At 32.6% G+C, this 144,179-nt stretch overlaps 8 protein-coding genes, 2 long non-coding RNA genes and 1 other non-coding gene across 16 annotated transcripts; 5 read left to right on the top strand and 6 right to left on the bottom strand.

Moving 5' to 3' along the window:
• The first annotated feature begins 1,599 nt into the window (after window positions 1-1,599).
• Window positions 1,600-3,292, top strand: LOC130805234 (uncharacterized). The gene is made up of 5 exons (XR_009040172.1): window positions 1,600-2,099; window positions 2,179-2,472; window positions 2,563-2,745; window positions 2,833-3,050; window positions 3,162-3,292. It is a non-coding gene; the product is annotated as an uncharacterized LOC130805234 (long non-coding RNA).
• Window positions 3,293-18,472: 15,180 nt separating this feature from the next.
• On the top strand, window positions 18,473-18,580 carry LOC130807096 (small nucleolar RNA R71). The gene has a single exon (XR_009040468.1). It is a non-coding gene; the product is annotated as a small nucleolar RNA R71 (small nucleolar RNA).
• A 5,593-nt stretch (window positions 18,581-24,173) lies between these two features.
• On the bottom strand, window positions 24,174-34,723 carry LOC130805233 (acylamino-acid-releasing enzyme). Its single transcript, XM_057669914.1, has 18 exons — window positions 34,499-34,723; window positions 32,721-32,896; window positions 32,336-32,645; window positions 31,996-32,217; window positions 31,676-31,894; window positions 31,470-31,538; window positions 29,200-29,338; window positions 28,755-28,906; window positions 28,594-28,676; window positions 28,266-28,381; window positions 28,088-28,166; window positions 27,211-27,388; window positions 26,933-26,993; window positions 26,707-26,829; window positions 25,929-26,126; window positions 25,680-25,748; window positions 24,632-24,708; window positions 24,174-24,418 (listed from the first exon to the last, which is right to left on the bottom strand). Exons 1-18 carry the CDS (start codon window positions 34,621-34,623, stop codon window positions 24,355-24,357), a joined length of 2,460 nt encoding a protein of 819 aa, XP_057525897.1. The 5' UTR covers window positions 34,624-34,723; the 3' UTR covers window positions 24,174-24,354.
• A 12,701-nt stretch (window positions 34,724-47,424) lies between these two features.
• Window positions 47,425-51,207, bottom strand: LOC130805232 (actin-depolymerizing factor 5-like). The gene is made up of 3 exons (XM_057669912.1): window positions 51,049-51,207; window positions 50,689-50,948; window positions 47,425-47,944 (listed from the first exon to the last, which is right to left on the bottom strand). The coding sequence occupies exons 1-3, from the start codon at window positions 51,067-51,069 to the stop codon at window positions 47,794-47,796; spliced, it is 432 nt and encodes a 143-aa protein (XP_057525895.1). The 5' UTR covers window positions 51,070-51,207; the 3' UTR covers window positions 47,425-47,793.
• A 2,248-nt stretch (window positions 51,208-53,455) lies between these two features.
• On the bottom strand, window positions 53,456-57,793 carry LOC130805710 (uncharacterized). The gene is made up of 5 exons (XM_057670493.1): window positions 57,779-57,793; window positions 57,596-57,719; window positions 56,397-56,499; window positions 53,762-53,974; window positions 53,456-53,651 (listed from the first exon to the last, which is right to left on the bottom strand). Exons 1-5 carry the CDS (start codon window positions 57,791-57,793, stop codon window positions 53,456-53,458), a joined length of 651 nt encoding a protein of 216 aa, XP_057526476.1.
• Window positions 57,794-60,671: 2,878 nt separating this feature from the next.
• On the top strand, window positions 60,672-61,731 carry LOC130805709 (uncharacterized). Its single transcript, XM_057670492.1, has 3 exons — window positions 60,672-60,683; window positions 61,235-61,534; window positions 61,624-61,731. The coding sequence occupies exons 1-3, from the start codon at window positions 60,672-60,674 to the stop codon at window positions 61,729-61,731; spliced, it is 420 nt and encodes a 139-aa protein (XP_057526475.1).
• A 15,470-nt stretch (window positions 61,732-77,201) lies between these two features.
• LOC130805231 (uncharacterized) lies at window positions 77,202-83,595 on the bottom strand. Of its 6 annotated transcripts, XR_009040170.1 has the most exons (6): window positions 83,402-83,589; window positions 82,213-82,632; window positions 81,849-82,103; window positions 80,890-81,033; window positions 79,400-79,481; window positions 77,202-79,327 (listed from the first exon to the last, which is right to left on the bottom strand). XR_009040170.1 is itself a non-coding variant. In XM_057669910.1 (5 exons), the coding sequence occupies exons 2-4, from the start codon at window positions 82,606-82,608 to the stop codon at window positions 80,929-80,931; spliced, it is 756 nt and encodes a 251-aa protein (XP_057525893.1). In that variant the 5' UTR covers window positions 82,609-82,632; window positions 83,402-83,589; the 3' UTR covers window positions 77,202-79,481; window positions 80,890-80,928. The 6 variants fall into 6 exon arrangements, 3 of the variants coding, with proteins under 3 accessions (XP_057525893.1, XP_057525894.1, XP_057525892.1); XR_009040171.1 differs by lacking the exon at window positions 80,890-81,033; XM_057669910.1 differs by having other exon boundaries at window positions 77,202-79,481.
• Window positions 83,596-101,563: 17,968 nt separating this feature from the next.
• Window positions 101,564-102,613, top strand: LOC130805708 (uncharacterized). Its single transcript, XM_057670491.1, has 2 exons — window positions 101,564-101,653; window positions 102,308-102,613. Exons 1-2 carry the CDS (start codon window positions 101,564-101,566, stop codon window positions 102,611-102,613), a joined length of 396 nt encoding a protein of 131 aa, XP_057526474.1.
• A 13,333-nt stretch (window positions 102,614-115,946) lies between these two features.
• Window positions 115,947-133,238, top strand: LOC130805229 (protein HIGH ARSENIC CONTENT 1, mitochondrial-like). Its single transcript, XM_057669908.1, has 6 exons — window positions 115,947-116,017; window positions 116,140-116,220; window positions 119,293-119,366; window positions 132,219-132,289; window positions 132,943-132,996; window positions 133,112-133,238. Exons 1-6 carry the CDS (start codon window positions 116,001-116,003, stop codon window positions 133,214-133,216), a joined length of 402 nt encoding a protein of 133 aa, XP_057525891.1. The 5' UTR covers window positions 115,947-116,000; the 3' UTR covers window positions 133,217-133,238.
• Window positions 125,899-129,141, bottom strand: LOC130805230 (uncharacterized). Its single transcript, XR_009040168.1, has 3 exons — window positions 128,475-129,141; window positions 126,269-128,226; window positions 125,899-126,027 (listed from the first exon to the last, which is right to left on the bottom strand). It is a non-coding gene; the product is annotated as an uncharacterized LOC130805230 (long non-coding RNA).
• Window positions 133,239-133,279: 41 nt separating the features above from the next.
• On the bottom strand, window positions 133,280-139,341 carry LOC130805228 (peptidyl-prolyl cis-trans isomerase CYP21-1). Its single transcript, XM_057669907.1, has 7 exons — window positions 139,011-139,341; window positions 137,281-137,359; window positions 135,539-135,586; window positions 134,849-134,872; window positions 134,559-134,741; window positions 134,293-134,368; window positions 133,280-133,788 (listed from the first exon to the last, which is right to left on the bottom strand). Exons 1-7 carry the CDS (start codon window positions 139,107-139,109, stop codon window positions 133,617-133,619), a joined length of 681 nt encoding a protein of 226 aa, XP_057525890.1. The 5' UTR covers window positions 139,110-139,341; the 3' UTR covers window positions 133,280-133,616.
• Window positions 139,342-144,179: the final 4,838 nt, after the last annotated feature.

The raw sequence follows: 144,179 nt of genomic DNA, 5'->3' as shown, positions 1-144,179 counted from the left end.
TACTCATTCAGGTGCTCATCTACAATGCGTCTTTTCAGAGATGAAATTGTCCCCGAGATTGAGACCTCGGATAATGAGTATCATAGTTATGACACTGAAGAGGAACAAATTGTTAGATACGAGCGTATGGCTGAAGACGCTTCACCACTTAACAATGATTATGACACTGAAGACGCCCTACCAACGGATGCTCCCACTACCACTATAAGCGTTGGCTTTAAGAAAAGAAAAGGGCGAGCTCCTATGAAAAACCTCAAAGTCACAAAACCCATGCATTTGGAATACAATGCATTGGATCAACCCCGTGGCAAATGGCGTAGGCAATATGGAAAACAAGTGGACCTATGTATCCTCAAGATTTTCATATTGTATGCATGGAGCGAAGTTCCAGAGGGTTTGAAGAACTCTCTATGGGATGATACTGTGGTAAGCAACTTTACTATTTTTATTTATTTAGTTTCATTTTAAAATTAATTTAATTGACACTAATAAATATAATTTTTCTTTTGTAGAATCTTTTTCACATCGAGAGCGATAAGTAGAAGAAGAATGTTTTTCTTTCAGCCGTTGCTGAAAGATTCAGATATTTCAAATCCAAGCTAGTAACTGGCTGGATCAACAAGAAGCGTGCCCGTAAGACCAAAAAGGTCAAAACGGGAAACGAATGTGGAGAGCAAGCACCTACAAAGATGCCCTATGAAATATGGGGTCACATATCGAAGAATGAATGGGAGGCTTTTGTTGCCAAAAGAACAACTCCCATTGAAGTTGTAGGTATTCCATATTATATTATAGCTTTTGATTTAAATTTACTTCTTTTAATTCAATCATTAAACTAATATATGACATTTGATTTCTATTGATTAATTAGGAAAAGCGTGGTAAAGCTTCTGAATCAGCAAGCAAAAGGAAGTTTTACCATCGCTTGGGCCCAAAAACGTACGATGAGGCCCGAAAAGAGTGGGTGGATGCGGGTTTATACCCCAATCAGAGTCCGGCCACGACCTCATCTACGACTACCTCCGCATCGAATACTCCTGCTGGACATCGGGTGCGAGATTGGTATTACGGACTTCATTCCCGAGATGCAAGTGGTAAATTTACCATTACTGATCCGGGAAAGAAGAAGGTTGGTGATGTTGTGGTGAGTTTTGAAATTATTAGGTATATTCTTGATTTATTTTGTATTTTTTGGCTTTGATTTACTTAAACTAATTTTTATATATGTCACTTTTTATTTGAATAGATGGGCTGGAAGGAAAAAGAAGCTACGGGGGAGTTCACCCCAAGAGGCAATGTTGATACATTGCATATGGTCTTAGGGAAAGACCATAAAGGGCGGGTAGTTGGAAAAGGAGGCATCCGCGTGGGCTTAAAGAAGGCATTCGGCAAAGAGTGTGTTGCTACTCAATCAAAAATGATGCCACCTGATGAAGTAGCAACCGTCAGAGCACAAATTACGAAGGACGTTCTCGCCAAAGTGGCATTCGTGTTGCAGAAGATGGGAGCACCCACTGTAGACATGGCAAATCTGATTGTCGAGGATCAGCAAAGTCAACATGGGGATCCTAAGGCTTCGGCAGAGCCAACACCCGAGCCCATTACCCCCGTAGCACCCCAACCCATTACTACCCCCGAAGGGAAAAATCCTACACCGGAGATCATGAACTCCGTTGCTCAAAATCCAGAGCCAACTCCCAAGCCAGTGGTAAAGGTACATAGTTTTTAAATATATAAGCACTTAATAATTTAAATTGCAACGTGTTATAATATTTTATTATGATGCTAATTTTACTTAACGACACAATTTTCAAGAGGCGACTCCTTGTTCTATTTTGCTGCCTCAATTAGGTGTTGCTAGTGGTGGCGACTTAACTGAGGTTGCATATGGTGTGGCACAGCCAACCAAAGAGGGCCAAACAGTGCATTCCATGCCTGTTACAGGTGGCCACATCAATGTTACCGTAGAAACTATTTTAAAGGGGTTTGAAGATTTTTCACTCCTGATTCCAATGCCACAATGGAGCCTTGAGAAACTATCAGACGCCCTAGGTAGTTTCGTCACATGGCCATATGCTTGGGTCCGATTCATTACCATGGTAATAATCATTTGTATCTTATTTATTTTTATTATTTAATTGCATGCTTGCTCTAATTTAATTTTATAAATTGGAATAGCAAAAGAGTCCAAAGGGCTTTAGAAGAGAGATCGGTTCCTCATCAAAGGTGTCAATTGGTTTAAAGTCGGTGACAATCACTCTAATTTTGACTGATGCGGGCTAAAAGATCTCTCTCAAGATTGCAAATGGCTGCACACATGTGCATCTCGCATGTGTGAGGAGGACCCAATCGTTCTACCCCTGCAGAAGGAACAATTCTGAAAAGCCTTTTTGTAATTATTGGTCCTAGTGACATTAGGAAATTTTTGAGAGGAGAAATGTTGAATGTAGCTCTTATCCATGTCTACATGAGGTGATGTTCATTAACTTACAATTTAGGCATTATTGTTTAATTGTTTCACTAACCAAATTACTGATAAAATTTTTTTATTCGTGAGTTTAGTGCGGCTTACAAGGAGCTAAATTCTTGCGAACGTCCAATAAAAATTGGATGGCTTTGTTCTGAATCGATTTCGGGTACTAAAAGCGTAAATGATCCAGATTACGTTAAAGCATACATTTAGACTGCTTTGAATAATTCCCTTGCATCTAAACACACGTTCATTCTGGCTTCATATGTGGAAGAGTAAGTTTTATTTTGTAATTAAATTTATCTTGTGATTTTTAAATTCACATATTCTCTAATTTATTGATTTTAAATTTGCGTTTGTAGTTTGCATTGGATACTTTTGGTCATATGTCCTTTGACGAATACTGTGCACGTGTTCGACTCATTACATAAAGCTCAAAGCCCGCCTCGCAACACAAACATCTGTTTTCTCTTAGTGCTTTCGACAAGATAATACCGTTGGTTGCAGCTACTACACTCTCAAATATATGGACGATCTCTTACAATCCGTGAAGAAGGTTGGAGTCGAAAATATTGATGCTGTAAGTATTTGTTACGTTCTTAAATTATAATATTATATATTTACTATAAGTAAAATCTAATATTTATGTATCATTTTAAACTTTTTTAATTCATATAATATTATATTATAGGTTTTATATGACACTCCAAGGGAAACACCTCATTTGAAAGATGGGGAAATGCGTGAATTGAAAGACAAGATTGCCGTGTATCTTGCTAATTTATATGTTTGGTAATTAATGTAATTAGTTTAATTTAGATTTAGGACTTTTGTATGTGTATATTATTATATATGTATTTGTTTCTTACGTATTATTACATATTATTATATATACAATCAAGAGTGTATATATATATATATATATATATATATATATATATATATATATACATATATATATATATATATATATATATATATATATATATATATATATATATATACATACATATATATATATACATACATATATATATATACATACATATATATATATACATATATATATATATATATATATATATATATATATATATATATATATATATATATACATATATATATATATATATACATATATATACATATATACATATATATACATATATACATATATATACATATATACATATATATACATATATATATATATATACATATACATATATATATATATATACATATACATATATATATATATACATATATATATATATATATATATATATATATATATATATATATATATATATTAGTTGGTGATTATTGGTGATAATTGGTGATTATCATTGGATTATTACATTGTACATTAATCATTGTTTATTACATTGTACACTAATCATTGGATTATTTATAAATCAAAAAAACACAAAAAAATATATATGCTATATGCTGCGGTTCCACCAAAACCGCAGCATATAGAGTATTTTTATTTAATAAAAATACAATATATGCTGCGGTTTTGGGGGAACTGCAGATATAGTCTTTTTTTAAAAAAAATCAAAAATACACTGCGGTTCCCTAAAAACCGCAGCATATAGTGTACTTTTGTGCTGCGATTTTAAACCGCAACATTTACTATAGACCATCTGCTGCTATCACTAATGCTTGGGGTCAAAACTGTAGCACATTATGGTCAAAAAGCTGCAGCAAATAATGTTTTTTCCACTAGTGATTTTTTATAGACAATATTCATAATGAGGTAATTCTTTTTCATAGACCTTTGTTGCTAATAGCTCCACGATGATATATTTAATAAGATTTCATAGTCATTCAAATATCATGGATACTTAATCTAAAGACCCTTGAACATCTCTCAACTTTTATGAAAACTTTCACAAGCTAGGGAATGGAGCCCAAGTATGTAATGATGTATCAAAACATGTGATTATTTGTCAACGAAGATCGGTAAACGTGGTTGATGATTGAGATAGCTTGAAACTTGCTTGAATACACTCGAATATCAATCTTAAAGCACAAAAAGGAAAATAACGGCACATGAACTTAAATTAGCAAACATTGGTCACGCTTAACCCCAAAAATGCTAATTAACGACCTTGATACACAACAAAGAAGGCGTAATAAGTGTAAATACTACACTTATCAAGTACAGCCTCAATCCTTCATAGCAGCAATTAAAGATCTGAGTTGGAGAGAAGCTACGCAAAAAGAATTATAAGCTTTTGCTCAAATTGAAGCATCAAGCGTCTAATAGCTCGTTTAGTGGTTTTCGACAATCATCATGTGGAAGGAATTCATTATACTGACACTTTTGCTTTTGTTGCTATGATGACTACAGCCCACCTTCCTAGCTGTTGTTGTTGCTAAAAATTAGGAAATGCATTAAATGTACTTGCACACTTTCCTGCATAGAGACCTTTATTGACCTTTAAGGTCCTCGTATTTTCTAATGAACGATCTTGGTGCTCTTAAATATTTTTTGAGCATTAGAGGGGCTCGAAATTCCAAGGGTATTTATTTGTGTCAAAGGAAATATATTCTTGAGGATGAGTCGGCTAATCTGGGAGCCTAGCCAAACGCTTTCCCTATGGAACAAAATCATCGATTGGCAAGTTTCACAAGTCCTTTACTTGAAGATATTGAGCAATATCGGAGGTTAGTTGGACAAATTCTCTATTTGGTTTTCACTAGACCCGATTTAGTAGATTATGTGCATATTTTGTCTCAATTTTGGAAAGCAGCTCAGCAAGATCATTGGGATGCAACTGTTGGAGTAGTTTGATGCTTAAAAGGATGCATAGGGCAAGAAATTTTGTTGTGCTTAGATTGTAACTTATCTATACGTGGATGGTGTGATTCAGATTGGGCTAGTTTTCCTTTTACTCGTGACTTTTTTTTTAAGGAGACATACTTAATTACTACAACTTTATTACATATGATAATCTCCAAAATTCAATATCTAAATACCATAATTATCAAACCTTTGAATCTCAAGAATTTTATATCACAAAACTCAAATACATCCTATTCTAAGTTCTGCAAAATGTATGAGAAAGAAAAAAAAAAAGAAAATCCCAAAAATCTAAAAAAATGGGTTATATGAATTTAATCATGTAACATGATTAATAAAAGAATTTAATAAATAAAATGTTATAAAGAAATATTTATTTCACAATTAAATCTCAATTTTAGATACATACTCAAATCACAGTCAATTAAATCCCAATAGCAATGGCATAAACTAATTAATTTGTTTTAATTAAGACTCTCGACTCCCTCGTTAGAAGGATTGAAAGCACCATAGTACAGGGTAAGAAAAGTCGAAGAAGACCTAAGAAAATGTGTGTTGAGCAAATAAAGAACCACTTGAATGAGTTGCGTCTCTCCGTGGACCTAACTAGGAAACAATTAGTTGGAGACATCAGATCAAAATTTTAGACTTCTAATAGTTTCGTTAGTTGCTTTCTTGCCCTAGTGTCTAGTTGCTTCTTACCTGCTCCGTTTTGTTTCTTTATATACTCATCATGGTTTTTATTTTTATTTTTATTTTATCTATCTATTTATTTATTTTTATTTTTATTTTTATGTAGATCTAGTTTTTGCTAGTGCTGTTTTTTTTTTCTGCAAGCAGATGTTCTCTTGGGACAACGTTGCGTCTCATATCCTCTTTATGCAGGCTTCTTCTGTTATTGACCGCTTTCATCTAGTCCTCCTTGCGAAGGGAGTACGGGTACAAATTGTCTTTCCTCATCCAGACCCTGCTATCGAGCGGGATATTGGGTATGATGATAATGATGATGATCCCAAAAAAATTGAATTATTATATATAGTAGAAAAAGTCTATTAGTTTGCACACCCCTCCTACTTGGAGTACTACTAAAAAAGAGACAATATTATTAATCAATTCAATTTTCCTACTTTGACCACACATTTGGGTAACATAGAGTGACAACATGTAAGCTAGAAATTGAACTAACTAGACTGAGCAACATGTTCAGCATCTCCCCATGTATTTATGTAACCATATAACACATAAACAACATAATACTTAGTTACATGAATTTGAATTCAATTATTAGTCTCGACCAATTTGAAATCATATCGTACTTATCGTATCTATCGACTAATTATTATACTATCATATGTATTTATCAATTTAATTTGACCTTAAATATTTATTTTTCAAATTCCTTCAATTCATGAACAAATCTCAACCCAATATTAGCATAACTCAACATAATAAATCGGAAAAAACACAAGAAACTCCCTAATTTATAGCACTTTTTGTAAATAGTACCCAATTTATTTATTTTTTTGCAAAAAACTACTTATATGATCCAAATATTTGCAAAACACTGCCATTTGACGACTACAATGTTTTAGTATAGTTGATGGTGAAAAAATAAGATTGAAAATACGTAATTTGTCCCATGTTTAAATTGATAAAGAATTTGATGATTAATGGTAGAAAATGAGGATTATATTACTTCTTTGATATATTACTTAAGAGACTTGATGACGCACTAATAACCCTAACACTTGAACAACCTAAATAATTGTTTTAGATTCCATTCAAAACGTTGCATTAAGTAGAGTAATTTAACAAAGAACAATTAGATGCAATATAATCATATTGTATTTGTGGAGCCTATTGTTTTCCTATAAATTAATTATATCAAAGGTTGGTCGTATCAAATTCAAAACCTAAGATCACATTAGCAAGATTTAGATTAATTAGCTACTCTAATATAAATCGATACTCAGAGTTTAAGAACAAAAAATATTACTAATTAAATAGCCATAAGAAATAAAACTCACAAATTTTTTTTCCGTAAACCCTCGCTCTTCCTAACTAGGGTTGTTTGCACATGGGATTTCATGAAGGGAATGGAATTTTATCCTAAAAAAGTTTAAGTCTTTGTTTGTTTAAAGGGAATGGGAATAGAGGATGAGAATAAAAAATAACAAAAAATAAAATGTCTTCTTTAATAGCATAAAATAATGCATATCATGTACCCTTATAGGTAAATTCTTAAGCATGTTTTTGAAATCAAATTGTTGAGACCATTGCTTCATAAGCACATACTTATTGTTCATAGTAATAGGAGGTTGAAGAATCAATAAGGGTGCAGTGGAATATTTTAGGGATTGAATAAAAAATGATAATTTTTCGCTGATAAAACAATTTATACTTATGGAGAAAGATACTTATTTTGATTTCCTTATAACTTGACTATGAGTTCAAGGTCGGATTGGGTATAATCTCCTTCTTTTTCCGCCATAGGATGTCTAGGACTATTTTTGTTAATATCCCAAATTTAAAGGTCATGACCAATAATGAACTTTTACATAAGGGAACACTAATGAATAAAGCTATTTCCACAAAATAAAGGACGGTTAGACGTACGTCTTTGAGCAAAACCACCATCAGCTTGTGAATTCATTATGAAATGCCTTAGTGATGGTTAAATCAAGATTTTGTGAGTAAGACTCTAATACCAATTAAAGAATCAATTAGGGTGGTGGAATACTTTAGGACGGGGGTCGAATAGAGTATGACAATTTTTCGTTGATAATAAGGCAAGGCCTTAAAAAGGCAGTCAGGGCCTTGAAACTAAAAACAGAAGTGTATTTTGCGGAATAAGTTTATGACTTTTTTGAGCAAATGAAAAACAGAAATTAAAAGTGCGAAAATAAAGAACACAATAAAAATTATAGAGTTTAGTCCTCTAATAGGATCTAATATCTACCCTTAAGCATCCCTTGCTCGCAAGATTTGGATAAAATCTCTTTATTCACGTTCACCTAGAGTTTTAGATTACAAGCCTTAGAAGAAGTTCACATTTATCTTTTAACAACTCCCCGTAGCCACAATGCTACCAATACTAGACACACAATTCTCAGTGAATTAAAGATACTTTCTTTCCTCCAATATTTTTCTTACAGTTAATAAATTAGAAGTTTACACAACTAAAGAATGTAATTACTCTTAGAAACATATAAGCCAATCTAAAGAAGGTACTCTTGAATGGAGCTCAACAGTAATTCGTTGGATGAATTCTTTAAAGGCTTTTGAAAGACTTTTGTAATTGTAACATCTTTGGCATTGACTATAGTACTGTTATTTCGTGTCCTTCAATTGTGCTTCATCTTCATATTAAATAGTTGTTAAAGGTAGAATCCTCAAGACTAACTACTTGCCTAAATTTGAAACAGTCAAGGCCTTAAAACTGAGCAGCTAAGAAAGTTTCGTACAAAACTTTATTAGAAAAAACATAATATGGCCGTAAGAATAATTCAGAATTCTTTCCTTTTGAGTATAATCTTTGCTTAGAACAAATTGCTAAAGGTTTTGGCTAAAATTATATTATAAGAGAATAATATCTCTTATATATGGCAAGTACAAGGATAAATCGGTTTTAAGGATAATGTCATATATGAAGATATCTTGATATAAAACTTAAAATGCGATCTTAGTACCTTAATGATCCACTAGCCGTTGGTAGCACAATAAGGCAAAGTGTGTTTGCCATCAATTAAGAAAACGACTATAATTCATCTAATATAAATTCTTTGAATCCGTACTTCATAAATAATGGCATAACAAATAATAGCATATGTATGTGACTTAATACTTTGATCAAGAATAAATATAGAATTTCGTCTTCTATTATAAAATAGAAAATCCAATTAAATTAAGGGGTCAAGTCAATTGAGGTGAGTCAATCAATTCATAATTTTCATCCTCTAAATGTGAACAAGTTACAAAATATCCATTCTCATGAAAAAAATGGCTTAGTCACAAATTGCCAGGCTTCAGAAATGAATTTGTGGACTGATATAATAAAAGTTTTGTACCTCACAATATACATTACAATAGAATAATAATCTATTTGGAAAACAATCTAGCCATCTCTGTAAGAATGATTCGGGTTGCCTTTCTCATTAAGATTAATATCAATATATACAAGATTGCTATTATACTTTAGGAAACTAAATATTTTCCTAATATTCTACATAATCACAAAGATATACAAAAATATGCAAGAAATCAAAAAGATATTATTCTAAGATATTTTAATATTCTAATACATCCCCGCAGTCAAATCGGGAGGTTTGGAGACGCTGAGACTGAAACGAAAATCATCAAATAATACTTGAGGAAGACCTTTGGTGAAAATGTCAGCAATCTGATAACGAGATGGAACATAAAGCACCCGAACATCACCACGTTTGACTTTTTCACGAACAAAGTGAATGTCGATCTCAATATGCTTAGTGCGCTGATGATGGACGGAATTACCAGCTAAATAAACGGCACTAATATTGTCGCAATAGACAAGAGTAGCTGTGGTAATAGGACAGTGCAGCTCAAGAAGTAAATTGCGAATCCAGCAAGTTTCAGAAACAACATTAGCAACTCGACGATATTCAGCTTCAACACTAGACTTGGAAACAGTTGGTTGGCGTTTAGCTGACCAGGAAATTAAATTATCACCCAGAAAAACACAGTAACCAGAAGTGGAGCAGCGAGTATCGGGACAGCCACCCCAATCAGCATCGGTATAGGACAAAAGAGGCGAATTATTAGAACGATATAACTGCAGACCATAGTGAAGAGTGCCCTTGACATAGCGAAGAATACGGTGAATAGCAGCCGTATGTTCAATGCGAGGATCATGCATATAAAGGCAAACTTGCTGAACGACATATGAAATATCGGGGCGGGTGAAAGTAAGATACTACAAAGCTCCAGCTAAGCTACGATACAAGGTAGGATCGTTACAAGAAGAACTAGCATTAGCACAAAGTTTGCCGGAGGTAGCAACAGGAGTAGCAACAGGATAACATTGAGACATGCCAGCTTTTTCAAGAATTTCTGAGGCATACCGTTGTTGAGAGAGAAAGAGGCCCGTAGAAGTGCGATTAATAGCAATACCCAAGAAATAATTAAGAGGACCCAAATCCTTCATGGCAAACTCAGAGCTAAGTTTGGACATAAGGGACTCACGTAGTGAATCAGAAGAAGCTGTAAGAATAATATCGTCCACATATAACAGCAGATAAGCAATATCAGAGCCATGACAATAAACAAACTGGGAATTATCAGAAATGCTGTTAGAAAATCCAATAGTAGTTGCAAAAGTGGCAAACCGGTGGTACCAAGCATGAGGAGCCTGTTTGAGACCATAAAGAGACTTACGAAGAAGACAAACATGATCAGGACGAGTAGGATCACGAAAACCCAAAAGGCTGATGCATGTAAACAGTCTCAGTCAAATGACCATGTAGAAAGGCATTCTTAACATCTAGCTGATGAATAGACCAAGACCTGGAAAGAGCAATACTTAAAACAATGCGAATAGAAGCAAGTTTCACAACTGGACTAAAAGTCTCATCACAATCAATGCCTTCCCTTTGAGATTTACCATCACCAACAAGACGCGCTTTATATCGCTCAAAAGAACCATTGGACTTGGTCTTGACACGAAACACCCACAAGGACCGAATGATATTAGCATTAGGAGGACGAGGTACCAGATCCCAAGTGTGATTTTCGATTAAGGCATCAAATTCCTCTTGCATGGCTAACTTCCAGTTCGGGTCACGAAGGGCATGAAGGGGAGATTTGGGTAAGGGAGAAAAGAAAACGGATAAGGCTTGGGAATAGTATTTAGGATTGGATTTGAAAATACCATGTTTACTACGCATAACCATACCAGGTGGTGAGGGTAAAGATGTGGTAGAAGAAAGAGTGGAAAAATTGGGTTGGCAAGGTACTGGGCTGCGTGAGGCAGGCCCAATAGAGGTAAAAGAGGGGATTGGCAAAGCTGCTAGGCCGGAAATGGAAGCAGGCCCAGAAGTGGATTGAAAGCATGGAGAGGAGTTTGATGGGCTGGAGGAAGATGCTGATGGGCTGGGAGCATGCCCAGTAGGTGGTGGGTGCTAGATAGGGGAGGAGGAGTCTGACGGGCTGGTAGCAGGCCCAGTAGGGAGCTGCTGGTGCTGGGTAAGGGATTGGAATGATGGGCTGCATGGAGAAGCAGGCCCAGTAGATGATTGCTGGGTTGTTTGGGTTGTGACAAGCAAACGAAGATTAATATTATCATCTAAGAATTGGTAATTTTAGGGAGACGGGGAAGAAGATTGAGAAAAAAGAAATGTGGCCTCATCAAAAAGAACATGGCGAGATATAATGATTTTACGGGATGAGAGATCCTAGCACTTGTAACCTCGATGAGATGACGGGTATCCGAGAAAGACACATGGAGTGGAGCGTGGTTGGAGTTTGTGAATAATAATAGTAGAGGGAAAAAGAGGAAAACATAAACACCCAAAAACCCGTAGATCAGTATATATAGGAGACTTACGGTATAGAACATGAGTGGGAGTGAGATTACCAAGAAGTTTAGAAGGAAGAATATTGAGGAGATAAGTGGCCGTGTTTAAGGTGTGAGGCCAAAAAGGTGAGGGAAGGGAAGCATGACACAAAAGAGTGCGAATGATGTTATTGATGGAACGAATTTTGCGTTCGGATTTGCCATTTTGAGAAGATGTGTAAGGACAAGAAAAACGAAGTGAAATGCCCCGACTAGTACAAAATTGACGAAACATATTATTTTCAAATTCACCCCGTTATTGCATTGGAAAGATTTGATGTTAAGCTCAAATTGGGTGTTAACAAAAGCATTGAAATTCACAAATACATCATAAACTTGAGATTTGCGAAATAAAGGAAAAGTCCACAAAAAATTAGTATAATGATCAAGAAAAAGAACATAGTATTTATAACCCGATGGACTAGAAATAGGAGATGTCCACAAATCACTATGAATAATATCAAATGGTTTAGTACTCATAGACATAGAATTAACAAAAGGTAATTGAATGTGTTTCCCTAAAGGACAAGAATGACAAACAAAATGAGAATTTTTATTACATTGAAACGGGAAGAATACAAGGAATGCCAAATATTAGAAGAAATAACGGAAAAGGCCGATGATGTGGAAGATGAAGAAGAAGCTCCATGAGTAGAAGTAAAAGGATAAAGATCACCCGTGCTATTAGATCTCAAAACGATGTTCCCCGTGGCCAAATCGTTTACAGAAAACCCAAAAGGATCAAATTCAACGGAAACCATATTATCCTGAGTGAATTTACGAACGGAAATAAGGTTTTTAATAAGTTTAGGTGCATGTAAGACATTTTTGAGGGTAAGGGATTTTTGGGAAGATGGAAAAGAGATATGCCCGTGACCAAGAACTGGAATTAAATTACCATTAACAATAACAATAGCATTATTGAATTGATGCTTTAAAGGAAAATAAGGAAGTAAAGTACCTTGAGAGCGAGTCATGTGAGATGTGGCACCGGTATCCATATAAAATTGCTCATCCGGAGTAGATAAAGAGAGAGTGTTCATAGCATGATCGATGTCCATAGAAATATAATTCATAGAAGCATTAGTTCCGGTGTGATAACTTTGCGCCGGTCGTGGGCCAAGAAGACCATCAGAATACCCATTATTGTAAGAATGAGGAGGAGCCCAAGATGTAAGGGGAAAAGGGGCAACAGGCTGGGCCCAATTGTGGCTGGCCAAATTATGCCAATTAGGAGAAGGAGAAGAAGATGGACCTGAGTAGTATTGATAGGTCGTTTTACTACCAAAAATAATTCCTAATTCACCTAACTAGTATAGTTGGGAAAGTAGGGTCGAACCACTGTGGAAGGACAAATGAAGTTACAATTTAAATTAGGTTCACTATTGTTAACGATCAAATGTTGGATTTTTGGTTATCTAAGTAGAACGCAAAAATAAGAGATGAATAGAATTCAATAATTAAAAACCTAGGGCTAAAAGGATCCACTATGCATAGATCTTGATTCATGAACAACAATTGGGATAGGAATGAATATAGGCGAAGGAAGATGTTGCTCTCGCAAACAAATTCGACAATCAAACAATAAAACAAGCTATCGCGATTAAAGCTTAATTGTTCAAAGAAGGAAATCGTTCACTCAAACTCGCAACTCTCGTTTATAGAATTGAGCGAATAAAACTTGCAAATTGGCCAAACATGCAATCAATCTAAAACCCATCAATTGAATCGCCTAGACAAACCAAATTTAAATCCTAAAATCAAACAAGAATCATGACCTTTTGCATAGTTTCACCAAGCCCTAGAAATAAAACTACTCACTAAGCATATTGAAACTAACAAGAGATTCAACAATGAAATTCATGCAGAAAATCAAATTTAAATTTAATAGAGAAACAAGCATTCAAAGATAACAATAATAACCAAGAACAAGAAATTGGAATTGAAATCAATACCTTCAATATAATTAAAATTACAATGTCGAAGCGTTGATTAACAATCCCTCAAAGCAAGTAATATGATAAATCTCTTTCACTACCAAACCCTCAAAACAGAGAAAAAAACTTAACCCCCTGGAAATTCTCCTCAAAAGCTATTTATATCCTCCTCCAAAGAGATCGGAGGATACGGAAGTTACTAAAAAAAAATAACTGCTTGACCCGGCCGGGTATGTGGAAACCCGGGCGGGTGCGAAGCATAACTAAATCTCAAAGGTCAAAAATTTTCTAAGTCCAGGAGTAAACCCGGCCGGGTATGTGGAAACCCGCCCGGGTACGCAGCTGAGCATTTTAATCTTCAATAGAGGCCTGGCCGGGTATGTGGGAACCCACCCGGGTATGAGAGGCTCACCCGGCCGGGTATGTGGAAACCCGGCCGGGTGCGTGTGGCAACTTTTTCTTCCGAATAACATCTTCAAATTCTTCTAAGTATCAAGTGCAAACCCGGTCGGGTATGTGGAAACCCGGCCGGGTATGAGGAAACCCACCCGGGTATGAGACCTGGTCAGCACAAAAATGACCTTTGAGTAGCTTATGACCTTCCAACTTGCAAATCTCGCTCCAAGAGTCGATTCCTAGCATAATTAGAGCTTTGTACCTACAAAATAGATAAGAAACAAACACTCCAACCAAGCATAAAAACCAATAGAAAATTGAGCAAAATACGCGAGAAATGCTATGAAAATACAATGGGGGCATGGTAGAAAATAATATATAAAATACACACATCAAACTCCCCCGAGCCGAACCTTTGCTTGTCCTCAAGCAAACAAGACAAGGTTCTAAGAATAAAAGTATGCTTCACCCTATAAAAGCAACATCGCAAAACGCTTGTGATCACATTCTCTCAATCAAAACATTCAAATAGTTCAATACCAATCCAAGAGTAAAATATCATACAAGCGAATTCAAGCCTTATCACCAAGAAATAACGAGGAATCAAGAAAAGAGTTCTCACGGGTGACACTCCTCTATCTGTGGCGAGTATAAAATGTACTCGATCGCTCTCCGCCCACAAATATGCAAAAGATGTGCATATGAATCAATTTTTGTAGCCTAAAATGCTAATAAGGCACCCTCCCATCTCAACAACACTCATGTGTTTAAAGGGGAAATAATATCACTCGACCTATCGAAGTCGACTCGAAATGCAACACATACTCTCAGATCTTGGCAAGGTATTAAATCGAGGAAGCACATATAACTGCATGATTATCAAGAAGGTCTTTATTGGGCTTGTAATGGGGTTTGGGTCAAAGGTAGGATTCAATTTGAAAATATGCGAGCTAAAAGTCTATTTTGGGGGAGCATAATCTAAAAAGTAACGTAGCCAAAAAATGAGGCGAAAACAACTCCAAATAACTTCAACTCATAACTACCGAACCAACCCAACTAATGGAAAGCACCGTCATATCATCATCAAATTATAAGAGATTTACAACTTACAAAGGCGAAAATGTACAATAAAATAAAAGATGTGAGACAAATTTTTCTTTCTTTCTTTCTTTTTTTTTTTTTTTTTTTTTTTTTTTTTTTTTAATTGAAACTACGTAAATATGAATAATGAAAAGATGGTAACATATGACAAACCAAGAGGATTTTTCTCCCTTCTTCTTCTTTTTTTTTTTTTTTTTTTTTTTTTTTTTTGAAATGAATGAATATGAACAATGAAGAAGATAAGCACACTCCAACAACGAGGAAATAATCAACCTAACTCAAGTACCCCATGCAACTAAATGTGAGCCAAAAGACAGAATATATATCGCCTACTAACCGATCAAATGCTCCCCCAAGCTAGACTTGGGTTAATCAAATAAGGTCAAAAGGGTTTATAATGTGGTTAGTCATGAAAGAAAAGGTAGGCCTCAAAATAAAGGATCATATGGCAATTTATGTCTTCTGAAATAATGTGGCATGGCTTTTAACAAATGAACGCCTTCTATCATGCTCATCATGCGATTACACAGCTAACAAGACCAGTACCAAGCCAAGATGGAGATCAGCGACACACCAGAAACTAATCACTCAAGAAGAAAATAGGAAGATAGAAATCAAAGTCCAAGTCCTTACAAGGTAAACTCTCCCTTGTTCCAAACAACAGGTAATAAAGCTCAAAAATACAAGTTTCAATAATACCCAGGAATCGGAAAAGGAATCCAACAGTCTGCAATGACCGGTCTCAGTAATCACATGTGTTAAAAATTTTTCAACCATAGGGTACAGGGAAACATACTTTGTCAAGAATCCAAAGGGGCATCTAGGGAGAAAGAAATTCATTACAACTAAAAAAAACAATACAATATTTTTGGTCACATGTAAACTCCCACTCCTAATGAGTGGTACAAACCATGCAACAATCCTAAGAAAGCAATAAAAACATTCAAAGCTAAATAATGAAAAGAGTTGGGAAGATCTCACCAATTAACTTCATAATGCAAGCTGAAGCACAAAAATTCATCACGTTATCCAAAGCGCGACTTGCAAAAGAACCTGCAAGAGGAGAGAAACAACCAACTCCAACCAAAACAACTACACTAAAAGCGGTGGAATATATACAAGAGAGTAAGCTAAAGCAACAATCAAGACTCCCTCCCCAAGCCAAATCAAGCACTGTCCACAGAGTTTGAGAGGGGGGCAAAAGCCCACTAACCCATGGGGTCAAAGTCATTATCCTGTTGCTCATCATCATCGTTATCATCCTTTCAAGCATCTCAACTTTGCATATAGGCCGAACTAACCTCTGCACTCTCTTGCTCTTGCTATGACTAAGCTCTTCATTACAAAGAGCTTGTTCAATAGCATTAATTTCAGTCTTCCAAATGCTAGCATCACCTGTAGAAGATTCAAAACAAAGAACGGCCTCCAAAGGATCTTTCATAAGAGTTAGGGGCAAGTTATCATGACAAATCACATCAACTACATCAATAGCATAACATTTTTCCTCAAGCATGGGATCTTTCAAAGCATTGCTCAAATTGAAAGTTACATTGTCATCCCCCACAGAAAGTGTAAGTCTACCATTTTTCACATCAATTACTGCTCCTGCCGTATGAAGGAAAGGTCTTCCTAAAATAATAGGAATTTGTCGATCTTCCTCCATATCAAGAACAACAAAATCAACAGGGATATAAAACTTACCTACCCTAACAGGGACGTCCTCTAAAATACCCAAAGGATATTTAACAGAACGGTCGGCCATTTGTAAAGCAATATTGGTGACTTTTAGATCTCCCATTTTCAGTTTAGAACATATAGAAAAAGGCATTACACTGACACTAGCTCCTAAATCACATAAAGCTTTATCAATAAACAGTGTCCCAATGTGACAGGGGATGGAGAAACTACCAGGATCTTTCAGTTTTGGAGGGGATTTGTTTTGTAGCAAAGCACTACATTGTTCAGTAAAAGCAACCGTTTTCACCTCACTAAAAGCTCTTTTCCTAGTCAATATGTCCTTCATGAATTTAGCATAAGCAGGCACTTGTGTGATTAATTCAGTAAAAGGAACTGTTACCTGCAAATTCTTAACTACCTCCAAGAACTTACCGAATTGTTTGTCAAGCTTGCTCTTTACTTGGCGGTTGGGAAAAGGAAGTGTGATGGGAGGCACTTGCAATGCCTCTTCTTTTGCTTTCTCTTTCTCGTGCACTGCCTCAGAAGGTGCTTCATCAATAACCACTTTAGGAATGCCCACTTCTTTCGAATTTGACTCTTCATTGTGAGGCATGGGCGGCTCATCATAACTCAACCCGCTCCTTGTAGTGATTGCATTGGCGGTCTCCTTGCCATGTGGTTGAGTGGGTTGGCCGGGCAATGCTCCTGCTTGTCTAGAGGAGCTAGATGCAGCCAATTGAGCAACTTGAGTTTCAAGCATTTTATTGTGAGTACCGAGTTGCTCAAGCTGTTTGGCCATTTGGGCCATCATGTTTTTCAACTCCCCCAATTCGGATTGGGGTTGTTGGTTCTGAAAATGCTGCTGTTGATGGCCTTGAGGAGGCCTTTGGAAACCGGGTGGTCCTTGATTGGGCTGATATTGCTGATGTTGCCCATAATGTTGTTGTGGTGCTTGTGGTGGAAAATGTTGTTGTTGAGGATTTAACACATTGTTACTGCGATATGACAGGTTAGGATGATTCCGAATTCCAGAATAGTAGCTATTGTTGTTGAAAGGAGGACGAGCTTGAAAAGCATTGACTTGCTCTGGCACCCCCATAGCTCCATTGGGATTAACGGAACACTCCATTAGAGAATGACCATGCACAGCGCAATAATCACAAGCAACTCCACCTTGGCTAGAGGTAGCCATAGCATTGACGGGCATAGATGTATTAGCATTCATGCGCATCCCATCAATTTTCGCATTCAAAGCTGAGATTTGTGATGATAGAAGGGAATAAGTTTCAACTTCATGCTTCCCCTTCCTTGGTGCTTGAGCTGCGCGCCTAGATGAGCTATTCCATTGATTTTCAGCAAGAGTATCCAAGAGTGAAATAGCCTCAGAAGTTTGTTTGTTCATGAAAGAGCCGCCAGCCGCACCATCTACCATCCTCTTAGTCTCATTATCAAGACCATTATAAAAAGATTGCATAAGAAATTCCTTCTCTATACCGTGATGAGGGCACATATATTGGTAATCTTTGAATCTCTCCCACGCATCATGAAAAGTCTCCCCCGCATCTTGTGAGAAACTATAGAGCTTAACTCTGTAGTCATGAGTCTTATAACCGGGATAATACTTCACTAGGAAAGCATCAGACAATTGCGCCCAAGTAGTAATGGTGTTTGGAAGAGAGTTATACCAACGTTGAGCCTTGCCTGCCAAAGAGAAACGAAAGAGGTACAAGTAGAGCTCGTCGTCAGTCATCCCAGTAATCTTTTGTAGAGAACATGCTTGAAGGAATTTCTGCAGATGATCGACGGGTTCTTCATTGTCAAGACCATAGAACTAATTTCCCGTGATCATATTCATAACATGGGATTTGATGTCAAAGTTTCCAGCATTAGTAGTCGGCATCCTAATCCCCGCGGTAACATTGCTAGCCTTGGGCTGTGTAGACTGCCTAAGAGTTCTCTCGGGAGCCTGACCTGCCATGTCAAGAGATTGAGAGGCTTGTTGAGCTTGTTTACGAGCCTCCGCCCTCCTTTTCTTCGCACTTGCGTGTGTTCTACGAGCAGTTGCCTCAACCTCAGGATCAAAAAGCAAAGGTTGCTTGTTGGTACTCCTGGTCATACACAAAAACACTAGAACAAACGTAAATACGCTCGAAGAACAGTTGTTCCTCGAGTGGGTTAGCAAAAGCAAACACTAAATTCAAAAAGTAAAATTGTTGACCTTCCCCGGCAACGGCGCCAAATTTTGATAGGTCGTTTTACTACCAAAAATAATTCCTAATTCACCTAACTAGTATAGTTGGGAAAGTAGGGTCGAACCACTGTGGAAGGACAAATGAAGTTACAATTTAAATTAGGTTCACTATTGTTAACGATCAAATGTTGGATTTTTGGTTATCTAAGTAGAACGCAAAAATAAGAGATGAATAGAATTCAATAATTAAAAACCTAGGGCTAAAAGGATCCACTATGCATAGATCTTGATTCATGAACAACAATTGGGATAGGAATGAATATAGGCGAAGGAAGATGTTGCTCTCGCAAACAAATTCGACAATCAAACAATAAAACAAGCTATCGCGATTAAAGCTTAATTGTTCAAAGAAGGAAATCGTTCACTCAAACTCGCAACTCTCGTTTATAGAATTGAGCGAATAAAACTTGCAAATTGGCCAAACATGCAATCAATCTAAAACCCATCAATTGAATCGCCTAGACAAACCAAATTTAAATCCTAAAATCAAACAAGAATCATGACCTTTTGCATAGTTTCACCAAGCCCTAGAAATAAAACTACTCACTAAGCATATTGAAACTAACAAGAGATTCAACAATGAAATTCATGCAGAAAATCAAATTTAAATTTAATAGAGAAACAAGCATTCAAAGATAACAATAATAACCAAGAACAAGAAATTGGAATTGAAATCAATACCTTCAATATAATTAAAATTACAATGTCGAAGCGTTGATTAACAATCCCTCAAAGCAAGTAATATGATAAATCTCTTTCACTACCAAACCCTCAAAACAGAGAAAAAAACTTAACCCCCTGGAAATTCTCCTCAAAAGCTATTTATATCCTCCTCCAAAGAGATCGGAGGATACGGAAGTTACTAAAAAAAAATAACTGCTTGACCCGGCCGGGTATGTGGAAACCCGGGCGGGTGCGAAGCATAACTAAATCTCAAAGGTCAAAAATTTTCTAAGTCCAGGAGTAAACCCGGCCGGGTATGTGGAAACCCGCCCGGGTACGCAGCTGAGCATTTTAATCTTCAATAGAGGCCTGGCCGGGTATGTGGGAACCCACCCGGGTATGAGAGGCTCACCCGGCCGGGTATGTGGAAACCCGGCCGGGTGCGTGTGGCAACTTTTTCTTCCGAATAACATCTTCAAATTCTTCTAAGTATCAAGTGCAAACCCGGTCGGGTATGTGGAAACCCGGCCGGGTATGAGAGGCTCACCCGGCCGGGTATGAGGAAACCCACCCGGGTATGAGACCTGGTCAGCACAAAAATGACCTTTGAGTAGCTTATGACCTTCCAACTTGCAAATCTCGCTCCAAGAGTCGATTCCTAGCATAATTAGAGCTTTGTACCTACAAAATAGATAAGAAACAAACACTCCAACCAAGCATAAAAACCAATAGAAAATTGAGCAAAATACGCGAGAAATGCTATGAAAATACAATGGGGGCATGGTAGAAAATAATATATAAAATACACACATCAAGTATCTGCTGGGCCGAAAAGGAGTAGAGGACTTTGGCCTGTGCTGTTGCGGCTGCCAGGGAGCAGAACCATTGGCGGAGCCATGGTGGCTGCCACAGTGGATCCGACCACCACTACGAGTGTGGTGGTGGCCACCACGGTGGTGGGAAGAGCCGTGATTGTTAAAATGAACGGGATTTTCAGAAAACGAACCTTTGGTTGTGGTAGGAAAGGCCATGGGAGAGAAAGAATAAAGAAAAGAGTCAGGATCAAAAACCGAAGCTTCTAATACCATGTAAGAATGACTAGGGTTGCCTTTCTCATTAAGAATAATGTCAATATATACAAGATTGCTATTATACTTTAGGAAACTAAATATTTTCCTAATATTCTACATAATCACAAAGATATACAAAAATATGCAAGAAATCAAAGAGATATTATTCTAAGTTATTCTAATATTCTAATAATCTCTTCCTTATCAAATTACACAAAAGATACTCCTTCCTTCACACATGGAGAAACAAAATTTAACATCATACCTTTTGGAGGAAGGATTCTTGGATTTGAATAATTTAACAAAGGATATTCTCCTTAGGGACTACAGACGGATAGAATTATTCGGATTTTACATTATATTCGCCCTAATAATAAGTGGATTTTTGTATAAAAAGTCGTATATGTTATGGATAGTGAGTAGGTGGTGTGTATGATGTCTTACCTGCTCTATATCCACTAATCCCACCCCATCCGTTGACCCGCCTTATATCTACTTGTTCCATCTCATATCCGCCCATCGCTTATGTATAAGATACTATTTTATATCGATTTTGCATATTTTTATTAATAATTATTGACAAAAAATAAAGGATATTAATTTTATTTTATTACATTGTATAGTTTAGATAAAATTTAAGTAGCCTATTAAATTTGTAAAGAATTGCGAATTTAAGGAGCATATAGTGCACACTTGAAGTGAATGAGAGGCGAGATAAGATAGGTATACCGTATAACATGAGGTATACATAGAGGTGTTCATTCGGGTCACCGGGTGGATTTCAAGTGAGATGTTCCAGGTCAATTAAAAATTGGATCTTTATCGGGTCATATCGGGTTCGGTTATAAGGTTGGGTAAATATAAAATTATCTGTTTTGTTTTAAATACCACTAGGTATACATACTTAGCCATAGTGGGCGGGAATAAATGTGAATGCATAGCCAGGTAGCCATCCACGGGAATGAAAATTTTAGCTGCCATGAATGGTGTAAGTGGTGGGTATAAAAATTCTATATGGATATGGGTATGGGGAAGGTATACCGCTCTCACCCGCTCATATTGCCATTCCTATTAATTGCCCAGTGTTTTGTGGTATGGAAAAAGTGTCCTGAGCTTTATCCTTTTGTTGCATAGCATCTCCCAACACCTTTATAGTAGAGGTGTTCATGTGCGGGTTTGGACGGATACCGGATCTGACTTATCCCGTAAAAAGCTACTCACTAGCCTAAATTTCAAAAGCTTGCCCACTTTAACGGGTTTATATACCGTTATTCACCCTCTTTCTTAGTGGGGGAGACCTGCGGGCAAATGAGTTTTTAATTTTATAATTAAGTAAATAACTATTTTCTGTTCCTATTATTAGTTCATAGCTTACGACAAAAAATGACAATGTTGAATTAGAAATGTGATTTGGTCAAGGGCATTACCATTATAATAACTAAAAAAAAATACAAAGTCTAAAGTTATGTCTTAATAACAATTAAAATGATACATATTAATAAAAATGTTGAAAATGACAAGTGTCAACCTTAGAAAATCTTAATAGATGGAATTATTTTAATGGATGATAATTGTTTGCATGACAATATTTATCTGATTTAGAATTGATTGTTTTAAGATTAAAGCTAAATTAGGTGAAGTATTTATTTAATTTATAAAAGAAATTTTATATACCTAACCTAGAATTTGATATATTTAATTGAATGAATAAGTGATGTATTCGATAAATAATTTTTTAAAAAATCAGTATTTAATTTTTACGTTAAAAAAGTCTTGTATTCGATAAATTTAATCAGAATAATATATACTTGCATTATTCTTTGAAATTACATTTTTACATATTTCATATTTATAAATCGTGTATTGTACGAGTTTATATACTAGTTATTTGTAAATGATGTAGGAGAATAAAACGAGGTGGCTACTTTTTGGACTTTTAGTCTACTAAATAAAAATGTAGATTGCAAACATGACTAAAACACCAAATATTCAAAATTGATATTTAAAGTTAAAATAAAAAATATAAAAAATAAGCGGACTGGCATGTACGTCTACGGGTATGTTTTTGGTGTCGTTACCTGCCTATTTAACTAGACGGGTGGGTATTATCCATCCAAATTTAATTTTTTTAAAAAAATTTAAACCTGTTTGTTTTTCGAGTCAGATGGATCAAGCTTGATGGATAGCGCGTCCATAAATAGCTACTTTGTAGGAATGTCGTTCGCCTTCAACATTTCAACCTGCTTTCCAACTTCAATCACCTTTCTAGTTTTTGTTTGAGGGGTTACTATTCCATTGGAATTCTCCTTACACAGTTGAACCTTATGATGCCACTCTATAAGCATCTTTAATCGTACTAGATTATTTTTTAAGACTCCAGATCATTTGTAAAACCCAATCGCATTTTTAGAAATGGGTTTTGAAGAATTTTGTGAAACCCTAACATAATAGCTCAAAATTTGTTTAATAGGTCTAGAAGCAGACCCAAATTGCTTTCCTTTAGATTGATTATGAGATTTTTTCTTCGACTGTCTTACAAGAATGGAGAATCAAAGAGCAAAAACACCGATTACAAATCGCCATTTTATTTGTTTTTCTATTATTTCTAAACTAATTGAAAGATATCTTGTATAAGTATCAAAGTTCTATATAATAATTTGTAAATTACAGCCTTAATGTTTATTTTTTGCGAATTATAGCCATTAAATTATCAAAGTCTAGAACGTTCATACCAAATTACAGAATTCCGATCATTTTTAATATTGAATTTATAATTCGCAAAAGTTCTAAATTTTAAAGCTGTAATTTACAAACTATTCCTATCTTGATAAAAAAAATCAAGATGATAGGATTGCTTTGGTAACTTGGCATACAATATCACTACACATTTATAATCCATTGGTATAATAGTAATTAAACCAAGCTGTCGAGGCTGAACTTTTTTGGCCTATTTTACGACTGTCAAATATAAGATATCGAAACTGATTTGATTATTTCATGAAAAGTTACCGTAATTTTGGCATAAAATGAAAGACTACATTCCTGAGTTAGCGCATGTCATGTATTGAACACAAGGCACTTGAGATAAAATAGTCTTAACCTCGAGACATAGAAACCCGTAACCCATACTTGGATTCGTTATTACTTATTTCTAATGTCCACACGCATCACTCATACGGAACAAATCAGTACTTGAGACATGGAAACTAGCCGTAACCCATGCTTATAAGCTTATTATAGCAGTTCATCGGATGTTCTACAATGAAGCATATATTATTCAAAAGCATTTAAAGCTTTTCAAGAATGGATGATACAAGGTAAATGACGTGAGTATTCGATTATGCCATACACTTTCTTCCACAAATGCTGATCACGTTATCAGCCCCGTCTATTTACAGTATTTCTTGAACCATACTCCAATATTTAAGAAGCTCTCGAAGTCTGACTGCGGTCTGCAATGAAAATACGAGGGTAAGTTATGTACACATTAACTTACGACAAGAACAGAGGTGATCAAATTAGACCTGATCTGAAGACAAGTCTGAAGCCCATACTGATGAAAAGCCTGAAGGCTTGGGCCAAAAGGCCGAAAAGTCCGGAATTCGAGCCTACGGGCTGATCAGCTCTACACAAAAGCATGACATAAATATATGAAAGTTTCTTACTTATCGATTGCATGAATATCTTCTGGAAATACAATTATCTTGGTTGCGACTCCTCTTTCCTTCAACGCTTGTGCATACTACAATGATTACATATACAAGAAGAGAATCACGTCAGTGTTGTCGAAATTAACAATACGAATGAGTGAGAGAGCACAATCAAATAACGGGCCAGAGCAAAAGGAGCTCTAACTCACGTCAAATGTCACCTTTTGTTTCGCACGCTTGCTATGCACTAATTCAATTCTTAATATCTTTAATTATGCATAATTGAATATAAAAAGGTGATAGTAATAAATTTACATAGAGACGAACAAATAAAATCTCGCTTAACTATTTTTAACTTTTAGATTACGAAGAAAATACAACTGTGAGTGATTGATGAACAGTGAAAAAAAGTGGGACATTTGAAGGGAATAGGACTATAGGAGGGGAGTATATAGTTTAAAACCCTGTTTCGCATCACCTGATTTAATATTAACTGGAATTATTTTTTGTTAATGGTAATTCTCTCGCCTTTTCTCATAGATAATTACTAGTTTATACCGACTTAAATTGATTTCGACAAAATATTTACTCCCTAATAACTAAGCTGAAGTTGAAGAAGGGCCTAAAGTCTCAAAGATACACTGTTTCAAACGAATGTTGGAAGTGAACAATATTCAGGACAATTAGACCTGACAAAGCTGCCCCAACTCAAATCGAATCAGACAAATTCACTTATCCCAACCAAAAATGGACAGAACGACTACTGTCCCAACAAAATAGGCATGGCCCAATCTGAACTAGAAACCAAACCCGACATGAAGAGAGCCGAGGCCTGAACCCAACAAGATCTCGCCACAATGGTCTTAAAATATGCCTAGAATTCTCGCCCAGTAATGCCACAGCTCATCCTGGTTTCTTTCACATCTACAACTATTTATGATATTACCAATTTACCATACTTAAATATCAATATATTTAGAAGTGAATGAGCATTCTAATTCTAGATAGCCTTGGAATAATAGAAATGGTAAAGATTCATAAGGTAAGGAAAGCAGGGTGTCACCTGCAAGCCATTGCTGGATGGAACTCGAAGATCCTTAGCACCAATAAGAAATAGGGTCGGTGTTTTGACCTGCATGATGATTATACATATGTCAATCTAGATGTTATTAAATCTTAAGAAGCTTGTCATAGAAACAAGAGAATTAACCTTTTATATGAATGTCTAAGAGAAGATGTGGTGTATAAATCAGGGACGACTACTCCGACACATGCAGTTACATTCATAACGATTTGTTTGCAGATACATTACCTTATTAATATGTGCAATCGGAGACTTGTCATAAAGAACACTTAGATGTTCCATAGTGGGTGCATCTGTATATTTTGCATTTCCTTCAACGCCATATGACTCCACAAAACACCAATCGGGAATATCACTAGTCCCGACCATCAAAGCAAGGTTACAAACAGGATTTCTGGCAGCTGCTGCCGCAAATTTTTCAGGAGCCTGCAACATGTAATAAAAATTACCAAGACTAAGCTTATCCATATAGTAGGTTAATTACAAGCTTAACAGACACTAAAATTTTATGATTTTATATAGACCCAGTAGCTCCGCACAAGCCTCCCACCGATCAGGCGCTGAAGAATGGATTCATATGCAAACACTCACAGCGTAGATGTGCAAATAAAGGCTCCTTAAAGGTATAACTTAATTAGGAAGGTATGTCAAATACTACTCCGCAACATACAAATATAGTATAGTTAAGCAAGGAATTGGATTTCAAACAGTATGTTAGAGTTGATCAAATTTGACTTGGCCTGTAAGCCTCACTTGACCCGGCCCAAAACGCAGCCTGAATAAATCCGCACAAAATAATAACCAAAGTCCAAAACGCCTACAAGCTTGAACTAAAATATCGACCTTAGCAAAGCCAAAAACACAGTATTCAGGATTGCAGGCAAGGCTGGCTATGTGGGCTGGTAACCTCTACTGTATAGTTTTTGGACTCTGTAATAACAAAAATTTACTCAAGTATTGAACGGGATTATGGGAAGGAGGACTAGAAAAAGAGAACTGAAACTACCTGGCCAATGAGATGGGTGGTCAAAAAGCCACCATGAGAACCGCCAAGAACAGTGATTTTAGACGGGTCTGCTAATTTCATATCAATTATGTAGTCTATAGCTGTGAGCACATCACCGACATCCTGCACATAATCTGGAATATTTAGGCAGAGAACAAAACACTCTTTTATATTAAACTTCAAGAAAAGTTCGATTCATATATGACAAGCACAAACTTGAGAACACCTGAGATCCTATATTCCCGGGAAGAGACTGAATTGCTTCTTCTCCAAATCCCAACGAACCTCTAGTACAAGAGAATTAAGAACAGAAAAATAAGAGATTCCGTCAAATTAAAATGTAGGATATAGCATTTTATGATGTCTTTATAAGAAGAAAGGCGACCATTCTTGCAAAGCTATATTGAAATACCGAAAGCATGATCCCATTCCCAACTAAAAGTGTCTATGAACTGCAGTCTCCTCCCTAAATTAAAACATCAATAAACCTATTTTTTTTCTTACCTATAGTTCACAATTAGTAAGTTGAAACCAATTGAAGAGAGAAATGCTAGTGATTTAGAAAATCCCGTAGTGAAAACACTGTGAGGACCCCCATGAAGAACTACAATTAATGGGTTACAAGATTCATTCTTCTCTCCTTTGGGAGACACAAAAATGGCTTCAAAGGGTTTAGAGGCACCTGCGGATAACCAGAATAAAAAAAGATATAAGCTGTATAGTAGCATCATGCATGGACCTCAAACACAACCCAATGTGTATACAACTAGAAATTGACATAAAAGGAGAAGTTGATTTATCCAAAAACCCATCCAGTACGCAACAGTGAGATTGGGAATGACTGAATGAAGAACGGGCGGAATTGGAATTTGGAATGGGGGCAAGATTGACCATAAAAAAAATATGACTATTTAATAAATGTCCGGGATCGGGTCTGGGTCCGAGTCTACTGGGTGGGTCTAGGATCCGGATTTAGAGGTGGGGTCTGAGTCTGGGTCTAGATCCAATGGTCTAGACCCAAATCCAAACCCATTATTCATTTTTGAGATCCAAATCCAACCCAGATCCAACGGGTCTCAAAAAATAAAACCCAGACCCTTAAAAAGGGGCGGGTCCAATAGGTTTCTGGACCCATGACCATCCCTACATCCGGATAGTGCATTCATCAGCTTTAAGTTCATACAAATAAGAGAGAAAACATTTTACTTATAAGTTACAAGGAATGACAACAATCTCACTTCCATAAAAGAGATATCAAAGCATTTAGCAGTGAAGAATTCATCAAACAATCCTCAATGCTTCTCTCACATTTCTATACAGTTCATGTATCCTAATAGCAAAGAATCTGTTTTCCACTTTAACAATACTTTTAAATGCCAACCTGCTAGAGTGTTCCCTGATCCGCCCTTGACTGGAACCTTCATAATACTGAACTGAAGCGGAGATAACAAGGACTCAACCTGTAATGGAAACGAATATTCATTCATTATAATGCGCACACGTGCACAATTAATGCAGGTGCAAAACTGGCTTGCATAAAAGATAATGAAATAATGAACCTCCTTGGAGAAACTGAACGTGGGGCCAGATACATCTTGCCAACTCCACGAAGCACTTGTAGAAGACTCCTTGAGACCATATTTAATTTTTGGAACCTCTACTAAATTGCTACATACTGTAAACAGGAAAGGACAAAACAAATTAGTACTTCCTCCTTTCTGAAATACTTGCTACTGATGGTGATATGTTCAGTGGAGAAATGTCACAATCAGTAACAAGTATAATTGAACAGAGGAAGTATATCATGGAGGACTCTTTATGCCAAAACTTACAGAATGCGTATTCACCCAAACAAAAAGAAAAAGGATGGTAGACAAACAGCAATACCAGCAATGATATTATCCGCATCAAGGGACAGAAGATTCCATGAAGAAGAAGAATCATGAGGGGTTATGCGCAATACATTGCCACTGAAAAATAAAATTAAAATTTGAGACAAACAGTGGAGATAACTAGCAGGGGGACTTGGTAAATGAAACCTTTGCTACCTGAGTATGTCCACCGAAAGTATAACTTGTGTGCTTCCCCATATGGAGGATAAAATAATAGTATTCCCATCAGAAAGCCATGGGTTAGATAGGAATTCGGTGCAATATAGCCCAGGGAAGCATCCGTCGTCAGGACGTATTACAATAGAAACCTACAATATTGAGAAGAAGCATGAGAACTACTCAAATAAGAGGGATCAGTCACATCTTGATCTTCAACTGCTGAAATTCTGCCATCAGAAAACAGTCTCAATTCTCATATAGAAGAGGAACGAAAAGTAATTTTGTTACAACACTCGGCAAGAGGACATGAAACAATTTTTACATAATTAAAATGGATCAACAAAGAAAGGGAATTTGAAATATGAAACGGTACAAGGGTCTAGGAACCAAGAAAAAAGGTCCATTTCCTTAAAATCTAAATCATAAGAGAGTTACAACTCACCACATCCACAATTTTAGAGGGCAGGTTGGGATTTCCATCACTTGGCCAATCAATTCGATGGAGTGAATTGGTTGCCGAATGTGCTCCTGTGTCGATAGAAGCTTGGGCAGACAAGAAAACAAGAAATTTGCCATCGGGACTGAAAAAAGATAATTATGTTACATAGGTCAAACAACATTATGCATGCAACCATATAATAACAAAGAGGGTGTTTATCAATTGACCCTTTAAATAACAAAGAAGTTGTTATATAGGCCATAGATAAGTATAAATTTAAAAAAATTTACCTATTTAGTGAAAATTACTTATGCACAACATTTGCTAAACATCTAAATAAACAGCCTCCCCCTCGACCTATTGGCAAACTAAAAAAGATATCAGCAAGGAAAAAGGTAAAATTTATCCTTTACGGTCGTGTTTGTCAACATGGAATTCATTTGAAAATGGGGAATTCAATTATAGTATTCAAATTCATGAATTGTAAATCAAACATATTTACTTCGAATTTTCACATTTTGATATTTAGCGCCATTTTTACATTTGAATCATATCGAACTAGCCCATTTCCAGAATTTCAATTTTTAGATTTGCCAAACATAGTATTTGGGCGAATTCAACATTTGAAAATGAATTCCAAGTTGCCAAACATGCCATAGCGAAGCACATTTTAAGTAAGATCCCATGAAATTTAACAATCAAAGAACTAATATGAACATGACTTTGATAATTTTCATGTGTGAAGACTCAACTCTCTTAAATAATGATAAGGGGAGATTGAAGACTTAATTCTCTTGAATGATGATAATTCAAAACACATATTGATTAAACAAATAAATTAAGTAATTACATTTAATTGTTTAAGTAAGTTTAAAATCATATTTGATATACATTTGATTTATATATATTTAAGTCCGAAGTCGATGGAATATGCTTAAAGAACTTTAGTTTATTTTAAAGTTGATTTTATAAGTTCTGAAATATGTTTCAAAGTCTTGAAGATAATTACGTTTACAATCAGGTTAGTTTCGTAATTACATTTGAAATATTTTAATAGGTCAAGGTTCATTAAAATTAACTTGGATATTATTTGAAATGAAGTTTGAATATTTTACTACACGTTTTTTGTTTAACGTTTAAATATTTTATATTTGAACTTGAATTTAAATATGTGCTTAAAATTAATTTGATAATTAAATATAGTACAAGGTACACATGTTTTACTAATTATAGCACACGGCTATATTTGATAATTATGCAAGATCTAGAGTTTTCTATTAATAGGATGATATTTGAATTTATACTAAAAATAGAAAATGACGATTTGAATTAATGCTAATAATAGAAATTAATTTAAATGATTAATTAAATGTTGATAAATCTGGTTTGTGCTTATTATTCAATATCTTGTATGAGTACTAACGTGGCAGCATAGCATTGGACAATTACAAACACAATGACGAAATTATTTTTAGCTGTCAGTACACGTCAGTTTGAAGATAACCTCAAGATCTTGAAGACAGGCGCAGAACGACCAGGTCAACAGAAAATAACGGATAAGAGCCTTCTTGTTTTTGAAGATGTGTTGAGGCGTAACACTATATATATGAGGCTTCATTCCAGAACTAAGATACACCACTTTTTACAACTTTCTCTCTTAACTTAGAAATTCTCTAAGAGTTGTAATTTGTAATTCGTAATTCTTAATTCTTAGTTTATCTAACTCTTACATTTGTAATAGGCTTAAGAGTTTAAAAAGAGTTAGATTAAGTTTAATACACCTAATGAAGAATACTTTTCAAAGTGTTCAACTTGTAAATCTCTATTGTGAGATTTGGGATTTTGCTTTTATTAAAGGGACTTGTAATACGGTTCTTCAAGGGGAAGAACGTGGTGAGAGGAGATAGTGAGATCTTCTTATTTGTATTAAAATCGGATTAATAAAAGGCGTTGAAATCCTACGGGTTGAAAGAGAACCCATAGGCGGGGAGTAGGTTAGTTAGAACCGAACCTCGTTAACATATCGTGTGTTATACTTTAAAGTTTATTTTTCCGCACATACGTTATTGTTTACGAATTGGCTCAAAGCTGTTTTAGAAGACAGTTTTGACAGACTCCTCAAACTCTTAAGACAAACTGCCAGAAAAGTTTAAAAAGCCCAAACTCTCTATTCACCCCCCTCTAGAGAGTATTCAACCTCCTATTAACTTTCAATGTGTATCCTGATTTACTTTGTAAAAGTAGCATTTAACTACAAAACTTACAAAACATACCTAAACAACGGAGAGAACGCACTGTTAACTCCCTGAGTCACATTAACCACTTCAGTGTCTTTCTTGGGTCTGTCAGAAATGAACAAACTTACCCGATCAAACTCCACAATGGATAAAATTATCTTAACCAAAAGATAGTAAGCTGTAAAAAAGAGGAACCAGATTAAATAGCATGCGAGCAAAATCAGCTGTAGAAGTCAACCCACCTTTGGTCAATACCATCACCCGTTAACTCATTGAACGGACTGCAAGCAACATACAAAGCACATGGCCTGTTATAACAATATTTCATGCCAAATTTCCTTGAATCCGATGACCACCCGACAAAAACTAAATTTTGTCGTGAACTTTCAGTTGCTGGAGTCCATATGACTTGACCAGCACTCAAAGACTTTTTTATTCCTTCGACAGCACGTACCTCACCACTACACAAAATCCAAAATTCGATAATTATAGATGTAGCACATTATATAGAAAATAATGCACGAATAAAAACATTGGCAAGTATTCATTAGGCGATGTGGACCTTTCAACACTGATGACAAAGATTGTTGGCCTCCTTTTGTTCACATAACATTCTCCCCATCCCTCCTCCCAATCCCCAAGGGCTTTCCAGCTATTACAATCTTTATCACCGGAACCTTCACTCTTGTAGCCAAAACTACTGAAGATTGACTTAGGAGGGGAAGGCTCCTCAGCAACATATGCAATAAGTGTTTCATCAGAGTTCCATGAAACACCTTCAAACCTAATGGATTACGAAAAAAAGAAAGTTACTTCAGCAACACGAAAAGGATGAGGAAATAGGAAGAGATATTATGCTAGGTGTAATGGACTTAAGTGATTACATGAGGATCAATCATTACCATCCATCAGAATAGATTGAACCATGAATAGATTGCGAAATGTGGAACTCCTTCTCCAAGGCTGACGGGCCCCATATTTCAAGTTTGGTGGGAGAATCGTTCTCAGGGTTTCGAACCATAAGAAGCTTTGAACCTGATGGCGAAGAAACCATTAAAGCTACCCCAGGCAATTCAATAGGAAATGGAGACCATTCAAAGTTGATGGCGCTGGCGCCATTTTTTCTCAAAGAAGCAGATAGTAAAGACTTTCTCATTTTATTCGCCAGGACATTTGGTTGGTTAATAGAAAACATAGCCTTCGAGACCTTGCCTGCACAAGTTGATAGAATGAGTGAACAACGACACAAGTTCCAAGCTCAAAATAAACTTTAAATGAAAGTTATACCATTATCTGATTTGAAAACCCAGGCTTTGCTAATGCTAGGAATGCTACTGAATTTTGCAAGTACTTTTGACAAAGAAGTATATTCTTCAACCATGGTTGGATCCAAGCAGAGTGGCAGTTCCTTTGCCAATTCACTTCTAGAAGCATCCATCACTGAAGCAATTGATAATCTTTCGCTACAAGTGATCACATAATAAAAAAAATCCAAAAGGTGAGGTTGAAAAAAACCTTCAAAAATCCTCAACCCGTGTATTCTTAAATAGAGTACGAGAAGCTTCATGAAGTTACAAAATGCATAGTTTTTACTCTATGGTTTGCACACACATAAGCAGGCATAACTTACCATTCTAAATTGCTTAAATAAAACTAATCTTAACTCCTAAGAATGGAACTTGTAGAACATGAATTTAAAAAGCTAATGCAATATGAAAATTGATTAAAAGTGTAATTTTGAAAACTCGCTAAATTTATACGGCCATATTCCACACTTCCATATCTATTACAGGAGTCTCACTTCTATACTAAGGGAGAAAAAAAACATTTGATACACTCTAACACCCTATGTAATCTCTCCACCATCGAAATCGAGCATAAATAACCGCATACTTGTCAAAATGATCTCGTTGTAGTGACAAGCTGACAGCCACTACCATTCTTACACATAATGTTACATATGCTTCTACTATATTTGGATAACAATTTTAGTGAGAAAAGAAAGGAAGGGAAGGGGAAAGAAGGGAAGGGAAAGGAAGGCAAGAGAAATAGAAGGGAAATAGCTCTTTTTTGTATAGGAGGGAATGGAAGAGAAAGGAAGGGAGATGGGAGTTTTTTCTTCAAATCTTTCCAACTTTGGAGAAATTGAAGCCTTAACAAAAAGTATCCATGATATCCTTTCAATTCCCTTCCCTCCCATTTTGCTATCCAAACAAGAGATTCTTCCTCCATCCAAATCCCTCCTCTTTCTTTCCCTCCATTTCATTCCATCCAAACACAACCTTAAAACTAGTAGTACATACTTCAGCTAAAGAAGATCAGTGATTAGACCAATAGAACTAATCAATCTTGACATACAAACCAAATTCCTCATTCCAAAATGAACCTTGTACATTCTAATAGCTCATCAAACTCAGCTACACAGTCCCCAACCCTAGAATACTAAGCCAAAAACACTTGAAGAAAACCCTAACCCAACAAAACAACACATTAGTAATCCAGATTCTTCTGACAACCCAAAAGCCTATAAATTTCTAAGGTAACAAACTCAACCCAGAATCTTCTGAATAGTATTACCCACTCATTAATCTCATTACCAATTTGTGAACTGAAGCAAGTGAATTTCAATACACTTTTGAAGGATTGCAAATTTTTACAACCAAATTTAACACTACAATTCTGAACAATCAATGAATTACAGGTAAGTAGACAAAGTAAAGTCATAATCTTCATCATAATAAATCAAAATACTAAAGAATTAAGATTGATTGGACTTAATCATAAACAAGATCAAAAGCAATGAAATACATCATTATTACTCATTAGCAACTAAAAATCAACCAATACATCTAATACTTATACAAAAATTACCAAACAAAAAAACCCAACAACTGCTAAACACAAAATGAAGTGGGCATACAAAATACATTGCATTTGGACAAAATTAAAATTTTTAACCTTTCATTTACCATCAAGTTTAATCAGTAATTAGTAGTAGTCAATTATGAAGAAAAGTGGATAAGTGGAGTGAAGTGTGTCAAACATGTAAAAATTAAAGTACTTACCAGGAAGAAGGAGGAGGAGGAAGAGTGATTACAGATTGAAACTGAATAGAAAATGGTAGAAAAGAAGACAATTTGAATGAATTGAAGAACAGCACACAATTTGTAGAAGTCAGACACTTCGTCATTCGTTGTTTTCCATCCCAGAAAAGATCGAATCTTTATTTGTGTTTTTTTTTTGTTGTTGTTTATGCTCAAATGAAAGTATTGTTTTTTCGGTTGGTCTTGTAATAGACGGCCTTATAATGAGACGGTCAATTTGAATCGATACAATTTGAGTGTATAACAATTTCAGTAATTTTTTATTTTCTGGGCATTTTTCAATTCGGATCTTAAAGGTATTAATTTTGACTTTAAAGGTATTATTTTTCAAAGCTAATACCTTCAACGTTAAAATTAATAAATACACAAAAAATTAAAATGTTGTTATATGAGCGTAAAATGGGCTAGCCCACAATTCGTCTTAGCTTGCGACGGTCTCGTCCAAGTTTTTGTGTTGTTTTTTACCAAAATGAGCCTAATCGGTCATGGGCCTCATGGCCATGGGTTATGCAAATGGCCTATGCGCATATGAAAAATTGAAATCAATAAGATAAATTATCAAAAAAATGCACGCAATAAGATAAGTTTTAACTTATTTTAAAAAATAAGCGTGTAATTTTCAAACCTGTGGTTTGGCGCACTTCGCAGTTACTAACTGCGAACAGGTGGAAAAAACAAAGCAGTTGTTCGTAGTTACTAACTGCGAACAGGTGTTGACTTTCACAGTTAGTAGCTGTGAATAACTGCTTTGACTTTTTTTTACCAACTACTTTTCCTAATTATTGAGTTTTTTTATTTGATATATTTGCAACAGAGACATCATCATAAGTTATTACAAGTCAATGTATGTGTCAGGTGGGATGATTTATCGCCAAAAGTCCGAGCATTCGCAAGTCAAAGCTTGGAGGTTATGATAAACTAAATAAACATATATATACAACTAAATATATACAAATGTTTGACATATAGAACTAAATAAACACACACACACACACACACACACACACACACATATATATATATATATAGTCAATCCAAATACACAAAAACCTAACGCTAACCCTCATCACCCTCATCTACCATATCCAACTGAATTGGTCTCCTACGCCTCCTACGGTAGTAAGAAGCGTTCGTGTGTTGCTCTGGAAGAGGAGGGGACTGGTACTGTGATGGCTGGGATGGCCCAACTTACGAGGTGCCCACAACGTTAACGAGGTATGAAAGATTCATCTCCTCCAAATGATAGTCTTAAGTAGGAGGTGAGACGTGCGCATCGGCGGTAGCCAGTGATGACTCCGTAGTGTCTTCCGGTATGAAGTGCTGGAACTGCGCGCCGACGAGCATGTCTTGCGCAATCTCTCTTACCGGCTCCTCGTGGCTATACCGCATCACGACTACCACACCTTGTGCCTGCAATTAATATTTAGTTAATGTAATATTATATTATGTAATCGGCAACTTAATCATTTAAATGCAAATGAAGACTTACAAATTGGGTCATCATAGGCCTAGCAGGAGCATAATGTGACGTTGCGATGATGCCACGTGGCATCCATCGGCGAGTGATGGAGAGGAACCACAACATGTAGTTAGGTGTAGTGGGTGCACCATCAAAATCTATCGGCGCACCTTGGGCTAGCAGCTCAAGTCTATGATCCCAACAAGCGATGTGGCGCCAATTGATCTCCATCCAGTTCGCCATATCCTGATTCTTACGCAAAATCAGGTGCAACTCGGGTTCAGTGTCGCAAGGCGGTGGAATGCCCTGTACCAACTCATATTAGCGCAGTACGCACTCCGGTATATGTACTTCGACAATGTCGAAGCATATGAGTGGCACAGAAGCCCTCCACGCACCTAACTGAATCCCCAAGTGCTCGAGCACAGCTGCATAGGCTTTGGCAGGGTACGGATCCCACAAAAACTATAATATATGTTATGAAAATGTAAATGATGTGTTAATTAAATTGCAGTAATGTTAATGAGTACTGAAATATCTAACTGGTTGGTCGCAGCAGGTCTAACTAATCTCGGTAGAATCCTAGACCGGTCTCAGAGTGTTTGCGCGTTCGGCGTGCAAAATTCCACCGTGATCCATATGCAACATCTGGTGGGGGTTGTTGCAGAGGAGGAGCTTCACCACAACCAACGCTTCTATAAGGTTGGCCGATAAAAATATGCTTCCTCGCCCACATAGCATCTATAGCCTCATCATCCTCAACAGGAAAGACTAGCAATTCTCCACTCATGTCATATTAAAAGCTTATATTTACGGTACTTCTAGTGGGGTTTAATCCAATCTTAGAACATATAAAATGTTTAAACCGATTCAAATCCATGTTCGAGTTGCATGCAAACAACCTACGTCTTCCCCCAACATAATGAACTTTGCCACTACTTTCTCGAATAGAACCATTCCAAAAACATACTATAGTGACGCGAAATGATGCCATTTCTACATGAATACAAACAAAATCAACATCATCATCAACTTCATGCCCATACAAATACATTATATTCATTTGATTATAATCTTTTGGTCTATAAATTAATAAAGTCTATAATGTAACTAAGTTCACATATTTATAATGCACATAAAATTCAACTAATAAATCAATTAATAACAACATCAAAATTTCTGATATATAATGTACATAAAATTCAAATAATAAATCAATTAATAAGTTCATAAATGATATTTCTAATAACAACATCAAAATTTCATGTACATCAAATTCAACTAATTCAATATGCTCATCAACAACAATACTCCAAAAAACAACATAAAGCTATGAAAACAATTAAACATTACCTTGAACAGTTATGGATGATTAAGAAGAGTATTGATTTTAGAATTAGTAACCTACATTTGAGAAAATAACCAAACTTTATCAAAACCAAAAAAAACGATATATATACTCGAAAAAACCAATAAAAGTTTGCCTTTGTGTAAGCTAGAGTATCCTAAACTAAATTTGAAGTGCCAAATTGAAAGAGGAATGTAAGAATTGATGAATGGAAGCTAGTCTAATAGTGATTTTTGTAAGTGGAATGCCAAATTGTTTAAGATAGGGTTTGAAATTGGGAAAAATGGGAACGAAGGGAGGTGTTGTTTTGTATTTGTGGTCGATGAGTAACCGCGAATAGGCTCAAAAACACTTGTTCGCAACTAGTTTGCTTTTTTGACCTGTTCACAGTTAGTAACTGCTAACAGCCCCAAACCACAGCTTTGGGAATTACACGCTTATTTTTGGAAATAAGTTGAAACTTATCTTATTTCGTGCATTTTTTGATAATTTATCTTATTGATTTCAATTATTCTGCGCATATAGGGCTAAAGAACTTGGCTTGATGCGAACCAAAAGTACAACGAAAGATTAAATAAATATTCCGCCTTTTATGACACCGTCTCACGATGACGGTGAGATGACCTCAAAACAAGAAGTCCATAAGCAAAAAGTTTCTATTACTAGGCTATTTAACCAAATTATGAGTTGTCTCATGGTAAGACTTTCTCATACAAGAATTTGTCGTATGCAACAGTTGCATGGGTACAAGCATTCATATATAGGTCAAATAGTCTGTGGCTTCGTTTTTTTCTATGTTTTTTACATTGTATACTAAATTTGAGACATAAAAGATCAAATTCAAGACTTAAATGATTAAATATACGAATTAAAAGACCAATTCCAAGACTTTTCGATTTGGTTTTAATTTTTAAATTTGGTATTATATTTTTTTAAAAAAATTCTCAATTTCAAGACTTAAAGACCAAATCAAAGGCTTAAAAGACCAATTCCAACATTATCTTGAATTTGACATTTTATGTCTCAAATTTGAATTGAAAAAAATTATATATAAATAAAACAAAATAAAACAAATTACTAGATGACCTTTTAATGCTTGAAATCAGCAATTTATGTATTGAAATTGGCATTTTAAGTCTTAAAATGGGTAATTTCCCTTTAAGTTAAAACGCTGCCTAAGATAATGATTTTCAATGCCGTTAAACTTAACAGCTCATTGACCTTGCCTTAACCAAGAAATCGTTGTCTCAAGTAGCGTTTTTATGGTTTTTTTATTTATTGTCTTTGTTTTTTCTCTGCCCTATTAAAAATCCCGGCTCTACAATCAATTTCATATACCAATTTTCATCATTTTTCTCATTCAAATACTCAATATATAACAATGTAAATAATATTACAAATACAAAGTTATATACATATTCAAATATATACAAGTTATAATCTAAGAATAATCAGTGGGGATACACTTATTATCTGATTGATCATGAACCCTAAAGTTATAGGGATGAAGTCGAGATACATATAAAGACTCTCCCTGAGTGGGTCCAAGAGTCATCGGATGTAGACAAATTGTATGGCAATTTATGCTCAATCAATGTCCCTAGAGCATCTACTTGTGTGGGAGAACCTAGAATATTATCCCGCGGTGATGGTCAAAGCGGATGCTCTTAACCAAGGTCCACCATCACACGGTCGCACACCTTGAGTAGTTCATTCAGCTGTTCAGAACATATATGTTGTGAGTGCATGTAGTCACGAATGTGCATCATCTGTTGCTTCTAAAAAACAATTCAGGTATGCATTAGGTTAACATAAAATAGTGATTATATAAAATAGAAAAGAATGGACTCACTAAAACAACTAATAGCACGCCATACAGAGTGTAGTTCAAAGAGAGTGGCCGCTATGGATGAACTGTCTGGTGATATCATGATACCGAATGAGATACATCGTAATAATACCAAAAAAAATCTACGTGATCTTCACGTCCCTCATACCCTCAATGAATCCTCGTTGATATGCAACTATTTCATTATACTCTTCCCCTACAATCAACCTCATGCAGCTTTTGATGGTCTTTTGGTGGCTCAGGCCTCATCTGGATCATACAATACTATGGCATGACCAGTTCAGGGTAGTGGTATTCAACGAACGGAAAGAAAACCATTGGTGTTCGTATACACCACTCGTTATCCATTTCTACGGGATATGATCTAAATATCATCTATGACATAAAACAATAAAATAAATTACATTGTAAATGAAATAAATAGTAGTGAAATGAAAAGTAATCAAAGTAGCTACTCACTTGTCATGCAATTGAGTGATTCTCGTATGGGATATAGATACCGTGAGATGCAAGAAAGTGTTAATCGAAGCACGAACCATCTCAATCCATATGGCTTGTCATTGGAAGGATCCACCAGCTGTACACGTCATTTCCTCGTGCGGTCGAGTTAGGATAGCAGGATCGCAAAAAGTAATATGCTTCCATATCCACAACTGTTTAATATAATAAATATGAGTAACATTGCTTAATAATGTTATAATTATGTAAATATAAGTTAGATTTCGTAATCCCTGTAGAATGACCAATGGACTCGCAATGTCACTGCTGATCTGATTCCCTCTCTTGATCGAAGCCGCTTGGCATATATGTTTGTAGAGGAAAGCAAGTGCGACACTAGCACAAGTATATAATGTTATATCACGCCAGTCTCGGTCAAGGAGCTCGAAAAGTATCCCTTGCATCTCGTTTCTGAACTTTTCAACAAATAAATAGCCCAATATAAGTACCTAACAATACATGCGAGCATGACGTGCTATGTATGCATCTTTAGTCTTCATTGCTCAACTAGGATAGTAATCATACCTCAATCTAAAGGTATCTGACCCACTCGATGAATACCATATAGACTCGCTTTCCCCACATACCTCAAAACCCTATTGTCTAATAGCCATCTCATGACTACCAGACTACTGTTTCGAGTTTGAAGCAATGTGTCAGAGTCAATCTGGCCAATTCATATAAAATGCGAACAAAGGGCATGTAGTAAAACTAGCACTAAAGGGTATATGGGACTAGGGTTCCCCATTATGTTTGTTCAATTTGTTAACATTTTATTATGATTATGTTTTAATCCATATGAAAGATAACCTTAAAACTAATGAATGAAATACAAAATAAATGAAATACAATAATTTTAAAAATCCAACAATTCAACAAAATATTTAACAATTCAACAAAAGTAAATCAAATTCAATGCGCATTGGAAATCATATGACCTAATACAAGAGTCAATTAAGACATATAAGACTCACATAATCATCAAATTCAATTTTAGCTAAACCAAAGTATACCAAAATCTAAAATTAACAAAAAATAACAATAAAATTACCTGAAATAAGTCAAATACAGGATTAATAGGAACAATAAAAATAAAGGATGAAGAATTATAAGCCCTACATAAGCAGATTTAACCGATATTTATGGAAAATTTAAATGAAAATTATTCATTTAAAATACCCATTAAAAATCGAAGCTAAAAGTTTCAATGAAAATTTATTCTAGCTAAACCAAATACCCATGAAAAACTTGAACATGAAGATAAGAATAGAGAAATTATTCACGATATTACCGAGGTTAGGAAGAATAGTACTTCGATTGCCACGTTCTACCTTCACGGCCCGTTTGGTATATGGTATTAGAGGGCGGTAATGGTAATAAAATTAAGTAATAAAAAATTTGGTTGTTTGGATGCCTTCAATGATAATGGATGGTAATAAAATAAGGTAATGAAATTACCAAAAAGGGCCATTTTTATTACCATCAAACAACCTGGTATTAGGCTGTAATGGTAATGAAGTATTACTGTGGTAATAAAATAAGATAATGTTGTTTCGAGCTGAAGAAAAAAAATAATGAAGAAAAAAAAGGTAATGTATGTAATTATCCAAAAAAATATTATTATTAAAAAAAGAATCATTAGATAGAATAATTTAGATACAATAATGCTTTTAGATACAAATATACAATAATGAAACTAAAAGTCATTACCATTTTTTATTACTAACAACCAAATGCAATCAATGAAATATTATCTTCTATAACCAAACAAATGAATCTTCATTACCAATTCTCATATCCATTCCTTCATTACTATTGTCATTACAACATTTCATTCCCATTACTTCATTACCATCAATCAAACAGGCCGTCAATACTTTAAAATTGTGATAGTTTAATTGGGTGACTTGGATCCGCAACCCTCTTGGTGTGGCTTTATGACTACACATAGTAGTACATTGTATAAAATGGGTTCAAAAGGATTAATCAAAAAAGGGATAAAAATCAGTTTTGGCTTTCTTGGAGTCGAGTCATTTTTGTTGAGGCCTTAGAAACGTCGATCCGACTTATATTTCCAAAAAGAAGATTCAGTTCGTTATTTCAATTTTTGCTTTCGTTCTGTTTTCAGATTAGACGTTTCTTGTTAGCAATTGTGACTATGAATTATAAATAGTCACAAATTACTATAGTTAGTGATTTTTTTTTTTCCTAATTCTCTCTGTTAATCTTAATAAATCATTATCCTCTCCAAATATCTCTTCTTTCTCATCTTCAAACCAATATTTGTAAAACCTCTATTAAAGCTTCTTAGAATCTATTTCATATCAATACAAACATTTAGGGTGGTAGTGGATGTAATCCACATTATATGAACCACTTAAGTTGTCTTATATTGTTTTGATTGTTGTTAGATTTGCACTATTTGTTGATTTAAGAATTAGGTTGTGTTCTCTTTTTTTCCCAATTCCATTAAGATCTCTAATCATTGATCTCTAGTAATATTTAATACTCTAACACAGAAAGATCACCTTTAATTGGTATCAAATCAAAGAATTCTTGGTGATTATTTTATGTTCTCGATTCATGATTGGATCCAACATAGCTTCAACAAAGTGGAATATTGATAAATATGAAAGAAATTATAGTTTTAATCAGTGGTAAGTCAAGATGAAGGCTCTTTTTACTCAATATTTTGTGCAAAAGGCAATAGAATTAGGTGTTGTAAAGTTGTCCGTTGGAATAATAGTTGAAAAGTGTGATGAAATCAATTTAAGGGCTCTTAGATCCATACAATTGTGTCTCTCAAATAAGGTTCTTAAAGAAGTTTTGAAGGAGATTACTAAAAAGAGTATATGGGATAAACTTGAATTCCTATACATGGATTAAAGATTGAAACTAGAATGCTATTAAAGAGTAGACTTTATGAACTTAGATTGGATGATGGTAACTCTCTCAAGACTCACTTGGATGAAATTTGTACTATTGTAATGTACTTATATAATTTAATGTTTTTCTTGATGATGAGTATTTGGCTATATTTTTCTTATGTTTTTTATCACACACCTACAAGAATTTTTGTGAGACTTTTATCTATGGTACGGAGAAGCTTAGTTGTGATGATGTAAAGAATGCTTTAATTTAAAAGAGACCTAGTAGAGAAGCAATTGACTCAAAAGTTAAACAAGTCAAATGAAGGATGGTTTGTAAGGGATAGAGTGTTGGTAGTAATTTTGGAGGTGGTGCCAAGAATAAAAGTTGGTCTAAGGCCAAGATTTCAAATAAGAGTAAAACATGTCATTATTGTAAGTAAACATAACACATAAAAAAAGATTATTGGACGTGGAAGAGAATTGGTTTAAAGATTGTACATCTGGTGATACAAACTATTTCAATGATAATGATGATGGCAGTGCTTTAGTGCAACACATGGGTTAAAAGGTATTGATGAGATGATTATTAATTCTGGTTTTTCTTTACACATAAGTCCTAATAAAGATTTCTTTTGTACCTATGAAAAGGTGGATCGTAGAAATATAACTTTGGATAATGATGATATTTGCAAGGTTATGAACACTAGTAATGTTCTTATCAAGACGCATGATGGGACAATTAGGACTTTGAGTGATATGAGGCATATTCTGGAGTTGAAAAAGATTCTCATATCCTTGGCCGGGTATATTGGATGTTGATGGGTGTCGATTTTGTTGTGAAGGTGGTATTATGAAAATCACAAAAGGCTCACTTATTTTCATAAGAGTTATCATGGTTGATAGATTGTATGTGTTCTAAGATTCCATTCATTTGAGACCTGATCATCTGAGTAAGTATAGGAAGAATAAATTGAGCAATGAAGGAGCCCTTGGTGGGAAGAGGCTTAGTACATTCTCCTTTTGTGAACATTGTGTTTATGAAACATAAGAGAGCGAGCTATAAATCTCATGTTCATAACCCCAAGGGTATCCTATATTTCATTCATTCGAATCTACGGGGTCTAACTAAGAAGACTTTTTTAGGAGGATGCAACTACGTACTCAAATGCATTGGTGTTAAGTATTCGATCTATGAATATTTGATGTTAATTCAATAAGACTAAGGATAACGTAAGGAGTGTCTTTAAGGATTTGAAGACCGTAATTGAGAAAAAGATGGAGATAAGCATCAAGACATTGAGGATTGACATTGGACTTGAGATTATTTCGAGTGAATTTCTCAAAGTTATGTTTTAGGGATGGTATAGTGAGACATTACTCATTTGTAGGTAAGACTTAACAAATTAGGGTACCCGAGAGGTTAAACAAGACATTGTTGCAAAGAGATATATCGTTGTTGAGTCGAGCAAAGCTAGAAAAAAAGTTTTGGGCCCGGAAAGGTATGCCATGTTACTTGATCAACTGCTCACCTTATAAAACCCTTGATTTCTAGTGTTCCTAAATACTATTCTTCTCAAGTTAGTTATTCAAATTTGAAATTTTTTTGACGTGGCATACATGTATGTTAATGATGAAAAATTTAAACAAAGAGCTAGAAAGTGCATATTTTTGGGCTATAGGCTGGGTTTACAGGGTTATAGGGTGTGGTGAGAGAAATCTAGAAGAATAATAATTAATTCTAAAGATTTTTTAATGAGTCATCGATTCTTATTTCTTCTCCTTCTTTGATTATTATTGTTTCTAAAAATGTAGATTCAACACATGATATATCTAAGGAGGTTGAGCCTCAAAGAGCTTAAAAGCTCCTGGGGATAAGTATAAAATGCTTCAACTAATAAAATCATTATCTTCTAATGTGTAGTGGTACAAAAGGTAAGTGAAGCCTATAAAAAGGAGGCCTATGCTCTCATGGTTGCAAGTAAAGGTAGAAGGTTATGATGATATCGGCTCATACAAGAAAGTTATGGCGATCATGGATGCAAGTAAGTTGCTTGAAGCCATGAGTCAAGAGATGGAGTTTCTTGATAGGAATCATAATAGGTCTATTGTGAAGGAACCCATGAATAAACGCGTTGTGGGGTGCAAACAGGTCTTCAAGAAGAAGGAAGGATCATCTAGTGACGTTTACCCTTCTATAAAGCTAGAGTATTAGTCACAATAAATGTTATTCTTAAGTTAGAGGTATTGACTTCAATGAGATATTCTCTTCAGTGGTGAAACATGTTTCAATTAGGGCCCTACTTATTTTTTTGGTCATGGAGGACTTAGAATTATATCAATTGGATGTATAAACAATATTTCTCCACGATGAATTAGACGTGAAGATTTACATGAAGCGACTTAGAATTACATCAATTGGATGAATAAACAATATTTCTCCACGATGAATTAGACGTGGAGATTTACATGAAGCTACCCAAAGGATTTGAGGTAGTAGAATAGGCGGACTATGTATGTCTCTTGAAGAGATGGCTATACAACTTAAGTAATTTTCATGACAATGGTATAGAAGTTTTCATTCCTTCATGTTATCACATGGCTTTGCTCGAAGTTTACTTGATAGTTGTGTCCATATAAGGAGCACTAGTTTGAGGTAGTTGATATATCTTGTGTTATATGAAGATAATATGCTTATTGTTTGTAGTAGTCTGCTTGAGGTGGAGGCTTTGAAAAAACATTTGTAAAATGAGTTTGACATGCAAGATGTAGGAGATGCAAAGAAGATTCATTGAAAGGTTCTTAAACAGTTCTCTCAGGTGAATGACATCGGGATGCAGTAAAATGGTTGTTAAATACTTAAAGGCCACGTCGAATGTATGCCTTAAGTTTAGAAGAGACAAGATTGGGCTTGTTAGGTATTGTGATTCATATTACGACGAAGATTTGGATGGTAGAAAATCGTCTACGGTTTTGTATTCACAATGGGTGGTACGTTGATTAGTTGGTTGTCATCCTTACAAGATGTGACTACAGGTGCACATGTTCCGGTTTAGTCTGGTTTAACACTAAAATCAGACCATATTAGAAATTTCGGTCTAACAAACTTTCAGACCGAACCAGAACATTTAACATATCAGACAGACCGTTCCACAACGATCTGATCAACAATTATTTGCTTTTTAAATCTTTTGTCCAAAAAAATGTATTTTTTATGCAAATATTTTAAACCTTTAATTGAATCTACTTAAGATAATTACTATTTAAAATACAAAACCTAACACAAAATATGTAATTTAACCAATTGTAATGCAAAGAAGCATAATTCAAAATTGAAAAATATAAAACACAAGCTTTTAATGAACAAAACTAAATTCAAATGGATAAAAATAAAAATTGTGTAAAACTTAACACAAACTTAATGGTCATTCCCTTTACCATATCTCAATATTTAAAAATTTTAGTTGCACTCAATATTTGATACTTCTTATTTATATTTTTGGGCCTCAATTCGAGCTTGTTGATCGAACTATTTATACAAGTCTATGTATACTACTATGAATAATAAATCTAAGACTAAAATATATTAAAAGTTGGGCATGCAATATTAGGATTGAGTATTTTATTTCGTATTCTAATTTAAAAAGGTTTCTGGCTTGGTCTGTTCTAAAAAATAAAAACCAAGACTAGATCAGAAGCTTTTATTTGCAAGAAATTAAACCAGAACACACCATTTAAACTGCGATTAGACTAAATACTTGGTTCGGTACGGTTTGGTTCGTGGATTAGATTAAACTTTGTTCAATCCAAAATGTGACAACCATGTTAGAGACTGAGGCGGAATTCATGGCCATGGCAGAGTCATTAATAGAAGCTTAGTGGTTGAAAGGTATCATTGTTGAGTTGTCTCCTAATTTGTATTTGGTTTCTGTACATTGCGATAGTCAAAGTGCGATACAGTTGGCTATAAATTAAAATACTTCCCGTAGATGAACCTAACATATTGATATAAAGTATAACTTCATTCGGAATGTGATGAAAATAAAAGATTTAACTTTGGTGAAGATTGCAACGGAAGATAAGCCCTCGGGATATTATGACTAAAACTTTGTCCTCGGGTATTATGACTAAAACTTTGTCGTCTACCAAGTTTATCTTACTGTAGACTTAGTTGGGCTTTTTCGCTTTAGTATGTGAATTCCTAAGTGTATTGAAGTTTAAGGTGATGGTATGATTAGTACAAAGACTGAGAATTTGATTTTCCAAATAAGAATAGAATTATTTAGATTTGTTTCGATATATAAATTATGAATTTTATAATATTTGTATGAAATATTTTCAAAGATATAGGGCTTAAAATACTATTTTAAAAAATACTTAAAAGACGAACTTTTAGAAATGGAGTATCTAAGATGATAGATCTAACACATATTATTGTGTGAGACTGTGTGTCCACGAGACGATCTTTATACATGGGTTAAATAGCCCAACTAATACAATTATCAGAACATAATCTCTCTTTCAAAATCGTCTCATTGATAGACGGTTTCCGACAAAATTAGCTCTAGATATAATAGACTGCTAAATAGCTATTAATAGATCTATTAACAACTTAAAGTAATAGATTAGCAATCAATATACAAAGATCTTATTCCACTATGACCCCACATCATTATCCATCTGCTAGCCTTAGGTGTAATGAATGGAGTGTGCCTCAACTAAGAAGAATAAGGTCAAATTTCTTATATTTTCTCTTTTCTTTTCCATCGTGCTCAACCAACTATGTTGAGCCATCACTTTCGTTTTGATTGAAAATGTGATAAAAGAGAATCATTCATTGTCAATAAAGCAAATTGGTCGACAAAATTTATGGTGAAGAACACTAAAAAAAGTTAATTAATGCATAAGTAGTACTATTTTATTACATTGATTAATTAGCAGTATAAAATGCCACAAGAAAAACATAAAAAATACAAATAAAAAAGATCGAGCAAAATCGACAAGACATTGTTAATGCGTAATTCAATAGCACATTAAAACTTGAACTTGACAAAGATTTACCGATTATAAAAGGGGAGCAACGTAAACAAACACACGATTAGAGCTCCTCCAATCATATACTACCTTCACTCGAAATCTAAACATGTAAATTAGATAATTTTGAGAATTTATTTGAGGGGATGTTAAATTAGCATTAAATTAAGATTATAACTGATTTTTAAGATTCAAACACAATCATTTTGCACGGTCTTGGATGATATCAAATCCCATTTCACTAGGTTCAGTTGCTTGCACTTCATAATGAATACCATCTAATGCCCTTCTTATTCCATCCTTTGATGTTGCATACAACATTTTTGCTCTAATCCTTGATGCTGATGGTGCCCTGAAAACGTAAATAATCTTACATTTTAGTCTAAATCAAATCGTCTTTGATATTTTATGGGATTCTGCGTAAAACTTTAAACATTTCCTCATGAAACTCAAAAACAAATTCATGATTTCATATCTTGGATACAATATCACGTGATTTTGTAATCTCTTGCGAATTGCAGATTAAAAAAACTAATTATGGTCGATTTTGAGCTATTTTAGGGTCATTTTGAACGAATCACAAATTTTAAAAAGCAAATTAACTGGCAAATTTATTTCAATAACTAGATTAAATTTTAATGAAAAACGAATGGAAAAATAATTAACTTTTTAAAATACTATACAAAGCAACTCACACAATAAGGAGAATATGTAATCCTCTTACAAGCGTTATGGACTACTGAAACAAATTGGTAGTAATTATAGTAATAAATTACTAAATTTTGTTCGATGATGGACAACTTACATGTGAACATCACATTAACAACAAAGTAATTAGTCAAATCCTTAGATTTAAGGGTTTTGAGCAACTCTTCACTTTACACATACTTCTAATTTTAATGCAAAATTTAAAAGAACTTTGCCAAAAAAGTAAAGTTCAAGGTAATTTTACAAAAGTATGCAACCTTTTAATAGTTTCTAAGAAACTCATATAATGTCGGTGTTTAGTTTATAATAATATAGTGTTCGCTAGAACATGATGTAGACTAAACAAACTCGTCGAATAAACCTATTTGTCGGTATGAAAACAATTGGTCCATCACATAGGCCTTATCTCAAGTGATTTTTGTTACTCCCTTTTCTTTCTGTTGATTACTTTAAATTTTTTTCAATTTTAAAAGAAAGAAATTTAAATTTAATTTTTAAACTATAATAAAAAATATCTTTGTGTGAGATCTTATTAAATTTATTTTGATACAAAAATTTTAATATATAAAAGTAATTTTTACAATTTTTATAATGTGTATTAAGAAATATTGAGACCCAAAATTTTCTTTGAAATGCCTCAAGAAAATAAAGTGGACAACAAAAAGATACCAAGGAAGTAGATCATGAAGTGTAATATCTAGTGATTTTGTTACTATTTTTTAAAATTAAAATCCTAAGCAGAAGGAGGAGAGTTAATTACTATTAATATTTAATACACTATTTATTTTTATCCATTAACTTTGTTAAAAGCTTACAATAATTTACAAATTTAACCCACTTTATGTTTCTAATCTTTTCTATTAAATTTGCCTCATTCTTTTTACCTGGATAAATTATTCTCTTTTTAAATTACATTCACATATTTAACTTATCTTTGCATTTTATTAACATATTTCTCATTTTTACATGAAATAACCCATTCATATATATTTTCTCAATTTTTCTATCAATTGCCAATGGGACAATCTTCATAGAGCACATCGAGTATTTGGTCAATTATCATTTTATTCAATAAGAGTACCGAATTTTATGACATATTGAAAGTTAGACAATTAGTTTTTTTATTGGCTTTTTGGTAGACTTTATCTTTTGACTTTTGGTTTTTTATTGGTGAAATAGCAAAAACAATTTGTTTTGTAAATGATTTTAAAATCAGCTAAAAAGCTAACTTTTAAGTCAAAACTAAAAAACTACTTACAATAGCTTTTTCTTTAGTGATTGGCTTTTGGCCTAGTTTTTTTCTAATAAATAGCACCAAATAGAGTTTAATTAACAGACATCTCCATGACAATTGGCTTAAACAGTTGTTTTATCAGCCAATACTTTTCATTGGTCAAGCCAACTAACAATTTCAGCCAATAGATCTAAATAACTGTCATTGTATAAAATCTCGAGCTTGCATATAGTCCAATCTTTCCCAATACTATTGCATTTATCTTAAAAAAAAAATTAACTTAAATTTGTGATGTTCTAATCCTTGCTTGTTTAAATTATTTTGTTCTAAATTAACCCGATCAGAATTATAAATTAATAGTTAAAACTTAAATTGATTTTATTCTCTAGTCCGTCTTTTAACATGAGAGATTTTCTACCTGAAAGTTTAAATGCTATTTAAGCCTCCCTTCTTAATAGAGGAGAATCTAGAACACTATTATAATCACGACTCTAGTATATGTGCAAAACCAAATTTTAGCCTCAAGAAGTCAAGATGATGATTGATCAAAAGAAAACACCCCAAAACTAATGAGAGTCGAGAGTAATTGCAACAAAAATAGTCTTAAGTCATAAACTTAAGTCATGAACCTAATACTTCACACAAGTCACGTTCAATTGCAACATGAATTATCTAAAATAATTTAATTTTTTCGTAATTTTCTTATAATAATTCCACCTATTGATTAATCATGAATAATTTCAACTTTAGAGAATTTTTTTTTAGAGTAAACTCGATAACTTGTTCTTGCAAGTTTTATTTTTTTAAAAAAAATAAATTAAAATAAAATGTCAAAAAATGTTAAAAAATTAATAAAAAAAATTCTAATTTTTTTATCATTCAGAATTTTTTTATGTAAATTTTAAAAAATTTTCTCTAATTTTATATTAATTTTAATTTACTTTTTTGATGAATTACCTACTATAACAGATCATCAGGTTACCTAAGTTAACTTTAGGTAAATATCCCTTAAAGTTGAAATTATTCATAATTAATTAATAAGTGAAATTATTGTTAAAAAATCAGAAAAAAATTAAATTATTGTGGGTAATTTTTTCTAATATAAAAAAACTAAAAACAATAAATAAAAAGGAAGAGAAGAGAAGCTTAAATACCAAGCAATGAAGAAGATCTTGCTCTTACGACAATTATCAACAGTAACAAAATCAAAATCAAAGACAGCATAACGACAATCATCATCAGGAAGAGAAGCAGCTAGATCATCGTAACTTTCACCGGCGGCACCCACTTTATCCACCGTGAATCCGCCCGACTTTTCATCGATCTTAAACACGATGTATCGATGAACTTTCTTCCATTTCATCTCCATGAAGGAATTCTTGCACTCCTCTGTTATTTGCATCCCTGTCGTCGCCTTTTGTTTTTTTTTTAATCATGTACAAAGAATAGAACAATTAATCAACAAACAAAAAAAAATAATGAATGAAAATATTATGTAAATGATTGAAGATTACCATTTTGAATGCCATAGCCATTGTTTTTGGTGTGGATTGAGAGAGTTTGAAGAGAATGGTATGTGAGTGAATGAATGATGATGGGTGGTAAGTGGAGAATTTGGGGAGTAGACTAAGATGGTAGTGATGTGGCAAGTATAGGTTGGGGTTATATATATAGACTTGGGTTTTGTGATTTGCCCTTCACCTTCAATATATTTACTAGTTAGGGCCTCCAGATAGGGTGAAAGTTTCGGTTTCCGGTATTTTTTTTTTATAAAATTAAATCAAACTAAGAATAGTTGATTAAATAATGAATTTTCAATCAAAACTCAAACTGAACAAAATCAATTCAGTTTGAACTTTTTTGGTACAATTCCAATTAAATTTTCAACTAAAAAGTATTCTAAACTAAGACAGAATTAAGAAAGCAAAACAAAAATCAAAAATATTATAGTAGCAGAAGTGTGGTTAACATAATAAACAAATTTTTGTATAAAGACTTATTTTTATTATAAGCTTAGAGCTTCAATTTTAAATTTAGGGTGATAGAACAAATTTAAATGTCAGAATTTGGTTCGATGGTTTGATTTTCGATTTTTAGTGGGCTTATTACCGATTCTAAAAAAAATATTTTTGTTTTAAAATTTTCAATCTAAATAGAAAACAAATTATGAAAACTGCAAATTGTTTCTAGTTCTTTGAATGTATTTGATTTATATTTTATTCGAAAAACTTTTACGGTTACTTTGAGATATTAATTATCCTCTCCTATTCTTTTTACTTGTCCCATTTTTTTATTGGGTAAAGTCACTTTACTTGTCTCATTTCCTTTTTTGTCAATGAATTTTTTTTCTTAAATACCCTTAGTTCACACACGTAATGATCAAAATACCCCCGCTTACACCACTTACCCAGACTGATTATCTTCATAATTAGTCATTAACATCCCTAATGATTCCCTCCCTTTTAAAATCACTCCCCCCATCCTCATCCTGATTGAAACCCTAATGCTTTCTCTTTCTCTTCATCGTCCTTGTGTGTCTCATCTTCATCTTCCTCCTTCATCTCCATTGTTACTGTGTGTCGCGATTCTCCTCCATCTTGATGATTTGGTGTCTGATTTTGATATTGGAGGACCATTCTCTCGTATGGATACATCTTTCCTTTTTGACTTATGATGATTTTGTGTATGTGTTTTTTATGGTATGCATGTTTGTGTTGGTGTTTTGATTTTTTACCCTATAATTGTTTTTTGAGGATAAAAATTTGATTATAGCTACAAAAACCCTAAATCAACTTATTTTGCCACCAATCCAGGGTTTTCAGTTCATAAGTCACCAAACATCATGTTTAGGAGGCTATGTTCTTACTAGATCCAGGAGGCATTACTATGGTTTATGGAGTATCTATGATGAGAACATTTTTGAGATGAATTTTTTCGATTTTGTTTTTGAAGCCATCAATAATCTGTTGAAGCTGCCATTTTCATTTAAATGTTTATGGTTAAACAACTTGATGATTTTTTTTGCTACATCATGTTTACACCTAAACATTTACCTAACATAGTTCACCTAAAAGTGAGTATAAACATGTAACCCAAAAGTATACTCATATCTGTCATATATACATGATACTTGTGTTCATGTTACTGGTGCTGGTTGTTTTGATGTTGATGCGTATACCACTGTTGCTGGTTCTGTTGTTGCTGTTTCCTCTGTTGTTGGTGTTGTTTCTGATGGTGCTAGTGTTTTTGTTGTTGCTGGTGTTTTTGTTGGTGCTTTTGTTAACTGTTGTTGATTAAAAATTGTTCATCTTTGATTCCCAAGTAAAATAAGATGACCTCAAATGTACTTTGATCAACCTTTGTGTCCAAATAACGAAGTGCCTCGTAAATGAATTTCCTTCGTACCACCAAACAATGTAGAAGTCTCCCTTCCCTAGCCACCTTTGTTTTGTTCATGTGTGGAATGTAATAATATATACTACCTAAGTTCTTAATAACCTCAACTTTACATGCTTGTAAAGTGATCCATACAAACTTCAATGCATTTGGTTGTAGACTCTCAAATGCTGCATTCACTGCCTTAACCAACTGTGCATAATTGTATGCTGATTTTTGATGCTGCAATGCTTGTATAGACCTAAAAAATCCTAAATCTAACGCATTCATATCTGGTGAGTTAGGAGGCCGTTGCACTAAGTGGAAACTAAATCCATTAAGTGTTGCTGCCTCTCTAAAAACTATGTCATCATCTAAAATGTGTGGCTTAGCATTGTCCTGTTGAATGTATATCGTTTTGTTTAAATGTGCTGGCCATTTACTTCTAATTGCGGGTAGTATCTTATGCACAATCATATCTCTCGTGTGATTTTTAGTGATTGATTGTATGGGTTTTGTCTCTGGCTCTCATCTCTTTCTGTTTTGTTAACTTCTTTTTGCTGGCACTTCTTGTGCAAAAGGAAATATGCCTATCTTTCCATCAAAAATCAGCTCACCTTCATTAGAAAAGATTGGTGTAGCAACAGCACACATAAACATGATCTTAGGCACATATCGTTTTGATTGGATTCCTCTATGTGGCTCTACCTCTCTAGGTGTGAGATAATACGTCTGTTGTGTCCTAGTGAGGTTAAATAACTTTTCATCTATGTGCACTAAATTGACATGTCATTAAACTTGAAATTGCATGTGTGCTCATCTAAAATGCAACTTGTAAGACAAAAAATTAACCTGTCAAGTTTATTTTTGTCATTAAGCAACGGTTTTATTGCGTTGGTGTGCTTTCTAATGCACTTCTTCTTTTTCCATCTCCAAATTGTGCTTTGGCTAACCCCCATGGCCCTTGCAACTACGGTTTGACTTGTCTTTTTTGCTTTTTCAAGTCCCTTGAACTTTGTGCCATCAAAGGGAATCTCAGTCCTTGACTTCTTTCCTATCCTCTTACTGTTGACATTAATTGGAAATTGATTTTGTTGTTGTTGGTGCTTTATATGTCCTCAAATCCTTGATATTGTCTTCCTACTCACACTGTACTTCTTCGACATGTCACCGATGACCCCCGTGTGCTGGCTTCCCTTTATTGTTGACTGACAATAAAAGTTCATGCATTATTTGCTTCCTACTATAATTATCTAGCTCTCTTGATTTTTTCATGGTTGTACTTGAATTTTGGTTGGTGGAAATTAATTAGTGATAATCTATTCTTTATTTAATGCTCTTCTTATATAGTTGTTGTTTTATTCCCTACCTGGTTTTGGGATTTGGCACCTCTGATTTTTATTTGTTTGTGTTGGTGTTCTCTTACTTGGCGCCATTTTGAAATTTTTGGATTTCTGTTTACTCTTGCTTCCTGTTTGGAATTGGCGCCTCTTCACTGCCTTATGATGTTATTGATCTGCTGTGTTCTTTGTATCATGGTTGATTCCAGTGTTTGATGGCTTTGTTTCAAAATCAAAATGTTCATTTTTTTCATAGCTATTTAATAAATTTTGAACACTAAATGCATACCGTGTTTTTTTTTTAAAATATGAAGTCAATGAAAGATTTAATATCCGCGTGCGCATGTGGCGAGAGGGTTGTACGTTTTCGGTTGCCGTTCAAAAAAACGTTAAAGAAATCAAGGAAGAATTGAACACTTAGTTTATTTTTTCAATTTATAATGTGTAATTTAGTTTGTGTAATTTTTGTAATTTAAGTTAAGTATTTTTATGCTTTGTTAATTAAAAAACACCCGAAAATGTATTATTGTCAATTAATTTTATTGGAAATGTGAAACCCAATTTTCCTTCCAAAATTCAATTCTATCTACTTTATTTAACAAAAATGAGGGAATCATTAATAATTAATTCAATCACTTAAAATACCCCAACTACCACATTTTTTGTGGACCCCCTCCTACTTTTAATATCCGTACCCAACCCAAATATCACAAGTATAAAGAATAGGAAGGAATATTATATAATGTTAGAGAATGATTTGAGATAATTCTATTTAGAAGGTGTTTGGTTTTGAAGATCAGATAAGTGATTGTGTAAAGAATCTTTCTTTCTCTTTTTATTTTTTGTTACCAAATTAAGGTATTTAAATGAAAATTTTGAGTAGAAATTTTTTTAATCCCTACAAAAATAGTTTTCACAAATTAAAAAAAGAACAAATTTTTCTTGCCACTTTCATCCAAAAATATTTGCTCTAATCTAAAGAGTTTTCTTTGAGACCGAAAAAATTTACTAATTTCCAATCGTATTTTTATTTAAAAAATATTTCTTTTATTAAAAAAATTCCAAGAAATTTTCACCAAACTAAAACGAAAGCCTTTAGTCCAACAATATATGTGAAAATTTATTTGGTGAGATTAACAAAGACTAAGGGAGTACACTAGGGATCTTATGTGGTTTTGGAGTATAGGAATACAAAAGGTGTAGAACTAACTAGTTGATTGGTAGCATTAGGGTTTTACTTGCAATCGATTAGAATATATGGTCACATCAATTAGTAGAACCGTATGATCTTATAATAAATAAATGTACAAAAAGGTTTGGTTTCTATTCATAATTATTTATTTGACATGTAATATTTATGTTTTAAAGATTTATTACATACCTTCACTTTTAATAAATTAAATTGAAAAACACTCAATAGTTGATTCAAAGTTCCATATCAATAAAGAACTTTAAGTTTAGAGTTGTATTTGTAAAATATTTCAAACATATAAGCATATGTAAAAGAAATTCATGAAGAATTATGAATACATAAAAAAAATATTATTAAAAATGAAAATAATAGATCAGATTGTTGCTTCATAGGACTGTAGAATCGAGTTCTAATCCTCCACACTGAAAATCATAAATATTAAAAATGTTGGAAAATGATAAATATTATTTTTAGGGAGCCTTGACATATAGAATTATTTTACTAAATGATATTTAACTACATGATAATATTTACCTAATTTAGAATTTTTTTTTAAATTGAAGCTAAATTAGGTAAAGTTTTTATATAATTTATTATAGCAATTTTATATGTTTATCCTATAATTTGATACCTTTTATTAAATGAAACAACGATTTATTCGTTAAATTATTTTTAAAAAAATTTACTTTTAAATTTTCTTTAAAAATTATATATTCGATAAATTTAATGACGATAATATATATTTGCATTATTCTTAATTTGAAGTTATATTCTATATGTATTCTATACCAATAAATTTGTATATTGCACGAATTTCTATATTAATATATTAATAGTAATATACTTAGACACTTGAAAACCTATTAACATGAGATAACATTTAGTATGAGTCGATCGGAATTAAGATTTGAATAACTAACGAATGTAAACCAATTAAAAAAAATTAACAACTTACTATGCTCCTTTGTTACATTCACTGCAAAAAACTCTTGAATTAGCGATGGAAAAATGGCGAGGGGAATACTTGATCGCCAATGGCGACGATAAGGCGAGAGAACCTTTGGTCGCCAACTGAGAAAGTTCAATAGCGACGGGAAAGGTCGTCGCTAGCCGGTCGCCCACAGCTATTTTTCCTTTTTTTTTTTTGATTTTTCTAGCTGGCGACGGATAGTCTCGTCGGAATGTCGTCGCCAAGAAAGACAGTATTTTTTATTTTTATTTTGATGCATGGCGACGGGTGTTGTTTGTCGCCCCTTGGTCGCCAGAAAAACCGTGATTTTTGATTTATTTTTTTTAAATGAAGGCAACAGTTCTGTTAGTAGCCCTTTGGTCGCCATGTTTTTGAATTTGAATTCAAAAGGTGCGATGAGTTTGTAATCGCCATGTTGTCGCCATGTTTTCTTTAAACAGGGTGCAGAATTGTTGTGCATCGTACATTTCGGAAACTAAAGAATTAGAAAAGGTTAGTGATTTTCTTATTCTATTGTGTAGCTTTTTTTTATCTTTATATGAGTTGTTTTTATTTATTTTTATTATTTATATTTAATTTGTATTGTCATTAATTTGATTTAATTTTATTATTTGATTAGTACATATTTTATTTCCTTTGTTATTTACTTGAGTTTTTTATATTTTTTATTATTTTATATTTTATTTTTATTGACATTATTTTGTTTTAATAATTTTTATTAGAATAATTATATTATTATCATATATTGTTATTTTCATTAACTTACTTTACTAATGAGTTGAATAATTATGTTATTATATTATATATAGGTGTTAAAAATAAATTTTAGGCAAGAAAGAAGTTGGATGTACAACCGACGAAAAAAATGGAAGTTTAGTTTAAAATTTATGAGAGGGTTGGAAGAGTTTTTAGATTTTGCTCGTACAAAAAGCATGAGTTCTGAGATTAGATGTCCTTGTAAAAAGTGTAAAAATTGTTTTTATAAGGAAGCAGATGAAATAAGAGAACATCTAATGAGAAGAGGGTTTGTTGAAAATTACTATGAGTGGGGATATCATAAAAATACAGAGATGGGAACAACATCTGATGTTGCAGCGGTAGTGGGAGAGCAATCGTCAAACAATCCAAATCCATACTCACAGATGGTGCATGATGCAGTAGCTAATGTATTTCCAAACACTTACCATCAGTTTCTTCCCTTCCAGTATGATGTAGTGTCAGTAGATAATGTACCACCGGTACACGTTGACGAATATTGAAACCCTCAGTGTCGACAGTTCTTTGAAATGTTAAATTCTGTAAATAGTCCTTCATTTGAAGGTTGCAAAAATCACACCAAGATGTCTATTGTTGGTCAACTTACAAACCTGAAGACAGACCATCGTCTCACTGAGAGGTGTTACGACAATATTTGTGCTATTGTGAACAAAGTGTTACCAGAACAGAATACGATGGTAAACAACTTCTATGAAACGAAAAAATAAATAGCTGCCCTTGGATTACCCGTTGAGAAGATAGATTGTTGTCCTAACGGATGTATGATATATTGGGGGAATAATGCGAATGCAACTTGCTGTTATATTTGTGAAACTTCTAGATGGAGAAGAAACAGTAAAGGCGATAAGGTTTCGCGGAAGCAATTTCATTATTTCCCCCTGGGCCCCAGATTACAAATATTGTATGCTTCAGAGGCAACAGCTAGGCATATGAGGTGGCATGCAGAGCACCACACTAAAGATGGAGGGATGATACATCCGTCCAATGCTGAAGCGTGGTTGACATTTAACGACATGCATCCAGACTTTGCAATGGAGACTCGAAACGTGCGGCTTGGTCTCTGTACAGATGGTTTTAACCCCTTTGGAAGTTCCGGTCAACAGTATTCATCGTGGCCTGTCATTTTAACACCATACAATCTTCCGCCATGGATGTGCTTGAAGAAGCCGTATATGTTCTTGACCGTGATTGTCCCTGGGCCGAGCAATCCAAAGCACAACATTGACTTATATCTTCAACCACTAATACAAGAGCTGAATATGTTGTGGGAAAAGGGTATTTATACATTTGATGTGTCAAGAAAGGAGAATTTCCAACTACGAGCAGCTTTAATGTGGACGATCAATGACTTTCCAACTTAATCGATGTTGTCCGGGTGGAGTACTGCGGGCCGATATGCTTGCCCTTACTGCATGGATGATTCACAAGCCTTCTACCTTACGCATAGCAAGAAGGTGTGTTGGTTTGACTGTCATAGAAGGTTCTTAGATAGAAGTCATCCCTATAGGAGAAATAGAATAAATTACAGATCAGGCATTGTTGAGAAAAGAGATCCACCTATTATTTGGACTGGACATGAATTGCTTGATGAATTAGACCAGTTTGGTTTTTTGAGAGTCAATGAAGAAGATGCACCGGAACATAATAAAGAGGTTAGTAAGTACTCTGCTAGATGGAAGAAGATGAGCATATTCTGGGATTTTCCATATTGGAAAACTAACATGATTCGACATAATTTGGATGTTATGCACATAGAGAAGAATGTTTTTGATAACATTTTCAACACTTTGTTGTGTGAGCCAAGTAAAACAAAGGATCACATCAAGGGTAGACACGATCTGCGTGAACTTGGTATACGTTCAGAATTGCATCCTATAGGTTTGTGTATTCTCAAACCTTTATAGAATTGATAATTAATAATAATTCATGTAACATGTTATTATGATTATATACAGGTACGTCTATTCCTAAAGCTTCATATACATTAAATGGACAACAGATATGTGCTTTGCTTCAATGGTTGAAGAGTATTAGATTTCCCGATGGTTATGTGTTCAATATGGCAAGGAATATTGACATGGCAAAGCATCAATTGTTCGGCATGAAAAGTCACGACTGTCATGTTTTCATGCAACGCTTAATTCCAATTGCATTTAGAGAATTGCTACCGGTGAAGGTTTGGGAAGCTCTTAACGAATTGAGCTTATATTTTAAAAGTTTGACAACCACAAAGCTATGTATGGAGGATTTGAGGAAGATGGAAGCAGATATTTCGGTTATCATCTGCAAACTAGAGATTATCTTTCCGCTCACATTCTTTGATAGCATGGAACACCTTCCTATCCATTTGGCATATGAGGCTAGGATTACAGGACCGGTCCAATACAGATGATTTTATCAATAATAATAATAACAATAACAGTAATAATAATAATAATAATAATAATAATAATAATAATAATAATAATAATAATAATAATAATAATAATAACAATAATAATAATAATAATAATAATAATAATAATAATAATAATAATAATAATAATGATTTTATCAATAATAATAATAACAATAATAATAATAATAATAATAATAATAATAATAATAATAATAATAATAATAATAATAATAATAATAATAATAATAATAATAATAAAAATAATAATAATAATAATAATAATAATAATAATAATAATAATAATAATACTAATAATAACAATAATAATAATAATAATAATAATAATAATGATTTTATCAATAATAATAATAAGAATAACAGTAATAATAATAATAATAATAATAATAATAATAATAATAATAATAATAATAATAATAATAATAATAATAATAATAATAATAATAATAATGATAATAATAATAATAATAATAATAATAATAATAATAATAATAATAATAACAATGGTAATAATAATAATAATAATAATACTGCAGCCGATTTTTTCTCCACTGCAGCACGCAAAGGTTTTCATTACCGAGGCGTGGGCGACGAACCAGCGACCGCCGATCTGGTCGCCAAACTGAAAATGTCAAACTGACTGGTCTTGTCATTGCAGGCAGCGACGAACCAGTGACCCTTCTTGTCGTCGCCATTCTGAAAAGTGAAACTGTTTAGTCTTGTCACTGCAGTTGGCGCCAACTTCAGATGAAAAATCCGTATTATGATGCCCTAATTCCTCATCTCCTACGACTCTATCCTCATTTTCCATACTTCTTCATTTTCCTTGTACTGCACCTCTGAATTTTCTTTTCCTCCATTAATCTCATTCTCTATTAATTTTCTTTTCTCTCCTAATCTCATCCTTATCATTTTCTGGTTACTACTCATCTTCAACTCAAAAAATCTCATCTTCTTATTAAAAGGTTAGTGTTTATTGTTTATTTTTTTGATTTTTTTCAATATTCTTGATGATTATGATGATAAATTATGTTTCAATGTTTTTTTTTATTGTTTGATTTCGAGCTATGGAGTACATTGTCATCTTCAACATGTTTTTTCTTATTATTTCATGATGTTTATGTTGAATTATGTATGTTTTTTTTTTAAATTTCGAATTATGGTATATTTTGAGCATGTATAATGTTAATATTTTGTTTCGTCATTTTTTGTATGTTTTTAACATTTTCGAATTATGGATAACTTGAGCATGTTTAGTGTTACTTTATGCATTTTTTGAATTTCGGAGTAATTTATATTTTCGAATTATGAATTATGGTATACTTTGAGCATGTTTTATGTTATATTTTTCTAGATTTCTTTTATTTAAAATGTAACTTTGGAATTATAGAGTAATTTATTTTTAATATGATGTTATTATTGTTGTTTCGAAATTTTCTTATTTTTTTTTATATTTTCGAATTACTTTAATAGTATACGTAGTAATGTTTAGTTTGGGATGAAAAAATTTATTATGTAGATAAAATTGGGACATTTTATGGTATAGATAAGATTGATTTTAGTTGAAAATAATATTAGGGTTTGAAATAAATATTAAGTATTTTATTTGATGAAACATTAATGTGTTTAGAAACAGTACAAATGGGACCCTCGCCTCGAACCTTTCGTTCGAAGGTCATGGGAGGAAAAAGCCGCAAAGCGCTATGCAGATATGCTTTTCAAATGGCGCAGGACGTTGAAAAGCGAGCCTGAATTTAAACCTCCTTCCATCAATAATGAGACCTGGGCGCGATGGAAGGCTGATTGGAAACGCCCAGATAATAAAGCCGTTTCGGCTAGCAATTCCTCCAATAGACATGGAGGAAAAGACAAAGCTGAAGCCACCCATATAGGTGGCTCAATCCCGCACGCCAGAACAATGCGGGATTTGGTGAGTATTTAGTTAATTAAGTAGTATTGTATTGAATTTTTTTATTATCTTTTGTTTAATTTTAAGTGGTTTTTTATTTAATATTTCAGGAACAATCAAAAGGTCAAAGACCCACAGCTTACGAAATATTTACACGAACACATGGGGTCTTTGACAATGAAATAGGGGATTGTTCCCAATGGACGAATAGCAAGTGACAAAAAGTTAACGTAATAATCTATTAAACTTGTTTATTTTTTTTTAAGTATCAACAAATAATTTGTTTATAGGTAATTGATTTCTTTGTTTTATTGAAGGATGAATATCGTTCTTTGATGGAAGAGCATCCAACTCGCGACCCAAGTCAAATTTGGTTGGATGCTATAAAAAATGTAGAAAGCGGTTCAAACAAAAAAAACAAAAAAAAGCAAAGAGGTATTTGGGGTTGGGTCCGCCTCTCAAATTATTTATCCTCCTGAGCCAACGGATATTCCGTCTTCTCAGTCTGCACAACCTGATTATGATGCCATTATACAACAAAGGTTTGCGGATTTAGAAGCCCGGCAAATGGAGTTCAATAATCAATTATGGGAAGTGATACAAAGAGAAAATGCTCAGACTGCCTATGAGACTCATCAAAAGCTGACTGAATAAATAACAAGAGAACGAGAACTCTTTTTGAAATTCATTGAATCGCATTTCAATTTGTATCAACCCCCTCCTCCACCTCCTCCAAATGAATGATTAAATATATGTAATATTTGTGACTTTGTAAATAAACTTTAGTTTTATATATAATATTTCCAGCTCTTTTATTTTTATTTATTTGTTTTATGTGTATATATTTTTATCTTAATATTATCACTAATACAAAATATATATATATATATATATATATATATATATATATATATATATATATATATATATATATATATATATATATATATATATATATATATGCACGGCGACAGGCGACGAAACAGCTATGAACCAGTGGTCGCCATGTTGGCGACGAGGATGTGGTCGCCAGTTGGTCGCTGAGTATGGCGAGAGGTTGGCGAGGAGTGTCTTTGTCGCCATGTCAGACAGGTCCTTGGCGATGGGAATCTCGTCGCCCGCTAGTCGCCAACTTTCCTGAAAATATGACAAGGAAATGGCATTCATTTTGGAGTTAGCGACGAACGAAAAGGCGACCACCTCGAAGCCCATCGCCAGCTCGTCGCCAAGCCCACTTTTTGATCATTTAGCTATCAAATGGCGACGAAAAGGAGTGTCGCCAATTCAATAGTTTTTTGTAGTGATTTAGTTTGCCCTGTCAATTTCAACATTTCCTTGCATATAATGGGGTGGACAAGCTAATTGAAAGTGTGTTGATCTTTGTTCCTTATGTTTTAGTAGTGTATCATTATTATTTAGTCAATGCTTAAACTTATACAGTCTTGCTTAAACCTAAAAATTTGTATATGATATATACAGAAAGAAATGAGTTTATGAATAAAACCAACAAAAAATGTTTGAGACTAATAAAAAATTACAATAATATGAATATGAAAGAACAAAATAAAAAATAGCAAAATTAAAGATTTTTTTATTCTAGGGTAAGCTAGACTTTCTAAGGGCCTTGGAGAACAATGATTGGCCATTTATTGTAGGCAATGAGAATCGAATCTTTTTGTTTATAAATGAAAAGAAAAGCACTTAAGCAATGTCGTTTTGAGATTTAAGAGGCCTAGAGAGAAATATTAATTATGAGACCCTAATTAATAAATATGTTATTATAGTCTCCTAAATTTTAAATATTAAGTGTTTTTTTTCTAATTTTTTATATGAATTCGAGACATAAACCCCTCTTGCCCCTTTTAAGCCCGAGCTTCCGACCGTGGTTCTTATATTTAAGTATGTAAAGAGGTCGTATAAACAAGAGAGTAGCGTGGACAATTCTTGGATCACACACAAACATTCGGCTCTCTTCTTTGGGGACTTGCAATTTGCAAAGTTTATACATTTTCCCATTGGCTTTACGTGAAAGTGAAGAAAATTTGGTCATACTCAACATTGGTCCTTACAAATAAATAGTTCTCATTGTCTTCAAGTAAATTAAAAGTAAATCATTGTATAAACCGATAAAAAAATGAACATTTTGCTTCTATCATGGAAGCCAAATCTCCATGGTTTACTCGAAAATTGCAAGGTTGGGATGAATTCATCATTAAATGCATTGAATTTCATTCTTCAAAGGGAGTAAATTGTTGTAAATGTGACTTTAATTTTATTAATTAAACATATAAAATAAAGTTATATAAATTTAGTAGGTTACAAAACATATGGCAAGTTCAAACCTTAGCTTTACATACACCAAATGTGAACTTCATCATCAAGAACACCATATATCGAACATAGTAACAAGAATATTTTGTATGTGAACTTGATATTAATTTTAGGCGAGATGCTCTTTCCTAAAACATCATTTCCTCCCTACTACGGTGCTTGGGAATATAAATCAGAAATATGTTCTGAGATACAAAGAATAACACCAAAGAATTACACTAAATTCCTAGCACAAGGAACTTAGAACGACATGAGAAGACTTAAGTGGAAAGAGAAACGGAAATTTAAAATTGAGGATTGCAAGTTCTCTATGTAAAGTACTAGAGAAGAAAGAATAATCAGAAATTGCATGTATATTCCATGTACATCTCATGTAAGAAATAATTTACACATACCTTCTATATTTATAGAAAAGCATACAACCATTCATGAAGTAATATGTCACTTTATGAACCGCAACATCAATTCACGAATCAATGTCGATATTAAATCAATTCATCCAAATTATTCAGTTAATATAACCATATTAACCGCAGGTAGTTATTGCATAACTAACAAAACCAAATACAATGAACATTGCAAAAACCAGCGCAAAAGTCGTGGGCCACGACCAGGCCAACTCGCGAGTCGCGAGTAAAGTCGCAAGCCGACCTATGGTTATACCAAAACAGAAACTTTTGCAATCTTGGGATATTTCCAATTAATTATTAATTTAATTAATTTATTGGATTTAATTAATTTATTATTTCCGATAACCATTATATGGTCTAAATGACAGCATAAATTACTATTGATCCTACGACCCGTTTAGTTGTCGATATTATAAAGTTGAAAATAGTAATGAATAGTTAATATAATTTTGATATGAAAATGTATTGACTAGATTGATTGTCATGCTTGTTTATTAATAAAATTTATTATCATTTAGAAATATTGTATTAGGTGGTAATAGAAATTTGTAAACAAAGAAAGACATTTTTACGATTAAAATTTCATTGTCATGAGAATGACATGCTATATTTTATAAAAATATATACAATGTAAATCTTCCTTTATCACTATTTAGTACCAATAATGCCGTTAACATCAATTTTTTGTGTGATTTCATAACTGGTCTTTAATTCGATTTTTAATGGTAGATTATCATCAATGGTCTTTACTTCTGGATTTTAATAGTTGTTACAATTTTTGTTTGATACGTCTTAATGTATAGTTTCATAATTTTAACTTTTTAGCATTTTTTATCATATGAAATTAAAAATATTAATGGTTAAAATTGTGCATTGGATGGCATGAAAAACAGAAATGCAACAACTATTAAAAAACAAATAAAGTATACATCTAGCATCTTGATTTGAACATCGATAATATGTTTAACTTGAATAATAAATAATTTTAAAGAAAAAAAATTGATTATTAAATACTGCTCTTTTACCTTTATTTTACATCATTTGCAGATCGTGCGATTTTAAGAAAAGATAAATAAATTAAAAGATAAAATTTTATAGATGATATTAAAAAAGAATTGAATGTATCCAAGTGTTCATTGTTGTATAAATATGAGCTGTCCCACGCCGAAAAAATAAAAGATGATATATTACTTAAACTTGAGGAGTGAACCTGACTTAGGTTTGTTTCAGAAGCAAACGGCACAGAATGGTCACAACTTCTAATCTTATTTATGTATTCCTCATTTCAAATATAGTATTTAGCACTATGAAAAAAGCATGTACGTGTTTCATCCAAAGGACACTCGTGTTAGGGTGGGTGATAGAGTACTACATACGTATATTTTAAAACGCCAATCATCAATTTAAGGTTTTTTTTAAGTTGGTTCCTTATTAAATTTGTGTATGAAATTAAATAATAAATTAAAATTTATTTTCAAATATAAAATTGAAGCAAAGTAAATAAGAAATGGAAATTAGTTTATGATGTAAAATAAGAAGGGAGGGACTAGGGAGTACTCAAAATCTTTTAGAAAGAAGTGAGACATGTTGGGTTATTTCTATTTTCTAGCTTAGAAGAATTGCACAAATTTTTTTTTTACCAATTTGGCAAACAGTACATACGTTTGGGGCACGAGAGAATAGCGCTTTCAAAGTACTGGTTGAGTTTATCACATCTCAAATAGTCAAATTCCTTGCTTTTTTCAATGAATATATCAAATTTGGTGGTAATTGTGTACAAGTTGGTTCATTCCAAGATGGCAACTTTATCCATATAATTATATCCTAACCCTATTTGTTTGTAGTTTTTTAGCAACAATAATGGAAAAGTGGCTTAGGAGGTATTATTAAAACAAGTATAATAACACGAGCTACTCTTGTAAGATATTGTTAATTTCTCGAAAATAAAATCTTAAAATAAAAATTTATATGCTAATAAGTATATTAATTGTACTACTTAATTCATGTATAAAGAGTGTCACACAAAGAGACTCTCTCACACCCACTTAAGTTTAGAATAAATCATTAGAGCATCACTTACATGGTTAAAGATATCAAATTTAATATTTTTACAACAAACAAATATTGGTTGACACTAAAATAATACATTTAAATGTGTTTTAATTTTACCCATTTCATATACACAATATGTATCTTATCATATGAAATTAATTACTTTTTTCATTTATTAATGAAGTTTACACAAAGAATGTTCATAGGAATTAAAAAAAATATAATTTTTTAATAGTAGATATAGTATTTATTGAATAATAAATTTGATGGAGAAAAAGCATAAACCATAAATATTAAAAAAATATTAAAAGAAAGTTAGTATTAAAAATATGGAAACTATATATAATAAATAAACTGTTTTTTATAAAGTTATTGGGAAACATATATGGATCATAAGAAATATTAAAATATTAAAATGAAGTTAGTGGAAAATATATGAAAATTATAAGCATTATTAAAATATTATAATATGAATATATAAAGTTATTTTTGTCCAAAATTTATGATATAAATAAAAAGATTTTTTTATAGGAAAAAATATAACTCAAAATGACAAATGCGAATTTTATTGAGAAACAAATGGGAGTAGAATTTAATCCACACATACCTAGATGACCTATTTACAAGAAAATAATATAGCATAATAGTTGATGAACGTGGAATAGGAAACGGGAAGACAAAGAGTGATGGAGAATCATGCATGGATGGAAATTTTGCAAAATCACAAACCACTAAATTCTAAGTATATGTTTAAACATATGAAATGAAATAATGGATGTGGATGTTTATGTGATAGCACCACAACCCCATCAAGTCTACATCGAAGAGAAAATTAGGGATATTTAGTAATAAATGAAAGAAAAAAATTAAATTATGTAAAAATATAGATAAAATTAAAAGAAAGTGGTGAGTTTATTTTTAAAAATAAAAATAATGCAAAATGAAAAAAAAACAACTCAAAATGAAAAATAATGTTATATGTAGGGGTGTATTTGTATAATAATATGTTGCTAATTCCTACATCTTGCTTAGAGATTCTTTCTTTTATTATTTTTTTTTGTTTATGATTCCTATTTTATTTATTGCCTAAACCGACAATTTTCTTTTACTTATCAAAAGTATTGGTTTGAAGAACCTACTCCTTATGTATGTATATTTGATCAGATACTAAGGTATATTTATACATACTATATTATGGATTATATACTTTGATCAGATATTCAGGTATATTTTTCTAAAAATGGACCTCAACCATCCTTATAGGTCTAGTTTGAAATGTTTTTCGAAATAAATACTTATGCGTTGATTTTTTGAATATGTAAATTGAATAGACATTTAACGTCACATTCGTGCTAAAGTAATTTTCTCAAAAATATTTAACGATATTATGCCAATTTTTCGGACTCTCTAATTGAGAAAATAAAGGTAAATGTAAAGATAAAGGACACTCCTAGTATCCCACATAAGGCAGGGTCCGGGTGGATGTTTTTTCTTTTTTCCTGAAAGATGCGGAAGAATCATACTCATTCTCTCAAGGAGAGAATAAAGAGGGATGTGCGCAGTCAAGAAACCCCCAACTGATACCTGCGCCTAGTAGGAGCCGTACCCCAAACCTTTTGCTCCACATGCAGATGTTGTATCCATTGAGCCACAAGCGCTTTTGGTTAGAAGGACAATTCAGTATCCCGCGCAAGGCAGAGCCTGATGTTTACAGATATTTTACCATCATTATAAATTTTTCCGACACTCTATTTCACACATTGTAACGAATATTTTTAAAAAATAAAAAAATTAAAATTAATTTTATCATATTAAGATTCAATTAATATTATATTAAAAAACTATATCTTTTAATTAAAAATAAAAAAACCTAATTTATAATAGAAGATGAAAAAGCAGTTAAAGATCACTTTTGTGAAATGAAAGTAAAAATTCAAGTCAAGTATGTTATATCTGGTCAAAATTATCAGAATCGGGTAACTTGGCTATATGCTTATGTTTTTTGATTTATAGTGGCTAAAATTTGTAACAAGATTTTATGGCTATAAAAATGTACTAAAAATTACGTATGTACATTTTTATTCCTCTCATTATAGAAATGAATGACTTTAAATTTCATGGCTATAATGCTTACAGTTTATAGTTTATAGTGGCTATATATAATTTGTAAAAAAATTTTGTGAATATAATTTTAAAATTTCAACCTATTTTTAACAAATGATACTAAATATTACCGTACATTTTTATTCCTTCCTCAAAAGAAATCACCTACCACTTTAAATTATTTAACCAACAAATATAAATTAATTCTGCAGTCTGGATGAACACCAACCATACCCCACCTTCAACAATCAATGAAATACACTTCCAATTATATATGGAGTATTTGGCCACAAATAATTATAACCATTGCGATTTGACCCTTGATTCAAAAATCTTTTTCTTAAATTTAGGCGGTAACCCTGAATTTTTTATTTTTCACAAATATTTTTTTAACTCCGCGTGGTGACCTTGATCTTTTAACTTTTTCATGTAGTAGATAAAATGCTAAGTTTTTGGTTAAATTAAGTATTTCTTTCGACTAAATTTCGAAATATATGATCAATTAGGGCGATTACGACCTTTTTTTTAAAAAAAAGTCATTTCATTGGGTAAAAATAACGCGAAGTCAACAAAGAAACTTTCATTTTGTCTACCACGTGGAAAATTTAAAAGGTGAAAGTCACCACATGGATTAAAAAATAAAATTATTTAAAAGGTGAAAAAGCCGAAAATTTATAATTACCACACGAAATTTCCCAATCTTTTTCTATATTAAGTCGATTAAAGTCCTAACCTCACAGCTAATTAAATTCTATAGTTATATTATTGACAGATTAAGAAGCAAAAAAACATGGGTCGATTGGAGATGTAAGAACTTTATTAGGATAAGTGATAAACATCCAGGGTGTTACTGTGATGATGATGCATGGCTAATATGGAGCTGGCCCCATGAATTTCGCCGTTAGTTTCCAGCATGTTTTCGAATGGACATTGTGGAAGAAATCGGAATTTGTCCGGATCTAAAATAAAATTATATAATGTCAATAATATTTTTAAAAAAATTATTTATTGCGTTTTGAACCTAGGTCAATACATCCACATTGTAAAATTTTTACCATATATCAATATTTTTAGGTATATAATTTTATTTTATACATAAGTTAAATATTGTCAGTCGATATCATTAATTGTCATTAAAATCGTTGCTGGATTTTGTGGCTCATTTCGCATCATTTCCGAGGTACATATTTACCGAACATATGCATATGTTTGTGATTCACGCATGATTTTTGGTACTAACTCCATGGCATTGAGCATTTGGACTTGTATGTTGAATTTGGGAACTAAGTTTCTTGATGTGACTACGAGACTTTCCCCTCTTTCTCATTCATTGGCAAAATTTGCTTATTTCACTATTAAAAACAGTAATTTTCTGACTGGACAAAAAAGTCGGAATTTAGTTGGTATAGGGCTATACCGACTAGATTCCGATTGTCTCCATCCATTCGGCTTAGAATGGTCGGAAATTGTTCTTGGTCGGTATAATAGTCGAAATTTCGACTAAATATGAGGTGGTAGGAATTTAGTTGGAATTATGACCATTTGAGCTGGCAGGCATTTTGTCGGAAAATTTCGACAATACTCCTACCAATGTTCAGTCACAAAATTCCGACAAGGTCTTAGTCAAAGATTGGTCGGAAGCTTAAACAATCAAAATTCCCTTGATTATTCAGAAAATGGATATTAAAATATTCATTTAATTTTTCGACTAATAAATAGTAGGATTTTAGTCAGAAAAGTCAAACCTCAAATTTGACTTGATCTTACCAGAAAAAAGGCTACTGTAGATTCCGACTGAATTGCTACTAAATATTGGTGGGAAAATGGTCGGAAAAGTCAAACATGAAATTTGACTAGATTCAACCAAGAAAAGACGGCTAGATTTTCCGACTAAATTGCTACTACATATTAGTCAGAAAAATTTATTATTAAAATAATTAATCTAGTCAAATGTGATCAATATCATTAACCACATTTGACCAAATGTAATATTTTATCGATAAAATAAATTATCGTTCAAACTAAACAATAAAATGATAAAAATAAGATCAAATACGGACGAAACTAAATTATATACAAATTAATAAAAACATAAAAGTATTTTCCAAATAAATTATACAAACTCGCATTGTCCGAAAACAATTCAACTTTAAGAAAATTAAAAGCAATGGTCTAGGATTGTGGAGGCGGAAGAGATTGTTGAAAAGCCGGGTTCTGTTGAACAGCGTGCGCACAAAGGAATAGCAAATGGTTCACCTCTTCCCTTGTTTTGCGTTGCTCCTCCACAAGGGCCATATGCTCTTCCCTGGAAATGGCATTGTTGACGCGATCATCTATTTGATTCATGACTTGTTGAAGATGATTGAGCCTCTCATTAACTATTTGGGCCGGAGGAGGAGCGTTGAGATTGCAGCGTCACAAACACAGCATAATAATGTTGTGCCGCGTCACCAACACCAAAGACAGTCTTAGAGGGCTTCTTCTTCTTGGGCGCTTGTAATTCGATGGTTTTAACGGTCTTAAAATAGGCGTCGTTCAAATGCTCGACAGACGCATCTATAGGAAGAGGTGCATTGAGGCGCTTGTATTTATCCTTCAAATTGAAATTATAAACATTTAAACAATGAATTTGTAAAAATTTTGGCAGAAATAATTTATAGATATTGCATGGACACATTCATAATTATTAAATTTATCCTTCCTAATCAATTGTCTGAAATCAAAGACTTTCAAAATTACTCCCTTTTATTAATATTAGGTATTCCATTTATTTTTAGAACACTATTCATCCATTACTCTTAAATTGTATTTTTATTATTAATCTATAAGTTAAAACATAGTCATGTGAGATCTTATTTAATTTGATTTAGTGTAAAGTTAATTAATATCAACTATTTTATAATTATTAATTATACAATATATTAAGAATTAATTATGTACATTAAAAAGAGTGAATAAAATAAGACACTTAAAATGAATAAAAGGGAGTAAACCATATTTCTACACTTAAATGATGAATTTACCGCAATACTAAACACATATTTAACTCATATAACTTCGAATCAACCTACTTTATCAAATTGACAATAAAACTCATATTACCATTTTCAAGAAGTCAACCATTAATTACATGGATATTCTTACCTATTTTTCTCGATATGATCAACACAAATCAAATCCATAATAAAATTATAGGATACATTCTTAACTCACTTGACGATTAAGTCCATAACTGATACTTTGATAATATTAATTCATGTAATTCATCAAATGACCAATTCATATTAAAAATTATTTTGATGATCCCAATTTGTAATCAAGCCAACAAAAATCTAACTCCAATTCACATTCCGTTTTATTTCCATATCCCCAATTTACAATAAACATATCAAACAAAATTACACATTTCAACTCATTTTCATATTCAATTCATAATGCAATCAGCTATTTTCCTAATAGCTCCTAATCAAAGCTTCACTTGTTTATTTCATACACAAATTATCCATATCAACTTCACATATCCAACTCATCATGTACAATTTTGATATCTAGGAGGATTTCAACCAATCAAATTTCTTAATCAATATTGTTGATGATTAGTGACTCAAACATCACATACCGACTTGGCTGCTAGTGGAGTTTCGTGAAAGCCGAGCCGGCTTGTGTTGCGTTTTATGCGGAGAGCTATTTTTTTTTCTTTTTTGGCCAATTACTTGTTATTTTTGTTTCCCTAACCTCTCTTTAAAAGAAGACTACTATATAAACCCCTTCTAATTAGGGTTAGAGTTTTATAGAACACAAGAGATAAAAAGTGAGCCATTCTTGAGAGAATTATTGACTCATTTTTGTAATCTTTGTAGTTTATAGTGAAAACTTTTGATCTCAGTGCCCGTGGACGTAGCTATCACATCGATAGTGAACCACGTAAAATTTTAGTGTATTTTTCTCTTTGTTTGCGTTAAATTTCTTATCATTTTTTTATTGTTATTTTATTATTGCTTACGATGTTGAACATAGGTAACTGGTATTGGGTCCATGAGATTGAGGATAGTTGATGGGTGGAGGTTAACTCTAACTAGGGTGCGACATATTCCTTTGGAAAAGAATCTGATTTCATTTGGTACATTGGATGATTTGGGTACAATGGAGCGTTTTCGAAAGGGAGTTATCTATATATAGAGGTTTTGGTTTGGAACTTAAGAGTATCAAGAGGAACACCCTTTATGTCTTTAAGGGTATAACGTTGTCTAGTTTTGCGTTATACGCATAGGTTTCTCACTTGGAGATGACTAAAATTTAGCATATAACGCTTGGTCATATGGGTGAGAAGGTGATGTAGTTGTTGTCTAAGAGACATCTATTATCCGGGGTCAAGGTTGCCAACCTTACTGATGTGGTGCTCGATAACATTCATTCAGATTGTTGTGGTCCATTTAGAGTTGAAGGTATGGGAGATTACTGCTACTTTGTATCATTTGTTGAAGTCCCGATACACTTGGTTTAGGTTGCTTAAATCAAAGGATGGGGCCTTCTAAGCTTTGAAGCATGGAAAACTTTGGTGGAGAATCGACTAGATACGAAGGTAAAGAAGTTAAGTACAGACAACGGGCTCGAGTTTTTCAAAGAGTAGTTTAATCAGTTCTGTGCTAATGGGGGTACATGTCGACATCATACCGTTAGGATGACACCATAGCAGAATGGTGTTGGAAAGCAAATCAACCAGACATTGCTAGAGAGAGTTTGATGCATGCTTTCGAATGTATAGCTTAGGAGAAGTTATTAGAGTGAAACTGTGATGACAGCTTGTTATATCATAAATAGGGGTCCTCATTCGGGAATAAACTTTAAATTTCCCTTTGAGATCTAGACTGATAAGTTACCTAGCTTTTCTGATTTCAAGATTTTTGGTTATATTGTTTATTATCATGTTAGTGAGGGTAAGCTTGATCCAAAAGCCAAGAGAGGGTGCTTGTTGGGTACAGAGATGGTGTGAACGGGTTTAAGATCTATTCAACTTTAGAGGGTTAGGTCATTCTTAGTAGGGATGTTACTTACGATTAGAGCATCCTATATTCAATAAAGAGCTTAGACTTCTAATTTCGAAAAGGAAGGAGATAACTTATTACAAACAAATGGGGTACTTGAGGTGCATTAGTCTTCCATTGTTGATTTGCCTCATGTACAATTTATTGATGATGATGCTGATGTTCAAGTGCTAAGTACTCTTGAATTTGAGTTACTACTACTCCTAAGTCTAGGTAGGAGGTAGAACAATCTAATCAGGGGTTATCTAGTCGATTTGACACCATTCTTGATAAAACTGAACGAGTTATCACGAACCATGTTAGGTTAATTCAAGAGATAGAGGGAAGGAGTTGTTGCGTTGAGGAGTTGACTAGTTACGCTTTGAGTGTAGCTGATGAAGTAGAGTCATTTGAACCTACAACATATAAACAAGCAATTAGTTGTAGTGAGTCAATACAATTGCTTGCTACAATGAATGAAAAGATGCAGTCTCTTTACAAGAAAATAGTGCGGGAACTGGTGAAGATATTGGACGGGAGGAAGCTTGAAGGCTATCTTGTCGCTAAGGGTTTTAGTCAGGTAGAACGGATTGATTTTTGTGGAGATATTCTCACCTGGATCTTGTCCATTGTACCACACTTGGATGTTGAACTGGAGCGGCTGGATGTTAAGACATCTTTCCTTTCTGGTGATTTGGAGGAGGAGATTCTGATGAACCAGACCGAGGGATTTCAGGTTATTGTAAAGGAACACTACGCCTACATATTGCTTAAGTCATTGTATGGACTTAAGCAATCCCCCCGACAATAGTATAAGAGGTTTGATTCTTTCATGGTTTCGCATGGGTTTGATAGGAATTCATATGATTGTTGTGTAGCATAGTAATAATTCAATAATTTACCTACTGCTGTATGTAGATAACAAGCTGGTTGCAACAAAGAATAAAACTGATGTTGCTAGATTGAAAGATATGCTTAACTTGGAGTTTGACATTATGGACTTAGGTGCAGCTAAGAAGATATTGTGTATGGATATCAACTGTGATCAGGCTAGAGGTAAACTTTTTTTGACTTAGAAAAGTTACATCGAAAAGATTTTGTCTCGGTTCAGTTTAGAAAAATCAAATTCTAAAATTACACCAATCGCCTGAGGACAGAAATGAACATTAGCATGGAACTCAATTATAAGAGCTCTGGTAATTTCAAAGAGAATATAATTTTTCCATTTGGCTACCCTATTTTGTTGTGGGGTTTCAGGACAGGTGGTTTGGTGAATTATACCATGGTCAAAGATAAATTTTTCATGTCAAATGTAATACATTCACCCCCATTATCAGATCGAAAATTTTGGGTTGGATTTGAAATAGAGTACAAAGCATGTCATAAAATTTAACAAAGATGGTAGATTTCGGATTTGGGTTTAATTTGGGTTTCAAGAAGTAAACTCAACTCATGCGACTACAATCATCCATAACAAAAAAACAAAATAAGAAAAACCACGAGGAGTACATGCTAGGGCAGAGCCTCACACATCAAAGTGCATTAGAGCACACCAGCAATCCGTATGCGTTGAACTAGGGAAATAAGAGTGTTTGTGACTTTTGGCTAAAACAGAAGTTTCACAAGATAGAGTAGTAATGGAATTTTTAGGAGAAGGAAGCAAGCGTTTAAGATAACCTAAAGTATGACCTAACTGTTGATCCCACATCCATAGTTGATGATTAGAGGACCCATGAGTAAGCATAGCTTGATCGTTTTAAGTCGTCTCTTCCACATATTAAAAACCTCCTTGTTTGGTATCATGTCCAATGATCGTTCTAGTCTGGTCATCATGCACAATATAACCATTAGAAGTTAAAAGAACTATACAATTAAGTTTTTTAGTCAATTGACTAACAAATAATAATTACGCAATAAGTTAGGAATAAGACAATTTTTTTGATGAATAGTTGAGGAAATATGAACAATCTCGGCCTGAGTAACATTAACACTCCTCATTTGCCGTTTGAATATGGATTCGGTTTATGAGAGAGGGAGAAATAACGTCGGAAGAATTTTAGGGCATAGTGTCTATTGCCCAGCAATAAAAGGTGTAATTGAAGTGGACGCGTGAGTCGTGCAAATATCTGAATTTTGGTTTCCAAGTTGTAAAGTTTGGTAAGGTACGTCTAAATTTTCTCCTGCCCCCATATGTATTTGGAGAGAGAAATCATTTGGCCCCATTTTTTCAAATGTTCCTGTTTCTCCATCTCGGCGTTCTTTGTGGTTCTTGTAGTCAGTGGTCTCCCTTGCCCATTCAAAGAAACCAACACCCCTTCTTGGTGGTAGAGATGTCTGCTTGCCGGTGGTTGTCACAGCAGCGAGAGATGCCTTGCCGCCGCTCCGGTTCACCGGAGCCCTGGTGGCGGTATTACGTCTCTTAACTCATCCCATCAAATTTGCTGAAGTGAGGAATTCCGACCAATGGTAACGAAACATGGTAAGCTACGATAGTCGTTGTGATATATGTTTGATGGTTCGGTGTTTCTTGGGTTGTTGTTTCAGTTTTGGTACTAGGAACATATGTCAGACATCTAGTTGTTGGTGTCCAAACTCTGTGGATGCAACACTAGTTTTGGTTTGGTTTGTGCTTGAGAACTTTAAATTGTCCCCATGATAGGTTACATACAATGAGAACGAGATGATTGCCAAAATCCAAATCTAAATCTTACGACTCTGATACCATGAAAAATTAAATGCGATTAAGTGTTTCGGTTTTGAATATTGTTCATATTGTTTATCATGTAAAACCTAGTCTCCTTTTTATACATGAATTGTGAACTATTTTGAGAAACTAAATAATAAGAAAATAATTTACAATCAAAATTAATATTCTAGAAATACTTTCCTACATTGTTAACAGCATTTAATTAAAGGTAAGAAAGGGAAAGTAATAGAGATGAATGTAAAGAGAATAACTGTCTTTATTTCCGTAAAACAAGGCAACAATGGAGGTTGGCTACTTTTGTCAGTGGGGCTGGTGGCATGGCGACTAATTGCTAGTGGTGCGTACACGTGCAAGCAAGCAACTACGGATGGCAGGCGAGAAATCATATGGGTTCCACACCGCATTGGCCCACATTTTATCTACAATATGCTGATAAAGGAGGAATACCCATCATGGGTTTAAACCTAGTTGGCCATAGTCAGGGAGATAGGTCTGAATGTATACCCAAGGGCAAACGTGGGTATAAAATTTTACCCACCATGGGTTATAGGGATAAATTATTAAATAGATACATATAAATAAAGTAATAAACAAGGGTATTAAAATTTTACCCGCCATAAGGGTATGAAAATTTAAAGTGGGTACATATAAGGGAGAGGACATACTGCATCCTTCCACCCATTTTGCCAAAAGTACATGCCACGGCAACTACAATTATGCTTTGTCGATAGGGCTACAAAGATTGCCACCTTTTATAATTACAAATTTAATTATATTTGATCTAATGTTATTATTTTAAAAAAGTACATTAATTTTAGCAAACATTTGCTTGCTAAATGTACAACTTATCTCTATTAATCATACACATTTAATATGTATTACACTCCAATTCACACTAATTGTCCCATTTAATTTTTGCATTATATCCAATACATTAATTTAATTTTAAATATATATAATTGTGCATTATTAAAAATTATTAAAATTTTATATTTAATAAAGATTTGATATTGAATAAAAATTTATATTGAGTCCTTCAAATAAATGTATATTGAACAAATAAAACAAAATCTCACTTGAATATATTTTAATATCTTGATTAAAATTAAAATACAAATTAGGAGAATATAGTCAAAACATCAAATAGGACATTTGTTCTAAATTAGAATGCACTAATTCTTAAATGATACAGTCTCATGGTAAGAACATCTCTGTTGAGCTGGCCTAATATACATTTTTTGTCTTAAAATAATCACTTATAGTGTTAAAGTGATCACTTATAATTTTAATATAAATACTTGCTATAGTCTTTGGGTGATTATGCATAAGCTTAAAAGAATTACTTATGACCTTAATGTATGAAAAAATAAACTATTATATAGACTGGTCTCATCTCTGTTGAGTATTCGGTTGTTCCTCAAACATAATCCTTCAAAATCGAACTCACCTAATTCAATTAACTATTCTTTGGTTGTAAATGGATTTCCCGTCTTCCAAATTGATCAAGACTCGACAATATCAAGGCCATGAAAATACGAAAATTCAACATTAAATTAAAAAAGCAAAAAAAAAATACTTACTTTCCGTATGGCGTACGGGAATCATTTGTACTGTAACAAAATTTAAGCAGTTAATAGATTGACAAATCCAAGAACTTACTAAAACAATACCAGAACTAGTAAATAAATGTCTTGTGTCCTTCACCATTTATGCTCAAATCTGCTCTACCATAGTTGGGCAATCCTCCTGAAAGCTGTTTGTTCAGAGTAGCAATGGGCATAGGTCGAATCTGAGTCGGGTCCGGTAAGATCTAAATACAGACCCTAATTTTTTTATTAAACCCAGATTCCGAACCCAAATCCGTAGGGTCTAAAAATTTTAGACCTAGACCTGGACCCGGACCCACACCCTTAGGGTCTGGCGGGTCTAGCGTCTTGATTTGGGTCCAGAAAAAAAAAAAATTTTCCTAAAATTTTTTAAAATGTATATTATGAAGTACAATTTTCGACCATTCGCTTAAATTTATTTAAACATTTCGACTAACGAGGATCTTCTAATACTTTAAACTAATTGAGAGAAATATATGAAGTTTTTCAATATTCAAGTTCTTATAACGAAATATTTATCAAGTATTTAATTCTTAAAGTATAGATACAACGACCATGTTTCAAATTACATGAACCGGTAATGCTCAAAATCACGCAAAAGTTCAAAAATAACAAAATTTCAAATCAAACAATTAAATATACATGATAGCTAAAATATAATTTTTTTTTAAAAAAATGCAAATGGATCCATAGGTCAGATCTGGGTCTCAAATGTGTAGATCCGAACCCAGACCCTATGGTCATGGACCCAAATCCGACCCGGATCCATAGGATCCAAAAACAAGTGGACCCAGACCCTTAAAATTAGGGTCGGGTTGGGTCTGAACCCTTAAGGTCCAAAACCCGTGCCATCGCTAGTTCAAAGTCATCCGAGCAAACAGCAAAATGCAAAAGAAGCTCGGAAAAAGAAGAACAAGCCCATAAAAACTCGGTTTGTTTGAAAGCAGATGTATCATGTATCATAAGTTTTTCCCAAACAAGGTTGAAACCCTAACCAAAACACTCACTCCTAGTTTCTGACAATTATTCTCAAGAGATAGAAGAATAGCTATTTAAGTAAACGAAACAAAATAAAAAGACTACAAAAAGCACAACCACTGTGAATTGAGATTAGATATTCTTTGAAGTAATTTTGTAAAACAGAAAATGCAAGCGCTCCTGCATATTGCAAATTTTTCACTCCACATCACATATTTTCAACAAGTAAAAATTTTAACTATTTTAACTCTACTCTTTGGTCAAGTAAAACATCAGAGTAAATACTAAATACCATCATAAATTGATAACAGCATCATAAACTCCAATTGATTCTCTTTGCATAAACTTCCAAGAACATACAAAAGAACAGCACAAATCAAAAGTTCTCCCAGAAGCCATTAGCACCATTGCTTAATTCTAGCCCTTGGAAAAACTAGGGTCAGAATCTGAGAGAGTGGGGTGGGGTGGGTAGAGTTGTAGACCCAAAACTTATGTTGAAAAATAAGGGAAATAAAGGTTTGAACCCTTACCTCTTAGCCAAAGAAATATTACCTTTACCACAAAACCTCTAATTCTACAGGTAATAAGTTATACTGCACAAACTGTAAAACAGTGTCAGGCATAGGAAGATAAACTCTTACCCATAATTAAATGGAAAGACCTGATCATATAACCTCAAGTTTTTCGCCACCAGAAAGTTGCATGGCCACTTGGAAGCTTTAGTTCTGAGGAGCAAACATGCTGCTATCCATTCAACTGCCAATAGATACTCTATCAGCAAAACCAAAAAGAAAAAAGAACCACCAAAAATAACAAATGAGAACACCATTAATACATTATGCAAACAAATTTTGCCATTAACGCCCTACTTGTGATCTATTCTTTCACACATCAATTGCGAAATCTGAAATGTATATCAAGGATAGCTAAATTCTAATGGTGCATGACTAAACAGGGAATATTGTATAAATTAGTTTCCAATGTCTTAAATGTTCCCCAACGGCTTACACAGCCTTCCAAGATAAAGAAACAAATGCTACGATTAAAAATTTAAGCACCAACTTCGGACCTTTAACAAGCGATAGATTCACAGCACACCACTCCAACTACAATTACAATAACATCAATGACAACACCAAAGCTTTAGTCCCATAAAAATAGTGTTGGTTATTCAGTGAACTTGTTCGTCTAGCTGACAATGTTGATCTTTAAGTCAACTTTCCAACAAGCAAGATAAGTCCAAAGGTTGTAAAAAATGTATGATAACAAATAATACTTCGTTTACTAGAAAAAAAAAGGGGGCCAATAAACCAAAAGCCAATGGAGAAAAAAAATCCCAAAACATGTTATACATTTTAATTCATAACTCATTTACCAACAAGACCTTAGACTTTGCTACATTTGACTATTCACACTCAATAATATAACTTCGTCTATAATTTCTTCTATTTCCTACTATGTATAGTGAAAACTATAAAGAGTTAACAACCTCAAAACACAAATCGAGATGAATAATACAAGACCAGAAGGGATATATATATATATATATATATATATATATATATATATATATATATATATATATAGACACGGCAATGTTGGATTGGTGTAGGATTGCTGATGAAGTGGATGTTCACTAATAGTGGGTGGCAGCTAATCATTTACCTGCGGTTGTTTATTTGGCCCCTAGGTTAGTGATCATAGTTGGGCTTTCTTGGGCTAGGACTATCATTATTTTGTCTAGGTCTTTTTGGTTCTCTTTTTATTTGTTTTAGGTTTTGCAAGTGTGTCTAAGGCTAACACACTTCTTATTTGTTGTATTTTTCTACGAGCGGGATACACTGGGTATGTATATATATATATAATTAAAAATATATATATATAATTAAAAATTTTCGTAATGATTTAAATAATGGGTATCATCAAAAACTTGATAATACAAATTAACTTTCTACTTCCAATAGGCAAATGCTTAACAAAAATTTGATGAAACATGTCAAGAATAACTTAAAGAAAGCATCATCACTGCATAATTGGACCAACAATTTCATAGCCCCAGCCCAACAAGAGAACTTTAAACAAATATATTCACGACAATTCAATTCAGTCATCATGAAGATAGGAGTGGTAACCTTATAGGGGGGGATATTTTTAACTAATTTACCTGTAATTATTAAAGAAAATTGCATAAATGAAATTATGCTCAGCGTCCAGCATGAATTGCCTTACATGATGCCCCTTTCATAGAACAGAGGTATTTAACCACTACATCAATTGTGGCAGTAAGGTTTACATGTCTGAACGACTCCTGAAAAATGAACATGAAGCATCAACAACAAGAATAATTATTTTATAATAATCATAATGACAACATCAATATTAATAGTAACATTCTCAAGAGTCAAAAAAAAAAACAAAAAAAATGACAAGTCGTGCATTCTTAAACAAGATGTAATTGTCATTTATTTGAAAGATACAAGCAATAAAAAGGCAGAGCTACATAAAAAGAAACTAGAATATAAATGATCAGTAAATCTCTTTGCCGATTAAAAAGCTTCTTGCCTACATTAACTGTAGCAAACATGTACAAGTCATGACACCTGCCATTTACATTGCAATGTGAACATACAGAAGCCGGTGCATTTTATAATTAACAAAGCAGCTTCAACGTTAATGACATTTCAAACCTAGATCTCCAATAGATCTTAACCTCCTAAGCTCCACTAAATGTTCATCATTTGAAACACAAAGCCTCATACGGAGATTTGTGAGTGCAATCTCTTGTGGCCAACTTAAAGGACCAGACACATACAAAGAATGTAGAATACTACGATAATTATGTAAATCTAACTCATGTGCTCTTAATGCATCATTACATTTTAATTGACTATCACACACATCATCCTCCACTCCCATATAACCATGTGACTGAGCATCACTAGAAAGCGACTCACTATCCTTGCTACAACTAGCAGAAGAATTACTAACCAACCTATCAGAAATTGCATTAGCAACGCTACAGCTAGCAACAGATGACACTGTACTAGCACAATCATCATCAAAGGTTCTCATCAATAATGGGGAACTATTATCACTTCCATTATTATTAAATTTAATGGATACCTTAGTAGTAGGTTGCACATCATCTTTACACTGAATTCTCTTTTGGCTAGCGGAGTTATCTACTTCTCCAATAAAAGAATAGCTGTCACGGATAGCCTCAAGCACTACATCTTTATGCACTACTTTTTGTTTCTTGACATTCTTCACCAAAGATTCACAAGTTACTCCATGATCAGGGGATGACCTCTTCAATGAATTACCTTGTGGTTGCACATAAGACTTCTTACGAATCCCAGGTGCCAAATCCCAATAACTCTGCATTCAAGGAATAAAAACCAATTAATAAAAAACAATAAAGATAAGCAGAACAAAAACAAATAGATCCATACAAAGCCACTACATTATTTAGAAATTAAAGCAATACCTTCTGGTTCGGAATCCACTTGTCCTCTTTCCATTCTTGTCGTACCCTGATACTAGAGTTTTTCACTCTAAACTCATCCAAGGATCCAATTACACCAATGTAATAATAATCATCTCCCATGTCCTCTTGAATAACAGAAACCCTCCAAGACCCATCATCTAAAACTTCCACAACATCTCCAACACCCAAATTTTTTAAAGCCGCCACTCGTCCAGGACAAGGCCTGATTGCTTTTGCAGAAACCTTCTTAACACTGCCTTTAGCAATGCCTGCACCGCGATGATATCTAATTCTGTAACCATCTCCAGTATCTTCCACGATTTCCGCACATCGCCAAGCACCTAAAGAATCTTTGTCAGATAACACCTCTACCCTGCTTCCTCTCTGAAATTTCATGATTTTTTTTCAACAAATAAATACCTAAAAAACAAAAGCAAAGAAGTTAAAGAACAAAGAAAGTTTCAAACAACAAATTATCGATTGTTGAAAAGACTTTACACATTAAATCTAGACATATAAACAGTTGAGTACATTAACAAATGACTAAGATTATTCGTAACTAGGGTTACAAAGTATCAAATCTAATCAACTGGACCAATAAACATGATTAAACACACAAAAACTATGCATCAATCAATTATATACAATACTAAAACGCTAATACTTTAAAATCATAATCGTAATAAAACCAATAATCAAACAGCAAAAATTAAAACAATATCATACAAATTAACATTTAAAAACGCCAAAAATTTGTGAGAATTCCAATAATCAAACTGAAATCATGCTAAAGTCGAAATAATTCCATAAAAATCAAACAGCAAACGTAAAAACAACAACATCAAAACATACAAATTAACAATAAAAAAACGATAATAATTTGCGATGATTTCAATAATCAAACTAAAATCATGCTCGTAACAACACATCAAAATCGAATTAATTCCAATAACCAAACAGCGAATATTAAAAACAAAATCATTCAAAATACCAAATAAAACTCGAACATTTTGCAAGATTACAAACATTCAAACTAAAATTACTGTATGATCGAAACAAGTATTTCGGAAACAAAAATCAAGATCATCGATAACGATGAAATGATCGCGGTAATCAAACAGCAAACAAAAAATCAATAAAAAAACTAAATCGGAAATCAAAAATATTGAAAGAAACATAAAAAGAGTACCTTCGGCGGTATGAATATGAATTTGAAATAGGTTCGAAATTCGAAGTCAAGATTAATTGATGAATGCAAAGTTGAAGTTGATTAATTGAAATTTGCAAAAGTATTAGAAGCGAGTTTATATGTTTCAAAGTGGTTAAACAAAAGATAGGTCGGTTAATTGTTAATCAAGCATTCTTATTTAGGGTTTTCTTCACGTTTCTCTACCGTAAAACTTAAAAGCCCAAATATGAAGTTAAATTAAGGACAAATTGGTATAGACAAATTCTTTATTAAGACGGTCTCATCTTAACTTAAGACGATTTAATATGAGTTGATTGAATTTTAAGCACAAATTGTTGTAGACAAATTCTTTATTTAATTTTTAAAACGTCTCACCGTGAGGCAGCTTAATATAAGCGAGCCCAATTCTAATTTATTAAAGCTTTCAAAATAGATTACCCTAAAATTTAAATTTTAAGTATTAATTTAAAATAGGGATTTTTACTTTTACGGATATTTCATGATATACCACTGAGTTTCTTCGAAATTCACCATATACCACACAAAATTTTCTAATTCACCATATACCATTGAGTTTACGTCCGTTAGCACAGAATACCATTAATGACAACTGCCGTTAGTGTGCCGTTTGTGGTAAATTAATAATTCACCATATACCATTTAATTTTTTTTATTTTCATCAAATACCATTTTTCTAAAAAATATACCACATGGAATTATGATAAACAAAAGAATTGTCATACAAACCAAGCAGTTAACATGTTGTTCAAATACAACTTGACAATAAACAATGTTCACCCAAAAAATTACACTAAACAATGCTAAGTAGCAGCCTTTCTCTTCCCCCTAGTGTTGCCTTGCTGTGAAGAGGAAGCTGCATGTGTTGTCTTCTTTGATGATGCCTTATTTGCCTTGCATGTCACTGCATTGTGGCCTAGTTCTTTGCATAGGTTGCATTTGTTATTCTTATGCCTCTTTCCTTTTTTTGCCTCATGAGCAGCTCTTCTCCTTTGCTTAGGTGGTCTGCCAGCATTTCTTTTCCCTTGGGGTGGTGCAATTTCTGGCACATCTAGTGAAGGCCAGTGAGTTGGATCAGCCATGGGGTGGATGTGGTCTCCATAAGTGAGTTTGTAAGCAGCCCCCTTGTAGAAAGGTGAGACAAAGTCCTTAGGATCAAGTCTCTGGTTGTAAATGACTCTTAGCCCATGCTTGCAAGGGATCCCTGATCCTTGCCATTTCCCACACCCACAAGTCATATTTCCAAGGGATGACGGGGAACTTGACATGGCCATCCCTCACCTCAAACTCTCCACAACCAGCTGGGATGACATGGCAGAACCTAGAATCATCAGTTCTAGTCGCCAGCACCCCCTTTGCATGCTCTGTTAGATCATTAGGTTCCATGCTTACTGCTTTATCGAACCTGGAACCCATCCTTTTCATGCACCAATTCCTCACATCTTAATTATTCAAAAACCCAAAAAAAAAAATCACAGTAAGCAACAACAATTTTTTTCATTTAAATAATCAAAAAAGGGACACAAATTTACCTTCCAGCAATGTCAACACAGGCATGTCCCTGTTGGCCTTTGTTATTGCATTGAATGACTCCACGATGTTTGTTGTGTTATGATCACAACAAACTGTCCTGTCAAACATATGCACACTCCACTGCTCTTCTACATTTTTGAGATAGTCATATGCTGCTGCATCAAAATCTTTTATCTTGGACATAGCTTTTTCAAAAACGTACTCATTGTACGCATTTGCCGCAATCCAAAACATCTTATGAAATGCTGCCCCACTCCATCCTGCAGCCTTGCAATTTGAGTACAAATGCTGGCAGCATATTCTCCTTGTAGCTCTTGGGAACACCTCAAATAATGCTGATTCAACCCCCTAAAAAATAAGACTAAGTTAATAAACAGCAACAAAATTTCAAATCAAAGACAAATAAGAAACTTACCCTCATCCTGTCACTGATAAAAGTCCAGTCATCCCTCTGAGATTCATACTGAGCAAACAAGCACCTCAAGTTTCTGAAAAAATAAGTCCACGAATCTATGCTCTCTGTGTCAACAATCCCATAGGCTAACACAAAGATCTCATTATTCCCATCTATTGCAACTGCAGTGAGCATAACCCCTTTGTAATACCCACTTAAATGTGCACCATCTATTCCTATGATAGGTCTAAAACCACCTAAGAATCCTTTCACTTGAGCTGCAAAAGATATGAAACATGCCTTAAATTGCAAACTGTCAGTCCATGTAACCAGAGCATAAGACCCAGGATTTGTGGACTTTATCACTTCAGCATACTTTGGAAGAGCTGGATAGGACTCAGCAAACCCACCATGTAATTGCTCCCTCGCTAAACTCTTCACTTTGTATAACAATCTCAACTTCACATGGATCTTGTACCTTTCCATGCACAGCCTCTGCAATGAATCAACTGGGACATCTAGGTTGGCCTCTAAGTCTTGTATCAAATGTCTGCACAGCCATGCTGAAGAGACCATAGGATTCTCTTCCAGCCTCCCACAAGTTGCATGCTCTCCTTCTAGCTTCTTTATTGCCCAACTTACTTTGTCCCTTAGAACTGAAGCATGAATCCTCCAAGTGCAATCCCTCATCAAACACCTTGCTATGTACCTCTTACTATCAACATGGTCAACTGAAACAGAGAACCCCTCTTGTATGCAGTAATCTCTGAATACATCTAGAAACTGTGTCTTGGTTTCAAATATCAACCACTCCTCAAGCACAATGGATCCAAATGGTAATGGAGACCAGATTTTACCATTTTTGTACATTTTGTCCAACACATGAGACCCATCTAAGTAATCCTCAAAGGTCTTCTCAGGTATATTATCACGATCATCTTCTTCTCTCACAATGTACTCATCCTCACTGTCCAACTCCATATCAGAATCAGCCTCAACATCAGAAGCTTCATAATCACCATCTTCACTATCATCAGAAGGCCAAGCATCATGCTCAACATCAATTTCTTCAACCTCTCTTTGGGTTTTCTTGCCCCTAGTGTTGATATGTCTCCCTGCTGCAGCTTTCTTGCCAACATCAAGGCCAAACTTAACAGCAGTACTTCTAGGCACCCTCCACTCTTTGGGTTTAAGCCTGGTTTGTTCTTTGGGCTGGGTTGCTTGGCTAGGCTGCTGTTGGGTTGACTGTGCAGGGGGTATTTTCTTCTCTTTGCAGTAATCTTTTTCCTACTTGGAGGTTGTGAGGGTTGAGGTTGTGAGGATTGAGGTTGTGAGGGTTGAGGCTGTGGGGATTGAGGTTGTGAGGGTTGAGGCTGTGGGGATTGAGGTTGTGAGGGTTGAGGCTGTGGGGATTGAGGTTGTGAGGGTTGAGGTTGTGAGGATTGAGGTTGTGAATCTCCTGGGAAAACCTCATCTGCTGCTGGGGTAGCAAACACTCTTACATATTCAATCCCATCATTATCAACATTCAAAACAGGGACCTCTACAGCCACAACATATGCCTGCTGGGCCACAAGCTGCTCCTCAGCTTCTGCTTCCTCTGCCAACCTTCTATTCTCTTCCTCCATTAGCCTAATATTTTCAGCCCTGTTCTTCAAAGTTCTTGCCCAACTAGCTTCTGCAGACTGAAACACAAGGGATGGTGTTTCTGTCTCTTCTATAAACACTTCAATTTCACTATTCCCTTCATTCCACTCCCACATTTTTAACATTGCCCCATCATCAACTAACTCTAACTTACGGTTTGTTCTAGGTTTAGTGACAAACAGGCTGAAGTATTTAGGGAGATATACATTCTGTTTCACTGAATCCTCAAACATATACTCAATTAACTCCATCAAATTGGTCTTATCAGTGTCATCCACCCTCACATCAAAAGTACCCCCTGGAGCACGAACTAACAACCACAATGAACTCATCCTAACAACAACATTTACCAACAAAACATAATCAGAACTCAAATTCGCATGCAACTTATCACACTTAACCCTAACCCTAACTCAATTTTGCAAAAAAAATACAAAATCAGAACTCGAAATGCAAATGGATAAGGATAGGTACCTTGCGTATGCTTAATCCACCGAATTAGCGAACTTTGTGCGAAATTCAGTCACGACCGCCTGTGTTTGGGTTCTAAATCACTTCACAAACTTGCAATGCACTTTACTCAAATTGATTTTAAGGATTTCAAGGATTTTTGATTGATTTTAAGGGTTTTAGATCAATGTAGAAGAAGAAATACGCTGTGTTTGGAGAAGAAGAAAGATGGAGGATCAGTTTTTTGAACAAATACGCTGTGTTTGGGGAAGTCAAGCCTAACAATGGCGCATTTGAATGCGTAAGGGCATACTGGTAATTTACCACAAACGGCACTCTGACGGCAGTTGTCATTAATGGTATTCTGTGCTAACGGACGTAAACTCAATGGTATATGGTGAATTAGAAAATTTTGTGTGGTATATGGTGAATTTCGAAGAAACTCAATGGTATATCATGAAATATCCGAAGAAAATAATATTTTAATATAAAAAAATTATTTTCCAAATTTGATTAATAGCTGTAGAATAATATTGTTCCTAAATTTATAGACCAGTGTAAATTTTTAAATAATATTGTGAAATCTGTAGAATAATGTGACTAAAATGTTACTAATCAATATCATTAATTTATTAAGTATGTAAAAAATAATACAATATACTAATGAAGAGACGATTAGGACACATGTCGACTTTATAATAAAAATTTTCTCGCTCTTTTCATTTTCTTATTAGGAAAATATTTTTTAGCATATCATGTAATATCTTTCTGATTAGATTTATTTAATTGATTAATTTACAAAAGATTTAAAACTTTACCTTATTTACTACTAACTTTTTGGCATATACAATCATCTAAAATATGAAATATCATTTAATTACAATGGATAATTATCGAATAACATATTAATTATTTATGTAAATTAATAATTTTCATTAAAATTAATTTGTAATAAATTAAGAAAAGAAGATAACTTTTAAAGTTTTTCATAAATAATCCTATATATTACTTACATGGCTATATTAAAAAACTGCACAAATTAAATAGATTATACATTAATTATTTAAGTAAATAATAATTAATAATTAGGATAAGATATCGGTGAAATAAATTTCACATGATAATTTTATCACCTATGTTTGACAAGTTTATAATACATAAATACTTAAATTAAGTTATATTTTAATTATTATAGTAAAAAATATGTTCTTTAGGCTTAAAATATATTTTAAGGTTTTACAAAGACATTGAAGATTTAAATTATTTTTATATTATTTTTTATGTGTAGAAATTTTCTATTATTTTATGTAATTACTTATAAACTATATTATTATTTAGTGTATAATTTTATGGTTATGTTTTATATAATAATATATTAATAATATGAATCTCAATTTAATATTAATACTTTTACAGTTTTTAAAACAAATTAATATGTAGTTTCAATATACTTAAGAAATTAAGAGTCATATAATAACTTAATTACACATATAAGATTACTAATTTTATATTCAAAAAATTCATTAATCGTGCTTGACACGGGAATCTATCTTGTACTTTTATGAAACGCTAAGAGTAGCAAATCTTAACTATAAAATCTATTATAGCTTTAAGGAAAATAGAAAAAGGGCAAATAAAATATTTCACAACTAAATGACCAATTAAACGCTTTTAACCCATTAATGTTACTGTAGCTTTAAGTACAACATTATAATGCTACTACGTGAAATTTTGTTTTTTAAGATTTTGCTACCACTGGCGATTTATAAAATTATATTGCTACCACGTAGAATATCTCTTTTATAATTTCATACTTTTTTATAAATTTATCTTACTCCCTTGAAAAAGTATTTTTTTTAACAAATACTCACTCCAATACTTGTTGTCCCATTTTAATTTTGACACATTATCTGATGCACTAATTCAATTTAAATATCTTGAATTGTGCATAATTAAAAATTATAAAAATTTGATATTAATCAAATTTACATTGAGACGAGTCAAACAAGATTCCGCTTGACTATATTTTGATGTCTAGATTAATAATAATATACAAATTAAAAGTGATTGACGAATACTGTCAAAAAATAAATGGGACAATTTAAAAGAATTCGAGGGAGTATAAATTTGAGAAAATTACTTTTAAAAATCTGAAATTTTGTTGTGTTTTAAAAGTAACGGATATTTCATGATATACCACTGAGTTTCTTCGAAATTCACCATATACCACACAAAATTTTCTAATTCACCATATACCATTGAGTTTACGTCCGTTAGCACAGAATACCATTAATGACAACTGCCTTGCCGTCAGAGTGCCGTTTGTGGTAAATTACCAGTATGCCCTTACGCATTCAAATGGGCTATTGTTAGGCTTGACTTCCCCAAACACAGCGTATTTGTTCAAAAAACTGATCCTCCATCTTTCTTCTTCTCCAAACACAGCGTATTTCTTCTTCTACATTGATCTAAAACCCTTAAAATCAATCAAAAATCCTTGAAATCCTTAAAATCAATTTGGGTAAAGTGAATTGCAAGTTTGTGAAGTGATTTAGAACCCAAACACAGGCGGTCGTGACTGAATTTCGCACAAAGTTCGCTAATTCGGTGGATTAAGCATACGCAAGGTACCTATCCTTATCCATTTGCATTTCGAGTTCTGATTTTGTATTTTTATTGCAAAATTGAGTTAGGGTTAGGGTTAAGTGTGATAAGTTGCATGCGAATTTGAGTTCTGATTATGTTTTGTTGGTAAATGTTGTTGTTAGGATGAGTTCATTGTGGTTGTTAGTTCGTGCTCCAGGGGGTACTTTTGATGTGAGGGTGGATGACACTGATAAGACCAATTTGATGGAGTTAATTGAGTATATGTTTGAGGATTCAGTGAAACAGAATGTATATCTCCCTAAATACTTCAGCCTGTTTGTCACTAAACCTAGAACAGACCGTAAGTTAGAGTTAGTTGATGATGGGGCAATGTTAAAAATGTGGGAGTGGAATGAAGGGAATAGTGAAATTGAAGTGTTTATAGAAGAGACAGAAACACCATCCCTTGTGTTTCAGTCTGCAGAAGCTAGTTGGGCAAGAACTTTGAAGAACAGGGCTGAAAATATTAGGCTAATGGAGGAAGAGAATAGAAGGTTGGCAGAGGAAGCAGAAGCTGAGGAGCAGTTTGTGGCCCAGCAGGCATATGTTGTGGCTGTAGAGGTCCCTGTTTTTAATGTTGATAATGATGGGATTGAATATGTAAGAGTGTTTGCTACCCCAGCAGCAGATGAGGTTTTCCCAGGAGATTCACAACCTCAATCCTCACAACCTCAACCCTCACAACCTCAATCCCCACAGCCTCAACCCTCACAACCTCAATCCCCACAGCCTCAACCCTCACAACCTCAATCCCCACAGCCTCAACCCTCACAACCTCAATCCTCACAACCTCAACCCTCACAACCTCCAAGTAGGAAAAAGATTACTGCAAAGAAGAAGAAAATACCCCCTGCACAGTCAACCCAACAGCAGCCTAGCCAAGCAACCCAGCCCAAAGAACAAACCAGGCTTAAACCCAAAGAGTGGAGGGTGCCTAGAAGTACTGCTGTTAAGTTTGGCCTTGATGTTGGCAAGAAAGCTGCAGCAGGGAGACATATCAACACTAGGGGCAAGAAAACCCAAAGAGAGGTTGAAGAAATTGATGTTGAGCATGATGCTTGGCCTTCTGATGATAGTGAAGATGGTGATTATGAAGCTTCTGATGTTGAGGCTGATTCTGATATGGAGTTGGACAGTGAGGATGAGTACATTGTGAGAGAAGAAGATGATCGTGATAATATACCTGAGAAGACCTTTGAGGATTACTTAGATGGGTCTCATGTGTTGGACAAAATGTACAAAAATGGTAAAATCTGGTCTCCATTACCATTTGGATCCATTGTGCTTGAGGAGTGGTTGATATTTGAAACCAAGACACAGTTTCTAGATGTATTCAGAGATTACTGCATACAAGAGGGGTTCTCTGTTTCAGTTGACCATGTTGATAGTAAGAGGTACATAGCAAGGTGTTTGATGAGGGATTGCACTTGGAGGATTCATGCTTCAGTTCTAAGGGACAAAGTAAGTTGGGCAATAAAGAAGCTAGAAGGAGAGCATGCAACTTGTGGGAGGCTGGAAGAGAATCCTATGGTCTCTTCAGCATGGCTGTGCAGACATTTGATACAAGACTTAGAGGCCAACCTAGATGTCCCAGTTGATTCATTGCAGAGGCTGTGCATGGAAAGGTACAAGATCCATGTGAAGTTGAGATTGTTATACAAAGTGAAGAGTTTAGCGAGGGAGCAATTACATGGTGGGTTTGCTGAGTCCTATCCAGCTCTTCCAAAGTATGCTGAAGTGATTAAGTCCACAAATCCTAGGTCTTATGCTCTGGTTACATGGACTGACAGTTTGCAATTTAAGGCATGTTTCATATCTTTTGCAGCTCAAGTGAAAGGATTCTTAGGTGGTTTTAGACCTATCATAGGAATAGATGGTGCACATTTAAGTGGGTATTACAAAGGGGTTATGCTCACTGCAGTTGCAATAGATGGGAATAATGAGATCTTTGTGTTAGCCTATGGGATTGTTGACACAGAGAGCATAGATTCGTGGACTTATTTTTTCAGAAACTTGAGGTGCTTGTTTGCTCAGTATGAATCTCAGAGGGATGACTGGACTTTTATCAGTGACAGGATGAGGGTAAGTTTCTTATTTGTCTTTGATTTGAAATTTTGTTGCTGTTTATTAACTTAGTCTTATTTTTTAGGGGGTTGAATCAGCATTATTTAAGGTGTTCCCAAGAGCTACAAGGAGAATATGCTGCCAGCATTTGTACTCAAATTGCAAGGCTGCAGGATGGAGTGGGGCAGCATTTCATAAGATGTTTTGGATTGCGGCAAATGCGTACAATGAGTACGTTTTTGAAAAAGCTATTTCCAAGATAAAAGATTTTGATGCAGCAGCATATGACTATCTCAAAAATGTAGAAGAGCAGTGGAGTGTGCATATGTTTGACAGGACAGTTTGTTGTGATCATAACACAACAAACATCGTGGAGTCATTCAATGCAATAACAAAGGCCAACAGGGACATGCCTGTGTTGACATTGCTGGAAGGTAAATTTGTGTCCCTTTTTTGATTATTTAAATGCAAAAAAATTGTTGTTGCTTACTGTGATTTTTTTTTTTGGGTTTTTGAATAATTAAGATGTGAGGAATTGGTGCATGAAAAGGATGGGTTCCAGGTTCGATAAAGCAGTAAGCATGGAACCTAATGATCTAACAGAGCATGCAAAGAGGGTGCTGGCGACTAGAACTGATGATTCTAGGTTCTGCCATGTCATCCCAGCTGGTTGTGGAGAGTTTGAGGTGAGGGATGGCCATGTCAAGTTCCCCGTCACCCTTGGAAATATGACTTGTGGGTGTGGGAAATGGCAAGGATCAGGGATCCCTTGCAAGCATGGGCTAAGAGTCATTTACAACCAGAGACTTGATCCTAAGGACTTTGTCTCACCTTTCTACAAGGGGGCTGCTTACAAACTCACTTATGGAGACCACATCCACCCCATGGCTGATCCAACTCACTGGCCTTCACTAGATGTGCCAGAAATTGCACCACCCCAAGGGAAAAGAAATGCTGGCAGACCACCTAAGCAAAGGAGAAGAGCTGCTCATGAGGCAAAAAAAGGAAAGAGGCATAAGAATAACAAATGCAACCTATGCAAAGAACTAGGCCACAATGCAGTGACATGCAAGGCAAATAAGGCATCATCAAAGAAGACAGCACATGCAGCTTCCTCTTCACAGCAAGGCAACACTAGGGGGAAGAGAAAGGCTGCTACTTAGCATTGTTTAGTGTAATTTTTTGGGTGAACATTGTTTATTGTCAAGTTGTATTTGAACAACATGTTAACTGCTTGGTTTGTATGACAATTCTTTTGTTTATCATAATTCCATGTGGTATATTTTTTAGAAAAATGGTATTTGATGAAAATAAAAAAAATTAAATGGTATATGGTGAATTATTAATTTACCACAAACGGCACACTAACGGCAGTTGTCATTAATGGTATTCTGTGCTAACGGACGTAAACTCAATGGTATATGGTGAATTAGAAAATTTTGTGTGGTATATGGTGAATTTCGAAGAAACTCAGTGGTATATCATGAAATATCCGTATTTTCTTTTATTTTGGAAATAATATTGGAAATCATATTGAAAATGATAATGATTACCATTTTAGTCACATTTCAGTTTGGAAATTATATATGAATTATATTGGACAAAAATAAAGTATTCTAAAAATCTTATTCTGCACCTTAAATAAATTCTAATATATTAGGAAATGAATTTCAATAAATAATAGCTGCCACGTCAACATAATTGAGCGGGAATATATTGAATGAGAGTCTGACATGTGTCAGACTCGTGTCTTCATTAGTAGTCTTTATTAAAATATTATTTTCTTTTATTTTGGAAATAATATTGGAAATCATATTGAAAATGATAATGATTACCATTTTAGTCACATTTCAGTTTGGAAATTATATATGAATTATATTGGACAAAAATAAAGTTGTCTAAAAATCTTATTCTGCACCTTAAATAAATTCTAATATATTAGGAAATGAATTTCAATAAATAATAAGCTGCCACGTCAACATAATTGAGCAGGAATATATTGAATGAGAGTCTGACATGTGTCAGACTCGTGTCTTCATTAGTAGTCTTTATTAAAATATTATTTTCTTTTATTTTGGAAATAATATTGGAAATCATATTGAAAATGATAATGATTACCATTTTAGTCACATTTCAGTTTGGAAATAATATAGGAATTATATTGAAAAAAAATAAAGCTGTCTAAATCTTATTATGCACCTCAAATATATTCAAATATTTTAGGAAATAAATTTCAATAAATAATAAGCTGCCACGTCAACATAATTGAGCGGAAATATATTGAATGAGAGTCTGACATGTGTCAGACTCGTTTCTTCATTTATAATCTTTATTAAAATATTATTTTCTTTTATTTTGAAAATAATATTGGAAATCATATTGAAAATGATACTGATTACCATTTTAGTCACATTTCAGTTTGGAAATAATATAGGAATTATATTGGAAAAAAAATAAAGCTGTCCAAATCTTATTCTGCACCTTAAATAGATTCTAATATTTTAGGAAATGAATTTCAATAAATAATAAGCTGCCACGTCAATATAATTGAGCGGGAATATATTAAATGAGAGTCTGACATGTGTCAAACTCGTTTCTTCATTAGTAGTCTTTATTAAAATATTATTTTCTTTTATTTTGGTAATAATATTGGAAATCATATTGAAAATGATACTAATTACCATTTTAGTCACATTTCAGTTTGGAAATAATATAGGAACTATATTGGAAAAAAATAAAGCTGTCTAAATCTTATTCTGCACCTTAAATAAATTCTAATATTTTAGGAAATGAATTTCAATAAATAATAAGCTGCCACGTTAACATAATTGAGCGGAAATATAGTGAATGAGAGTCTGACATGTGTCAGACTCGTTTCTTCATTAGTAGTCTTTATTAAAATATTATTTTCTTTTATTTTGAAAATAATATTGGAAATCATATTGAAAATGATACTAATTACCATTTTAGTCACATTTCAGTTTGGAAATAATATAGGAACTATATTGGAAAAAAATAAAGCTGTCTAAATCTTATTCTGCACCTTAAATAAATTCTAATATTTTGGGAAATGAATTTCAATAAATAATAAGCTGCCACGTCAACATAATTGAGCGAAAATATATTGAATGAGAGTCTGACATGTGTAAGACTCGTTTATTCATTAGTAGCCTTTATAGAAGATTATAGATACTTACCAAATTAATAATATTGATTAACATTTTGGTCACATTATTCTACAGATTTCACAATATTATTAAAAAATTTACACTGTCTATAAATTTAGAAACAATATTATTCAACAGCTATTAAACAAATTTGGAAAATAATTTTGCTATATTAAAATATTATATTCTTTTATTTTGGAAATAATATTGGAAATCATATTGAAAATATATTGAAAATGATATTGATTAACATTTTAGTCACATTTCAGTTTGGAAATAATATCGGAACTATATTGAGAAATAATAAAGCTGTCTAAATCTTATTCTGCACCTTAAATAAATTCTAGTATTTTAGGAAATGATTTTCAATAAATAATCAGCTGTCACGTCAGCATAATTGAGCGGGAATATATTGAATGAGAGTCTGACATGTGTCAGACTCGTTTCTTCATTTATAGTCTTTATTAAAATATTATTTTCTTTTATTTTGGAAATAATATTAAAAATCATATTGAAAATGATACTGATTACCATTTTAGTCACATTTCAGTTTGGAAATAATATAGGAATTATATTGGAAAAAAATAAAGCTGTCTAAATCTTATTCTGCACCTTAAATAAATTCTAGTATTTTAGGAAATGATTTTCAATAAATAATCAGCTGCCACGTCAGCATAATTGAGCGGGAAAATATTGAATGAGAGTTTGACATGTGTCAGTCCCATTTCTTCATTAGTAGTCTTTATAGATTATTCATTGGTAGCCTTTATAGAAGATTATAGATATTTACCAAATTAATAATATTGATTAACATTTAGGTCACATTATTCTACAGATTTCACAATATTATTAAAAAATTTACACTGTCTACAAATTTAGAAACAATATTATTCAACAGCTATTAAACAAATTTGGAAAATAATTTTTGCTATATTAAAATATTATATTCTTTTATTTTGGAAATAATATTGGAAATCATATTGAAAATATATTGAAAATATATTGAAAATGATATTGATTAACATTTTAGTCACATTTCAGTTTGGAAATAATATAGGAATCATATTGAGAAATAATAAAGCTGTCTAAATCTTATTCTGCACCTTAAATAAATTCTAGTATTTTAGGAAATGATTTTCAATAAATAATCAGCTGCCACGTCAGCATAATTGAGCGGGAAAGTATTGAATGAGAGTCTGACATGTGTTAGTCTCGTTTCTTCTTTAGTAGTCTTTATAGATATAGATGTTGCTAGTTATCATATAGAATATTTCTATATGATAGTTAGCATAACTTAACGGTCAATTAAACGTTTTTTTCCCATTAGTATTACTGTAGTTTTAAGTACAACATTACAATGTTATTCTATGAAATTTTTTTAAGATTTACTACCATTCATATTTCATAAAAGTAACTTTATACCGTCATATCATAGATCTTATTAAAAGAATTACATAATTCCAATTCTAGAGTATTTGCCACTTGGAATGACATTATTGGTTCCCTTTCGCGTACTAAACACATCCTCAAATGATATGTATTGAACAAGAAACTTTTTTGAATTTTAAAATAGTCATTCCAATTAAATTGCAATTTTATTAAAATTGATTTTAATAACTGACCTATTAATATATAACATAATTTGGTAACAAATATGTATAAATAGAAATGATTAAAAGTGATTGCATTTCATTTATTAACATACCTAATTTAAATCTTTACAATATTTAGAATCAATTACAATTTAGGTATTAATTAAAATAAAATAATTATGTTCTAATTTTTTTAATAAGGTATAACATCATTACGGCGAAAAAATAATAACGTAATTGCATAAATAAAAATGATTAAAAGTGATTATACCCTATTAATTAATATTCCTAATTTAAATTTTTAAAATATTTTGCTAGAATCAATAACATTGTCTAAAATAAACTAACGTTTTAAACTTTCTACCACTATAAATTAAAATTTATTTGAGGTTTTTCAAAAGCATAATCCATTCTTATGCGGCATTTGCTTCTCCATAGCACTATATCCTCTTTATAGCTTTTACATTTAAATATATGATAATGTTGTAAATATTGAGAAAAAAAAGGTAAAAACAAGGATATTAATTGCATTGTTTTTTGGTTCAAACAATAAAAGAAAAAGTCAGTGCAATCATAAAGAAAACAAATACTTATTTAATTTTTTGTTGTAAATTTCAACACATAATTAGAATTTGACTATTTTACATAATCAAAAAAATATACTTGAGGTGGATATTGAATTAATTTACTTATAAAACATATTCTATGATATAGTAATATTATTTCCCAAATTAAATATGTTAATTTGAAAGTTTAAAATAAAAGTTATGTGTTCTTTCAACAACTTAAATAATGTTAAATTATATTTTCACACTCGTTAGATACTTTACATCTTTTACATATATTTACTTTTTTTCTTTTAAAAGCAATAACTTGTATTATAACGAATTTTTATATACTAGTATAAAAATCCGTGCAATATACAAAATTTTTTTATATATTTTATTATCAAATAACAAGATTCAAATTAAATATAATAATGGATATAAATTATTTGTAACAATTAAAAACATAATTTTAATGTCCTTTCAAGTGTTCGGAAGAATGAAAACTCTAATTTTAATAATCTCTAATATAGAAATTTAAGAGACCACTACTCGATTTCTTCATTTTCTTTCATACCCAACTTCTCTCTCTTCCTGTTTCTACTTTCTAGAGATTTCTAATTCCAACAAAACTCATTTATAAACAAAAAGCATTAAAGATTCATGAATATTTTGCTAAATCCATCAAAAATCTACATTTTGATTACCATCAAGCCGATATTACGATTGAAGAGTGTGAATTGTAGATCGATTTAGAAAAAAATCATTTTTGAAAAATGGAGGTATTTTTGAAAAATGGAGGTTAGGTATGAGAATAATCATACGCAAATTTCATATGAAGACTGCTTGTTTCTTCTTTGTTTTGGAACTTTTTTATGTGAATAGCTCCATCATTCTCCTTCCAATTGCAATAACTGGAATCCCTTTTTTTTTTTTTTTTTTAACAAAAATAACAATTTAATTGTTTATTTTATCCCTACTTTTTTTTCCTCACTTTATATTTTATCAACTTTTTTCCCCTATGTGGTGCATTAGTATAATAGTATCATCTACATCTTTCAAAAAAAAGTATTTATATGAATATGGAAAAACTACCAAAAAGTATCTAATAATTTTTTTTAAAAAAATACCTATTAAATAAAATTTTGTAAAAAAAACTTGATAAATTTTTTCTTTGCCAAAGAATACTAAATAATGTTTTCCTTTATAAACGTCAAATATATATTGCCAAAGAATACCAAATAATGTTTTCCTTTATAAACGTCAAATATATATATATATATATATATATATATATATATATATATATATATATATAGTTTATTAATCATAATTATGAATATAAATATCATTATAATTAAAATATAATTAAAAAATATAATGATAAACATGAATATAAATATGAATTTACAGTTTCATCTTAAAAAATACTAAAATATTACTATCTACAAGTTCCTTACAAACAAGCTTGTAGGAATTCTCTACAAGATGCATACATATAAGTCTAGGGAATTACCAACAACTTTCCTACAAATTTCTTTTCGTACGTCTCCTTCCTTCTTTTAATTCCATTTTAATTCAACGTCATCGGAATCAACCCAGTTAGTACCGGTCGTCTTCATCAGCCAACAGTTAGTGATCCTTCCACCTTTAATCTGTGTCTACTACAGTCTACAAAATTCGACCGTTAAACGCCCAGTTCAGATTGAACAATCTGGACACCGCCAGCACCCCACCGCCGGTACACCACCGTCACCGACCCCTTTCTTCATTCCTTCCGCCAGTCGTTTTCCTCTATCTTCTGTAATCGAGTCACAAAGACCTCTGTTTGGTGAAGGCGGTAGTTGTCCCTTTTGTTCATTTATCATAATTGCGATTAAGTAATTAAGATAGAAGAATTGTACCAGCCTACCAGTGCACCACCGTTCATTTACCGACGGCCAGAACCAGCACCGGCGGCCAGTACCAATACTAGTACCAGTCTTCAGATTTCTCTCAAGTGTGCACCGCATCATCAACGAAAGGGGAAGTTGATTTTTTTGAGTTTCTACGACGACTGTCTCTGCCGCACCACCGACTCACCTACACCAGCGAACCAGACTTGGCGATTCCATTTTCGTATTCAACGAAGCTTCTCACCTTCTTTTTCAGGCTCTAGTAGTTTTTATAAGTCTTTGTTTTTTTTGCCTTGGTGTTGGTAATTTTACAGAGGAAGGAGAAAGAGGATGTCGGGCAAAGTAAACATTGTAAAGGTGAAAGCACCATCAGTGTTAGTACACTGGTAACCACCCAATCGAGGTGCAGGTGATATCCCTCCTTAACCTCCATCTTTTTTTCGTATATTACATCTTTAAATAATTTTTGTGCATCTCTTGCTTTAGTGTTTTATTTAGCTGCTTACCTTTTAATATTGTTTGGTGTACTGGGTTTGGAAGATCTGTCTTTTGGTTGTTTTGTGTATGTACTTGCCGTTTTCATATCTTGAAGTGTTCTCGTACCTTTTGAAAGGTCTGTTTCCCAGTGTCCTAGCTTTCTTTCATCGAATTGATTATCTATCCACGTATTCCCTTTTATATATCTGCCTTCTGTGTTGATCCATGCTGGTGATCTGTTTGTAACCTTTTACCTTAGTCTTTAGTAGCTGTATATAGAGTTAGGAAGCAATTATAGTCACCTAAGGTCAGGTCCAAGGAGAGGGGTTCAGGGGGGCAACGTAAGCAGAATTTAGAACTAAGAGTGTGGACTTGGAACATAGGTACCCTAGAAGTCAAGTCGTTGGAGTTGGCAAATGAGCTTTCTAAATACAGGATTCATGTAGTATGTGTTTAAGAGACAAAGTGGAAGAGGCAAAAATCAAAAGGTATAAAAGGATATAAGTTGTGGTATGCAGGTTTGGACGGCAGACATAACGGGGTTGACATCCTAGTTTCTAATGATATCCTAAAGCAATTGGTTGAAGTAAGGAGGTGTAGTGACAGGATTATGCTAGTTAGGATAGTAATGGGGGAAGAGATCATATCCTTTGTCAGTGCGTACGGGCTCCAAGTTGGGCTCCATGAGCAGGTGAAGTGCGAGTTCTGAGATAACCTAGGAAAGCTCATGAGAACTATCCCGAAGATGAGAAAGTTTTCTTAGGAGGAGACTTTAACGGACATATAGGCAGAGATGCAGACAACTTTAACTTGGTACATGGAGGGTTTGGTTTGGGGGCAAGGAACGAGAGTGGGGAGAATTTACTGGAGTTTTTTCTAGCAAAATCTTTGGTCATAGCAAACTCGATCTTTAGAAAGAAAGACGAGCATTTGACCACTTATAAGAGCGACGGGCACGCAACCCAAGTTGACTATTTTTTAGTGTCCAAGGGAGATCAGGCCTCATGCTTGGATTGTAAGATGGTGTTGGGTACAGGGATGCCCACCCAACACAGGCTTTTAGTATTAGTTTTCAAAATGAGGAAGAAAATCACAGAAAAGAAGGTCAAGTCCAAGGGAAAGATCATGTGGGGGAGACTCAAAGGGGATATGGTCACAACCCTGTCAAGCAAGATAAGTTTATTGAGCTTCCCAGGTCAGTCAGAGGATGCGAATGAAATGTGGTTCAACTTGACAAAAACCATTAGAAAAGTGGCAAAAGAGACCTTGGTGGTGCCATCGGGCAAACCAAAAGTGTTCAAAGAGTCATGGTGGTGGAATGATGAGGTGGAAAAACAGATAAAAGATAAAAATAAGAGATTTAAGGAACTTATGGTATGCACAGAAGAGGAGGATAAGATTAAAAACAGAGTGAGCTATAAAGAAGCAAAGCGGGCGGTAAAGAAAGCGGTAACGGAGGCAAAAAATCGTGGTTATGAGGACTTATATCGAAAGCTTGATACCAAAGAGGGGGAGAAGCAGATTTTTAAGTTGGCAAGGACTAGGGCCAAACAGCAGCAAGATTTAGAGGTCTTGAAATACATCAAGGATGAGGGGGGACGAGTTCTCTTGAGATAAGAGGAGATCAAAACCAGATGGCTCTAGTACTTTTCCCAGTTGCTCAATAAGTCTAGGGGGCCAAAGGAGGCGGATAATTAAATTTTTGACGTCCAAAGACCACTGGAATATGGGTCAATGAGTAATATTACCACAGGAGATGTAGGTGAAGATCTCAAAAAGATGGGGAGAACAAAGGCAGTGGGGCTAGATAACATCTCGATTGAGGTGTGGAGGGGTTTAGGAGAAGAGGACATTCGTTGACTGACTAACCTCTTTAATATTATTTTGAGGACACATAAGATGCCAGAAGAGTGGAGGAATAGCACACTAGTACCTCTGTTTAAAAACAAAGGCGATGCGCAAGTATGCAGCAACTATACAGGTATCAAACTTCTAAGCTACACAATGAAATTGTGGGAAAGAGTGATAGAGAGAATTAGACAGGAAACGGTGATTAGAGAGAAGCAAAACGGTTTTATGCCAGGAAGATCAACCATTGAGGCAATTCATGTTTTGAGGAGACTGATGGAGAAATATAGGGAGCGAAAGAAAGATATGCATATGGTGTTCATTAACTTGAAGAAAGCGTATGATAGCATACCATGACGTGTCATCTGGGATAGCCTCAAGGCTAGAGGTATTTCTTCAGTGTACATTGAGGCCATACAGGATATGTATGACAGAGTTTCGACTAGCATTCAAACACCAGTGGGGATAACAGATTCTTTTCCGGTTAAAGTGGGACTACATCAGAGATCGACTCTAAACCCTTTCATTTTTACTGTCATAATGGAAGAAATTTCTAAATCTATTTGGGAGACGGTATGGTGGTGCATGATATTCGCGGACGACATAGTGTTGGTAGCAGAAACTTGAAAGGAGGTTAGTAACAAATCGGATAAGTGGAGGGAAGCTTTAGAAGGTAAAGAGTTGCGCATTAGCCGTACGAAGACCGAGTATTTGCGTTGTGACTTTAGTGGGACATCACCGGTAGTTAAACCAGAAATGTCCATTGAGGAAGCAGTTGTTAAAAGTACGACCAGGTACAAGTATTTAAGATTGATCATTCAAAGAGATGGGGAGATTGACGGAGATGTAAATCATCGTATACATGCGGGTTGGTACAAGTGGCATGCAGCCACCGCAGTGCTATGTGATAAGAAATTCCCAAGCAAGTTAAAATGAAAATTCTACCGGGCGGCAATCAGACCTGCTCTGCTATATGGGACCAAATGTTCTTGTAAAGAAGATTTTCGAACATAAGATGAAAGTTACAGAAATGCGTATGCTGTAGTGGATGTGTGGGCACACATTGATGGATCGAATTAAGAACCAAGAGTTTAGGAACAAACTAGGGGTAGCCCCTATATCTGGAAAAATGCGGGAAAATAGATTGAGGTGGTTTGGTCATATGCAGAGAAAGACTTTCGACGCCCCTATGAGGAGGGTAAAAAGCATTATAGTAGAGGGTAAGAGGAGTCGAGGAAGACCCAGGAGAACTTGGGATGAGCAAATAGGAATTGACTTGCATGAGTAAACCTCTCCGCGGACCTGACTAGGGATAGGAGCAGTTGGAGACGCCATATTCATGTCTTAGATTACTGATGTTCTCTTAGTTTACCTTTTAGTGTCCTTAACCTCTTGCTTTTATCGTTTCCTTTCTATTAGTTCTTTGTTTCTTTTGTAGTGGTCATTTTATTTTTATAGGCCTTTAAGTTATCTTTCATGTGTTATTACGTCTCTTTATCTTCCTCGAGTTGGAGGACTCCTTTGGCCGCACTTTCCTTTATGGGTATGAGTTCCGTCGTCTTTCCCTCCCTAGACCCTGGCCTTAGTTTTTTATGAGCGGGATATACTGGATAGGATGATGATGATTTCCTACAAATTTCTTTTACCTACAACTCTCATACCAACAAACAATCCTTTATACGTATTATGGCTAAAAAGCCGCAGCAAATGAAGTTTTTTCCACTAGTGTACGTATCTTGTAGGTAAACCTCTGCACCTACAAACTTCCTACGAAAATGCTTGTTGGTAAATCAATTTTTTTTTATAGTGATTACTACACACCAAACAGGCCGTTTGTGTTATATTATAATGCAAAATTTAAAACCTATTGTATGACTAATTAAATATTTATATTTATCTTGTGTGGGTAGGGACTCTTTTCCAACAATGATGGATTAGTCTATTGATTATAACTACAATTTTTCTTTGTATTTATTTTTAGTTTTTATATTTTAGCTTATTGTTAGTCAAATAGTGAAAAATAATATATAGAAAATCATTTTACAACCAACTGAAAAACCAACTTATGTGTAAAAAGTCAATCTAGGTAGCTTTGACCATTTTTTCACTATTAAATATTTAACATTTTTATTAACTACTAGCACATCAAACTTGTTTAAAAGCCAAAGAAAACACTAAACCCTTTTGACTAGTCAAACAAACCTAACACAAATCAAAAATTATTTCCCAAAAACACCCATTACTAAGGTTATAAAAAGAGGAACGGAGAAAAGTGATAGATTGCAAAAGCACAACACTACAAAACAAAAGAAAATGAACCAACCAAACAAAACAAAACCAAATGTATTGGCATATCAACATAAAGGTAATGTTCTTGATTTATGTCATGACCATAACTATGATGGTGGTAGCCAACGCTTACATTATACCTGGATGCTCACGGGGCAGGGCCGACCCTAGGTTTTAAGGTGCGTGCTTGGCGCAAAAGATTATTTATAGACTATCATTGTATATGTAAAAATGTTTGAACTTTTGCACTAGTTGAAAACTAATATTTTTTGGGACGCCCTGGGCGTAGACACGTTTACACTTACTTAGGGCCGCCCTGCGTTGGGAAAAATTTGGAACAATGTACTACACATGTATTAAGTGGTCTTGTACCAAGCTGTAGATTGCTGAACGACCCTTGTGATAACCCTGGTGACCTGCCATGCTGTGATTTAACCATATATTATGTGATCGGAAAAGGCCAAGGGTATTTGACCCAAAATTGTTGCGGTGACCTCCAACATAAGGATCTTGGCAACATAAATGGTTTCAAATTTAAGGAATGCTAATAGAAACCAAATGCAAGTGGTGACATTTTCTTATTGTGTTTATAACGAAACTTTCAATTATTCTAATCTATGTATTTGTTATTGGCTAGTGCATATATTTACATATTTCTTTTATGATCATTTGCACGTCAAAATTGCTAGATATTGCTAGGATAATTTCTCTCTCTATAATTATCTATATTAGACAAACAATATTTATTAGTTTTGATAAGAAAATTATAAAGGATATATAATACTACCTCCTATTCAGCTGAATTGTCCCATTTTTTTTTTGGCACTATTCATTTATCACTCTTAATTTGTATTTTACTCTTAATCTATAAGTTAAAACATAGTCATATGGGATCTTGTTTGATTTGTCTCAATACAAGGATTATTAATATCAACTTTTTATAATTTTTAATTAAGGATAATTTGAGATATTAAGAGTTAAAATGTTGCCTCGGCAAGTGTGAAAAGTCAAATGGGACAGTTCAGCTGAATAGAGTATGATTTTACTTAAATTGCTTTTGCTTTTGTTATGAGCTTAGTTACATGCATGACATGATTTTACTTCCTTAATTCATTAAGAGTAAGATTATTTTACATATATGTAACATATCATATTTTTCTCCATTTCTAATTTGTTTAAGGGCCATCATGTTTGGATGCAAAACGTATGTATTATACGGTACCTATAATCCTTATCTAGAAGTATGTACGTACTTTCTTGTTTCTTTTCTTTATATATGTATTGTATTATGTTTGCTTCAAAATATTGGAATTCGAATGTGGCTTTCTTTTGTTTTATTCTAACTAGTTTACGTTTTCATTCAATAAGATTAAGAGCATCATCATCATTATACCCAGTATATCCCACCCATAAAAAACTATGGTCCGAGTCTGGAGAGGGACGAAAGACGGCAACTCATACCCATAGAGGAGAGTGCGGTCAAAGAGTCCCTCAGCTCGAGAAAGGTGTTCAAAGAGAGAGAAACCGACAACTTACAAACATAATAAATGGAATCCGTACAAATAACTAAAAATGATAAAAGTAAAGGAGGTAAAAAGCGATAAATAAAGATAATGAACAATAACAAATGATTGGAAAATTGAAGAATTCAAATTATATAGAGTATTAATTTAAGGTTAAGTACTCAAGTTTTTAAATTTAATCCATCATAACTCCAATAAGATGTAATAAACATCCTTTAATAAGTAATCCTAAGTATCAATATTTAGAAAGGCTAGAATTGGAGAACTTACTAAATTTTATCAAATTTACTCAGCTGAGTTCTCAATTTTGATGTCAATGCATAAAATATGCAGGTTTGAAACAAGCACTCAAAATAACTCAACAAAATTATTGTTTTCAAACATGACAAGAATAGATATTATGTTCACAAGTAGTTATTTATGGATGGTGATTTAATTGAATATAGATTTTAATATATGCGCAAACAAACAAATAAACATTGAAAACATCTAAGTTGGTTTTACAGATCAATGTCTTATTTCTCATATTAAAATATTAATAGTAATCAACCCTTAAAATTTTAAGAAAAAAGCTATACAAAGTTGTATCCTAATTTTATTATAATCTTAATGGTCAAATTCTTGTAATTAACTAATTTGTTCATAACTCATTAAATTTTCTATTTTTTTTTAAAGATTTCTGCCTTTCCCAACTATAATTGTCACACGACTGTGGAAATTTTATAAGTTTTTCCTAGTTATTATTATGATCATACATATTCTATTTGTTGTTTTAAAAAAAATCGTTTTATTTATATCATAAATTTGAACAAAATAATCTTGTGTATTCTTATATTAATATTTTAATAATGGTTATGGATTCCATATATCATCCATTAACTTCATTTTTAATATTTTTATATTTTTTATGGTCTTCAAATATTTCCTACAAATTTTATAAAAACATTTAATTAGTTGTAGGTCCTCATATTTTTTCCACTTACTTTCTTTTAATATTTCTTTAATGTTTATGATCTATACTTTTCCTCCATCAAATTTATTATTTAATAAAATAATATATATACACTATCTAAGTAGTCCTGGCAGCAACAATAAAAAGGGGTAAATGTGATTGGACCTCAAATGATATTTAAAAAGATCACAAAAGCTGCTGCCGCCCTTCTTGCTCGACCCGAGCAGAGCCCGCTCGACCAGTCGAGCCACCATCAGGTATGTGAAAATCAGCTTCGTTCAACCCGAGCCATCTCACTCGACCTGGTCGAGCGGATGTCTTGTACCCTTGAAATGCATCATGCTAATGTTCAGAAGCTAATGGAAGTTTGACTACACTTCGCTCGACCCGAGCTACCTTGCTCGACCGGTCGAGCGACCTTCAGGAATGTGATACTCAGCTTCTGAACTGCTCTAGCTACCTTGGCTCGAGCTAATTCTGGTCGAGTGGGTCAACTTTGGCTTCTTTGGGCTTGTTCTTGTGGCTTGGCTCATGATGTTTCACTTCTTTGAGCCCTTGGCGTTTAGGTCAGCAATTATGATACAAAAGGAGCTAGTCTGTGCTCGATTTTGATAATTAGATTCTGAAATGAAATAAAACATTAAAGCAACAAAACAAGCGTAAAATCAAATAAAACAATGCAATAACATATAGTTTTCTCACGCTAAACAAGCCACTTATAAGAGTAAAAATAAAGATAAAATGTAACTAACAAAGATTCTATTTTTCTTAATTCCATGATTTTTTTTTTGGAACTTCATTAAGGAATAGAAAAAATCATATATTATACTAAAAAGCTTGGAAAATTGTCACAACTAAAGAGAGTTTGTCAAATGAAACTCATTTATTGGTTAAAGAAAAGTGACATGGGATTTAATATAGACCAATTTCTCTACGATTAAAGTATTTTTTACTAATATTTATTCATAGTTTAATTGAGTAAATTAGGAAATAAGATATACTGCATAATATATTATTGATAATTTTCAAAATTTTTTGTTAAATTGAGTAAATTAAAGAATATAATAACTATATAACATATTATTGACAATTTTCAAAATTAAAGAGTTAATTTATACATAAACTGTTATAATTAAATGTTTTTACTGCATAATATCTCTGACTTTATTTTTTATATTATATTTTATATATGTATATATATTGTACGAGTTTCTACACTAATATATTATAATAACGAGTAATTTGTTCGTGTACTCCCGGCGCGAAGTAAAATCTCTTGCTTAAGACTGAAAAAATATTCACAGAGGTTTGATTTGCACACTATGTTTTGAACTTTTGTAAAACATATGTATTGCTCAAAATGTAGGTGGACGCATTTCCGTATGTCCTCTTTTTGATGAGGCACGGATAAAAAATGTCCGTTATTTTTTTAAGATTTTAATTATATAAGATATTAAATTATTGACTATGACTATAATTATGCTAATATATGTGCTCATGCATTGTACGAATTTTTGTTAATTTGATGTTTAATATAATTTAATTTATATTTAAAAATATTATAATTATTTATATTATAAGTTTTAAAAAGAGTATATATTTTCAATCTTTTTAAATTCACTTAACTAATATAGAAATAAAATATGAATGGTAATATAATTGGGGATGCATATATGACTATTGAATAAAAATAATTAAGGAACAACTATGTAGATACTTAATATCAATGCATTGCATTATATGTTATTTTGTTATATTAATACAATACTCTACACTAACTGAATACAATATGCATGCTAGATTTATGCAATGTAATATATGTCTCTATTAACAATTCTTATTACATCATAAAAATATATTAATTAGTTACTTTTCACTAATATAAATTGCATTAAGAATCGCTAGTATAAATAAATAACTTGATTTAAATGTCTCCTTGTTAGTTTTTATAAAAGTCATCTATTATCAAACGCATGATTCATATAATTAATTCTAACCTAATTCTAACCTATTATATTAATTCATTTGGCAAACTCTTTATATATTTTTATTCACCTTTTTGATTCTTTTTTATTGAATTGTATCATTTATATTCTTTTAGAAATTAAATGTTGAAATTTTGAATGTGAAGTTTTTTTGCATTTATTTAAAAAAAGAATTTCTTTTTATTATCTTTTAAAAAAATTTCACATTTTAAAAATAATAATATTTTAATAAAATGTATGGATGTCACATTATTATTTACTTAATTTAACATAGCTTTTAAATATGTTAATAAATTATACCCATTGTAAACTTATAATTATTTAAGTTTTTATTATTTCCTAAATTAATTTGCCACGTAATCAATAAGAAACTAATAAAATTATTCCATTTGTCAGAAATCTAATAGCCTGACACTTGTAATCTTCCAACTCTTTTATAACATTATATGATTGCTAAAAATGTGAATAGTAAAGTTATGTAAAAACCAAATTTAATAAAAATAGATGGATTTAGTTTGTTAACTATGACTATGACTATATTGCTAATCAATATAATACATTTAATCTATTAAAATAATAATTTATAATTTTAAAATAATTAATTATATAAATAGACTAATCACACAAGTTCTTCTCATCTTAAGAAGGAGTAACACGAGACCACGAGCTCGTTTTTTAAAGTACTATTACGTATTTTTGGTTTTTTAAATATTCCTTTTCCTTTCGTTGAAAATTGTAGATGACTGCAGCCACTTGCAAGTCAACATTCCTTGTATATGTAAAATCAGGGAGTACTTTTTTGTTAAAATATTTTGAGGCCATCCATTCAGATTTCAGAGGCATAAACGTCCACTTTGCCTTCCCACTTGTTGAATTAATGCGAATATGATTCGATGTTGTTGCCTGTTGGTCGAGAGGTCCTTCTTAGGAAACACAACTTATACTACTTTCTCCATTCCATTATATTTATTATATTTGATTTCTTACGCAATTTAATGTGTTATTTTGTTTATTTATATATTAACTTATATACATCCAAAAATTATAAAAAGTTAATATTATGAAAATACACGATTAAACGATTCGAACAAGATCCCACTTAACTATATTTTTACTTACAAATTAACCGCAATATATAAAATAAGCTTGAGCAATGAATAATGTGCATAATCGGAATGTAGAAAGTATTTCAGAATGGAGGAAGTAAATCCTAACAGCAGAACAATATAGATTTTGAAGAAAAACAGTATGATTAGCGATACCAAAACTTTTATCGAAATCAATGAAATGAATAAAAAACTTATAAATGCAAGGATTTGGAGATGTTTGATGAAGAACAAAATAGACAAACAACACTAAAAACAGAGCATAACACAAGAGGAAGCAATACATAATGATTTATCTTAGGTACCTCCCCTCAAAAGAAGTTTACTTTCATTAATGGATCAACATACATTAATAAATAAACCTCACTCACTCTTGAGAATAATCTCTCAAGCTAAAGATTCCACTTTTACATTATGTTTAGATAAAGAGAAACAGAGGGCTAGGAAGGGCAGAGATTTACAAGGATGAAGGATTCATTGTTTAGATAATAAAAAAAGAGGGGAGGGATTTAAAAGGGAGGGGTTTGAAGGGAAAACATGGACAAACTTTGTTACGAATACATTCTCTCCTAATATGGAAAGATTTAGAGAGAAAATAATCAATTTACTTCCTTTTTCCTTCCCTTCCCTTCCCTTCCCTTCTAAACAAACAAAAAGCACTCTCCCTTCTTATCTCTCCACCTTCCTCTCCTTTCCTTCCGCCTTCCCTTTCGGCCTTTCTTTCTTTTCTCTCAGAATTTGCTATCCAAACATAATATTTATGTATCTCTCACAAATGCATTAGTACAAGGTAGAATGAATTCTAATGGCTAAACCCTAGTTGCTTCTATTATTAGGCTTATCTTCAGATTCTTTAATCCTATTTAAGCCTTTCTTTACCCCACAACATATCAGAAAAACCTTAGGACATGTAGGCTTATTCCCCAAGCCTATCCCGCGAAAGAATAGAATACCACATTTGGGTTACTGCATACCTGATGGGGACGAGCAGGGTAAGCGCTCGAATGAGCGGCCTCATAGTGGCGGCTTCTGCTTGATGTCTTCGTGTCCCTCGAACGAGCACCATTCCCCTTGTGTCTTGTCTCGTTCAAGGCACAAGTCAAGTCCATGTTGTCCACTCTCTTGCCTTAGCTTGTTCAAGGTATTTTTTCCTTGCCCAAGATTCATCAACATTGATCATTTTATCAAGTGATCCAAACTTTAGAATCTTATACCCCATTGCAGACCATCACCACTCTCAAGTGTGCAAACCATATTGGAGTATGCTACTAAATGACCAAAGTCATCTGCAACACTAGAAAAATTAGCACTTGTTTCAACAAAAAATATAAATACAAATAAATTTAACTTGCAAAGTTAATGAAGTGAGTGTAAACCTAAGAAAAAATATTACAAACATATATTCATTATTTTGATTGTCATTGGAAATCAGATACTGGGATTAGACGTAGTTAGACCAGATGGTGATCAGACATAGGTGGTCTTTATTAGCGACGAACTCATGACAAGATTATGACACCCTTTAATTGTTTTTATTTTTGTTTTATCTTTTAGTTTTAGTCATTGATTGATCGCAAATTGGTTATAATTCAAAGGGAAAATGAAGAGAGTATTCTAATCATCATATAATATACTAATTCATAAGCACTTTGTACCATGTGTCACTATTACAATGCATTTTACAAGTTCATACTAATATAATATATGAATGAATATTAACCCAAACCACAAATTCATGTAAGACTAATTAATGTAAGGTAATTTTTTTTAACCCCTCCTTTTATATCTCCAAATACAATGCACTATAAAGTGAGAGTAAACTAGAGAAGGTGACAAGTTTGAGAAATGAAGTTAAGAGTAATTTATGCAATCTTATCTTATCTTGTCTTATACTCCCTCCAATTTAATTTAGTTGTGCCATTTGGTTTGGGCACAAATATTAAGAAAATAAGGAGACCACCTAATATAGTAGACTCATGTGCAATATTGAGTGTTTTTAATATTAAGAATTGGAAGGGAACCACTTAAAATAGTAGACCTTTGTGCAATATTAGGTATTTTTAATATTAAGAAAATGAGGGGACCATCTATAAATATGTCTTAAAATAGAAATGGGACAAGTAAGATGAACTTACCCAATAAGGAAATGAGGCAAGTAAAAGAATTGGAGGGAGTAAATTATAAATTATCAACAAAAAAGACATCAAAGATACCCATAGTTATACAAACAAACACACATGTAACAACATTATTTGGTACGATTGAAGATTTTTCAATTACTACTACTTTCAATTGTTATCAAGAACATACGAGTTCATTATTATTATCATACCGAGTGTATCCCGCTCACAAGAACTACGATTAGGGTATGAGAAGGAAAGGAATATAGCAACTCATATCCATAAAGGAGCGTGCGACTAAAGAGTCCCTCGGCGTTTCTGTATATCTTTCCGAGATTTAATTCTAGCATCCAATTTAAGATGGAATATCTAATCATAATATCTTTTCAAGTATATCACTATGATAACATCGTAAGTACTTTATATATTATGATTACATTTAGTATAAATTTGCTATTGCTTAAGCCTTAATTGATAATTATCATGCATATCCAAGAAGTGCTAAAAGGTTCTATATGAGGACTATGATAAATTTTGCCGAATGTCCTACACGTTATGAACCCAAACAATTTATAAAAAATAAAAGTGAACCTCAACCGTACATAGCACAAGTATAATCCAGTTACTATTGAAAAAGGATAGAATATCAACTCAAATTTCAACAGTTGGTATCCATTAGGTCTAATTTGTTTAAGAATAAATATTTTCAAATTATTATCAATTTTATTATATTTTGTTTTCTTATTATTATTATTATTCAAGAAAAAGGAGAGAATTTATTCCCAACAATTTAATACGACTAATATAAAAAATACAATTAATATAAACTAATACGACTAATATTTCCCTAATATGAGTAATACTTAACTGAAAAAACTAATATTATACTGACGGGGCCAATACTCAACTAATATGATTAAAATAATACTAATAAAACTAATAATATATTAAATGTACACCAATACGACTAATACTAAATTAATCTATACAACTGATAATAAACATATACTCCTAATATTAAACAAATAAACAAATACGACTAAAACTGTATTAATATATACATATATAATTAATACAACTACAAATAAACAAATACGCCTCATACTATTTTTTTTGCGAGGACCTTTTAATGATATGTTGTTTTGTATACAATTAACCTTAAATGTATGTATTACTAAAGATACTTGCTCTTTTGTATATGAATAATACTATATTTATTACTCTATGTTGAGTACTTTTATTATCTTGAACCATATTTGTGTCAATAATTATCTCATTTTAAACTAAAAAATTTGTGATCCACTACACAAATAAATGACTGTAGTAACTTATGCAATAAGTCACACAAGCAAATGCTGCTTATAATTTAATCTTTTGAGCCACACCAAATAGTGACTCATATAAATTACACATTTGCGCTACAAAAGAACATGACGCTCATATCACATGGCTATCATTTTACTACTGCGACGGCCTATATAGCGATCAGACGCATTTAGTAGCCATCTGGTCCCTATAGGCTTATAGGGACGACAAGATGACTACTATGTCATGGTGTCGCTATTTTATGTTTTGTGTTTTTTTTTATAATAGTAGTATTAATTGAATTTGTCTACAATATTTACATCTAACAGTAGATTCTTTAAGTGGTCTCTTGTTTGGTGAGTTCTTAATAAAAATAGATATGATATCTAGTTTTGTTTGTTCGATTTCATGGAAAACTATAAAGTTTAGAAGAAAAAATAGTGATAGTTTCAAAAAGATGGAAAAAACGTAATTTCTTTTCAATCTTATTGGAAGACCTTTGTAAATGAATTAAAATTATTTTTTCATCCAAAACTTTTATTTAAAACCTCTTGCCAAATCATATAAACAAAACTAAAAAGTAACAGTAATTAATTGTTTTAAAAAAAATTCTTGAAACGAATTAACGTCCCCTAAAAAGAGAAAAAAAATTATTTCCATGTATACAAATTTCAAAACTTCATCTAATACAATTATTTTATAAGCATGAAATGCATGATCACTTAATTAATGAAACTGTCAGCATTTTGTATTTAATAATAATGTGAAGTATCCAATTACATCCTCTTGCCTCTGTCACTCTGTACAACTCAAAAACATCTACGAAACTAATTTTAAAAAATTAGCTCCATGAAGTTAGGTTGAAAATGAAACGTTTCTTAAAAGTTTCAATTTAATTGCTTAATTATTATAATTAATTTAATCCAAGTCAGATGTATGTCATCACTGATTCACTTATTCACTATCTAATTTTATATTCTTACCAATAATATTTCTGATATAATATATGAATTAATTGGATAGCTGGCTGCTTTCACCCAAAACTTTTGATCTTTAACAACCCTATTTGGAGTTGATGTTATAACCTAATGAAGTTGGTGTTATAACCTATTAGTGTTGGTATTATAACCTATTAAAGTTAGTATTTGGAGTTGTGGTTTAGCTTATTAAAGTTGGTATTTGGAGTTGGTAATATAACCTATTTAGAGTTGGTGTCCTAACCTAATAAAGTTGGTATTATAACCTGTTAAAGTTGGTATTATAACATATTAAAATTGGTATGAACAACAATTTAATAGGTTAAAATGTCAACTCCAGATACCAACTTTAATAGGTTATAATACCAACTTTAATGTGTTATAACATCAACTCCAAATAGTTTATAATATCAACTCTAACTACCAACTTTCACATGTTATAACACCTACTCCACATACCAACTTTAATAGGTTATAATACCAACTTCAATAGGTTATAATATCAACTTCAAATAGGGTCAAACGGAGCGTCAGTTTTTAGGTTTTTCTCTTCTTTTTAATTGTTGGGTTGGGCATGGGAGAGCCGTCTCTTATAAAGACGCTCTCTCAGGAGAGGCGTTGATGATATAACTAGTATACAAACTCGTACAATGCAAGAAGTTTGTTAGTATAAAAATACATATAGATAAAAATTTTAAAACAAGATGCAATTGTATGATTGTATTATTTGAGTTAAATGTCCCACAATCATATTTTAACCTGTAAAAATGCTTTCATTTGGCAGAGTTCTATAAAATTGTCATTTACATTTTTCCTGTTAATTTATAGTATTGTATGATTGTATTTGATTTAATAAAATCCTTTTGAAAACTTACCATTAATACTTAAAATCATAATTAATGTAATAAAAACTTTTGGATATCAAATCATCACATTTGAACTTGTAAAAATGCTTTATTTGGCAAAATTTAAAAATCGTCATATCTATTTTTTATTTTTTTTATTTTTTTATATTATTGTATGATTCTATGATTTTATGATTGTATGATTTGATCTAATAATTTTTTTGAAAACTTACCTTTAATATTTAAATCATAATAATAAGAAGGCCATAAATATTAAATAATATAAAGTAAAGTTAGTCGCAAAATATCAAAACTATAGTATTATAATTTGTTTATAAAGTTATTGAAAAACATGTGGAGATTGTAAGCATTATAAAATATTAAAATTAGGATTATCAAAGCTTAATAATGTATAACAATGTCACATACCCTATTTGTCCCAATTAACTTGCACCCTAATTTTATTTTGTATTATTTCACTTATTTTGCACAATTTCTCATTCGATAATGATCCCACAATTCTCTTTTATCCACATACAAATTCATTCTTTCTTTTAATCTCTCATTCATTTATTTTCTCCAACCCACTTTTATTTGTCGTATTCTTTAACTACAAATTAATATTTATACATATATCAAGAGCTGCAAATAAAAATAAGACGAATGAAATAATATAAAGATTCTTTAAAATGAAATTATTATAATGAAAACATCAAATAGGACAGAAACATATTCATAATTTGAAAATGATATATGATGAGTTAAAGCGAAAATGTAATATATTTATTATGTGGATCGACATGTAATTTTATAATATATTCTCAACTAAATTTTATTGGAGCATATCGCAAATATTTATACAGCCGTATGGTACCCCTATATATATAGAGCTACTCTTGTGAGAGACTGTTTCTCAATGAGACAACCTCAAAAAAAATGTTATTTGCTAATAATTATATTAGTTGGATTATTCAATCTATATATAAAGACCGTCTCACACAAAAGGGTGTGACATACATAAATATAATAAGTATTTAATTATTTAATGGTAAGTTGGTAACAGACTAACAGTTATTTAGTTAATTAAGTTAATCGATGACTTGTAAATTGAAATAGTACATATATTGGGCCATGTGCTCTATTTTGATCTATAATATAATTAGTTCATTGATATCTCTCTTTACGTTGCTAAGCATTAAGTTTGAAAATACTCTTAAGTCCATGGATGGTTCTAAAAGGTAACATTTTATTGCCTAGTTTAGTTTCTTTTTTTGTATTGCTTTTATTCTTGATTTGTTGTGAAGTTTATTACATGCAGTCTTTAATCTTTGACATTACTTACTAAATTTGTAATTTGTAGCTCCTCTGAAGAAGTTAAGAATGTTGATGTTTATACGGCGAAAGGTCTTCTTAGTACTGGATATCGATATTTAGATGTAAGGTAAGATAATACAATCTTAAAATGGTTTTATACTGATTGTAGTTGATGTCAGATCTAAAAATTTGGAATCTATTAACTGTTCTTGAGTTGACTTAAAATTGAAAAACCAGTTATAATTAATTCCAGTTTCTGACATAAAAACATAGTAAAAAAAATTATATTTTTTATAATTTGAATAGTAAAGACAGTTTGAATAAAAAATTTACAAAGACAATATTTGTAAGTTTTAATCTTAATCTTTTATTTTGAAAATCAAACTTTACAACTTGCTTCAATAGAATGGAAGACAGTTATTTTGTTTGAAAATATGCTAGGTTTTTGTTTTTGCCCCAAAAATAACTTGGAAATCTTAATATACTAACTTGCTAATTTTCTACTTATGGAACTCTAAACAATAACTTAGTAATATTTTCGGTAGTAGTGCACCTAAAATGTTGGAGCTTTGCTAATTTTTTGGGAATTTTTATGGACATTGAAATTGAAGCACAAGTTAATTTTCACTATATGTCTTTTTCTTTCTTTTTTTTTTTGAATTATCCTTTGCTAAAGAATAAAATAGATTTGAATATAAAATAGAATTTATGTAAAAAGATATATATTTTCTATGAGAAAAGCTTGAAATTTGTGGGGATGGATATTAGATTGATTTCCTCATGTGGTAATTTGTGGGTGCAACAATTCGTGTGTGGTAAAAAAGTTCATACATTATTTATCACCCACTCAACACAACATTTCATGGGTGAATCCACATGGCGGCCGAGCCAGGGAGGCTCGGCCTCGTTGTTGAAAATGTAATTCATTGTAATTTTGGTTTTGACTTCCTTATTAATATAATATATATAATTTAAGAGTGCATAAATATAATAAAAATTACTATGGTTCAATGGTTTGGGTAATATATTCGTAAAGGTTTGATTAAACCCAAATTGGAACAATTATTTTTAATAGACTAATAAATTTATATTATAAGTCACTACTCTTTATCTTTTATAATTTCACATTCATCCTTTTTAGTGTGTATTTATATTTTTGCTATCTTAATTTTTATAGTGTTTTTTTGGAGAGTAAATAGACAAATATATTTATGAAGTCAAAAACACTTAGTTTTGTTTTCAAAAGGGGTAATTATAACTTCAACTTTATTTGTAAATATAATTTTTGCTTTAATTAAATTTCATTGTAGTCTTAATGAATTTAAAATTTTCAATGTTTAACTAGTTTTTATATAATAAATAATTTGCTAATTAATTGACAATTTGGCCCTTCTTAATCCAAAATTTTGACTTCGCCCTTGCAACAGTTAGCGCGTGGATTGAGTACCATGCAATATGGCATCATCATTTCTAACCTTTAGTTTTTTTTATAGGAATAATAAATATTTCAATAAATTTCAAGTTTGATACAGTTAATTAAAAGGAAAAATTACTTAAAATAATTCAATTTATTTATGATTTTCCTACAATAATCCCACCTATTTATCAACCATAAATAATATTAACATTGAGGGGTATTTTCTTAGAGTAAACCCGGCGACCGGAGGACTTGCTGTAATAAGTTTTACTTTTTTAAAAAAATGATAAATTAAAATTAAATGTCGAAAAAAATATTAAAAAATGTTCAAAAAAAATTATGATTTTTATTTTTTTTATTATTTTGAATTTTTTATGTAAGTTTTTAAATTTTTTTCTAATTTTAAATTTATTTTAAATTTATTTTTTTGGTGAATTACTTATTATAGCAGGTCATCGAGTTACCTAAATTTACTCTAAGCGAATACTTTTAGGGCCTATTGGAATGAGGGCATTATGGGGTAAAAAGTAATCTTATAAATTTTTTGGGCTAGACCAAAGGGTTGGGTTGGGAGGAAAAAGTTGATGGAGTAATCTTTCCTTTTTATTTGGGGTAAACATTTACCCTACCCCCCTCGGGAGTACTAAGGGAGTTGTTTTTCTCTCACCATTTCTATCTTCTTCAACTTTTTTACTGGACCAAGTTCCATATACTATTATACTATCTCTATCACCATCTAATTTTTCAGTTTTTTTGATTTTAATTTCTCTTCTTTTGAGGTTTTTTTTTTAATTTTTTATATTTTTTATTTTTGAAATCTTCTTCTAGTTTTTCCTTTTTCGTTTGATTCCTCTGTTTTTCTGCATCTGATTTTGATTTTTTTTTTTCTATTTCGTGTTTTTGATTTCACTTTTAGTTTTCTATTTTTTGATTTTGATTTTTTTTTGTTTTTGTGTTTTTGATTTCATCTTTTAATTTCCTGTTTTCTGATTTAAAGTTTTGATTTTATACAATTCTTCCTAATTTTTATTGTTCCTCAAATTTTGATTTTCTGTACTTCTTCATTTGATTTTCTTTCATATTTGATATTTTGTTTTTCTTCTATTTATTTTGCATTTTCTTCTTTTGAATTTCTGTTTTTTCCTCTGTTATTTATTATATTTTTCCTTTTTTTGATTTTATGCTCTTAGAATTGAAGGATATGCTGATTTGGAGTGTTTACATTAGCATCAAAATATTACCATCCTACCAAACCATTCCATTTGAGGCTTATTTATGCTCCATTAATAATGCCAAACCACGTATAAATTTACACCAAAAATTATTTCTTCCATTATTATATTCCCCATGCTTTTTCACTTGTAATATTTTCCACCCAAATAAATACTTGTAATCTACGTGATTACTTAAAGTTGAAATTATTCATGGTTAATCAATAGATGAGATTATTGTAGAAAAATTATTAAAAAAAGTTGAATTATTCTAGATAATTTTTTCAAATTAAAATTATAGAATTCATTACTATATATAGTGTTGATCAAGATTACCAAGAAACCAACTCAAAACATTGATTCCAATTTCAATTTTAATTATTTATTTTCAACATATGTTTTACTTCCAATTGATTTGAATTTTGAATTTCTTATGTTGACTCTAAGAATTTATTTCAAAACTTAATTTTAGAAAATAGTGTTAGTTTTGATTTCTTACATTCTCATTACGACCGCTTAAAAAAAAATAAATCATAGATTTGTAATAATATAAGGCTACATCAATTGGTAGGACAAAGACGGAATTTCAAAAAGGACATGTTGAAGGTGCTGTAAACATCCCCTACATGTTTGTCACCGAAGAAGGTGTGTATTAGACTCTTTGTCATTAAACATCTTTTATATGTTTATCAACAAATAAAGTATGGATAAATTATTGAGCAACGGGGAATGTCACTAAAAAAATTTGTACAGTGAATGAATATTCCGACTTCTATTATATAGAGAAAATTATTTAAAACTACCTTTTTTATACCCTTCTTTGCAAAAAACTACATTTTGTAAATTTTTTTGCAAAAAACTACCTTATTTAAAGTATTCTTTGCAAAAGACTACATATTAACGGTTTCTTAGTGTTTGACCGTTGAAACTAACGTTGACCATCACGTGCAAGTCACGTGATGTATTAAAAATTTTTTTTTTTTAAAGTAACAATAGTAATAATAATAATAATAAAAATAATAAAAATAAATAATAATAATAATAATAATAATAATAATAATAATAATAATAATAATAATAATAATAATAATATTAATAATAATAATAATAATAATAATAATAATAATAATAGTAATAGTAATATAAAAATAAAAATAAAAGAAATAAAAAAAATAATATAAATTATAATAAAAATAAAAATAAAAATAAAAATATTAATAATAATAATAATAATAATAATAATAATAATAATAATAATAATAATAATAATAATAATAGGAATAATAATAATAATAATAATAATAATAATAATAATAATAATAATAATAATAAAAATCATAATAAAAAAATAAAAATAAAAATAAAAATAAAAATAAAATAATAAAAAATAATAATAAAAATAAAAAAATAATAATAAAAATAAAAATAAAATAAAAATAATAATAAAAAATTAATTAAAATAAAATAATAATGATAATAATAATGATAATAATAATAATAATAATAATAATAATAATAATAACAACAAAAATAATAAGAATATTATTATTAGTATTATTATTATTAGTATTATTATTATTAGTATTAGTATTATTATTATTATTATTATTATTATTATTATTATTATTAATTATTATTATTATTATTATTATTATTATTATTATTATTATTATTATTATTATTATTATTATTATTATTTTTATTTATATTATTATTACTTTTATAAATATTATTATAATTTTTTTATTTTTCTTTTTATTTTTTATTTTTAAATTTTATTTTTATTATTATTATTATTATTATTATTATTATTATTATTATTATTATTGTTATTATTATTATTATTATTATTATTATTATTATTATTATTATTATTATTATTATTATTATTATTATTATTTTTATTTATATGTAAATATTATTATTATTTTTTTTATTTTTCTTTTTATTTTTTATTTTTAAATTTTATTATTATTATTATTATTATTATTATTATTATTATTATTATTATTATTATTATTATTATTATTATTATTGTTATTGTTATTATTATTATTATTATTATTATTATTATTATTATTATTATTATTATTATTATTATTATTATTTATTTTTATTATTTTTATTATTATTATTATTGTTACTTTTTAAAAAAAAAATGTTAATACATCACGTGACTTGCACGTGATGGTCAACGTCAGTTTCAACGGTCAAACACTAAGAAACCGTTAATAGGTAGTCTTTTGCAAAGAATACTTTAAATAAGGTAGTTTTTTGCAAAAAAATTTACAAAATGTAGTTTTTTGTAAAGAAGGGTATAGAAAAGGTAGTTTTAAATAATTTTTTCTTAAACAATTGAAAATTTCCAAGTGAATTACCTACTGTGTTTTGTTAGTCGCAATTTATGCCTCATTTCTTACTAGAAGTATGTTAGTGGGAAATTTTGACTATTTTCCCTGCTGCACAATTATATATCAGATATTCCTGACTATTTATATACTAATAAAACACTAATACGACTGATAATTTACAAATAATGCACTTATATTAATAATAATATACTAATACTTTACTAATACCACTAATAATGTATTAATAATATTCTAATATTATACTAGTATTTTACTAATATATTATTTATACGACTAATATTTCACTAATATAACACTAAACTGACTAATAATTTACTAATGTTATACTAATACTACGAATAATTAACTAGTACGGCTGATATTTTACTATTACAAAACTCATACGACTAATATTTTACTCTTACAACACTACTGTGACAATAATATACGATAACAACACTAATAATAATAATAATAATAATAATAATAGTAATAATTAAATAAAATTATACACAATAAATACTTTTTACATTTAAATATAAATTATAAGGCATAGGGCTGAACACGGTCCGGTCTGGTCCGGTTTGACAGAAAAATCAGACCAGACCAGAAATTCCGGTCTGAAAATTTTTCAGACCAGATCAGACCAGTCAAGAGACCAGACCGGACCAGACCAGACCATTCTAGAGCGGTTTGGTCTGGTCTGGTCTACGGTTTTTTTTAATTTTTTTTGAGTGAGATTCTTCATTCTTTGAATTTAAACAATTTAACATTCAACATATCAAAATTCCAATCAAACCCTAAAATTGATAAATTCCAATCAAATTCCAATCAAACAATTTAACATTACGAGATTCATAAATTCCACCTACAAAACATCTGCTTATTAGCTAGTGCAGCTTATAATAGCCTAATACTTCCTGTTGCATAAACCATAATCCAAAATCAGGAGACCAACTAAACTAGTTGACAAATGAATAATTTGGAGACGAAATTCAAGGATAGCAATACAACTGAATTGTCACTATCAAGCGCATGCAAAAGGCCTAGAATATAATTGCAGAGAGCAGAGATCGAAATTGCAAGCGAAATTGCAAAAGGCCTAGAATACATCAAATCAAAATGCGAAATTGCAAGCGAGATCGAAAATGAAATCTTGAAGAACGGAAACTCACATGTGATTCTTTGAAGAGCAGAGAGAAATGAGATAGCGTAGAATATAATTTACGACTCACGATTTTGGAAAAGGAGATGGAGGCAGCCAGCAGCAGGAGTTCACTCACGAGTAGTTGCCCACTTGCCCTAATCCCCTAAAATATGATTTTAATACGGTTTTTCGGTCCGGTTTGGTTTGAAAATTTTAAAACCGGGACCGGACCGTAAACCGTTTAAAAAAAAAAAAACCGGACCAGACCATTTAGACCGTAGACCAGACCAAATATTTAAATTACGGTTTGGTCCGGTTTGGTTTACGGTTTAGACCAAACCATGTTCAGCCCTAATAAGGCATTAAAGTATATTAGTCGTTAGTCAATAAGTACAATGACAAGACAACATAAGTGTAAAGAACGGGAGAGGTCACTACGACTCTCACTAGATAACCAACTCAAGACAATCCTTTAAATATCCAAACCAATCAACCCAAAATATCACACAACAAGAATATGAAATGTGGACAGCAATATTTTAGTCACAAAGCATCAATAATAAGTAGAATAAGATGCAAGCAACACACACAAATTATACGTGGAAAACCCCTTCGATGTAAAGGATAAAAACCACGAGACCTCTTGAGGAGTCCACCCTTAATATTCTCTTATCGATGATAAAATTGAGGGTAAAATGAACCCAATGTAGTTCACAACAATCTACAGCCCACCAACAACAATAAACAATAAGAGATTGAAATTAGAGAGCAAGAGAAGTAGAAAACATCCAAAAATAGCACTTCTATCCAGAGACAACTGTGACCAAACTAGAGCTCAAAACAACGATCCAATCGTTCAAAATGAAGCTCTTGATGTCAGGAACAAGCTGCCAAAATTTGAGGAAGCTCCGACGGTGCAATTTCCGGCACTGGACAGATTACTGAAGCCTGCCCTAAAAACTCCGAAAATGAAAAACCTCCCTTTTTTCTCTATTTTGTGTGTGTTGTTCTTAAAAACTACTCACCTTATCTTGGTCACATGTTTACCACAAGATAACCCCTTTAAAACTTCTAGAGGAAGTCACAACTTAAGTCTCTAAATTAGACTTAATCCAAGCTAGTAAAATGTAATAAAAAATGGACCAACTAAGTGGACCAAAACAAGAAACATTTTACTTCAATTGGGCTGGACTCATAACAATAAGAATAGTCGCTAAATAGCAAGTCTCACAATGGTTGAAATATTTTGTGAATTGTTCAAAGTTTTGTTAGTTTTCTATGTGGGAAGAATTGGATTCGAATAGGGGTTTGTTAGATTTTCTTGATTAAAATTAATTTTAAGACCAATATTTCAGTTCAAAATTGGTAGGTAAATTGGTTAGAAAGTTTTTGAAAAAGAATTTTGTCATGTTGTAACGAAATTCAGAGAAAAGGGTTTTCGATGATCTTCTTTCTAATTATTAGTCGAAAAATAGTCGAAAAGTTTCTTAGTGATTTCTTACCAATTTATTTTTCGGAAATTCGACCGACTGTTTGATGTTAGTAGAAAATTTCGACTGACTTCCTACTAAAATACAATACCATTTACTTTTATTCTGATTGTTTAATATAGTTAGAAATTAGTCGGTATACTGATTTCAGACTATTTTGGATAGTCGGTAAAAGTTTTAATTTTGTATTGTGTATATCGACAAATATGCCATAAAATCTATGCATTTATGTTCCAAATTTAGTTGTCAATTGTCACTGTACATAGAATTATCTTTGGAATTTTGTTATATGTTTTGATACCTAATCTTCTTGAAATTGTTCTAATTATATTTTTCCTCTTATTTAATTTCTTTTGTTAGTTGTGAAATACCGACTATTTTGAATAGTCGGTGTGATGAATTTACACCCAAACACCCAAAGAACTAAAGGTAAGTCCGAAGAAAACCTTGCACCAAACTACCCATAATAGAATTCTAATGCAACCCAAACAAAAACACAATCTATAGCAATCAAAACATAAACAAGAACAACACCACGATGTATGCGGTTAACCCCTAATTAGGCTACGTCCACGATCCTAGCCTACATGTCTTATTACTTCATTAAAGGTTCTCCGGTGAAGGTACAAAAATGATGATGTTTACAATTGAGGAATAGAGAATAAGAGAGAAGAGAGTAATTTAGAGAGAGACAGAGAAAGAGAGAGAGAGAGAGGTAAAGGTTATGAAAGTATTAGTGTCTAATCTATCTGTTTAGCCCTATATATAACATGTTGGGACTAATACACTTACATACAAACCTAAGAAAAGCAAGAAACCGAAAAACAACAAACATAATTGATCTAGCACATAAAGCCGACTCGGCCTTTACTTCTGTCTCCAAAGGCCAATTCTTCATTTTAAGCCTTTTTCACCTTATATCATTTTTACCCCTTTTCACCTCTTTTCACCACAATACTTTTAACCATGGATTAAGGACTAATTCACACCTTAATCACACTTAAAACATCATAATCTCCACCTTGACTTAAGTCTGCCAGCTAAACACCTCAAACATGTCAATCATTATCAAAAACACATAAACAGTCCAAAGACATCATCGAGAGCTAGAGTAGTGTGTAAATCACATACACGATTCTTGGTGAGGAAATCACAACCTCCTTCTATATGTAAATCACATGCATCTCTTATAGACTCCACCTTAACCCCAACATTAACACTTCATATGTTAAATAGAGCAAGCCCAACCAAGTTCAACATACACTAAACTTGGCATAAGGTAACGATTTAGTCATCATATCCGTCGGGTTATCTTCTGTTACAATCTTGATCAAAGTTATCCATTTCATTTCAACCTCCTCACGAATGAAGTTATACTTGATATCTATATGTTTGGTTCTTCTATGTAATGTATTCTGATTTCTATCCAAATTTATTACACTTTGGCTATCACAATGCCACAAACCAAACTCAACCTTGTACACAACTCCCCAATGAGACCCTTCAACCATTGCGCCTCTTCAAATGATTCTGCAGTCGCTATGTACTCCGCTTTGGTTGTAGATAAATTCGTAACCTCTTGTAGAGAAGACATCCAACTAATTGTTGTACCACCCAAAGTGAATACCATGCCCGTAGTCACAAACAACAAAATATCATCCACCTACAACACAAGGTAGATCAAGGACCTTGTACTCGTTCTCCTTATGTAGGCATAACTATCTTAAGAGCTACGTATAAAATCATATGCAAGCATATAAGAATTAAACTTTCTATACTATTGCCTTGGAGATTGTTTCAAGCCATACAATGACTTCTCTAACCTACACATACAAGCCTGCTTATCGATCACCTCAAAACCTTTCGGTTGCTTCATGTATATCTCCTCATCATGTTCATCATGGAGAAATATAGTCTTTACATCTTATTGATGTGACTCCATGTCCTCCATCGCCACCAAAGCTAGTAGGGCTTAATCAAAGAATGTTTCACCATTGGAGAAAATACCTCACAGAAATCAATGCCTTCGACTTGAGAATAACCTTTTGCAACCAGTCTTGCTTTGTAGATGGGGCCACTCTCGCTAGACAATCCTTCTTTCTTCTTGAAGACCCACTTGTATCACTCAATCCTCTTGTTCTTGGGAGCTTTCACCGTAATCAAACTCCTTAATTGTATTTTAGTTGGATTTACATGCCTCTTTGACCCCAGTACATTGCGAGATGTTGATTCTAACGGTTGATATATGTCATTCTCAATCCTTGTTGCTTCCTCACTCATAGGAGGCTCCACCTCCTCACAAGCATCATGTCTTATACCTACATTGTTAGTGACAACAATATCCAAAGAACAAGTAAGTATAGATGACTCATCAGACTTGATATCTCTAGAAGTAACCACCTTTTAGATTTATCACACCAAACCCCTTGACACCTAACCTATAACCAACAAATATGCATTTCCTAGCTCTAGGTTCAAATATCCCCTCATTGACATGTATATATATGCCTTACATCAAAAAATTACTAGAGATTTGAGCAATCAATTATAAATTAATACCATGCCTCTTGGGGACACTTGAAGTCAAGAATTGTGTGTGGAGAACGATTGATCAAGTAACATGCCCTTGACACCACCTCGGCCAAAAACTCCTTTCCAAGATTTGCTTGACTCAACATACATCTTGCCCTTTCTAGCAATGTCTTGTTCATCCTCTTGAGCACCTTATTTTGTTGAGGCCTATCTACATATGTGCGATGCCTTGTGATACCCTATTTAGCACAAAACTTGAGAAGCTCTTTTTCAATGAACTCAAGCCCATTGTCGGTCTTCAATGTCTTGGTCCCGCTCCATCTTCTTCTCTATCATTGTTTTCCAATTAATGCAGACACCTATGACCTCATCTATAGTCTTAATAAAAAAACACCAAACCTTTCATGAGTAGTCATCAATGAACGTAAGAAGGTAGTTGCATTTGCCCAAAGAAACCCTTCTCTTGAAGGACCCTAAACATCCGAATGAATAATTAAGAATACCCTTGGTATTATGAACAATGAGTTTGAAGCTAACACGTTTGTACTTCCCGTAAACATAATCTTCACAAAAGGGCAACACCCTAAGCTTCTTTCCATCAAAGACACCCTTCTTACTCAACACATTCATCTCTTGTTCACTCAAATGGTCAAGTCTCATGTGTCATAACTTGGTCTCTTACTCACTCATAGTAGAAGTGGTGACGTTCAACGAATCGGTAATCAAAGATCCTTGTAAAACATATAAGTATCCAACCATTCTACCTTCCATTTAAATCAGCGAACGCTTTATTATCTTCATGAAACTACCCTTACAAGAACATTTATATCCCAAAACATCCATTGTACCTAGGGATATGAGATTTTTTTTTCAACCCCGGTACATGCCTAACATCATTAAGCACCCTAATCATCACATCATGCATCTTGATAGCCATACTACCAATGCCCACCACCTTGCAAGTGTCATCCTTACCCAAGCTTACATTTCCTCCATCCACCTTCTCATAAGTGTAAAAGAATAATCTATTGGGAGTCATATGAAAAGAACAACTGGAATCAAGACTCCATTCCTTGGGGTAACCACTAAGGCACCACCATCATAGCTTTCAAACACGTAGCTAGCACCTCTGGATGTAGAATCTTTAGAGCCACTCTCCTTTTGAATCCTCTTCAATTTCCAACAATCTTTCTTTATGTGCCCCTTCAATTTGCAATAATGACATGTCTTTACTTTGTTGGATACCCTAGACTTGGACCTACTCCTGTTCTTTCCCCCAAGGCTACTATCATATGCTCTTCCCCTCACAAACAACCCCTTATTTGACACATTCTATTTTTGTGTCAATTGGTTCTTAATACGGTCTCTTTTAATCAAAGAATTCTTCACATCAGCACTACTAAGATTCTCCCTATCATATAGCAATGTCTCTCTAAAGTTTTTATAAGAGCAGGGTAAAGAACTCAATAAGAAAATTGCCAAATCTTAATCATCAACAACCACATCAATATTGTGTAAATCTATGACAATTGTGGAACACTCATCCAAATGCCTTAAGAGAACTCCCTTCTTCAAGCCTAAGATCATAAGATCTACTTTTCAACAACAACCTATTGGTCACACTCTTAGCCATGAATTTTGACTCAAGTTTGTCCCATATACCCTTAGAAGTACATTCCTTCACAACTTCTTTAAGCACCTCTTTTGAAAGACGTAATTAGATTGCACTCAAAGCCTTTAAGATAATCTCTTCCCACTTTTCCATAGACATCCCATAAGGCATCTTCTCCACACCATTCAAAGCCTTTTGCACTCAATGTTGCACAATTATGACCTTCATCTTCACTTGCCATAATCCAAAATTCTTATTTCTATCAAATTTCTCAATATTTAACTTCATAGATGCCATTCTTTCTACAAGATCAATCAAGAAACCTCTAAACAACCTTCAATTTGGCTTTGTTACCAATTGATGAACTTACAACCTAAACACCAAAAGAATCAAAGGTTAAGTCTCAAGAACACCTTGCACCAAACTACTAAAAACAAAATTCTAATGCAACTCAAACAAGAACACAATCTAAAGTCTGCAAAACACAAACAAGAACAACACAAACAACAAGCTTTTGACTTAAAGAATCATCCAAAATGGATAATGGTGAACTCATTTAAAATAATAATAATAATAATAATAATAATAATAATAATAATAATAATAATAATGAAAAATTACCTTGAATAATAGGAGCTTTCACCGATTTTCCTACAATAATACAAACTTTCGATTAACCCTGAATAATACCAAATTTAGGGTATGTTTTTCAATAGCATCCAATTTTACATGTAACTTTTAAAACATGTGATTTCTACCAAAACAAAGATAAATTAAATTCAAATAAAAACAATCTCAACTCCCCGTCTTTAATCTCCCATCTGTGCAACATCCCCTCCCTTCCACCTCCCTCTACGATAGCGCCTCCCATCATACAAGGCCTACCACCCTACATCTGCAACACCAATTTAATGGTGATGGTTGATTTTGATAGTCGATTTTGATGGTGAAAATGTAGAGTATAGATAATGTTGGTTCGAATTTTTATGGTGTTGCTTTGCATTTAGGGTGGGTGGTTATGGTTGTTTGTGGGGGTCACATCAGGTGAAGAGAGGAGAGGATATCCATGTAGGGCACTATTCAAGGAAGGGTCGGTGGTGGCGGAGTAGAGGGAAGGGTTTGATGGTGGTGGAGAGTAGAGCGTGGTGGGGGGCTGCGTAGGGGATAGGGGAGTCGGTTTTGGTGGTGGTTATTAATGAAGGTGGTGGTGGTTGAAAGTGGGTGAGGGAATGGTGAGAGTGTTAACGGAGGAAATGGTGGTAGTGATGGGGGATGGGGATGGGGGCTCGGCAGGGATAGGGGAGGGTGGGGAATTAATTTTCTTACTTTTTTTTATTGTATTTTTTTATTTTTTTGTATTTTCCTTTTTTTGGGCAAGTTGACCTACAATTGTAGGTTTCAACAGGTTAAGGATGCTAGAGGAAAATTCATATTAAAATTGATATTATTCATAGTTAATCGAAAGTTCATATTATTGTAGGGAAATCAGTGAAAGTTTGTATTATTGACGCTAAAATTACTTAGAATAATCTGACCTATATTCAATTTTCCTTCAATAATCCCATCAATTGATTAATCATAAATATGTTGAACTTTATGATGATGATAACCTCTACATAGGTAACTTTTACCAAAAAATTAAATTAACATAAAATCAGAAAATAAAAAATTTAATTAAAATAACTAAAAGAAAAAAAAAATAATTATCATTCGGGTGATCGGATCGGTTTCGGACGGGTGTCATTCCGTTCAGTTGTATTTCAGATCGGCTATTTTTCGGCTGTGTGTTACAACGGGTCTCACTAGGGTCGAGTCGGTTAGTCACGGTTCGGTTGGAGATCGGTTATTCAAGCTATCGGGTTAGTTTCAGTTCCGTGTCGGTTGAAGTTCGTGTCGAGTGTCAATCGGTCTCGGGTTGTCATCGATTACTAATTGGTTCGGTTTTGTCGGGTACAGATCGGGTTTGAGTTTTTTTTAAAAGCAAAATTCAGCTACGTATTACTAATTACTATCGATCGAATCAATATCAAATTAAGTTGTTAGTCAATTTTTAATTGATGACAAGATTCCCTCTATTTAAAGCAAAAATAGTTAAAATGCAAATCAATTAGTAATCATTATTACTTTGTTACTTTTACTTGTTTGATCGGAAATTAAAATTATAAAGTTCTATCAATATTCATCTAATTCGATTAAAAGTAGTTAAATAAACATTGACCATTGATTATTAACTCTAAATATAGGAAACCATGTATTTATAAAGTTTAATTTATTGAAATATCTAACACTTTATTAGATTAACAAATAAGATGATTGAATATGACTCTATCATACTTCTATGTTAAAAATTGGTTTAGGTTTACAGCAGTTCGATCTAAAATTTGTTCGGGTTAAGTCGGATAGAATTCGGTTTCAAGCATGATTCGGGTCGGATATGACTCGGGTCGGTCATTATTAGGTTCGGGTAATCTCGGTTAACGGTTATGTGTCGGTTACAGCTAGGGTTCAGCTTTCCCATTTTCGGTTGTCAACCGGTTCGGGTACTGTCGGTTCGATAAACCAAAGAAAGGAACACATTTTCGGGTCGGTTTACTTTCAGTTTCGGTTCGAATTTTCGAGTCGGGTCACTTTTAAACAGCTCTAAACGTTCCTAATTTATGAGAGCCTTTACGCCCAATACTTTGATGTAATTATTTTGAAAATTAATATAAATTTTATTTAATCGTCAAAATAATAATAATAATAATAATAATAATAATAATAATAATAATAATAATAATAATAATAATAATAATAGTAGATATTCTATGTGGTAGTAACATATTTTTATGAAACGTCAGTGGTAGTAAATCTTAAAAAATGTACCACAGAGTAGCATTTGTGATGTTTTACTTAAGGTTACAATGATATTAATAGGTTAAAAATGTTTAATTGGTAGTTAAGCTATAAATATCCTAAGGATATTCTATATGTTAGCAACATACTTTTTTGAAATGCCAATGGTAACAAATCTTAGCTGTAAAATCTATTGTACTTTTAAGGAAAGAAGACAAAGGCAAGTAAGATATTTCACAACTAAATGACTTTTAGCCCATTAATGTTACTGTAGCTTTAAGTACAACATTACAATGTTATTCTGTAGAATTTTTTTAAAGATTTGCTACCACTAGTGTTCTATTAAAATATGTCGCTATCATATAGAATATCCTTAATAATAATTATTATTATAAATTCCTTTTTACTTTCTCCACTTTCAAAGCGTTAGGGGAAGATGCGCTTAACCTATTATCAAGGATTACATAGTTTTCTTAAAGTAACTCTTGTAGTACCAAATTTAGGACATATTTTTTACAGGCTAGTTTTTGTACTCAAAAGAGTATGGGTGCTCAATTTATTGCTCAACTTCCAATCAAATTCTAATGTAGTTTCTTTCTATGAATAATAATAATAATAATAATAATAATAATAATAATAATAATAATAATAATAATAATAATAATAATAATACATTTGCAAAGAAAAAAAATAAAAATACTAACATAGTGACATATATAATATATAATAAGCAGTATTTTACTTCAGTTATATTGATACATAGATGTGTTTTACCCAATAGTGAACAAACATAAATAAATGGAAGAAGTAATTTATTTTTAGAAGTTGATCTATTTTAATAAATTATTGTATTGTCAAAAACCAACTCAAGTAAAAGTTTAAGTTGATAGTTGAAGTTTTATGATATGTTATATACTTTAACACGCCCCTTTATACAAGAGCCTTTCGGGCTAGATGTATGGATGCAACACATGTCCTCTTCATACCTGGCGCTGAATAGTCAACTTTAAATTATGGGTCAGTGAGATTTGAACTCTAGACCTCTTATCAGTTGCCTTATAATACCATGTCAAGGAACCAACTCAACCAAAAGCTTAAACTGATAGTTAAAACTTCGTAATATATTATATATAACAAAATATTCACTTTAAAATCATGCATTTTTAATATCGATAAGGCTTCTATTGAATTCCTCACAATCTGAATGGTTCTATTTGATCTTGTCATTTGAACAGTATTTTGGGAATAAAATATTTAGTGAAGATAATTTGAAAGTTTTGATTAATCCTGGCATTACTAGCTTTGAGTAGAAATTTAACATTTCATAGAAATTCAATTATGGATTTTAATAAAATCTTTTTCGTTATCGCTCTGCTAAAAATGAATAATAACTATTAATAATGTGACAAATTGAAATTTCCATATTACTCTAAAGTCTTATATATTGCACTTATTCTTGTTTAAATAGTATATTTTAACAAATGATATACATCTATGTACATTTGTCTTTTGATTTTTATTGAATTTCAGGGCGAGTGAAAAATCAAGACTTTATTGCTCAGGTTTTAGAAGTCAGCCAAAAGGATGACAAATTAGTTGTGGTAAGAATTAAGATGTTACAAAGTATAAGTTTAGTATAAAACAGGCGTATTATGTATTAGATTATTTGCGTTAACATTTACATATGAAAGTAATTATTATTTTTTTTTTATCAAATATAGGTGATTTTACTTCGAGGCATAGATTATAAATTGAGATTCTAAGTAAATAAATAAAAACTCATTAATCATGTTCTTTTGTTACTTATATGTAAAAAAAAAGTGTGATGTTGCATGCATTTATGCTATGTGCTATAATAGTCTAATATTATATGTTGTAGTTGTTTAGGTTATTTGGTATAGGAGTCTATATTATGTGTTGTAAGTGTTTTATATGTTTATTTCAGTATACAAAATACCTATAAAAAATTATAGTAGGTGTTTTTTTAATGAATTGGGCTGGACTTTAAGAGCTGTCTTTCAAAGAGACGGTTTCTTAATAGACCTACTGTTTTCAAAATGTCTTGGTAAAAAACTAAAATTATTCGTATAAAATAAAATAAATTCAGTTTAATAAAAACTGTTTGTTTCAAAGTAACAATAATTAAGGTAGACTCAAAAGGCCTTAGAATTTGTAAAGTCATGTTGCATATCTTGTGACATTGTTAACAATTTAACATGTTTTAACTCTTGAATACATACATGTTTTTGGTCAGGCTTGCAACCGTGGCGGTAGAGGTCTCAAAGCGACAATTGATCTGAAAAATGAAGTACGTGTCTTGTAAATAAATGTTAATATTTTTTAAAGTGATTAATTAATTGTTTATAATTAGAAAGAAAAATTGTAATTAAAAAGATAATTATGTGATATGTATTGATTAATAGGGTTATGAGCATGTTGCCAATATTGAAGGAGGTTACTCTGCATGGGTTGATGCTGGATTTGCCGGTGAAAATGCTGAAAAAACTGCTTGCAAATTTCACCCTTGAAGATTTATTATGTATCAACTATCAAACATCAATAATCAACTATCAATTATCGTTGTTTTGCCTGAATTTCTGAAACTTTTGTATCATTATGCAGCTTCTAAATTCTGATAAGAATGAAGTCGATCACCATTTACATCACAACTATATTACATGTCTAAAAATGTACCAAAATAGAGCTAATAATAGCACTTGATGAACAATCAAGAGATTGTGACTGGAAGTTGGACTGAATGAAGCGCCAACGACGTTGTAAATGGACCTTGATTTTAATTCTTCTGGCTTTCGCTTTCTCCCCTCATTCAGACATGTATGAACAACATACAGCATATAAAGAATTGATCATATGATGAGACAAACAATTAACTAAACCTTCTCCAACACTAGAATAGAAGCAAAATTCCTAAAGTTTAGCCGGGTCTTCATCCCATTTGCTCTTGGGTATCTCGCCAGATTCAGCTATGATCACCTTCTTCCTAGGTTTTCCACTATAAGTTCCAGCTCCTCCTTCAATTGCATATACGGTATCCATGCCTTGTATAACTTTCCCGAATACGACATGCTCTCCATCCAACCTGAACAAATTTACCAGAAGTTCACAGAAAATCAAATCAGTAAATCAGAATTATTAATACAGCTTCAATAATCGTAGACTTCATACCCAAATTCCTATAGAAGAAAATAAAAGAAAGCTCAACAAAATGTCCAAGTCCACACAACAAAATTTGGAAATAAAGCTTTCCATTCACAGATTTTGTACCAGTAGATTAAGCAAACCCCCTAAACCCTACTCTCAAGTGTTTCTTTCATGACACCAAACAAGTAGCAAGACAGTGAGCTATGATCCGGGAATAATAATAACAAGGATCAAAGGATACATAAATCAAAGAACCACAAAATATAAATGTGTCTCTGATTTTAGAAGGAATCATATGGAAGACTGAGCAGAACTGACATCTCTTTCTACATAATAAGAATCCTTTCTTTCAATATCTTATTATGTATTTTAGGTTTAGGGGATGGGGGCATACATATTCCACCTGGATGCAAGTTGTGGGGATGGAATATACATGACTTACCAGCTTGCCTTCACAGTGGTGATGAAGAATTGTGAACCATTGGAATTGGGTCCAGAGTTCACCATAGACACGACTCCTACAAAAAGGGGAATACTTAAGGTGAAAACATATGAAATTAGATAGGAAGACACAACCTAGTAATCACACAAACGTTAGAAGAATTATATATATATATATATATATATATATATATATATATATATATATATATATATATATATATATATATATATATATATATATATATATATCTGTAAATAGTAGACCTGGATGTGAATGTTTTATTTTAAAGTTCTCATCAGGGAAGGTACTGCCATATATTGATTCTCCACCCTTGCCGTCACCGTGAGTAATATCACCGCCTTGAATCATGAACCCAGGAATTATACGATGGAAAGGAGTTTTCTTGTAGTGTAGAGGTTTTCCACTGGCACCTTTCCCCTTCTCCCCTGCATTGAAAAGAAGCAGGAAATTATGGCCTAAGAGTACATATATTGGAAACCAACGATATAATGATAACATGAGTTGCAAAATTTTTAGGTGAGAGTAAATGTACCAGTGCAAAGAGCCCTGAAATTATCTGTAAAAAAAAGAGGTACCAAAAACTAAAAGAATTAGAATTAATTTAAAAATACCAAAAAGCAACAATTATCCATGGCAAAAGTGATATTGTTAGCAATGACACTAAGTACAGTTTCGGCCCGTTTGGTAATCGGTACTAAAAGGTGAGAATGAGAATGATTTGTAGTGTAAATTTTTATGATATGTATTATGTTACTCCCATGGTAATGAAAGTTTGATCATAAAAAGTTTTTTTGTTCACAAGTATCCATTGCCACCTAATACCATTTATGGTTATGAATTGGAATGATTATTGTGAAGAAATTGATATTGTTGAAGAGAATAAGCATGACCATTAAACTTGCCAAGAGATCCTACCAAAATTACACTAATTTTCCATTACCATTCCCACCATCTAGTATCGATTACCAAATTTGAGTTTGGGAACTGGAAGAAGCTGAGTCATATAGATAGAAGTACATAACATCTCAATAAAAGCATTATATTTCTGTCAAAAAAATATAAGCAGCTCACACTTGAATTAATTTAGTATGCATAAGCTTGCAAATCTTATATGTTCTTACATTCTATATCCATGAGAATCTAACATATCAAATATAAACACAGGAAAAAAGTCTTACATTTATAGTAAAATGCAGTTTAATAAGGCATAGCATATACCTACCAACAGTTTTTGGAACAACTGCACCAAATAATCCAATCACGATCCTACCTGCCACATAATTGGGAGTCAAAAAGCTTCGAAGTTAAACAGACCAATCTACTGTACTAACTACTAACTTGAAGTAACAAGAGATGTATACATCATCCAGAATTTAAAATCATGATAGGCTTCAACTTCGCCAGAAGGTAAGAGAAAGTAGTTTACACGTTAGAAAAAGTAAATTTTGAGTAAATTAAACAGGAAGATACACTCTTCATTTAGGGAGATACACCAACTTGGATGTGGAAAGGAGTCAAAAGTAAGCCAAACACATTAGAAGTTCAAAATATTAGCAAACATTACAATGCAAGGGATGCAACATTAGTATCTAGAAAAGCAACTAGCTGCAAAGTGCTCCCATCAACAAAATAAATCAAGAGATTACTAGAGCAGGAAATTACTTTAAACCAAACTGTAACTAGGAATTGGACAATGTAGCACAATTACTGTCTTTCTAAAAGTTAAACAAGAAATATTAAACCGATGAGAACAAATCCAGAAAAAGAACACCCTCACCTTCCTTAGCTGAAAGCAAAAAAATACACACCAGAAATATCTGCTCCATTATAATGTAACTAAAAGATTCAGAAAAACATAGAAACCAGGCAGATGCTATAGATACCCTTAAGGTCTTATAGTGTCAAGTTAATAATGTAGTGTCAAGTTAATAATGTAGTGTCAAGTTAAACTGTTAATATCTAAAAGTAGCCAAACTCCACTGAAAACTCGTGAATCATCAGTGTTAAACTGTTAATATCTAAAGACAACTTTTGAGGAGTAAAAGTAAAACACATAGTGAGTTAGAGAAGGTTGTCATATAGTGTCAAGTTAATAATGTTGCCTACACAACATTAACTTCTGGTCAACAGGTAGTTTGAGTCCCAAAACAACACACTCTAAGTCCCAACTCTCATGTCCCAATAGGAGCTAGAATTTTTGTTGAAAAAATATAATTTAGATATTAAATGAAAATAACTTTAAACTTCTATAAACATTCTCATCAACTTATTAATAATCCACCACAAACTGCTTACCAATGTTATTTTGTGTCTTTAGAACATCCCCCGTGATCTTTGGAATATCCTCGCGGTCCACCACAAAAGGATGGAAACTAAGCAAAAGGGTTGTTTTTTGGTAAATGTGTATAATTGTATATGCCATTTGGCTAGCTATGAATGCAGATATCAGGGTAATAGCAAACCCTGGAAATTAGTGCTAAGAGACGTAATTTAAGTTGTTGATTGTAGGTGTACGTGTACTTAAAGAGAGTATAATATAAAGCACCTAATGGTTCCATTATTAGCGCAAGAAGAATATCACAAGGAATCGGTCCAAGAAATGAGTTTGTGTAGATGATGAAGCAGTGAACAATGGGTTGTATTTGAGCATGCTGTCACAATTTAGCATTGTAATTTTTTTTGGCTCATTCATAAAATTTTATTTGGCAAAAAATTAACAATATTCCACTCCAAACTAACCTTCTATCAAGCTAATGCTTTAGTCCAAATAAATATACCCTTGTAAAATTCCAAATTATGAGGTAAGCATATTTCATATTAACACAATTACGCCGATATGGATCATGCCATACAAACCTCAATTGTACTTAAAAACAAACAAAAGGAAAACAAAGAAAGAACCAAAAGGAAGAGCAACAAACAAAGTGAGCAACTTTTGGGTGGCATAATTAAGAATTGAGATACCTAATCGTTGATCATCCATGTCAACATCCAAGAACACTCGGTGAGTAATTTCAGGTTCCTCCTCAATCTTCCCAAAGCCCTGCGCATGAAAGGGTAAGGGAAGATTTGGTTCAATGTAAGAAATAAGAAATAGTTGTTTTCTAAAATGTAGGAGTCCATTGCATTCTTTGAATAAAAGATTTTAATCAAAAATTATTATAAAGTATAGAGTATTAACCAGTACAAATCGAGGCTCTCTTTGGTGCTAATAGAAAAACAAAGGAATTCACAAAATACAAATGAAAATCTACCCCTCATTTCAAAGAGACCAATTAAAATAATCCACTTAATTCGAGAAAGGATCATCAAATGTACCACATATCCAACAAATCACAGTCAGCAAAAGTCCAACAAACTAACAAACGAGGTTACATTCAAGTTCGTCACCATATCAGCATCATCAAAATCAATATAAGAATAATTACTTATCCAGTGTGTTCAACTACTTCAGCAAAAACCCAAGTATATCATCCTTTCTCATTCCTTAGACCCCATAATAGTCATCTCCCCCATCCCTCAACCCTAAATTTTCACACAGATACCGTTACCTAATTCATGCCCCAAATTTATGGACATTTTAGGTGATTAGTGAATTCATGCCGCAAATTAAGTCATAATACTTACAAGGGTGAATTAATGAACATATCAAGAAACTCCAAATGTTAAAGCCAAAGAAAGAAAAGAGCAACAAAAAGAAAATGCAATAGACTAAGAACAACTAATCAGACTCAAAACTACTCATTTTGGAAGTTGTTTTCATCAAATACAAGGGAAAAGCACGAGACAAATCACTCTAGCTAGATGAATATTTTTGGACGCGGTCATAGGATCTCCCAAAATGATGCTCACATTCCTAAATTGGCTTCAATTTTGACACAAAAGATGTTATCAATCTCCTTCTTGTTACTATACCACAATAGTTTTCTTAATTGCAACAATCTGAAAACCATAAGATTGTGTTTGATAACAAGTAATTTGTTTCAAATTATAAATTTCAATGATAAGATCATATGTTAGAAAGCCATTCTTAAATTCTAACTTTAACTACTTTTAAAATGAGGGTGGAATCAGCTTAAATCCAAATTTGAAAATTTTAATTAGTCAAGCACTAAATTTGAGCCAACTTAAGATTTTCAAATAAAATTCTAGTTCCCAAACGCAACATAACAGATTAATATTCAGATTCAATATGCAAAGCATTACGCCAAATCAATATCGCCAGAAACAGATTTCTGAGCAGTGATATAGATTTATCCAAGAAGCTACTCATATTGCCAATACTGGCACGAATCTGCATCTCATTACGATGCTAAAAGAAACGCAAAGCTAATCATTTCAACATTGCAATTATCATGTAAAATCACAACAATACAACACTAAATGACTATCACATTCACAGTATAACTAGATATAAAACTTCGCGAGCAAACATTAAGGATCTCCAAAACTAATACATTAAATTCTTTAAACGGCTTCAGTTTCCGAACCAAAAATCTGACATATAATTTCGTGGCATCATCCTGAAACCCTAACACAATAACAAGCAATTACAAAATACAAACCAAACAATGACACAGATCCTACTTTCCAACATGAGCAAATCATTTACAAGTTCAAAGATCAAAACCTAATAACAAAAAAAAAAGAACGGGAAACAAATAACCTAAAGTCTATGAAAAGAGCGAAATTACCTGATAATTGAAAGTAAAAACGAAAACGAAGAGGATTACAGCAACAGCAAAGAAAAAAAGCCATCGAGGCAGACCAAATGCGGAGATCTCTCTTGGCATCTTCACTCTTTTTCACTCGGCAGATGTTTCTTCAGCAAATTATAGCTCTCAATAATCCATTACAATTCACTGATACTCTCGAACTGGAAGAACAAATGAGTGTGTGATACAGTGATTTTGCGAGAGTATTATTGTAACGCTGTTTTTTTATTGACCAAATGCTTACTGGCGTTGAATTTGTTTGGAAGAGAAAGGTTTTTATGACGTTTTTTTGCTTCTATTGTTAGGAAGAGGTCCTTGTATTGGGTTGATATCGTCCTAGAGGAGCACACGAAGTTACTTGTCCGTAGAGTAGAGCTATTCATGGGCGGGCTACCCGCCAGGCCCGGTTTGTCCGGCTCGAAAAACGGGGGGGCATGGACAGTGTTTTTAACAAAAAATTTAAGTTTGGGCGGGTAATACCCGCCCGCCAAGCTAATTGGGCGGGTAGCGACACGTAAAAAATACCCGCGGGTATACCCGCCCGCCTGCTTACTTTAATATATATTAAATATTTAATAATCAATTTAATTTTTAAATTTTAAGTAACCGAAAAGAGAAAAAAAAAAAAAGTAAAAAATAAAAAGAAAGTAAGCGGCTAAGCGCCTCTTTTAATGTTTTGCAAACCCTAAAATTTCACTTCACTTTCCTCTTCCAGAATCCAGCCGTCTTGCCTCTTGCCTCTTGCCCTCTTCATTTCTTCACATTTCCATTCTCCATTCTCCAATCTCCAATCTTCATTAAAGCTTCCCGGCGGTACTCCTCCAGATTTCAGAACCTCCGGCTGTCTCAGGTAGTGTTTGTGATTTTCGTTTATGTTTTTCTTTTTCTTGTAAATTCATGTAATTCCTTTTGTTTTTCTTGATTGTAATTCTTATTTTCTTCTAAATTAAAGTTACCATTTTGATTGTAATTCCTCTTTTTCTGATTTTCGTTTCTTTGATGATTAGCAGAACTTTTTTTTTCTTTTTTTTGTTATTTTTGTACAGATTAATTTACGCCATACATTACAGAGTAAAGGTGTTTCTGTTTTTCGTTTTTGTTTTTCTTTTTCTTGTAAATTCATGTAATTCCTTTTGTTTTTCTTGATTGTAATTCTTATTTTCTTGTAAATTTAAGTTACCATTTTGATTGTAATTCCTGTTTTCTGATTTTCGTTTCTTTGATGATGTAGCAGAACTTTTTATTTTTTTTTCTTTTTTTTGTTATTTTTGTACAGATTACAGAATACAGAGTAAAGGTGTTTCTGATTTTTTTTTGTTTTTCTTTTTCTTGTAAATTCATGTAATTCCATTTGTTTTTCTTGATTGTAATTCTTATTTTCTTGTAAATTTAAGTTACCATTTTGATTGTAATTCCTCTTTTTTGATTTTGCGTTTCTTTGAAGATGTAGCAGAACTTTTTAATTTTTTTTCTTATTTTTGTTATTTTTGTACAGATTACAGAATTTATGTTTCTGTATTTACAGAACTTTGATGATTGTAATTACAGAACTTTCTTATTTTTGTTTCTGTTGAATGTTGATGTAGCAAAATTTTTGGCCGACTCTTTTCTGATTTTCGTATCTTTGATGATGTAGCAGAAATTTTAAGTGTAAAACATATGGCATCACCATCAAAACCCAACTTTATATTTTCAATTATATTTTTGATATTTATGTAATAAATACCCGCCTACCCGCGGGTACCGCCCGCTTTAAAAATGGGTGGGTAGCGACAAAAAATTATGCCCGTAAATGCGGGCGCGGTTTTGTAAATTTTTGTCCGCGGGTAGATTTTATGGCAAATACCCGCGGGTATACCCGCCCAAGCCCGCCCATGAACACCTCTACCGTGGAGTGCCTTCCGAAAAGTCTCACTAATCCTTATGTCAATGATCGTAGAAATGAAATGAGTAATGAATGTGAATGATTGGAGACAAGTGAGGAATGCTTATCTCATTTAGTAATTAATGAGGATATTTATAGTATCCTAATAAGGGTTGGGCTAGACTGATATTAATGATCGATTTTTAAGTAATTTTGGCTTGTAGTTGACTTGAAAAGACTTTTTATAATTTATCCTGATTTTGGGGCTTGAATTAGCCCACTAACTTAAGGGACATTTGATCCACATAATATAAGCCCTACGCACAGAAGACGATAAGGAAGATTATTATCGGGCTGTAAGCAGAAAGGCTTTTAGATGGAAAGCTTAAGTTATTGAATCCCTGGGATAAGCTTTCTTTCATAGAGTTCAAATTGATGTTTTTTTATTGTTGGGGCTCTAAAATCGTATTTGGTTTCCTTCTAGCCGAATACCTTGAGTATTCAGGATGTTTCCCACTCAAGGTCGACTAATATAGGTGGGATCTCTGATAAGCGCCGAATATCCTGAACTTGGACTTCTTCTAAGAGGTCCCACTCAAGGTATTCGGCTCTATTAGAGTTGAACCTTACAAAGCGCAAGAAACCGAATAGAAAGTGACAGGTATGAATGAAGAGATTCTTTGTGGTCCTCTCAAGGAGGCCGACATAGACGAAGATACTTTGATTGGGGAGATACTAAATTTGATCATTAGGCACGGGGTGCCGAATAGAGTATGGTTAGTGCCGAATACACATATGCTCCATGGTTTCACTAAGGGAAAGCTGAATTGCTTTAAAGCACAAAGCGCTGAATACAATCGGACTCTCTAATATCCATTAAGAGGGTTCGACTAATATGGAGATGCTTGGGCTAATGAGCCCAAGATGTGATAGCTTAAGTCTAACCCTCTTAGGAGTACATCCTTGGAGGGTCAAATACTATTGACATAGGGTGCCGAATATAATTGGACTCTCTGGTATCCATCTAGAGGATACTACTTATATGGAGATGCTTGGGCTAAGGAGCTCTAAGCTCTAATTTTGTATAAGTCTAACCCTCTTATGAGTCCATCCATGGAGGGCCGAATATCTTTGGCATAGGTTGTCGAACTACTTTAAGGCACATGGTGCTGAAAATAATTTGACTCATTATTATAAATGATCAGATACAAAATGTTAATTATTTTTATTAATTGTTAAGCTAATTATATAAGCAAGTTTGACCGATGATAATTTGCAAATTAGCTATTGAATGTTGGTTGTTTAGTATGAAATAAGTGAATAATGAAATCCAAATGCCAATTTAATTAATATATCAAAATACATTTCTTCTTTATTAAATGGAATTCTTATGAAACCAATAAATAAAGTAAACATAATAAATATTATCAGAGGAAATAACATAGCTTGTCTGATTTAGGAAAATTTGATTTAAAAATATGAACTTTCACTTATTCGCATTTAAAGGTTTGAACTTTAATTTATTTTTTAAAGGTTCAAACTTTATACCACATTAACTTCTAAATATGTTCAAGTAAATAGGAACATTTAATTGCCGGTTGCAATTCATGAGAAATAAAAGGGATTTAAATTGCTCCTTTCAAAAATCAAAACCATTTAGATTTTTCCAACCCTCAAAGCATACATCAATGGCTTCTTCACAGAAGAGATCACATTCTTCCTCAACCAACCAAAGTTCAAATCTTTCAACCATTCAGTGTCATCATGGATCGAATGCCAGACCGCGTATGATTAGAAGGGGTCCAAATATTGGAGAAAGGTTTTGCTCTTGCCCTAATTGGCTTGTAAGTCTTTTTATATTAGATTGTTAATCACTTTTTTATGTTAATGTTGATGCTATTTGTGTGTATATTTGAAGGCTGATGATTGTGCCTTTTTCAAATGGAAAAAAGAACTTATTTTTTTAGAGGAACATGAACTGCAATTGAAGCTAAATGTGACAATGAGATTATTTTTCTTTCTTGGGCTATCTTTGCCATTTACATTACCCTTTTCAAGTAGTAGATTAAACTAGATTATGATAGTGAAATGTTCTTGCTAATTTTGTAAAATTGAAGAAGATGTTAATGTAATGTTAACTAAGCAAGGATGATATTGTAAGCAATTATGGTGTAATGAAATATCATTTTGATAAAACTGATTTGTTCTAATTCATTGCTGCAGTTGCAAAATAACATTGTTTCTTAGATTCCAAAAACATACATTTCCAAACGCCACACACTATCATAATGGTGTAATATTATATCCCAAAAGACACCATTGTAAACTACTCTATATAACTATTTGTAGGCTGGCATTTGATCAAATTCCTGATCTTTGAATTAGTTGAGAACCTTAACTAGGCTGAGAACTTTGAGTAGGCTGAGAAGACTTTGCTCTCTTTGATTGTCCACCTCTAGCACTTACACTACTCCTTGACCTCCTATCCCTCATAGTCTTTGTAGGTTGTGCAGATGGAATAGACAGTGTAGGGGTTAATCCTTGCCCTTTAGTTTCAACTTGCTGTGGCATCTCATTCAGATTTATACCCAGTTTAGGAGTTGATCCTTTATTAGGACATGATCTCTTATTGTGTCCTTTCCCACTACAAATATTGCAAGTCAAGTATGTTCCATGTATATTCAATTTTCCTAGTTTTTTTTAACTCTCATGAGGATCTTTTCTACGTGTAATTCTTGGTCTTCCAGGACTAACCTTGATGGGTGGGGGTATTAGAGCACCACTCAATGTTGGCCATAACCTAGGGCCTTCAATTAGAGGAATAGAGGATGAATATGCTTTCACATTTCTTTTCTTTGTGTATATTAGATCAATGTAGTCCTCAGCTTTCTGATGTAGGTACGAGATGCAGGCTATAGAATGTCTGTAAGGGATTCCTAGTAAGTCCCATTTCCTACAAGAACATGTTTTTTGCTCTAAGTCAATTAACAATACATGCCTAAGTGAATCAGGTACTGAAAAATTATGGATGTTGATGGTATTGCATCACAATTACCAGCATGCTCTTTTTCCTTTTTCAACCTTGCAATCACCTTAAGACCATACCATACTTCCATTTATTAACTTCTTCTTTTTTAAAAACAACCTTTGCATCACAACTGTCCTAATGTCCTCCAATATAAACATTAAGTGCTTTGTTCTAGCATTGATTATGTATCCATGAAAAGTTTCCGCCATATTGTTGATAATTACATCAACTCTAAAAAAAACATGTTGGATTATAA

Source organism: Amaranthus tricolor, chromosome 2 (genome assembly GCF_026212465.1).
Source record: "Amaranthus tricolor cultivar Red isolate AtriRed21 chromosome 2, ASM2621246v1, whole genome shotgun sequence".
Taxonomy (NCBI): Eukaryota; Viridiplantae; Streptophyta; class Magnoliopsida; order Caryophyllales; family Amaranthaceae; genus Amaranthus; species Amaranthus tricolor.
Note: the sequence above shows the minus strand (reverse complement) of the source record. Positions and strands in the feature narration are given on the sequence as shown.

Excerpts from the sequence above, each read along its gene's own strand:
- LOC130805233 (XM_057669914.1), bottom strand. The coding sequence starts at position 34,623 with ATGACGAAGTGTCTGACTTCTACAAATTGTGTGCTGTTCTTCAATTCA. Across the intron at positions 26,994-27,210 it reads TTACTAATTGTGAACTATAG|AGGTTCGTTGGGATTTGGAG; the intron begins GTAAGAAAAAAA and ends CTCTTGTACTAG. Across the intron at positions 25,749-25,928 it reads CGATTGCACATATTAATAAG|GTCAAAACACCGACCCTATT; the intron begins GTAATGTATCTG and ends ATCATCATGCAG.
- LOC130805232 (XM_057669912.1), bottom strand. The coding sequence starts at position 51,069 with ATGGCTATGGCATTCAAAATG. Across the intron at positions 50,949-51,048 it reads TGGCTATGGCATTCAAAATG|GCGACGACAGGGATGCAAAT; the intron begins GTAATCTTCAAT and ends AAAAAACAAAAG. Across the intron at positions 47,945-50,688 it reads AAGATCTTCTTCATTGCTTG|GGCACCATCAGCATCAAGGA; the intron begins GTATTTAAGCTT and ends TTACGTTTTCAG.
- LOC130805710 (XM_057670493.1), bottom strand. Across the intron at positions 53,975-56,396 it reads GAATGTAACAAAGGAGCATA|TAAGAGGATAGGAAAGAAGT; the intron begins GTAAGTTGTTAA and ends TAATGTCAACAG. Across the intron at positions 53,652-53,761 it reads GACAAAAATAAACTTGACAG|GACACAACAGACGTATTATC; the intron begins GTTAATTTTTTG and ends TAACCTCACTAG.
- LOC130805709 (XM_057670492.1), top strand. Across the intron at positions 61,535-61,623 it reads CCAGAACAATGCGGGATTTG|GAACAATCAAAAGGTCAAAG; the intron begins GTGAGTATTTAG and ends TTAATATTTCAG.
- LOC130805231 (XM_057669909.1), bottom strand. The coding sequence starts at position 82,608 with ATGAAATTTCAGAGAGGAAGCAGGGTAGAGGTGTTATCTGACAAAGAT. Across the intron at positions 82,104-82,212 it reads AGTGGATTCCGAACCAGAAG|AGTTATTGGGATTTGGCACC; the intron begins GTATTGCTTTAA and ends CCTTGAATGCAG.
- LOC130805708 (XM_057670491.1), top strand. The coding sequence starts at position 101,564 with ATGAGTAATATTACCACAGGAGATGTAGGTGAAGATCTCAAAAAGATG. Across the intron at positions 101,654-102,307 it reads TAGATAACATCTCGATTGAG|GAGGTTAGTAACAAATCGGA; the intron begins GTGTGGAGGGGT and ends GAAACTTGAAAG.
- LOC130805229 (XM_057669908.1), top strand. Across the intron at positions 116,221-119,292 it reads TATCGATATTTAGATGTAAG|GACAAAGACGGAATTTCAAA; the intron begins GTAAGATAATAC and ends ATCAATTGGTAG. Across the intron at positions 132,997-133,111 it reads CAATTGATCTGAAAAATGAA|GGTTATGAGCATGTTGCCAA; the intron begins GTACGTGTCTTG and ends ATTGATTAATAG.
- LOC130805228 (XM_057669907.1), bottom strand. The coding sequence starts at position 139,109 with ATGCCAAGAGAGATCTCCGCATTTGGTCTGCCTCGATGGCTTTTTTTC. Across the intron at positions 134,369-134,558 it reads AATAAAACATTCACATCCAG|GAGTCGTGTCTATGGTGAAC; the intron begins GTCTACTATTTA and ends CCCTTTTTGTAG. Across the intron at positions 133,789-134,292 it reads ACCACTGTGAAGGCAAGCTG|GTTGGATGGAGAGCATGTCG; the intron begins GTAAGTCATGTA and ends AAATTTGTTCAG.